This window comes from Mesoplodon densirostris, chromosome 20 (genome assembly GCF_025265405.1).
Source record: "Mesoplodon densirostris isolate mMesDen1 chromosome 20, mMesDen1 primary haplotype, whole genome shotgun sequence".
NCBI classification, from domain to species: domain Eukaryota; kingdom Metazoa; phylum Chordata; class Mammalia; order Artiodactyla; family Ziphiidae; genus Mesoplodon; species Mesoplodon densirostris.
Genome location: NC_082680.1, coordinates 17159015 through 17282158, shown reverse-complemented (window position 1 = coordinate 17282158; position 123144 = coordinate 17159015). Strand labels below are relative to the sequence as shown.

General features: G+C 40.4%; 1 protein-coding gene across 3 annotated transcripts; it reads left to right on the top strand.

Moving 5' to 3' along the window:
* Positions 1-45007: 45007 nt before the first annotated feature.
* Positions 45008-116500, top strand: SLC7A2 (solute carrier family 7 member 2). 3 transcript variants are annotated; one of them, XM_060085874.1, is made up of 12 exons: positions 45008-45224; positions 88719-89109; positions 89585-89740; positions 93468-93633; positions 94786-94919; positions 95947-96169; positions 98010-98149; positions 106880-106982; positions 108785-108990; positions 110256-110422; positions 111156-111264; positions 113403-116500. In XM_060085874.1, the coding sequence occupies exons 2-12, from the start codon at positions 88734-88736 to the stop codon at positions 113597-113599; spliced, it is 1977 nt and encodes a 658-aa protein (XP_059941857.1). In that variant the 5' UTR covers positions 45008-45224; positions 88719-88733; the 3' UTR covers positions 113600-116500. The 3 variants fall into 3 exon arrangements, with proteins under 3 accessions (XP_059941857.1, XP_059941858.1, XP_059941856.1); XM_060085875.1 differs by having other exon boundaries at positions 45008-45702; XM_060085873.1 differs by lacking the exon at positions 45008-45224 and adding an exon at positions 46355-46376.
* Positions 116501-123144: the final 6644 nt, after the last annotated feature.

The window sequence follows — 123144 nt, the reverse complement described above, 5'->3', positions numbered from 1 at the left end:
TTAAGTCATGTAGGTTATTTGTAAGTCAAGGTATTCTCTTTATTCCTTCACCTCATCCTTTAAGTAACAAAGTATAATTCTATTTTCTGAAAAAAAATTAATATCAAACTTTTCATTCGAATACTATGGAGAGTGAATAATACCTCAATATAAATTTATCTCTATAAATAGAAGATAGAAAAATATACGTACACACACACACACACACATGCACACACGTGTTATCTGCACCAAGAGGGCTCACTTCCAATTGTAGAGAAGTGCATTTGGTGCCACTGAGATTATTAATACTTTCCTCAAATTGTTTCTCCCACAACATAATGGGAGGCACTACCCAAGAAAATCACTTCATTTTAATCTTTTTGAGCTTAAAATAGAACGAATTTTCAGTTAGCCTAGGAAACTCTAAAACCAATTATACGCACCGCTAGTGTTTTGTATTGTTTAATTAGTTTTGCTTAATTTGGTTTTGCTTTCTTTTACCTTATCGAGAGGCATGATAATGGGGTGCTTAAGAGCATGGGCCTCTAGGGTCAGCCCGCCTGGGCTTGAATTCAGGCTCTCCACTTACCAGGGGAATAAGCACTTCCTAGGCTTAATCTCTCTGTGCCTCATCTCTCTGTGCCTCAGTTTCCTCACCTGTAAAATGGGAATTAATGACTGGGTTGTTGTGAGGAATCAGGGAGTGGCGAATTCAAAGCAATTGGAACAGCGCCTCTCACCTTATGCCCTCGAAAACCCCTCTTCTTGGGCCCAGCTCCTCCTCCACTTCATTTCTCTTTTTTAACTCAAAATAGGCAGAAAGGAAAACACAGCATTTCTCACTAATGGGCACTATAGGGGTATCTGGAGTGGGAACATTAATTCCTGATGCAAGACCGACCCACAGAGCATTTGTTGTCCTTGATCTCTGGGCACCAAATGCCCGCGGAACACCCAGTCATTGTGACATCCAAACACAGTGCCCCTCCCCAGCAATATTCACAAATGCCCTTTCATTTCCAAATGTCCACCTGGGTTAAGAACCCCAGTAGATACTTACCACTTACTTTCACAGATGTCAGCTGAAGTTTAAGGGGAAAATACGGAAAGGATGGCAGATGAAACTGACAACAGTAACATTAACAACTACAATTTGTTGAGTCCTTACTATGTGCTAAAGCTTATAAGAGATCCATAAGGAGAGGAAGGAATGAAGACTTAAATAACTAATCTAGGTCACAGACGTGTCAAGGTGATATCAGATTTTTTTTTTTTTTTTTTTTTTGCGGTACGCGGGCCTCTAGCTGTGGTGGCCTCTCCCGTTGCGGAGCACAGGTTCCGGACGCGCAGGCTCAGCGGCCATGGCTCACGGGCCCAGCCGCTCCGCGGCATGTGGGATCCTCCTGGACCGGGGCACGAACCCGTGTCCCCTGCATTGGCAGGCGGACTCCCAACCACTGAGCCACCAGGGGAGCCCGATATCAGAATTTGAATTCATGGTTCTCTTACCCCATACCTTGTGCTCTTGTTCAACAGCTAGATAGCTTACTGCTTTAAGTCAACTAAGTCAGCTGACCCTCAGCGCCGTAAGCTTGACCAAAGACCAGATTTTATGCAACGTTAACACACTCATCTTTATGTCTATACGGTAGACCTTGAACAGAGATGGTTTTGCTCATCTTGAGCCTGGACTCTAGACTTTAATGATCAGGTAGAGTTCAAACAGTTTGTAGATAGATATAGATAACAATACCTGTAAGAATTCCTATGAAATCCACAAAAAGTGTATCAAGACTAATTGAATTCTCAGTCTGTAAAGTAAAAAGAATATAAGCCAGAAGTCTCTGGGTCTTTCTAGCCTGTGGATGTGACTTCCATGGGCTCACTGTCTCCATTGGCCCAGACAGAAATTCCTGTCTCCAGAAATGTTACCCCCAGGCATGTCCAGACATTCCTAGAGGCTTACTGGATACACCCAGGAACACCTGTTCTCCTCAAGCTCCACTCCGGCTTCTGTCTTATGAGAACCCCACCTGGGGGACACCTCCTCATCACCACTGCTACCATCAATGAGAAGGTTAACATCATGCCAAGGAGTTGTTTCCTGGCACCTCCAGGCTGACCGTTTAGAAGGGCAGGAACCATGCTGGGTTTCTCACAGACATGGGCAGGATGCCTCTCTCCCCAGCTCTGAGTCACATTCTTCTGAATTGCAAAGCAGCTCTGTTTGAGTCCAGAGTCCACAGAATTTCCCATGAACTCCTTTAGTTAGTGGCTCACCCATCTTTCCACCGGTGCTCAAACCTGTCTGATGAAACAATGTGTCCGTCACGATTTCCACTGTCCTTGCCTCTAAAGAAAACAAAAGCAAACCCCCTTATTTTGGTGGTTAACTTTATGTGTCAGCTTGACCAGGCTAAGTTGCCCAGTTGTGAGGTCAAACACCAGCCTACTTATTGCTGTGAAGGCAATTTTTTTTTAGCTGTGGTTAACAGTAGACTTTGAGTAAAGCAGATTACTCTCCGTAATGTGGGTGGGTCCATGCAATTAATTGAAAGCCTTCAGAGGAAAGACTGAGGTCCCTAAAGAGGAAGGAATTCTGCCTCCAGGCTGTCTTTGAACTCAAGACTGCAACGACTCCTGCTGGAATTTACAGCCTGCTGGCCTGCCCTGCAGATTTTGGACTTCTAGCCCCCATGATCACATGAGCCAATTCCTCAAAATAAATCAATCCATATCTAGATTTAAAAATAGAGAGAAGATAGATATAGATATGAAAGATACATAGAATACATATAGGATAATAGAATGTCCTAACAGGATAATAGGATAGAGAATAATAGAATATATATATATAGGATATTAGGATGATAAAATAAATATATAATGATAGATATATATAGCCTATGATGTCTTCTATATATTTTCTGTATATATCTCCTATTGATTCTGTTTCTCTGAAGAACCATGACTAATACACTTAGCAGCTTACAGACAACCCAAAAGTACTTGATCATAGCAACTTAAACAGATGCTCAGATGACCTGCTTGCAAGGTCAGCAAACCAGCATTGATCGAAGACCATGCTAAGGTCCTCTGGAGCACTATTTTATGTGGTAGGTAATGATTTGTAGGAGATACAAGGTGGGTTAGGGTATCAGTCTCGGTTTCTCTCACCTAGGACCCTAAACGAGCTAAGGGGATACCCACTGCTCTACCTTGCACCGTGTTGTTCTTTCCCCACCCAAGTGGCACAGGGGTATCTGCTTCTTCAAGAACAGTCCTACCACCACGATTTCTAATTCCACCACAACTGTAATTAGCTAACCTTTCCTGACTGTTTCCTCTTTCACCCAGACGTCAGCTGGGATATACTCACTCTCTGAGATGAAATTAGCTTAAACCCACAGTCCAGGCCCCATGAAAGTCCACATTTCTGCAGAGTTTTACATGAGGAGGAAAGTCAACACAGGTTCTAGGGTCCTGTTGCCTCTCTTCCATGGTTTGTCATCTTAGACTTACAACTCAGTTTTTCCTGTATTTCTACATAAAACAACTCAAACCGAATATTTGAGAATATGTAGATAATACTGAGGATATATTTTTTTAATTTTTAGGATTGCTTATGTCACATCACCCAGCACAGTACTACCAATTTGAAAACACCTATTAGTGTAGTGAATATTACTTGAAATATGAATTGACGTTCCCTTTCCTTCCATTTCCTTTGACCATTATCTTTCTTCCGACTACTCAGGCAGCTATAATATCTTTCATGTGCTCTTAAGAGGAGGTCGGATAAAAGCTAGACCCCAAAAGCCCTTGAGTAGCAGAGAGTTGAGCTGAAAGCCACAATACCTGGAAAAAAAATGTTTTCTCAATTCCAAAAACTTAGCTTTAATTGTTAAGATCCAAAGCCTGAGGGAGGAAGACATAAAGTTTTCCCTCAAACAATATGTGGGGAGGAGAAAGATGAAGAGTCCATATTCAGCCACACAAGAAGAGGATGAAAGACTTTTCTTGTCGAGGGAAAGAACTTCAAAGGGGAGAGAAGAGCAGGAGTGTGAGTCTGTGAGTATTTGGTGCTCCTGGACCCTGGCCTCACTCCCTGCCTAGGCTGAGTCCAGGTGGAGAAGACAGCTGGAAATCCAAGATGGGTTTAGAGAACCCAAGGCAGGAAAGGACTAGATCTTCCCTCTCAAAGCATAATATGGGAAGTCTGAGAGTCTCTTAGAGAAACTGGCACCAGCAAGATCTGAAAAATGCCCAGACAGTTGGCCCAAGGGCAGCCTCAGGGGCTGCCATGGTGATATGGGGACAGCAACACAAATTTACTGTGGCCCCTGAAAGGGGGGTGGGAGTGACACTCAGGCCAGGGGACATGAAGGAATCTGGGATCTATGCCCCAGTGAGCAGGACCCAGAGTGGCCTGCACTCAACAGATCATCAGGAGGGTTATTGGGAGGACAGTGGTCACTTCAGCACAAGCAGCAGGACGTGCATCCAGAGGCTGGTGGGAGAAGGTGCAGCTCAGAGGCTGCCAGAGATGGATACGGGATGATTGAGGACCAGACATCCTCTTCCCCTGACCTGGATGATTGTTAAAGTCACTTCATTCTGGAACTTAGGTCACCTCCTGGGCAGAAAGGAGGGAAGAGTTGAGGAAGAATAGGAAATGATTGAAGTGATAGCCATAATCTGTGGAGTTTCAACCCTAAGTATCTGAGCTAACACTGAATCAGAAGATTACTTTGTCACTACCCATTAAAAAGGGGACTCAGAATTTAGTTCAATTATAGAGAAATGAAGAAAGTTCCAATTTTGCATACCTGTGCCATATATGAGGAAGGTGTATACAATTTTTGCTGAAAACATCAGGCATTCCTGCTGTTGAAGCGCCATGGCATTCACTCTGGGGTTTCTCACTGGCCCTTCACCCAGCCTTTCTTCTTCCTTCTGGATTTCTCTACTCACATTCACTTCTCTGTTCCTTTCCACCCAGTTTGCCTTGGGAACTCTAAGTCCTGCTTCCGCAATGTGCAGAGCAAGTCAACACCAGCTCCTAATCTCATCACACACAAGCCAGGTAAGTCTCAGGTAACATGAAGCATCTTTCCATGGAGCAAAATCCATCCCTAGAAGTCACTTAGGTTATGAAAGGCATCTTTCTCCTTTTACAGCTACGTACCAGTAACGAGCTAGTTGCCTTATGTATGTCACCTAACGATAACGCAAGAAAACGGAAGGAGGCTCAGAAAGAAACTAGAAGGAAACATAGGCCAGAAATTGCACGGGAAATGTTTGCACCCTGCTCCCCTGTTCTGAAATCCTGCCACTGTATTGCCAATATTCCTAGTCTTTGCTTAAGAAGTTGCTTAGGGCTTCCCTGGTGGCGCAGTGGTTGCGAGTCCGCCTGCCGATGCAGGCGACGTGGGTTCGTGCCCCGTCCGGGAAGATCCCACATGCCGCGGAGCGGCTGGGCCCGTGAGCCATGGCTGCTGAGCCTGCGCGTCCGGAGCCTGTGCTCCGCAACGGGAGAGGCCACAACAGTGAGAGGCCCACGTACCGCAAAGAAAAAAAAAAAAAAAAAAGAAGTTGTTTAACTTCCTCGAGGATGAGGTCTTGATCACGCCATTTCTTCCAAAGGCTTGGATTCCTTCCAGCCTGCTCCACCTGATTTACTGGTTAATGAAACGGCAGACGGGCTCTGTGTCTGCAGCCAGAGAGCTCATTATCTGCCTTCTCACTTTGGCAACTTGCTCAGGGGTACAATCAACCAGTGTGCCTTTGAGGCCTGAGGGAATCTTTCCCCTCTAATGGGAACAGTCATTTCCTGCTCTGAGTTTCAACTGAAATTTGATCAGGAACATTTCCTGTGCATCTCTCTGGGAGCAGTAGCTGATGGGTGGTATTATTGTTTAATTCCTTCACGTCCCCCCTCTGTGGACTACCAGGGTCACCCGGAGCGGTGTTCCTGCAACCTCCTCTGACGAAAATGACTCCAAAAGGGAGTTGATTTATGATAGTTCCCAACCAATGTTCTCACAAAATAAAGAGGGGGAAAGAGCGTTGTGTAAATGCATGGAACCACACAAAACACTTCACCCTACACTGAAAAATAATGTGTTTGGAAATGCCTAACAGCTCATGAAAAGTAGACACTTCAAATATTTTCTCATTTCTAAAAAGACTAAAGAATAGAACACATTGCATTTATCCAATTATCATTACAACTGGTAATCCAATTATCATTACAAATTTTATCTATTTCAAGATCGTTTCACTCTGAAAATTAACAATTTTTGAGAGCTTTTGAAAACAATCATAGTTAGAAAAATAATCTTTCATAAGTTAATAAACTGTGCTATGATAACTAGACAGTCAAGTAGATTAAACTCAAATCCAACTTGATTTCTCTGTTTTAGAAACCCTATTTATCGACTATACTCGAATAGAAAATAAAAATTAAATTAAAAATAAATAAAAAAAATAAAAACCCTATTTTCCCCAGGTAGGCAAGTTTTTTTAACAATCAAAAATCAATGTAATTTACCGTATTATTAGAAAAAAACTCATATAGTCATCTCAATAGATACAGAAAAATCATTTGACAGAAGCCAACATCCATTCCTGATTTAAAAACAACAAAACTCTCAGCAAGCTGGAAATGGAAGGGAACTTCCTCCATTTGACAAAGGGCATCTACAAAAAACTACAGCTAATGTCATACTTGATAATGAAAGACTGAAAGCTTTCTCCCTAAGATCAGAAGCAAGTCAAGGATGTACACTCTCACCACTGTTGTTCATCATTGTATTAGAGATTCTAACCAGTGCAATAAGGCAAGAAGAATTCAAAGATGCCCAGATTGAAAAGGAAGAAGTTAACTTCTTTATTTGTAACCAACATGATTTTATACACAGAAAATCCTATGGAACCTACAAAAAAATATAAGAACTAACAAGTAAGCTTAGCAATGATGCTAAGGGTACTTAGTACAAGTATCCTTAGCAAGGATAGAAGATCAATACAAAAATCAATTGTATTTCTACATGCTAGCAACCAATAATTGGAAATTAAAAATAATACCATTTACAATACATTTAAAATGTTAAATAGGGATAAATCTAACCAAAAAAAAATGTGCAACCCCTGTACACTGTGAACTATAAACATTGCCGAAGGAAATTAAAGACCTAGATAAATGGAGGGTTATACTGTCTTCATGGATTGGAGGACTTGATATTATTATAATGTTTCTCCCCAAATGTATTTATAGATTCAGAGCAATCCCAGTCAAAATTCTAGCAGGTTGTTTTTGTCTAATTCACAAACTGCTTTTACAATTCACATGGAAATGCAAAGGACCTAGAGCAGCCAAAACAATTTAAAAAAATAAGAACCAGTTTGGAGGATTTATAGTATTTAACTTCAAAAGTGTAAAACTATAAGTAATCAAGACAATGTAGTATCAGTTTAAGAACAGACAAATAGAGTAAACAAAATCCAGGGTCCAGAAATAGACCCACACATATATAGTCAGTTGATTTTCAACAAAAGAACAAAAGCAATTCAGTGGCGAAAGGATAATCTTCAACAAACGGTGCTAGAAAAATTGGATATCCACATGCAAAAATAAACTGTGATTCATATTTCACATCATTCACCTCAAAATGGATCATAGGGCCTCCCTGGTGGCGCAAGTGGTTGAGAGTCCGCCTGCCGATGCAGGGGATGCGGGTTCGTGCCCTGGTCTGGGAGGATCCCATATGCCGCGGAGCGGCTGGGCCCGTGAGCCATGGCCGCTGGGCCTGCGCGTCCGGAGCCTGTGCTCCGCAGCGGGGGAGGCCACAACAGTGAGAGGCCCGCATACCGCAAAAAAAAAAAAAAAATTGGATCATAGATTTAAATGTAAAACATAAAACTATAAAACTTCTAGTAGAAAACATAGGAGAAAATCTTTGTGACCTCAGGCTGAGCAAAAGTTTTCTTACAGATAACACCAAAAGCACAACAATTCATTAAAAAAAAAGACATAAATTGGGCTTTATCAAAAATCAAGAAACTTCTGCTCATTGAAAGACATCTCAAGAGGGTGAAAAGACAAGCCACTGACTGGAAGAAAATATTTACAAATCACATATCTGATAAAGGATTTGTATCTAGGACTTCTATATAAGACACTCTCAAAACTCAGTATTATGAGAACAAACCAAGTAATTTTTTAAAATGGGCAAACAAGACATGGAAACAACCTAAATGTCCATTCATAAGTGAATAGGTAAAGAAAATGTGGTACATAGACACAGTAGAATATTACTCATCCATAATAAAGAAGGAAATCCTGCCATTTGAGACAACATAGATGGACCTTGAGGGCATTAGAGTAAGTGAAATAAGTCAGACAGAAAAAGACAAACACTGTATGATCTCACTTCTTTGTGAAATCAAAAACATCAAACTCATAGAAACACAGAGTAGTTGCCAGGAGCTGAAGGGTGGAGAAGTGGGGAGATGTTAGTCAAACGGCACATACTTCTGGTTATAAGATGAGCAAGTTCTGTGTGTCTAAGTTACAGCTTGGGAGCTATAGCTAACAGCACTGTATTGTATACTTGAAAGTTGCTGTGAGAGGAGAGCTTTAATATTCTCACCGTGACAACAAGATGGTAATTATGTGAGGTAAAGAATATGTTAACTATCCTTATAATGGTAAGTATTTCACAATATAGGCATGGAGCGAATCATCACATTGAACACCTTAAACTTACACAATGTTACATGTCAATTATATTTCAATAAAACTGGAAAAAAATTTAACTTAAAAATGGGCAAAACATTTGAACAGGCACTTCACCAAAGGAGATACATGAATGGCAAATAAGCACATAAAAATATGCTCAACATGATTCGTCAATAGAGAAATGCAAATTAAGCTATAATGAGATATCACCTCACACCTATAAAAATGGCTAAAATTAAAAGACTAACCATACTGTATGTCGGCAAAGATGTCGAGCAGCTGGAATTCTTATAAACTGCAGATGGAGATATAAAATGGAGCAAACACTCTGAAAAACTGGCGATTTCTTAAATGTTTAAAGGTATTTCTTCCATTTGACTCAGCCTTTCTGCTCCCAGGTATTCATCCAAAAGGAACAAAAGCATATGTCTATACAAAGATTTGTACATGAATGCTCATAGCACACTTATTTATGAGACAAAAACTGTAAACAATCCAAACAACCCAAATGTTCATTGCCAGGTGAATGGATATACAAATTGTGGTATAACCATACAACTGAATACTACTCACCAATAAAAAAAAAATGAGCTATTAATTCATGCAACATGCATGAATGTCAGAATACTTATGCTGAATGAAAGAAGCCAGACTCTCCCCCGGCAACACACACACACACACACACACACACACACACACACAAAGAGTAGACACTGTATAATTCTATTTATATAAAATTCTAGAAAATACAAACTAATTTATACTGACAGAAAGCAGATCACTGGTTGCCTGGGGATTGGGAGGGGGTTAGTTGGAGGGGGTGGAGAGGAAAAGAGTAAGGGATTGCAAAGCGCACAAGGAAACTTTTGGTGGTGATTCATTATCTTGATTGTGGTGAAGTTTTCATGTATGTCAAAACCTATCAAATTGTATACTTGAAACATGACAGTAGGACATGTCTATTACAGCTCGGTAAAGCTGTCACACAAAACCCTTATAAATGATTTTAATTTATTCAATTAAAGAAAATCTGACTTTTTTCTATATCCTATATTTTAAAATTTAAAAAGTTAAGTTAGGGCTTCCCTGGTGGTGCAGTGGTTGAGAATCTGCCTGCTAATGCAGGGGACATGGGTTCGAGCCCTGGTCTGGGAGGATCCCACATGCCGCGGAGCAACTAGGCCCGTGAGCCACAACTACTGAGCCTGCGTGTCTGGAGCCTGTGCTCCGCAACAAGAGAGGCCGCGATAGTGAGGCCCGCGTACCGCGATGAAGAGTGGCCCCCGCTTGCCACAACTAGAGAAAGCCCTCGCACAGAAACGAAGACCCAACACAGCAAAAATAAATTAAAAAAAAAAAAGTTAAGTTACTTTTGGAAATGTTTCAAGCAATCACTTTATAAGAACATTTACACATTTGAATGGTATGACTGAAAATGTAAAACTGCACAGTGAGACCTCTCAAAGGCAAATTTGTGTGAGCAAATGATCCCAAGTGGTTCAGTGTCACCAGGTGCCATATAGAGTGCTATAGGCGAAGTGTTCAAAGACTTTGTCTTTAGGGACTCAGGAGATTTGCCTGTCCCAGAAATGCTGGACTCCTAAGGAAAAGCTGACCTAGGAGAACACAGAACTGATAGCTTGGACTCTTGGGATGGGGAAAGTATAGGCACCAGGCTGACCACAGAAATGTGATCCAAGCCTTTCTGGGGTTGACTGCACTCCTTGGCCAGCCCTCACCTACCCGGGCAAACAACAAGGGACGCTCTCTGACAAAGTGTGTGCTCACTTGGTTCTTCTTTCTCACTTGTGGGAAGGCAACCACAAAATCCTGCTCTGGGGCATGAAAAGCCATACAGAGATCCCTGGTGTTCCTCATCCCCTGAAAAGCCCAGAAGCACCAAGGGGACCAAAGTGATCCAAGGGTATGCTCTGGGCCTGATTTTTCTGTTTCTGCCAATTTCAAAAAAGATTCAAAGTGTTATCGTCAACAACACTGTATTATAAACTTCAAATTTGCTAAGAGACTAGATCTTAATTGTCTTCACCAGAAAAAAACTGATAATTATTTCACATGATAGAGGTGAGTGCTAAAGCTGGTGGTCATCATATTGCAATATAGAAATGTATCAAATCAGCTCTTTGTACACCTTAAACTTACACAATGTTGTATGTAAATTATATCTCAATAAAAAAGAAAAAGATTCAATGGGAAGGTTGTGCTGACCATGGGGGCAGTGGGAAGGAGGAAACTGCTTTGGTTCCAGCCAGACATGTGCAAGAGGGCGGCTGCAGCCAGCAGATGAGTAACTGCGATGAGGCTGAGGGCATGTTCTATTCCAGTGGGAGACGGAGCTGACTGAATACTGACTGCTCACTGGAGACTCCAGGGTCTAGCCACGAAGGACTCAACTGTCGCACTGGGATGGGACAGTTAACAATAGCCACCAAAGGGCATCCAGCCAAACTCATAAAACTGGGAGTCATCTAGACATTAAGGACAGAAAGGTGAAAAGCATGAGGCGTTCTTTGTAACCCCCTCAGAATTTGCTTTTACCTGTCTAATTAAGTTGTCCTACATGAGATGGTTTCAAAAATCTGATCTGTGATAAAATTCTGGAAATAAATATCATAGTTTAAATCATTGCTGCACATAGAATGTCCTGCCACCGTGGAAACAGTCTTCATCTGCACTGTCCACACATGACCACTGAACACCTGCACTGTGACAAATGTGAATGTTATTGAATTTTTAACTGTACTTAATTTTAATTTGAATAGTAACATGTGGCTAATGGCTATGGTATCAAAACTTTTTTTTTAACCTATCCTGAAACAATCTGCATCTCCATTGGTGGTAGTGTTGCCCTGAGTGGAGTTTAAGAAACAAATTAAATTGCTACAAAAAGAAGCACCAATATATTTGTATTCTGCATTTGAGAGCATCTCAAAACTGGCACATTGGGCCTCCCTGGTGGCGCAAGTGGTTGAGAGTCCGCCTGCCGATGCAGGGGATACGGGTTCGTGCCCCGGTCTGGGAGGATCCCATATGCCGCGGAGCGGCTGGGCCCGTGAGCCATGGCCGCTGAGCCTGCGCGTCCGGAGCCTGCGCGTCCGGAGCCTGTGCTCCGCAACGGGGGAGGCCACAACAGTGAGAGGCCCGCATACCGCAAAAAAAAAAAAAAAAAAAAAAAAAAAAAAAAAAACTGGCACATTTTGTTTTATTCCTGTTGTGGGATTTTTTGGTGAGGACTAAGACAAAATTTAGAAAAGAAAATTCTTTTTTAAAGGAAATCAATTAATTTCATTACATTAGAGATTCGTTTCTATCAAGTTTTATATAGTGAGCAAGAAAGTTACAGCCGATATATGTTCTTTTGTTACTCAGCATTCACTTACATTTGTCCTGGTAACAGAACAATGGTTTGTTTTTCTGTCAACACCACCCTAACCCATCCACTTTCAACTTGTCCCATCACTCATACATGGGGCCGGAGGTTGGGCGGGGGAGTAGAAACTTTCTCATCATCCAATCAGAACCAACCAAGTGAAATGAGATTTTTTTTGTAGGGACTGTAGAGAAAAGACTGCTAATGTCAGCAGGACTGCTGGGAAATTAGAATAATGTGAACCTGGAGGGTCCATGTGAGGCCCAAGGGAGTCACCAACGAAAAAGAAGTCTGGACCCTGACTTAATAACTTATAGAAATTAGCGACTCATCTAAAGATGGGCTAAAGATTTTTACATTTTATTGACTCTAGATTTACGGTTAGCCTTCGTGACACGGGGTCTATGTTAGTTCATTTCACATGGTGGTTGCCTCGTAAATGTTTGTTGAATTAACCAATGACACAAATCACCAAATATTTACTGAACTCAACTCTGTAAAGACGCCAAGAAGAAAAGGTCTCTGTCTTCAAGGAGCAATGATCTTGCTGAGGAGGTTAGGCAGAAACACCTGCTCGTACTGGGAGTCAACAATACAAGATTCAGGATAATAATAAGAGCTAGCATGGGATTAATTGCCAGTTAAGTGATGGGTAATAGGTTGTGAAGAGTTTCTGAGCAGAAAGCAACTATTCAAGCAGAGATGATCAAATGGACATTTTACAGGGGAGATGGTTTGAATTTGATCTTAAAAGTGGCTAAGCTTTGGATGGATGAAGATGTGAAGGAAGGCTACTCTGAAAGGCATGAGAACAGGGAAAGGCAAAGGTTTCCTGTCTGAGAGTACAAGGGTATTGGGGCCAAGCTACTTATGTCAGAGCAATCAGTAGTCTTTAATTACCAATCTCAAAGTAGCAAAACAGCTCAAGTACTCTTTAGGACTTTGGATATTAAAATAAACGAAATTAGCTAAAATTCAAGCTTTAAAAAATCAGAAATTTTTTTTCTGATTTCCTTTACTTGTTAAAACTACACTCTCAGAGAGTATCATTTGGAAAAGTAATTATCCTTTCCTAGTGTTTAAATTTAAACTAAGTCTCTGTGTTTTTGAGTTCAATTTCAGTTATTTACCTAAACAACAGATTCATTTCTTTCCCCATGAATATAAATGCTCATGGTAATTTTCAATAGAATGTGTGAGAAAAATCCCATGTCTTTGTCTTTTATAAGCCACCTTATTTTTTCAACTTCTATGTTTTTAATTAGGATTATGTACCACATGGGAAATAGTTTTCTGTTTGTCTTTCATTTGTCAACAGCCTATCAGGTTTACAGGTTGTTTCTCTCATCCCAGTAACTTGAGGTTTAGTTTTGGTGTCTGAAGTCTGCAAAGAACACTGTTACAGGGCAGCTCTGCCAGGAACTTAGACCCTGGTTCCCTGCACATGTGCCTATCTGAAAATGACAGCAAACTGGTTCTTAGACGTAGATTGCCTAGTTTTAAAATACATGCTTTTCTGTCTAAGGACAAGACCAGGACAAAAACTTTCCATTTGCGGAGGGAGTCTAATAAAAGAAAATGAAAAAAGAAGTATTTGTTATTGGGAAGAAAAATTGTCATCTTCTTTCCAAATAGTGCTAGAGGCACATGTCAAAATGTACTAAGAATAGAAAAAAAAAGTCTTTTTTTTTCTTTTTCTTTTTTCTCTTTACTCAGTGTAACTTGCATGAAGCAGCTGCAAATCTTCACTTTCATAGAAACAATCCCACACCCTCGTTCACCCCCAAGCTCTTTTTTCCAACTCAGATCAGATTTTTTTCCCTTTCATAGGATCATAAAATTTTGAACCTTAAGGATCATTCAGTCTTATTTTATAAAGTGAATGAACAGGAAAAGATGATACAGGAAAACCATGGGAGAATTTACCCATGTATGCTATACCCTGCCCTTGTACTCATGTACAAGCTCAAAACACTCTAGTAACATTCAGCTTTCTCAAAAGCTCTGCTAAATTTCGGATTCCGCATCTTGGTACAGGCAGTTCCCTTGCCTGAAATGACCAGCTCCTCCCACATCAGAAACACACCTGCTCATCCTCCAAGATCCAACTCAGAGGTCACCTCATCCTTGAAGCCTTTCCCAGTTCTCTGAGGCAATCACTGTCATATGACCCCCATGTTTTCTTAGAGTGCCCAGCCCTTAGAGTGACATGGCCCTTGTCATGGTATATTACAATAATCTATTACATGTTCAGATACTCACTGGACCATGAATGACCAGTTTTGATTCTTCATGTCTATATATCCATTGCCTAGCATGGTACTTGCCATAGAAATAGATAACTAATAGCTGATGATCGAATGGTTGGCCGGAACTTCTGTGCAGCTCCCTTCACCTCTAGTAGATGGGTTACATATTCTCAGATCTGATTCTTAGCTAAATTGAAAGCGTTACTAGAATACTGAACCCCACACTTTTTGGATAATAAACTAAATTAGCATGGTGGCTTGTTTTCAAACTTCTTTGATATGTTTGTTGAATACATTATTAACCACAACATACTATTCATTGAATTCAAGAAGTAAAGGGTCTTTTAGACTTCTCCCTAGAAAAATTGAATCACTGGACTCAGCAAATTTAAAATAAAATAAGAGCTTGATTATTTTTGCCTTTTCGTAAGAAATTTCTTTGCTCTCCATTAACTAGATATGGTTAGGCTTCATAATCGAGTTTTTATAATCTCTTATCCTCATGCTTGGCCCTGGAGAGTTTTCTTTTACTCATAAGATCTCCCCCTACCCCAAGTATTTTAGGGACTAGGAAGAATAGAGTTTAATATATATGTATTTCTAAGATATTACCAAATAAAAGATGTCAGAAATTTTAAACTTAATTTTTTTTAAAAGACAGCTCTATCCTTATCTTCTAGTCCAGTGGTAAAATGGAAATTATTTACCCTGGGAACTCTGACTGCCTTACTGATGAATCATTCCTGCTGTGACATGAGGTCCCAGCACTGGGTTCCTGTGTATTCTCTCCATTACCATCATTGGTTTTATATGTTTATTTAAAATGAGCCAAATTGGTGCAAACATTTCAGCCCCTATAGAAAGGCCACTAACCTGTCTGAAAAGGAAGCTCATTAGGGGTGTTGAACAAATCTTTTGGATAAAAATCAAAGGCTACATAAAACTTGGTATAAGCAAACTCTGTAAGCACACATGGAGCCAAAAATAAATGTTGTATATTGGCAAAGGCTCAGCACTCAGAAGTTGGGCTTTGAAATGTCTAGTGTAAGTCTCGAACTTTCCCTGTAAACTGCAAATATTAGTATTCGCAATTTTCTATAGTCATAAGCATTTGCTCCCTACTACAGAAAAATACAGAAATTTAAAATGTTATTTTTATCTACTTTTTCCTCTATTAAGCCAGTTGATATATTTGGGTTTTGGGTACAGAGGAAAAATAGTCTTTAAAATTTGCCTTATAATTTCCTATAGAGAGTTTTACTGAAGATAAAATCATATTTCCTCATAATTGTGCTACCACATTTTTATCCTGAAACACAAAAAAGGATTGTAGCACTTGTGTATCTATATCTCTGAACACCAGAACGTCACGTCTTGCTCTCTTATTTTTCATAAACAAACAAGTAAATATGTGTGTGTTTGTGTGTAGTATATGTATATATGCGTGTTTATATATGTATATATATTTTTTGTGTAAATACACACATACATATATATGTACAAATATAGACATAAATAGCGAGATTAAAATTACATTTTAAACAAATTATCAGATAGATCTTATTGACTACTAAAGACCTATGATAGAAGCTATGGAAACAATCCTCCATTAATAAAAGATGTGAAGTATGTTTTCTCATTTTGCATTCTGATCACATCTACACATCCCATTTCATCTGGAAACAAAAATGGAGACGTACTGGGAAAAGATATTTATACACGTACGTCCTGATTAGAGCAGGAAGTAACTCTGAAAAATCTCGTGAGAGCCTTTCTTGCGAGCAAGCCAGGCCAGTTTGGGAGATTCCAGATGTTTATGAACTTACCATAAACTTTGAAATATTATCTGAACCCTGACACTAAGCATGGACTCACCGTTATTTCATGCCTCCCCACCCCCACCCACTAAGATTTGAGATGATGTGTCTTCATACCTTGAACTTAAAAAAGCGCGGGGGGGCTTCCCTGGTGGCGCGCAGTGGTTGGGGGTCTGCCTGCCGATGCAAGGGACGCGGGTGCGTGCCCCGGTCCGGGAAGATCCCACACGCCACGGAGCGGCTGGGCCCGTGAGCCATGGCCGCTGAGCCTGCGCGTCGGGAGCCTGTGCTCCGCAACGGGAGAGGCCACAATAGTGAGAGGCCCAAGTACCGTAAAAAAAAAAACTGCGGGGGAGGGGGTCGGGGGCCTGTTACCGCAGCACAACCCTTAACCAACACCTTCCCGTCAATCTCCTCACCTTCTCTCTAAACCACCAAAGAAAGGCACCAGATCACTTTCTAAAGCTTTCAGAATGTAAACCCTCGTTTTCCAATATTATGTCGTTATGAATTCAGCTCTTTGGGGAATTGCTTTTATTATTAGAGCACTGATTTACTTTCTCTCCAGGACAGAACACTAGGGCTGAGGGACAACACCCGGAACCAGGCTCTATATTATCTACGTCAGATCCCTAGCCTTCTGCGGCTCTAGCTCCCTTAACCCAGGCTACCACAGTGGGCAATAGCAATTAAATATTTTCCAAATTATCTGAGTAAGAGAAGCAGATACAGATATAGATTTGGTTTTGCAAGTAAAAGAGAAATTCTTTTTCAACCGGAAGTGTTCTTTGGGTAACTTTAAATACAAGGAGGCAGGTAGACAGGAAAATAGTGCCGGGAGATAAAACACCATCTGGCAATTGGCATAAGTCTGTCCCCTTCCTTTGAGGACAAAGACACACCTTGTCTGGACATAGCCTAAGCTTCCTCTCCCTCTGTGAAGTCACCACCTAGCAGGTGTGTCATTCTCGTCACGTGAGTCAGTTACTTTACCATGTGTGGAACGTTGCCTACCATCAGATGGCTTTGTTTCAAGAGGAGATTTCACATTATTGATTTCCATGCCCAAGGCCACTGAAAGTGCATCATTAGCAAACCTTTCTAGGATATTTGTATCACAAGATGTTTGACATCGTTAAGTAGAGTTTGCAACGATGATTCAAGCCCAGTCAGGTCACATGGAAAATCAGCATCCATGCATCCATAACCCAGTTTTCTGGGGGCAAATTCTTGGGGGAAATGAATTGCTTTATAAGACTAAAACTTCACTTTGTATTATTAAATAAAATGGTGTGCTTCATTAATAACATTTCATAAATAAAATGAGTATCCTTTCACTTTCAGAACTGGTCATTTTTTAATGATCATAGACTAACAACAAGTCATAGATGGATCTAATCCTTGTGGCACGATATTCGCTTTTAGGAAAAATTGGTTGCAGTTGTGTTTTTTGCCTCCCAATCAACGATTTCCCCCAAATCAAGGTTCTTTTACCCCTTGGGAAGCTATTTTTTAAAGCTTAAAAAATGGTGATTTTTGATCTGCTACAATGTTATTTATGACTCTTGTTATGTGAAGTCAAGCGAAACCACATTAAATACCATCCCCCTTAGTAAGTGAAGGTTCTTCCTTCCGGGACTCATCTGAATGAGTCATCTGAATCATCTGAACTCTGGAGTGGGAGGAGCCTGGTTACCATGGCAGCAGCAGTACCCAATAATACAGAGAAGGAATCTGAGACTAGGAAAGTCACCCCTCACTGTGTCTTAAAGTGGGTAGACTTACTAGCACTTATAGGCATTCACTGCTTTAGAAGGCAGGGATCAAGAAAAAATATTCGGATACAGATTTTTTTTTTCCCAAAGAGCAGGGACTCGCATTTATTTATTTATTTATTTATTTATTATTTCTTTCTTTATATCCTTGGCTGTGTTGTGTCTCCTCCGTTGCTGCACGCGGGCCCTCCCCAGCCGTGGTGAGCCGTGGCCTCTCCCGCTGCGGAGCACGGGCTCCAGGCGCGCGGGCTTCAGCAGCTGTGGCGCACGGGCCCAGCCGCCCCGCGGCATGCGGGATCCCCCGGACCGGGGATCAAACCCGCGTCCCCTGCACTGGCAGGCGGATCCCCACTGAGCCACCAGGGAAGCCCCTCGGATACAGATTTTTAAAAATTCTAACATTAGAAAATATTCTAAGAAAGCGGGAAGCAGAATTTAAATCACTATGTAAGGTTTACCGGCAAATATGAAGTTGCTTAAGTTTTTTCAGATTTATTGAGATATGATTGACATATGACAGTGTATAAATTTAAGGTGTACAGCATGAAGATTTGACTTACATAGTCTATGAAATGATCACCACAATAGTTTTCATTAACATACATTACCTCATATTGTTACCAAAAAAAAAAGGTTTTTTTCCTTGTCCTGAGAACTTTTAAGGTCTACTCTCTTAACAACTTTCAAATATGCCATATAGCAGGGTTAACTATAGATGAACTTTGGGGGCATTATGCTTAGCGAAATAAGTCAGACAGAGAAAGACAAATACTGTATGATCTCACTTACATATGGACTCTTAAATAAAACAAAACAGAACCGGTTTGCAGGGCAGAAATAGAGACACGGATGTAGAGAACAAACGTATGGACACCAAGGGGGGGAAAGCGGTGAGGGAGGGGTGGTGGTGGGATGAATTGGGAGATTGGGATTGACATGTAGACACTGATGTGTATAAAATGGATAACCTGCTGTATAAAAAAATTAAATTTAATTAAATTTAAAAATTCAAAAAAATTAAAAATAAAAAAATAGATACCACCTGTGATGGTCAGTAAATAAATAACTAAAATTGGGGAAACAAAACAAAACAAAGCAAAAAACAAAACTCAGAAAAAGAGACCAGATTTGTGGTTACCTGAGGTACAGGGTGGGGGAATTTGATGAAGGTGGCCAAATGTACAAACTTCTAGTTATAAGATAAATAAGGACTGGGGAAGTTGATTAAGTTTTGTGGTGGTTTTCATTTTGTCCTTTCTCCCGTGTCTCATTTCACTAAGCTTTAAATCAGAGACTATCTTGTGAAATGCAGTGGACTAAAATTAGTGCAACAGCAGCCAAATCACAGGACTAACTAAAAAAGTAAATAAAAACCAATTCAATAACATCTGTTCCCAGACACCCAAACCTGAGTAGCTCCTACCAGCTTGATCGATTGTAGGTATCCAAAGAAACTGTTTGGTTCATCCCACAGGAAGGAAACCAGCACATCCAGGGGGAACTTCTCTGGTGCTGAGTTTACGTGAGGCTGAGCACTGTGGGTGGATAACAGCCAATCAGGTGGTGAGAAGGAAAAGCTGCAGAGAATCAAGGAGTGGAAAGCAACACGGCAGGAACCAGATGAAATATCAGAGGAGACTGGGTTCAGGGACCTTGCAAACTTTATAGAGAATAGAGACAAATTTTCAAATGAGTTGCAGTACAACTGAAACATGAAGGATAGAGTCCAATAAAGCGTGGAAACTAAGAAGAAAATGAGGGTGACACAGGTGTTGGGTTAACACAGCCATGCAGGTCAGGGTAGCAGTGGTTGAGCTCCAGTGATGGAAATCATAATTTGGTTGTGCAGTGTTTATTATAAGTTGGCTCCGGTTTCAAAGGTATTAGGAGTTGGTAGAGAGCCTTTGGGCTGAGGAGCTGAGGTCCTCAAAGATTAGAGATTAAAGAATACAGAGCCACATCTATCAAAGAGATTGCTATTTGAGTTTGGGTCTAAGCTGTTGGTGGTTCTCCAACTTTTATACGTACTAGAGTCAAAGTGGTGGGAAGTGGGGGAGCTTGTTTAAAATACAACCCAATCCAGAGATCCTTTTTCAATAGATATTAGGTAAGAATCCAGGAATCTGTATATATAACCAGCATTCTCGGCCATTCTGATGAGAGTCAGCTGCGAGCACAGGTGCAATGTGGTGCCAATTAGAAAAAAGCGCCTCCTCTGGGTGGACAAATTTAACAAGCTCTCCTTTCCCAGCTCCCACACACTCCTGCCAGAGAGCGCCTCCTAGCCAGCAGGGCTGGTGGAGAACAAATTGCACAGCCTCCTTCAGTGGCCCTGATTCTTTAAAGGGGGTTCTTGAAATGCAATGTGCAAAAAAACCTACTTTAGGGGCTTCCCTGGTGGTGCAGTGGTTGAGAGTCCGCCTGCCGATGCAGGGGACACGGGTTCGTGCCCCAGTCCGGGAAGGTCCCACATGCCGCGGAGCGGCTGGGCCCGTGAGCCATGGCCGCTGAGCCTGCGCGTCCGGAGCCTGTGCTCCGCAACTGGAGAGGCCACGGCAGTGAGAGGCCTGCGTACCGCAAAAAGAGAAAAAAAAACCAACCCTACTTTAATTCAACATTTCCTAAACTGCCCTGATAGTAACAGCATCCTGGGAACTTATTAAAATGAGAGCTCCCTGGGTCCCACCCTAAGCCTACTGAATTAGACTCTTCAAAGGCAAAGGTTGAGAATTAGGTTTTTTTTTTTTTTTTTTTTGCGGTACGCGGGGCTTTTCAGTGTTGTGGCCTCTCCCGTTGCGGAGCACAGGCCCCGGACGCGCAGGCCCAGCGGCCATGGCTCACGGGCCCAGCCGCTCCACAGCACGTGGGATCTTCCCGGACCGGGGCACGAACCCGCGTCCCCTGCATCGGCAGGTGGAATCTCAACCACTGCGCCACCAGGGAAGCCCGAGAATTAGTATTTTTAGTGCCTTGGTCATTGTCATCCTCATAGACGTTGGGAAACACTGATTTAGGGGAAAATAAAACACCAGAACAACCTTTGTCATTGGCGTGTTCTCTCACCTGGGGAAATCAGAGGCATCTTTCCACTCCACATCTTATTGCTTCTCAGAATGAAATAGAAAGGCATCACAATATGGACAGAAGGGCAGACTTGAAAAAGGCTCGGGAAGTTCACAATGAAGGATGATAACAAGCTACGCGTTTTCATGGAAGAAGAAATTGGGACCATTTCCTTGCAGTTTGGGGCTTAAGCAGCTGTAATCATGGGGTCTGCACCCACAATGTCTCTTTCCAGGTGTCATATTCTGCAAAATGACGTGAATGGGATGTTATCATGTGATCACTCCTACATATTTTTAATACTTTAAGTTGTTGTAAGCTTATTTGATAAAATTTATTCATAAAATTAGATGACATATGTCTCACTGTTTTCACTTTCATTTTATAAAACAATACCAAAATACAGGCAGGCGTACCTCAGAGATATTGTGGGTTCATTCAGTTCCAGACCACCGCAATAAAGCGAGTCACATGACTTTTTGGTTTCCCAGTTCATATAAAAGTTATGTTTACACTATACGGTAGTCTATTAAGTGTGCAAAAGCATTGTCTAAAAAAACAATGTGCATTCTTTAATTTAAAAAACACTTTATTGCTAAAAAATGCTATCATCTGAGCCTTCAGTGAGTCATAATCTTTTTGCAATAGTAACATCAAAGATCACTGATCACAGATCATTACAAAAATATAATAACAATGAAAAAGTTTGAAATAGTGCAAGAATTACCAAAATGTGACACAGAGACATGAAGTGAGCAAAGACTATTGAAAAGATGGCACTGATAGACTTGCTTGACTCAGGGTTGCCACAAGACTTCAATTTCTAAAAAAAAGAAAAGAAAAAAAAAGCAATATCTGTGAAATACAGTAAAGCAAAGTACAATAAAATGAGGTATGCCTATAATCCGTCTGTCCAGAAAAGAACAAAAGATTGTCTAAATAAAAATGTGAGAAGTGAATCTCTGATTTAAGTATTCTTATTTCTTAAATATCTTAAATACTACAGCAGAAATGTAAATAAAATACGTGCTTTAAGAGACCGGTAATTTTCTTATGGGGACCAAATCCCTATAATGTGAAACTTTATAGGATAAAAATCCTACAATGTGTGTAGTCTGGAGTTATAGGATTCATCAGTGTCTTACTCTTCTGAAACTGAAAAAATAAATCTCCATTATGGTGACCTAGAAAGTTAGAGTCTGTTCTTAAAGATATTCTGGCCAAGAACTGGATTAGTAATGGGTAGATGGTTGTAATATGAGTCAGGATAACTTTGGGATGTTTCTGGCTTGTATTTGTGATCATCTAGGGTCCCTGATTATTTGATGGTCTAATGACCACTCCTAACCAGGCCTGGGGATTTGGTTAACATCCTCAGGTCTTGTGTCCTTCCAGCAGACTTAACAAATTGATTCCTCATGCATGTAGATGTTCAGATCTGTTTTTGAGGGGGGTACCCATGCTGTGACTATTTGCTAAAAAGTGATAAACATGAAAATCCAACATGAAAAGACCATCCTACGTCAACAGATGTGCTTTTCAAAAAGACAGAATTCTTTGTGAGCAGCCAATAGCAACCTTGCCAACTATATGATTAAAAAGCCACAGGTTTGAGTGACTACACTCTGTTTATAGAATACGGGTGCCATAGAGACAGGAGACATTGGAAAAGTCTCAGTCATGGTTCCTAGGGCGTGGTGCTAAGAAACTTGTCCACGATCTCTGACACTGCTGGAAGGAGGAAACAGAACAGGGACTTGCTTCTCCCCATACGCAGCAGCAGTTTCCTTAACATTTAGATCAGTTTCTCTGAGAAATAATTTTAAACGTTTTTTCTTTTTGTTCATAATCAATATTCTCAAATTGAAAATAAAGAGCATTTACGCTAGAGTTGGTTTTTAAGGCATGTATTTGTTTCAAAGGCATTTGGGGGCACTCTACATTAACTCATTGTGTCACAGGTGCTTGGGTGTTCTGTCACTGCCTCGTGTCTGTATATGACTCAGTTTACATGTGCCTTGGAGTGTGTACTGCCACAAAACCAGTAGTGGGCCTGAATCAGCACATATTATACTTGTAAAAATGGATACGGACTTCTGAACTACGCATAGAGACTAATAGCTTCTGCCACACTTACCCGCTCTAAACAAGTTGCATGTGCTGTTAAAACAATAAATCAAAGCTGGATCCTTCAGAAAGTCTGGGAGCTTGGGAGCTCTATTAGTGAGAAAAGTAACAAGTAGTATCTGTTAGGGAGTATTTAGCTTTGGGCTGACTTTTAGGTGTAGTTTGCCTTACATTGTGGTAACACTGTCTTTACCCAAATACTTTCCCCTTCCCCTTTTTATGCACTCCACAAACTACCAAAACTCACGCAAGATGAAACAGGTAACCTGAATAATGCTGTAAGTATTCAAGAAATTGAATTTGTAATCTTAATCCTCCTGACAAAGAACTATCCAGACCCAGATATTTTCACTGTAAAATTTTACCAAACATTCAAATAATGAACACTGACTTTATACAATCTCTTTCAGAAAGAGGAGGGAATACTTCCTAATTCCTTTCACGAGGCCATTATTACTCTCATACTCAAACCGGATAAAGACAACACACACACAACTGCAGACAAATAGTTCTTATGCAGTTAGATGCAAAAATCCTCAACATAATTTTAGCAATTCAACAAGGTATAAAAAGACTAACACAACAAGACTAAGTAGAATTAATTCCAGGAACATAAAGCTGGTTCAATACTTGAAAATCAATCAATGTAATCTACCGTATCAATAAGCTAAAGAAGAAAAATCATATGGTCATATCAATTGATGCAAAAAAAATCATTTGAGAAAATTCAACGTTGACTCATGGTAAAAACTCTCATTACAATGAGAATAGAGGGAAATGTCCTCAACCTCATAAGGAGCCTCTGCAAGAAATCTACAGCTAACATTATATTTTATGATGAAAGACCGATTGCTTTCCCTATAAGATCAAGAACAAGACAAGGATGCACACTCTCACCATTGTTACTCCACATTGTACTGGAAGTTCTAGCTATGATAATAATACAAGTAAGAGGAATAAAAAACAAATAGATTAGAAGCGAAGAAATGAAACTATCTCTATTTGTAGACAACAGAATTGTCTACATAGAAAATGCCAAGGAATCTACAAAAAAACTCCTAGAACTTAAAAGTGAGTTAAGTAGAGTCACATGATACAAATCAACATACAGAAATTGTTTCTATACACTAACAACAAACAAGTGAAAACTAAACTAAAAAATGCAATACCATTTATAATTGCACCCCCCAAAATGAAATACTTAGGTATAGGTCTAAGAAAACATGTATTAGATCTAGATAATGAAAATTACAAAATGCTGAATAAAGAAATCAAAGGAGACTTCAGTACTTGGAGAGACATACATGTTCAAAGATTGGAAGACTCAAAGTAATAAAGATGTCAATTCTTACAAATTGACCTATAGTTTCAACACAACTCCTATCAAAATCTCAGCAAGGTTTCTTATAGACATAGAGAAGCTTATTCTAAAATTTACATGGAAAGGGAAAAAGCCCTAGAATGGCCAAAACAATTTTGAGAAAGAACATATTGGGAGGAATAACTTCCCAAGATTAAGGCTTAGTACATAGCTACAGTAACCAAGGCTGTGGTACTGGCAGATACAAAGACACATATAAATCAGTGGAACAGAATAGAGACCCAGAAATAGATCTACACAAATATGGATTCAATTTATTTTTGACAAAGGGGCAAGAACAATTCAATGGAGGAGATATAGCCTTTTCAATAAATGGTACTGGAGCAGTTGGACACCCATAGGCAAAAAAACAAAACAAATTAAAAAACCTATATCTCACACCTCACACCTTATACAGAATTTGACTCAATATGTATCCTGGAGTTAAATGTAAAAATATAACACTTCCAAGGGGGAGAAAAGGCAAACTTTGGGAATGAGGACTAGATGAAGAGTTCTAGACTAAACAATAAATGCATAATTCATAAAAGGAAAATTACTAAGTTGGACCTCATCAAAATTAAAATTTTTTCTTGTATGACAGATTCTGTTAAAAAGATGAGAAATAAAAGTTATCAACTGGAGAAACTATTTCTAATCACACATCCAACAAAGGACTTGCATCTAGAATAAATAACTCTCAAAACTGAACATTAAAAATATCCAATTAGAAAATGGGCAAAAGAAATAACTAGATATTTCACCAAAGAGGATCTACAGATGGCAAATAAGCACATGAAAAGATGTTCAATATTATTACTCATTAGAAAAATGCAAAGTAAAACCATAATGAGATATCACTTATCAGAAAGGCTAAAATTTTTCAATGGTGATAACACAAAATTCTGGAGAGGACGCAGAAACACTGTATCACTCGTGCATTGCTGATGGAAAAGTTAAATGCCACAGCCACTCTGGAAAACAGTTTGTCAGTGTTTTATAAAACTAATCATGCAGATACCCTGCAGGCCAGCAATTATTCTCAAGAACAGAAACTTATTTTCACGAAGAACTTCAAACATGTTTACAGCAGTTTTATTCATAGTAGTCAAAAGCTGGAAATTAACCAAATGTCCTTCACTGACTGAATGGGTAAACAAACTGGTACATGCATGCCATGAAATAAAAGTTATAAACTATTGATACATGAAGTAAGTTGGATGAACTTCAAAGAAGTTTTGCACAGTGGAAAAAAGTCTCAAAAGGATACATATTGTAAGATACTGTTTATGTAACATTGGGGAAATAATATAACTGTAGAGATGGAGAACAAATTTGGAGTCACCAGGGATTACAGATGGGGGAGGAAAGATAGGTGTGGCCATGAAGGGGTAATGTAAGGGAGCCTTGTGGTGATAGTAAAGTATCTTCTTCCCCTCCCCTCCCCCTCCCCTCCCCCCTCCCCTCCCCTCCCCTCCCCTCCCCCTCCCCCCTCCCCCCTCCTCCCCTCCCCCTCCTCCTCCCCTCCCCTCCCCCTCCCCCTCCTCCTCCTCCTCCTTCTTCCTCTTTTTTTTTTTTTTTTTTTGCGGCAGGAAAGGGGCTTCCCAGGTGGCACAGTGGTTGAGAGTCCGCCTGCCGATGCAGGGGACGTGGGTTCATGCCCCGGTCTGGGAAGATCCCACATGCCGCAGAGCGGCTGGGCCCGTGAGCCATGGCCGCTGAGCCTGTGCGTCCGGAGCCTGTGCTCCACAACGGGAGAGGCCACGACAGTGAGAGGCCCGCGTACCGCAAAAAAAAAAAAAAAAAAAAAAGATGAATAAATTCTGGAGGTCTGCTGTACAACCTAGTGCCTATGCTTAACATATGGTGCTGTGCACTTAAAAACTTATTAAGAAGGCAGATCTCTTACTAAGTGTTCTTACTACCATGAAACAAAACAAAATGAAACAAACAAAAAACAAGCAAGGGCACACAAGAAATCTTTTGGAGGTGATGGCTATGTTTATTATCTTGGTTGTAGTGATGGTATCACAAATGTATGCATATGTCCAAACTCATCAAAATGTATACATTAAATATGTGCAATTTTTAATATGTAAAGTAACCTCAAGAAATGAAAAAAAAAAGAGAATAGAGCGCTCCCTTTCCTGGGCAATAACACATGATGGCTACTTTCTGTTCTATGTTGGCAGTAAGTATCTTGCCTATAGGATATCCCTAGTGTAAGCAGATGTGTCGTACAGACTTCTGGATGCAAATCTACTGATGATTTATAATAAATAAACATTAATGATAATGTTAGCCTCTCTTTATATTAATGCTTTAACATGAATCCCACACGCTGTTTTATGTGTTTTTATATGTCTGATAAACACAAGTATTGATCCCTCCCAAGGCTATAAAAATCAAATACAATTGGAAAGCATCACGTGTGACTGCAGCTACAACCATGAAAATTCACGGGGTGTTATAAATCTCGGTATTTTCCTGGAAACAAGTCGGTTGACTAGGAATGGGTGCCTGGCAGCCTCAGTGCCTACAGTACTCTACTTTTGCTTCACAGAATGTTGCAATTTGTAAATACATCTTCATTTGTGTAATTGTTGAATGTCTCCCTCCCACTCAGTTTGAAACCCCAAGAGGACATGGTCACATCCCTTTCCTTCACGCCAATGGCCAAGTTACTTCACAGACTGCCTAGCTCATGGTACCTGATGAATATGAGCTGAAGTAATAAATGTGAGCGTACAAGTAGGTATGATATTCTTCAGGCTATCAGAGTAGAGAGGAAAAATCGAATATTTATAAGAACCAGTTATGTGCTAGGCACTGCGTATAATTCTTATTACAATCCTCAAGCTAGTTATTATAATTGCTTTTGAAATAACCAAACTGAAGTTCAGAGAGGTTGAACCACTTACCCAGGGTTACACAGTTTAAGGGTTGTTGACCTTAAATACTTTTTTTTTCTATATCTCACTGCCTTCTTAAGCCCTGCTGAGAGGAGAGGATGTAATGACAAAATCCCCTTTAGAAGGGACTGGAAAATAATTGCAGGGTCATCTGTGGAATAAGCTTAGTGGAGAAAAGAGACCAACCTAGTAAATATATATTTTACGAAGTCCTTGCCTACAAGGTCCACGTATCAGGGGACCAATTGCTGTGTTGAGGCTGGACTCCAACCCCACCAGGTAGGTGAAGAAGTGACAGAGAAACCCATAGCCCTAGAAGCACTGTCTTTGGAGAAGACCTTCTCTCATGGGGTAACACGGAATGTTACTGACCCCACAGTAAAGCTGTCCACTGGATTTTTTGTTTGGCGACTCTCCTGAATCCCATTTTGGTTATAACATAGCAGCTCTAAAGGCTGCCTGAAGAATTCTTGATGATCTGAGCAGCTAAAATGTTTCAAATCTTCTGCAAAACCCAATATCAGATTTACTGTTACATCTCTATATTATCCCCAAGCACATCTATTTAAAATAAATTGATTGTAGTGTCACTTATACTCTATTAAGGAACAAGGAGCAAAGGACCAGTCACCTCGACAAGACCAGCAATGATCATTCCTTCAACCAAGTCTTCCGTGCCAGGTGTTGTGCCAGATGTGGGAACGCAAAGGCTAAAGAACACAGTCACTGTCTTTGTGGAGCTAACACTTCAAGTCGTTATAAACAATAATCAAACTCTGATCAAAATTCCCTGGATAAAAGTCCAACCAAGAGGGCTCCCCCAGTGGCACAGTGGTTAAGAATCCGCCTGCCAATGCAGGGGACTCGGGTTCGAGCCCTGGTCCAGGAAGATCCCACATGCCACGGAGCCACTAACTGAGTGCACTACAACTACTGACCCTGTGCTCCAGAGCCTGCGAGCCACAACTATTGAGCCCAAAGTGCTGCAACTTCTGAAGCCTCCCACCTAGAGCCCGTGCTCTGCAACAAAAGAAGCCACCGCAATGAGAAGCCTGAGCACCACAATGAAGAGTAGCCCCCGCTCGCCACAACTAGAGAAAGCCCGCACGCAGCAACGAAGACCCAGTGCAGCCAAAAATAAATAAATAAATAAATATTAAAAAAAAATAGTCCAACCAAGAACTAAGAATGAGAATTACTTAACTCCATAGTTGACAATTTTTTTTTTTTTTTGGCTGTGCTGTGTTTTCGTTGCAGTGAGAATGCTCTTGGTTGCAGTGCGTGGGTTTCTCTAACTGTGGCTTAGTTGCCCCTTAGCATGTGGGATCTGAGTACCCCGACCAGGGGTCGAACCCTTATGCCCTGCATTGGAAGGCGGATTCTTAACCACTGGACCACCATGGAAGTCCTTTTTCTTTTTCTTTCTTTTTCATTATTGTTTACATGAAGAATTAGAGAGAAAATTAATAGAATATATTATGTTCCTCGAGGAATGAACAGATTTCTCTTGGCAGGCTAAATTCCTTCTGTTTCCCTTGAAAACCAATGGAAGCAAAAAGGCAATGGGAAGAAGGGATAATAAGGATTTATTTGGCTAAACATCCTGTACTGCTTGTTCATTTCCAAGAGATAGCACAATATGTATTAAGCCACATGGGTTGAACGAAATTCCTCAGATAGTTTTTAGATAATTATATGTTGAATGCAAACCAATTCTGTCTTTGAGTTCTATTTCATAAGGGCAAAGTATGGTTTATAAGCTGCTCAGACATCAAGAAGCTCCTACAACTACATTTTGATGAGTTGAGTGTAAGTGAATCAGAAACATATGGATTTCATTTGCTTTGTAATGCATATGAGCTCAAAAACCAAGTGCAACCGTGGTTGTCAAAACATGTTCTGGGAAGAACTTGGTACAGTGTTTCTCTCAACCAAACCCGGTGAAATTCTTTTCATTTGTATTCTTAATGAATTCTACTAAAAACGTGGCACAGCACTGAATTTTACTTTTCCCCTTTTTAAAGTTTTTTTTTTAAAGGAATTTTGCCTTTTTTTTCTTTTAATTTTATTTATTTATTTATGGCTGTGTTGGCTCTTCGTTTCTGTGCAAGGGCTTTCTCTAGTTGCGGCAAGTGGGGGCCACTCCTCATCACGGTGCACGGGCCTCTCGTTGCGGAGCATAGGCTCCAGACGCGCAGGCTCAGTAATTGTGGCTCACGGGGCTAGTTGCTCCGCGGCATGTAGGATCCTCCCAGACCAGGACTCGAACCCGTGTGCCCCGCATTGGCAGGCAGACTCTCAACCACTGCGCCACCAGGGAAGCCCCTCCCCTTTTTAATGTCTCATTTGAGGATATCCCTTATTTTAAGCTTTGGGCTTTATGGATGACTATTATATTGCTTATGATTTTCTACTGAATACATGAAACTAAAAAAAAGATTCTGTGTTCAGATTTGCTAATTTATGTGGAAGTGAAGTTGACTATATTTCATTTAGGGGTTAATGGGTGGGTGGGAAAATAAAATTTTATTTATATAAAATCAACTATTGTGTTGAAAAAAGGAGGTTCAATAATGCAGACTTTGCTATATTATCCCTAAGTCTGCTGTACACTTACATATCTGAATTTTTCCTACATATTGATTTAATTGACTATTCTTTCCAACTGAAAGCTCTTGGAAAGCAGACTGTGTACATTTTATCGGCTTATATGGTGTTTAAAAAGCTCCATATTTCTCTATGAACTGGATGATGACCAATGTAATTGTATTAAGAGAATTTTCAAAGCATTATAAGGCTTACTGAAGGAAAAGAAAACCCCTCAAAGCTCAAATAATTATTCATTTATTACAAAGTTTGTTTAATTAAGTGCCAAATATATGTCAGCTGTGCTTCAAAATTGCATAGCATTACTCCTTTTTATTAACTAAAAGGAAAAAATTTGCCTGTGTGTGTATCCTTTATTATTTTTAGAAAGGTCAACTTTTTTCCCAGAGAAGTGTAAAAACACAATGTTCTTTTTTTTTCAGTTTTATTGAGATATAATTGACATTCAGTGCTATATAAATTTAAGGTGTACAGCATAATGATCTGATTTACATACATCATAAAGTGGTTATCACAATAAATCTAGTGAATATCCATCATCTCATATAGGTTCTAATTAAAGAAATAGAATTTTTTTTTCTGTGATGAGAACTCAGGATTTACTAGTCTCTTAACTTCCATATGTAACATACAGCTGTGTTAATTATATTTGTCATGTTGTACATTACATCACAACACAATGTCCTTGAAATGATTTTTATAGCTAAATCTATGGTAACAGCAGATTAAACATAATTTTTATATTCAAACCCATGTAGAGGTGTCATAGCATTCCCTTTTGCACTCACAAAATCAAGTTACCACTATTAAGATTTAATTTAAGCAAAGTGATTTAGCCCCTTATATATTTCCCTAGAAACATTATTTAATGTTAGCCTAACATTTATTTTCAGGATCTCATTAAACTAGAGCTAACGGTGTAAAGGAGAGAATTTGTCATCAGTGGGTCTCTGAATAAGAAAGCATGTATCACCCTGCACCACCACATCGTGACCATCTGCTGGGATGAAGTGTATACTGTACATGGAGCAAAACCAGATTAGCCTCTGGGCATTCCAGCTAGCGGATATTTATAGTCTGTTTTTCACTTAGGTGTTTGCCTAAGAGCAGAAGCTTGAACTAAGTTATCACAAGAATTGCCCAACATATCAAGCATGTCAACCAGTTTTTGACACCTACGTCAACACCAGAGAGAAAGCAATGATTGCAGCTCTCCAGCTACACCCCTCCACACACCCCCTCCACACACCCCCTGATACCACTAATCACAGGGCTGCCAGATGGGAAAGATGAGCCAACGATTCAGCCTTGCTTTATTTTCACCTGAGTTTTATTAAAAGCTTTGCCTTTTGTATAGTATTCTCTATTAAACTCACCTAACCTTAGAGACATAACCTAACCTCTCCCAACCATTGAGAAGACATCGTTTTAATCCCTTAGAGAAAAATTAAGCAGTACATTGGAGATGGATAAAGCAATGTTCAAAAATTTGTCTTTTCTAATAACGTACCCCATGTACTTTATCTTTTGTATTTGTACAGGTTTTTGATACATTTCATTTAGTTGACAGATGGTTTTAGCAAATGCCTAGTCATTGTCTTGCTGTCTCTCTACCTACACTTCCACTCACATCTCTGTTTGAAATCACAAGGTTACAGGACAAGTTGTCCTAAGTATTGAAATCCTGTATTTGTCTAGTGGTGAAGCGTGTTTGAGGCAAGTACTACTCTCCTGCCAACTGTTTCAGCCTTGACCCACAGGACACCTGCCCCCTTTATTACGAGAGCAGTGATGCATTAGTGGTGGACCTCTCCTGACATTTGCATTCTTCCCTGAGTCAAGACGTCCAGCTGACTGGGGAAATTCCAGAGAATTTTCCTACATTACATATAGGCACAGTCATGGGATTTGTTTTGAGAAGAAAAATGATAGCGAAAAAATTATAACATTCACTTTGGGTATCTCCCCACCACCAGCTCTACCACTAACTAGGGCTACGACTTTAGGAAAAGACATTTAAATTACCTAGGTCCCCACTTTTGTGAAGAATGGAATAGCTGTGCTGGGTCATGCCAGAAACCCACTTCAACTCTAGCTTTCAATGGTTCTATGACAACAGTATAATTTACCAATGGACAGAAAGAACATTGAACGGCAAAAACATAAATCCCAGGTTCTCCACTGTCCTATAATACATTTGGTTGCATTTGTTTTCTTTTCCTGGAGGTAATAGTAGAACCATAGCATAAAAATAATCTTAAGATGTTATCTAACTCATGCTTGGGAATATCCACTCACCTTCTCACATACTTGTAAGCACACTGAAAATGCTGCAGATTTCATTTGTTTTATCACCAGTGAAGTTCTATGGGAGAGTATGGGTCAGATAAAAATGTGCATATAGGTTTTTCTTCTTTGATGTTTTATTTCTTCTTACAGTCAATCCTAAAAATTGATTGACTGCCCAAGAATGATTTATTTAAAAATAAAATAAGCAAAACATCTAATTGCAAGCCATAAGTGTAGAAAGGGAACACAACACACTAACATGAATATAGAATATCAACCAGTATGTGTTGGGACAAATGAATCTGAAAGGTGATTTTGTATAAGCAGCTACAGAAGAGAAGGAAATAAGAAGGACACTGAAGAATATCTGAAAATGCTTTTATTAGACCAGCAATCCCATCACCACTAGTGCCCAGGAAACTGTCTATCATAAAACATTGCCAAAGAGTAAAAGAAAGCCATGGAAGCTCTCATACTGTTAAAAATTTTTAAAAAAGAGAAAGTGCAATAACACTGCTGGTGAACCTATTTCCAGAACAAGCACAAAATAATACCTACTAGTATAAAGTTGATTCGTTTTATTGCTAAAGACAGAGAAGAGAACAAAATAAAAGATATTAAAAGTTGTACTTCTTAGAGAGAAAAAAATTGGCAAGCCTCAGAGATATGTCAACAAGCTTAGCAAACCAGCTACAAAATTGAAGGTAAATATTACACTCAAAGAGAAAACAGAATTAGCTCCTCCCCAAATCTCTTTACTAAATGACACCAGTGAAGGGCAAATATTACAAAGGCACTGTATCTTATTCAGGGGTTAGGTTAAATAGGGTAGCATGAAGGCAAAGGAAAAGCATGACCCTTGGAAATCTCTTAGGATGGTGATGGATGCCAAGAGTCACCTCACAGGAGACAAACTATCTCTTACTTATTTCACGATTGGTTTTCCTCCAGCACTGGAACAGATCGCTCCTTTGCTTGGCATTGGAGGAGTTACGGATTGCATTTAGAGACCATGTCGTACAAAGTATATGTACCTTCAAATCACAGAGTCGTAACTGGTGCAGTGGAACGACAGATAACGTGGGATCTGAAAGCAGCTAAGGAGTGACAAACAGACTCACAGCCCCTGTCTCATGCTTAATTGGAGGCATAAACACACTGAATGGAAGAATAGATGGATCTGTGCTGTGTACTCCTATATTTGCTCAGCAGAATTAAGTTCCAGTTGTGAGATGCAGGATACTCATCCTGGTGGATGTAAGTCAGCATGGTGGCCCCTTTTTAGAGTCGGGGCTACTCAGAGGCTAGAGAATAAATGGAGTCTGGAGTCCTGGCCCAAGTTCATCTGACAGGAGATCCAGTGCATCTATGGACACCCAAGTAGAAATGTCTGTGTTGCCCAAGGGCATAATCAAAATGACTATGCTTAGAGCTGGCAAAACCTCACTCCACACAGGTTCCTTGACCTGCAGAGGAAATCATCTGTTAAGAAAGGCCAGATGGAAGTCTCCTGAAAATGCCTCTACTGGCCATGGTAAGAAATCAAGAACCATGTCATATCTTTTTTTTTTTTTTGCGGTACGCGGGCCTCTCACCGTTGTGGCTTCTCCCGTTGCAGAGCACAGGCTCCAGACGCGCAGGCTCAGCGGCCATGGCTCACGGGCCCAGCCGCTCCACGGCACGTGGCGTCCTGCAGGACCAGGGCACGAACCCGTGTCCCCTGCATCGGCAGGCAGACTCTCAACCACTGCGCCACCAGGGAAGCCCCCCAATGTCATATCTTGAACAGAATTGTAGGTTGCAGGGGCTGTGAGCCCTGATATACCCTAATTTAATTTAACAAGTTAGCCTGGGGCCTCCCTGGTGGCGCAAGTGGTTGAGAGTCCGCCTGCCGATGCAGGGGATGCGGGTTCGTGCCCCGGTCTGGGGGGATCCCATATGCCGCGGAGCGGCTGGGCCCGTGAGCCATGGCCGCTGAGCCTGCGCGTCCGGAGCCTGCGCGTCCGGAGCCTGTGCTCCGCAACGGGGGAGGCCACAACAGTGAGAGGCCCGCATACCGCAAAAAAAAAAAAAAAAAAAAAAAAAAAACAAGTTAGCCTGCAACAGGGTTCGTGTTTAAAGTACACGGGTCAGGGGGTGACTTGGAAATGTGTGCTTCCCATTCCCACCACTTTGCCTGTGCTGGGTCCTGGTTCCTGGGAGGGAGAGGGATCCTTCTATAAGCGGACAGAGCAAGTTTCCACTGAACCTTAAGTTACATCTTCTCCCTTGGCATTTCAGCTTCTTACTCCAGGTGACCAATAAGCAAAGAAAGAAGTCCTGATTAATGTGAGGATCCAGGGCTGCTGTGACATAACGAGGACGGCGATGACAAGGTCCTTCGTGTGCCTTTGTAGGGCTTTCTCTGGCCATTTCAGCCTGTTTGTCCATGTTCGAGGAGAGTTAATAGTCCCCAGGAGAAGCCCTGCATCAAAGGGGATGGAATTGATGTGTACGTGTCCCATTTCCCTCTCCCTCAATGAGAATTCTGAGACACATCATCCACACTGTCTCCCAAAGGGTTAAGCGCCACTTGTCAACATGATGCTTCTGACAACACCCTTTATTAGTTTCCTTCCCTCCCCCATCTTAATTCTCTATTTCCTTATTCCTCCCATGTTAATTTCTTGCAGTCAAATCCTTGTCTCATTTTGGTTTCTGGGGAAATCCAAGCTAAGATAGAGTCCTTGAATATTGTCTTTTCTTTGAAGACATATTCATAACATTTAAAAAATACCATGCACACTTCAATAACCACGGGGGTAACACACATTACAAACAGTGTTCTCATTATTTGCACCCTCATAATCATGACCCAAAGGTACAAGAAAATTTCATCTGCATCATCTCTTTAAGGATCCAGGAAATTGTACACTGATTTAAAAAAAACATTTAAAGTGCTTATTTACAATTATGTACATACACACAGATGTTTTTTGTTTGTTTGTTTGTTTTGCGGTACATGGGCCTCTCACTGTTGTGGCCTCTCCCGTTGTGGAGCACAGGCTCCGGACGCGCAGGCTCAGTGGCCATGGCTCACGGGCCCAGCCTCTCCGCGGCATGTGGCATCTTCCCGGACAGAGGCACAAACCCGCGTCCCCTGCATCGGCAGGTGGACTCTCAACTACTGTGCCACCAGGGAAGCCCCACACAGGTGTTTTAAATTTGGGTACTTAAGTGGACAAAGTTCTGCTCTTTGAGAAACATGCCTATGCAGAACAACTTGTTTACCCCTTGAATCTTCAGTGAGGTTGCTTTAAGGCTGTGTACATTGTACTTTGCCTGAATCCCAGGGATGCTTTTCACATTGTTGTCCATGAGAATGGCACCTGCTTAGGGCACAACCGGCTGGAACTTAAGGGTGTAAAACATATAGTTGTAAAATGAATGTTTACCCCCTTGGATATTACTGTCAAACTTTCATAAAAATAAAATGATGTGAAACAGCCTATCAAATTGAACCCCTCCCCCCAAAAAGGAAACGTTACACTGTGGATGTTGAAGTTACTTTTATTCAATGCAGTGTTCATTGTCCTGAGTTGCTTTATCTAATGCTGGAATGTACTCATTGCACCATATTTTAAAGCAGTATCCTCTATGATTCTATATGCACCCCATAGTCTAATCACATTGGAACTAGATAAAGGGGCACTGTCAAATTCAATTTAGCCAAGACTGCCTCCTCAACAACTCTTCAAAGATTTTATTCACATAATTCATACAGGAGGATTAGAATATGCACTCAGTTCAAAAAGATTACTTTGCTATTCTGATGACCATGCACAATTTATTGCTAATAAACTCCTTTGTATAGTTTCCCACACGAACAAGTGGAGTTTCTCATGGGAAATATGCTTATGTAACTTTTTGAAAGAAATTTACACTAAACTTTGTATTTCCTTTAAAAAAATGTGAAACTGTACCTTAAAGGGAATAACGTACTAGAATAGTACAGACAATTAAATATCCACTATGCCTATAGTGAATGTAGTTTAAAAAATAATTTTAATAAATCATTTCAGTTGACTGCATGGTTATATGAGTAACCTTTAGAACAGATGTGGAAAATTGGCAGCCCTGCCTGGGGACTAATTCAGCCTGTATTTGTGTGTTGCCTATCTGGCTCAGTGTTTAAAGTTTTGTATTTGAATGTTTTCTCAGTTCTATAGCCTCCTTCCCCGCACCCCACTATCGTCTGATGCCCAGCTAGCCTCAAAGTTTGATGTTACCTGCCTGGCCTTGCTGGGAGGCTGAGATTGCAGCGTTAGACGTGGGGCCCCAGTAGATTTTCCTAAGACTCATCCTTAGATGCATTTAATAATAAACGGGAATGTATTTTTGTATACTTTTAATAATTATCACTTACCTACATAGGCTGTGAAATGACTGAGAATTTAAAATTAAAATGTTGTAATTTCAAGATTTTTTTCTTCTCTCCTATTTTTCTTCTGCTAGTTATTTTTTGCTCTAAGTTTCCCTGAATTGTAAGAAGGCTAGAAAGAAGGTCAACACAGGGGCCAACAGAAGGGAAAGCAGTATGATCATCAGGCTGAGGTCCTTTCAGCCAGTTAACAGGTCATGGGTCACACTCTGGCGATGACTGCTGCTGACACAGGGAAGATGACCCCAAAGATAGAACTATTGTTGGAAGATTGCTTGAACACATCAACCTGGCTTAAAAGTATCAGTTATTTAAAACTTTATTTTATTCGTTTCAATGTAACGTTAAAGATAATGCTACATTACGTGGTTTACATGCATAGCCTGAGAAATGAGTTGGATTTTTAACTTTAAATTGTATTTGGAACTGAATTTTAGACTGATGGGGTATGAACCATGCCAAACCTTAATGAGTGACTTAACTTGTTCACAGTGTTTTTGCTTACCTGTGTAACACCCTCACAATCTTTTGGAGAAGTTAAAGGAAGTATTATTATCCCCACTTCACAGGAAAAAGAAAGTGAAAAAACTGCAGTTGAGAACTTTTTGCTCAAAATCATACATTTAGCTAACTTAGCAACCAGTAGGATTAGTTTGTGTTTTTTACTGCACATCTGTATGTAATTATATCTTTTTAGTTCATGATTTCTTCCCCAGAATTAAATTTTGGGAAAGATGAAAATGAAAACCCAGGCAGAACTGAAGTGCCTTCCAAATGAGACCAGGATCCTCCTCAGGTTTAGCCTGGCTGTACAAGCTCTCTATCCAGATCCAAAAGCACAAAAGGGCAATTTCCCCTAAAGCTTCTGGAGAAAATGCACACAGTTTCTTATGCGGTCAGATTTGACGGTAGAGACTAGGGAACAAGCCACGTGAGAGCCAGCACTCTGAACTCTTCTATGTAACCGAGGAAGAACTCAGGTGTTCTCCCTGGGACAGAGTAAACCAACATTGACTTGTATGAAGAAACTCGGCGTACCAGATTGCTCGTCATTAAAACAGACTGCCTCTCTGTCTAGGATACAAAAGGCACAAAAGACTGCTTAATTTGCTGAGAGGCATCAATTCGTGCCAATCCAAATATAAAAGTAAAAGAGGTGGGAGCTTTAAAAGTATACTCTCTGGGGCTTCCCTGGTGGCGCCGTGGTTGAGAGTCCGCCTGCCGATGCAGGGGACACGGGTTCGTGCCCCGGTCCGGGAAGATCCCACATGCCGCGGAGCGGCTGGGCCCGTGACCCATGGCTGCTGAGCCTGCGCGTCCGGAGCCTGTGCTCCGCAACGGGAGAGGCCACAACAGTGAGAGGCCCGCGTACCGCAAAAAAAAAAAAAAAGTATACTCTCTGAAGCTCTCATCCCCTGAGGTCTTTAAGAACAGGTGACCAACTCATAGAGCTTTTTAAGGGATGGATCTTTTAAGGGATGGAGCCCAAGCCAGACAGTAAAACATCAAAGTCATGCTAAGCAAGGAACCAACAGTCCCTCTCCCTTACCCCCCACCACCAGAGGTTAATTTGCTTTTCATTGTTTGACCTCCAAGTATTTAATTTTTTGATGAGGCTACACAGAAGCCCTGGAAGGTGGTAGATACTAATATTTTCCACATGAGTATTTTGAGACCCAAGTTTTGCAACTTGGAATTCACAGCACCGTGCAAGAGGTAGTTGCTAAGTGGAAATTGGAATTTGGATATTTTTTCAGACTTGTGCAAGAACTTTTGGGTAAGTGATTCTACTGCAGCTAAGCTTTATGAATATATGGTGTAGATGGTATGATCTGAAAGGTTTCAGGTCAGTATCTTATCTTCAGGTCAGTACCTTATCTTCAGACCTTATCTTCAGGTCAGTATCACCTACCCATTCACCATTGTTGCTTCATTCCTTTGGGACAGGAGACTTCTTAAATCAGGTAACCCTTTTCCTGCCGGAACTTGGAATTGCATCTGCTTCTCGAATTTCTCACCTAGGTGTTTTCTCTTCGTATGGATGACGTCCTTTAGCTATCAGGCCTTGAGAACAAGAATGGGACTTACAAGAGGAGCATGACTTCCCAGGGCCCAGAAGGAGGCTCAGGAGGAAGTAACAGGGAACTGACTGGGATGATTAGGCTCCAATGAAGAGGTAAGGTTACTTGCAGGTAGGACTCTGTCTACTCCCACTTTTTGGAACTAAAGTATCCCCCTTCTATTTGACTGGGTGTATCCAGTGACACATTTTTAAAAGGGAAGTTGAATGAATTTAACATGAAGAATTGTGACCCCCCCAGGACATCACAAAACCAAGGCTGAGAAAAAATGCTGTCAAGTCAGCACTGCTGTGACCAGAGAAAGCAACCACACTCCTTTTCAACCCAGTTGTACTATCTGTCATTTTGTCTCAGAAATCACAGTAGTGACTAAAAAGGAAAAACAAAGTCAGAACCTGGAACATGGCAGAGGAAGTAAAAGGAACCAACCATCCCAGTTTCCCTGGGACTGAAGTGTTTCCTGGGACCTGGGACTTTTAGTGCTGAAACTAGAACACTCCTGGGCAAATCAGAATGGTTGGCCAACGTAGATAGGTGGCAATTTAAATGAACACTGAGTTCTGTTCTTTACTTGGGTCGGACCCTCCATTCAAAGGTTTCCCCAGTGCGGGAGAACATTTCCTCAGCGAAAATACCATGCGGGGCTTCCCTGGTGGCCCAGTGGTTGAGAGTCCACCTGCCGATGCAGGGGACACGGGTTCGTGCCCCGGTCCGAGAAGATCCCACATGCCGCGGAGTGGCTGGGCCCGTGAGCCATGGCCGCTGAGCCTGCGCGTCTGGAGCCTGTGCTCCGCAACGGGAGAGGCCACAACAGCAAGAGGCCCGCCTACCGCAAAAAAACAAAACAAAAAACAAACAAAAAAAACACACCATGCGGTGCCACTGTCTGGGAGCCTACACTGGAGCACGCTTTCTGGAAACTTCGTCAGAAGCAAGGTAAAGATCTGGCTGGCAACGTGCATGTACCTTTTATCCTAGCTTCAGGTCCTGAGTATGGTAAAGCCTGGAAGGAAGCAACGGGACAGAGAATGGTGAAAAGCAGGCAAGAAGTCATCCTAGAGGTGACTGAGCACATAGAGACACACAGAGACCCGAGTCCCTTCCAGGGCATGGCACTCACCCCAGCCAATGGTCTACGCATTTACCCCAAGCCTCCTCAGTGCTTTCCCACCTCCTCTGTCCCAGAATGGCTTTATCTTTCTTCCACAGCTGCAGAAAAGCAATCGATCTGTCCTTCAAGGATCTTTTGAAATTCCACTTCTTCAGAAAAGGCTTCCTGACCACTTCTCTCCTTTAAGCTTCCACAGGGCTAATTTTCTTCTTCAGTCATTTGGCATTTTCCTACCGGTTGTGTCAATAATTGATTTTCAGTGTCTTATCCCCCAGCTGGGTTGTGAAGGGGTGGATTATTCGTGCTTTTTAAAAAACTTGTTGCATCTTGCTGAGCCCAGAACAGGCTTGTTGATTGTCTAAAGCAGCGCTGTCCAGTAAAATACAAGGTGAGCCACGTTTGTAACTTAACATTTTCTAGCAGTCGCATAGAAAAATAAGTCAAAAGAAACAGGTGAAAATAATTCCAATAATTCCAATTACTTCAATGTGTAATCCATGTGAAAGAATTATTAGTGAGCCATTTTTACATGACTTTGATCGTATGGTCTTTGACATTCAGGGTAGATTTTACTCTTCGGCACATCTCAGTTCAGGTTAGTCATGAATCAAGCACTCAAGAGGTGCACGTGGCAAGTGGCTACCATCTTGGACACATGATTAAGTCAAGAAGATATACTGATGGGGTCTGTACAAGATAGGAGTTTAGTTTGATTCTATAATCGATGAGAAGACACCATGAATTGTTGAGAAGACTGAAGTAACTTGTCTTAACATGATAAGGATAATATGGAATCTAAAAAAAAAGAAAAAGGTTTTGAAGAACCTCGGGGCAGGACGGGAGTAAAGACACAGACGTAGAGAAAGGACTTGAGGACACGGGGAGGGGGAAGGGGAAGCGGGGACAAAGTGAGAAAGTGGAATGGACTTATATACACTAACAAATGTAAAATAGATAGCTAGTGGGAAGGAGCCACATAGCACAGGGAGATCAGCTCGGTGCTTTGTGACCACCTAGAGGGGTGGGATAGGGAGGGTGGGAGGGAGGGAGACGCAAGAGGGAAGAGATATGGGAACATATGTATATGTATAACTGATTCACTTTGTTATAAAGCAGAAACTAACACACCATTGTAAAGCAATTATACTCCAATAAAGATGTTAAAAGAAAGTCATAAGGGTAGAGATTAGGGAGACGGAGATTAGGAATCAAGAGAAAGAATTGTTTCTGTAATACAGAATCAATGGAGGAAGAGTAGCAGCACTGCGTGACTGATGGAACATAAAACAAAAGTAAAGGAGAGAGCCGTAAATAACAATTTAAGGTTATTACCAGGAGAATGTATAACTTAAAGAGTACCAGAAAAATAGTAAGAAGAAAGCTGGAGAGAGATACCAGTCTAAGGAAGAGATGGATTTTTCTTCAATCATATAATTTCAAGTACTTGCGAGTTTATCTCCCCAGAGACACAGTTGGGAGCAAAGACAAGATCTCACAAAGTAGCTTTTGGGAGAGATGCCATCAAGTTGGCTGAGCCTTAGGAATGGATAACAACTAAGATTGTGAAGGTGGATGAAGATAAAATGATTCAAGAATTTACTCTTAGGAGTTCCATAGTTAGCAAGGAGGACACAAGTTGTAAGGATGGTAGGAAGAAAATGAAGAGATCACGAAAGCCAAGGGGGAAAATGATGTCAAGACAAAAGGATAGAAAGCCGGAGAGAATCTGAGGCAGTTGAAAACTGAGAAAATCCACTGGACATGGTTAGGAAGCCATCGCCAGAGCAGTGAGAACCTTTGACAAGGTGGAGGGACAGAGAAGGATTTACATCAGCTGAGCTCTCTCCTGACCCCCTCCCTGGTTTTCAATCCTTAGAGCAACAGGCTGACTGGAGATGTTTGGATCGAGAAGGCTGGCTTTTTTCAGCAGATACAGTCCCAGCAGGAATCCTGGCCGAAGGAAACAGAGACCAGCACGGAACGGGTGGAGCTCTGGGCGATTCTTGATTAATGGCCAATGTAAAGAAAACCCAGAAACAAGCTGAGTGGCAGGATGTAGGGAAATTCATAGGGAGAGCGGTGCAGAACTGAAAACCGTTGCGAAACCATTATTTGGTCTTTGTGAAAAGACAAGTAGAAAAATACAAATTTAAAAGATAATTTGTCTTAGAAGGGCTTATTGTATTTTTTCAATATTTTATTGTGTATCTTAAGAGATGGGTAACTATGGAATGTGTGGAAAATCACCTTTAATTTTTGACATGTTTTTGAAAGGGAAATGGAGAACAACAGTGGCCTGAAAGCACTTGAAAATCTAGTGGTCTGAACTCTGATCCAAGACTTTTTTCTCCTTCAAGCCTATTTATTCAACTATAAAACAAGCTTCAATACCTAGTATCCAACCATTTTTTAAAAACTGGTGGATTTTAGCTTTGCCTTTACTGAAATAGCTTGGGGATAATGGAGTCAAAATTAGAACTAATAAGAATCAACTCATTCAGCCTTGATAGTTAAAGTAAATCCCTTATTCGTGGATGTGAGACTTACTCTGGGTTGTGTTTGGCAAGTGTAGGAGTACAGGGTGTGGAATTTATTGAGCTACAAAAGTCCCTTGAATTTTCCTGTAATTTCATAAAACCTTAGGAGTTCAGACATGCACAAATGTTTCTGAAATCTTTGGAAGACAACAACCTAGATTACTCCTTCTGCTGAAAATGACTAACTTGGATTTTCTGTTTCATTTCTAAGCAGGAAGTTTGACAGATGAAAATGAAAAGTGATTACTGTACAGTACTCCACACAGGTGAGGCAGAGGTGGATGAAACGATTAATCAAATAGGGAGAAGACAATAATTCTGTTTCTATAGCAGGAATAGAGTAGTGCTAAAAGAAATGCAAATGAAGATGTCAAAATAGCTTAGTCCATGTCAAACATTTTACTTCTAAATGTTCGATTCTAATATCCTTTGTCTCTCAGAGTCAGTCTTCAAGACTCATACTAGATCTGTGGATCTTCTATTGTTTCTACATGTAAATACATTTTAACATTTGAGAAATAACCAAAGATGAGCTACGGGGTTCACAGTTAACAAATAATTGTAAATAGGAAAAGGAATATATAAATCAAAACGTTTAGTGTGGGACTTTCTTGGTGGCACGGTTGTTAAGAATCCGCCTGCCAATGCCGGGGACATTGGTTCGATCCCTGGTCCAGGAAGATCCCACATGCCATGGAGCAACTAAGCACGTGCACCACAACTACTGAGCCTGTGCTCTAGAGCCCGCGAGCCACAACTACTTAGCCCACGCACCTAGAGCCTGTGCTCCACAACAAGAGAAGCCACGGCAGTGAGAAGCCCGTGCACCAAAATGAAGAATAGCCCCTGCTCGCTGCAACTAGAGAAAGCCCGTGCGCAGCAGCGAAGACCCAATGCAGACAAAAATAAAATAAATTAACTAAAAAAAAACTTCTACTGTGTCAAGATATTCATCAAACATTGTGCTTGTTAGAAAGGACTTGTTCATTTTTGCTTAGAGATGAAATAGCTTTTATTATTCACACACATGGACACATGCATTGTTTCAGGAAGTACCAAAATCAGAGGGGCAGATTACTAGATAAACTCAAAGATTGGTATTTTGACTAAATTGGCAGTTTCTAAATGTCAAATAGATTAGTTTATCCCCAATCATTGTTCTGCAACCTAATTACAGACTGTCCCTTCGCGATGTTTAAATAAAAATATGCAGGGAAATAATCTCATAAATTAAAAAATAGCAATCTCTATTAAAGAAAAAAAAAGGTAAAAAAATTTAGATTGTGTTCTTAACCTTTAGAAATTAGACAAATACTCTTGGGTCTTGAGTCTTCACCCCCCTGTACAATGCCTCTTAGCCTTTGTGGGACTGAATGAATTTGGTGTCAGAGTCTATACGTATCATTTTCCTCAATGTCATTAATAATTATTTGCATAAGGAATAAAAGTAAGTTTATATTAACGGTGTCTCTATTACTTAGGACATTTACTAGAACAGATAATACTCGTAGCCATGTTGCTATTTAGATTTCCAGTTCTTTAATGGGGTTCTTAATGGCTTCATGAGGTACATGCGCTTCTGAAATAGTCATTGAGATTTTGTACATGGACCGGTTTCTGGAGTGAAGCCATAAATCTTTAATCAGATTCTCTTGGGAACACATGTCTCAGAGAAGTTAAGAATGATTTAGAACATCACATGAAAAATGTACATATAATTCTTCAATATGAATTTGGCACTTTGCCAAAGTGAAGAGCATTACTGGTAGATGAATAGAGATGTTTACCACACTACGAAAAAAATAAGGTAGGTCTTTCTATCAAACAGAAACAATAGTATACACTCACTGTTCAATTCAGTGCCAGTGTTGGCCTCCTTTTGGATTAAAATGAACAGTTTCATATTGTGTCTTTAATCTTATCGGAGACCCCTAAAGTAAACAACAGCACAGCATAAGAAACCTTGGTCCTGTAACTCTTACTACTCTATCAAAAACAGCAAATGTCACTTTCTTATAAGCCCACCCCTAAATCATCAGGACTACCTATTCACATTACCGGGATTTTCAAACTAGCAACTAAACACTGTAATAAACGGTTTACGGTTTTTACTGGTGAAGTAGTACTATTTGACAAAGCACGCCCATCTGGGTTCTATTTATTACGGTTCTTGACATATTTTATTATCATTACTTTCTTACTTGCAAATTCTTCTCAGAATAAAAAATAAATCGGGGACAAAAATCCCACTTAGAGGAACTCTACTTAGAAGCAGCCTCGGAGATGCCCCTGAGGCTGGGACCTCCAGGGAAAGCAAGAATTCGCCGCCCGGCAGAGCTCGGCCTCCCCCGCCCGCCGGCGCCCACGGGCCTAGCCCCGGCCGAGCGCACGGCCAAGTGCACCGGGCCGTAGACAGACTGCTGGGCGCTGCAGCCCGACCCTCCTACCCCGAGGGCTGGCTGCGTGGCCTGGACTGTCGGGGCGGGAGGCGGGGGCGGGAGGCGGGCTCGGGTTGGGGGTCGGCGAGCGCGGGGGCTGGAGGGGGAGGCGGTGCCCCCCGGCCAGGCCCCGCCCCCGGCGCGGCTACACAAGCTGCGCCCACCTGCCCAGCCCGCCTTCTGCAGCGCGGCTGCCCCGGCACTCGTTTCGGCGCGGACCAGTGAGGCGGCGGCCGCTCCAGCAGCCTCCCCGAGCCGCGGCCCCCGACACTCTCCAGCCGCTCGCCCATCCCCGGCCCCTCGTCGCGGCCCTCGCGCTGCCCCAGTAAGTTGCCGAGGGTCGGGTGGCGCGGAGGGGCCGCAGGCGAGGGGCGGCCTGGGCGCCGAGCCTGAGGGGAAGGGCTGGGGCGGAGGTGCCCGGGGCCGCGTCCAGCTGCGCGCAGCTGCCCGGAGGCCACGCTCCGGCCCCTCGGAGACGGAGAGTCCCGGGGCCGCGCTCCGGGCTTCGCCTCGCCCCGTGCGGCCCCCAGGGCGTCGGGATCCGCGGCCGCCGTGCGGGTCGCGGGGGCCGGTAGGCGGTCTGGCACGGCGACGCCGCGGTTCTCTTTGGCCGCCCTGGTCCCGAGGGGCCCTGGGCACCCTCGTGCGGGAGGACCGGCCGGGCCTCCCCCCACCGCCCTGCGCACTGGCGGGTCCCCGAAGTCGCCTGCCGCTCGCTTGAGGCTCTTGGGTTACGTATAGGACACCGCTCGGAGCTCTGGAAGTCTTTTCACACCCTGACCTGCCCGGGACTGGTAGGACAGGTAAAATGGCCCGTCGTGCTGTCTGTTTGGGGTATTTTTTAAGTAATGGGGTGCAGTTTTAAACCCTTTTGAGATGGGCTATACTCTTTTAAGCCTATTTCATGCCCCCTTCAACCTTGAACTCCAAATACCATTCTTGACGTTTAGGAACTCTGCCGGTCAACCCCAGAGTACCCGTTCCTCCGGAGAGCTTTGCAAGTTCTGGGTATGCGCAGATCCAATCCAAGGACTAACGTTTTCAGAGATTGTATCTTAAAGATATTGAAAAGAAATCCGCTCACAGAGTTATATCAGTCTTTTGAAGTGCAAACAGTACCCAGATTTCAGGAGTAAAAATGTTCAAATATTCAAACTCTCAAATATTTATGCAGAACTGCCTTAAAAAAGCGTTTACAACTGGGGATAAGATTTATCTAGTGGTTTCTCCACAAACACTCATCCTTTTAACTAGGGGATATCGTCAGATTTTATTCAAGTAGAGCTATCTGAATCCCGGCGGGGACTTGAGATACGAAGTCAGTGTGTCTGTGGCCTCTGACTTGATGCTTTTTTATTCTTGCCCTAGGCAGTCTTTAGAACTTCTGTCACTGCTCTTCCGCCTCAGCATTAATAATAATTATTTCCCTAGGAAATTGCAAACATTTGTGCTTGTGATCTTCTAGAAGATGTACAGGGTAAGAATATGCTAATTATATGATTATGGTTGCTTTTTCCTTTTAGTAATATTAAATCCTTTTTTTCTTTTAATCTCACTAAAGCTGGACATGGAATGATTTCTCAGTGAAATAGAACATATGCATTTTTATTTCTCCCTGAAAAGTTGCTAGTTAGCTACTCTGGATGACTCTGGAAGCCACATTATTTATTAGGAGTTTTCAAGTTTCCTCCCTTGCCCCTCATTTGGTTTCTGCACTGTGCCTTGACTAGGGGAATGTCATTTACCTTAGTCTTTTTGGGTGTGCCGTGGCCTTGGAAACCAGAGTAAAACTCTGCATGGTATCTGCAAGGATTCAATTTGCAGAATCCTTGGCCTCGTTTAGCTTAACCTGTTACTAAAGCCCTTTAGATTCCAAAGTCTCTAATCATTATCCCTGGATTTAGAGGCTGGAAGGGAAGACATGGTACCTGTTGGAGTTTTAAAAGTCTGAAAATACTCTGGAGTTTTTCGTCTTGTACGCTCATACGTTTTTGTCATTGGGACATATGTGTCTGAAGGATTTTAAAGTTCATATTTCTTGCTTTCTACTGCAAACCTGCTCACCTTCTCAGAGTGGAGGTGCCTAGTCTCCTTTCTAGGTGGCCTACCTTGTTCTCTTCTCAGGCTGCCTTGCATAATTTGTCATTGGTTCTCCTGGCTCTTCTGGCCAGACCTGGGGCCCTTGTCTGTGGCCATTTCTTCTCTTTTTTGGCCCTACTTTTTCAAGTGGACTCTCCCTCATAGTTTTCCTTTGTGACTTCTCTATTTAGCTTAGTTTCTGTCTTCCCTTCTGTTTTGTTATATTTGCTTGCTGCTCCATATATCCATATCTGTATCTCTATACATGTATGTATTTTTCAAGTGTTCAGAGCCATCTGCTGGTTTTATTCTGATGCCCTTAAGTGACCAACTTTCAAAACAGAACCTTGAAGATACCGGTAGGTTGCTATTTGTTTTATTATTTCCCCAAACAGGATATGAACACATTGATTTCATAGACTGGCTTCTTGTAGACTACTTACTGCATGTCAGACATTTAGAACAAAAGCAACATTTTCAGTTGAGTATATTTCTGAATATTCGCATACTTAGTAACATGTACCCATTTGGATGTTTTGTCACCCAACTGAATACTGAAAAGCTCAGTTAACCAAGATTTCAGTTACATGATACCTCTTGTCTAAATGATTTTGAGGACTTAAGTGGTTAACTTATTCCTACACCTTTCTCTGAATATTCAAAATCATGTAAATATAGCCTGGATAAGAAAAAAAATAATGATATTGTTCTTTTCATTGTTTTCTGCTTTTTTTTTTTTTTTTTTTTTCGGTACGCGGGCCTCTCACTGCTGTGGCCTCTCCCATTGCGGAGCACAGGCTCCGGACGCGCAGGCTCAGCGGCCATGGCTCACGGGCCCAGCCGCTCCGCAGCATGTGGGATCTTCCCGGACCGGGGCACGAACCCGTGTGCCCTGCATTGGCAGGCGGACTCTCAACCACTGCGCCACCAGGGAAGCCCGTGTTTTCTGTTTTAATAGCTTTTCATTCTACAGCCTAACTCAATGTCTGGCACATAACATGTGCTCCTTATTGTTGAGTGAAGGCCACTGATTTTAATACTTTAAAAAAGGGTGGGGGCTTCCCTGGTGGTGCAGTGGTTGAGAGTCCGCCTGCTGATGCAGGGGACACGGGTTCATGGCCTGGTCCGGAAAGATCCCACATGCCACGGAGCGGCTGGGTCCGTGAGCCATGGCCGCTGAGCCTGCGCGTCCGGAGCCTGTGCTCCGCAACGGGGGAAGCCACAACAGTGAGAGGCCCGCGTACCGCAAAAAAAAAAAAAAAAGGGTGTTATGTCTGTCTTCAAAGGTATATTCCTTCACTGGAAAGTACTGAGTCCCTACTCTGTACTCAGCATTAGACATCGAAAAGTAGTATGCAGCTCCAATTTTGGAGAGATTCTACAATTATTTTTATATTCCGGAAACCCTCCATTGATGGATTTTAAGAGTAGTTATTTATTTTGTTGTAATTTTATGTAAAGTAACAACACCTATAAACAGATGACTTCAGTATTCTCTACACCAGGAAGCAAACAAGGAACACATTCTCTGAAATATGAAGATGATGTTACTTTCCGTTCCATCATCAAAAGCACATGTGCTTTGGCATTTCTGTTTTACTGGTAGTAACAAATTTGTCCTGACTCTTATATTTCCCTTTCGTTGCATTTCTGGCTATTTTCTAAGAACCCCCAACAACTGGGGGTTCATTTCCACCAGACTCTAACTAGTTGATCAGGCTCTAACTAGCTGAGTTAAGATAATCAGAGCATGATTTACCTACTAATTTTTTTTGTCCAATTTAGTAAAAATAACTTATATATTAATCTGTGGAAACAAGCAGTATGCTATTATTTTTCAAGTGCTTGTGGACTCTTTTAAACCTTAAATGTTTCTGAGAATGGCCTCTGCCGCCATTGTTAACCTTCTCATTGGTAAGTACAATTAGTGTTGACTTAAGATTTGAGTTAATGTGGTTTTTGTTTAAAAATCTGGATTTGAATATGTGGGTCACATCTCTTCTCTTCATACTTAGACTTTTACTTACAATATCTTTCCTCCGAAAAGTCTGTGGTTCTCGGTTTTTCTGGGTGTGTACGAACATGAATAGTTTGTTGAAAATCTTGAAGTTTCTTACATCCAAGATTGAAACATCAGCTGCGTGTCCTATGTGATGACTTAGTACTGCACATGTCATGTATTTAATTTTATGCCTTCTCCTTATCCCACTACAAAAATAAAATAAATATACAAAAATAAAACCCATACGTTCACACCTATTCTAGTGCTGCATACTAACTAGCGCCTCTGTTCAGAACTTGTATCATCTGGGATTCGGCAGTGAGGTGGATAAGATAAGAACATTTCATAACTTTTCTTCTAGGAGTTTAAAAAAATGCTGACTATGTTATATTCATTTTTGGAATATTTTATGAACAATACACAACAAAGAATTTTTATGTTCCTTGTTGATTCTTGCTAGTTTTTCCCACAGTTGTGGGGAAAATTCTTTTCTTCCCTTCGCCCACTCTGGTTTCATCAAAGGCTTTTAAGTCTTCACACAGTCATACCTAATACAATGCTGTTTATGCCATCAAAGCCCACTGCCTTCCAGTGGAGACCTAGTGATCACCGTGGATAGAGCTTGATGTCACCAGGGATGCTGAACAATACTGTAATTAGGATGCTCTCATTTTATACTTCTACTGTTGCCCATCTTTTTTTTGATTTTAATGGATCTTTCCATTTAAAAACAGATGCTTGTCTTTTCAAAAAGTCAAGTTTAACATAAACCTTCAAGCTCACTTTTTATTCATTCTACTCCTTTGTGGGCAGAAAGATGTTATCTGAGTTGGTAACTTATCATAATTAGAAGATAAAAGTTGACGGGTTAGGGTCTTTTCTTCACTTGGCTCTGGATATCCAGCTGTCATCTGGTAAATGATGATAATGATGATAGTCACTAGTGGAATTAACAGTTATTATATATTGAACTGTAAGGAAAAAATTGGTTCTCTTTGCACGTTCAGCCTTATTTGTTTACTTCCTCAATGTGAACTCGGGGAAGATTTTTCAGAATTCAATTCAATTTCTACTTTAAAAAAATCACAGTAAAATCTCTAGAATTTGAAATATATTTGAGTGGTGGGGTGGGAAGTAATCTCTGTAACACATGCAAATTGTATTTTTCCAAAGTGTATGTATCCTTTGGTTTTTCTCCCTCACCAGCCCCCATTCATCCTGCTGGTTTCTTAAAAAAAAAAAAAATGCATCCATTTGGTGGAAACAGCTGGATTTGATTTTTGTGAAAGTAGCATGCGAAATCATAGTTTTTAGCAATTGTATGTACAAACAAATTACTGAATACTGTTTTGATACATTGGGATTCCCTTGGAATAGGAAAGACTTTGATTCTAAGAATATCCTAGGAGATGATCCATTTGGAGTCTTCCATGATCGGAGGTTAGCTAATCCATTTTCGATGAATATGTGTTATAAATATATACAGCCCAGATCGAGAGTCTGTAGAGAAGCGAAGAATAAATCAATGACTTTGTCTCTGTGGGCTTTGACCACCAGTGAAGGAGTTAACGAGTACACACACAGCAGGAAGGGAATGATAAAGCTGCCATTTGATTGAGCCATACACAAAGCTGAAGGTATCAGAAGGACAGGTAACAGTCTGTTCTAAACGTCTCTTTTTTTTTTTTTTGCGGTACACGGGCCTCTCACTGTTGTGGCCTCTCCCGTTGCAGAGCACAGGCTCCGGATGCGCAGGCTCAGCGGCCATGGCTCACAGGCCCAGCCGCTCCGTGGCATGTGGGATCTTCCCGGACCGGGGCACGAACCTGTGTCCCCTGCAGCGGCAGGTGGACTCCCAACCACTGCGCCACCAGGGAAGCCCTAAACTTCTCTTCTTTATAATGTGTGTTGTGTTCCTGACATAGACTAAATGCTCCATCAATTTAAGGTACTATTGTCATCACCATTACAGTTACTATTATTGCTGTTAAAACCACTATCACTCTTCCTCCTCCAGTTGCTCTTTGGTGAAACTTGGATCACTTAGACTTGAGTTCTGGCTGAGCATTTATTCACAAAAATTTGCGTTTGGGAGGGGGCAATAATACTTATTAATCATTTGGAAGAACTGTCTGTCATTTATTACCCTGACACTCAAGAAAATTATGATGTTTAACTGAGAATTCAAACTATTCCGAAAGGTCTTAGAGGAAAGTTAAAACACATTAGGAGATTATATTTTAGGTGGAAAATTTGAAGAATAAAGTCATTCCAAAAGTGCAGTCAAATTAAGAACATGAGATTATCTTAACTTCTCACTCTGACAGTTGAGTGTTACATTGGTTAAGTTTAGTGCGTTTATACAAACTTAGTGAGTTTAAAACCCATAAGGGGCCTTGTCAGGAATATAAAAATCGTAAGAGGTCTTCAGCCATCCCTCCCACTTTTGCTTCTCCTGCAGGAGTCCCTCTGAAATCCAGGAAAGCAGTCCCCAGCCACAGTTTAGTGTTGGTTCCAGTCTTGGCTTTCAGTTTAGAATGGACAAAGGACCGATAAAAAAATGCTGGTTGCTGAAGAGATACTTTTCTGTTACTTGTTAGAGAGGGGAAAGTTCTTTTGTTAGAAGGAAACACATTTGGTTCAGTTCCTACCATTGACCTAGAAGAAGAAAAAAATGTTCTAAAAGAAATTATATAACCCAAAATATATTTACTGTCATATTCAACATAGCTCTTCTATTGTACAAGGAGGGTTTTTAATGAAGGCATGGAACTGGGTACCACTGCTTCACCTTCCAGATTTCAGGCTCTTGTGAATGTACCTTTTTTAAAAAAATCTGATAATTGTTCCCAAGAGGTGGTGTGTGTGTGGGGGAACAGGCAATTGACTTACATTCTCAGTGTAATAGGCAAATCTTTATTTAAAGGAATCCTGGGGTGAATCCATTTCTACTAGGTAAAAATCACTTCATAGGGTTTTTGTTTAACGGACCTCAGATGCTCAGAATTCCTTTAATCATAATTCTTTGTTTGCAGTACACTTTGTCATGCCATTATTGGCTCATGTATGGCCAATAAATATTATCCATTTTAGATTCTTGGGTTGGGTGGTGGGTTGATATTCACTGTATTATGATTTTAAAATGATATATATTGGGCTTCCCTGGTGGCGCAGTGGTTGAGAGTCCTCCTGGAGATGCAGGGGACGTGGGTTCGTGCCCGGGTCTGGGAAGATCCCACATGCTGTGGTGCGGCTGGGCCCGTGAGCCATGGCCGCTGAGCCTGCATGTCCGGAGCCTGTGCTCCGCAATGGGAGAGGCCACAACAGTGAGAGGCCCGCGTACCACCAAAAAAAAAAAAAAAAAAAGATATATGAATAAATAAAATTTTAAATTTCCCCTAAATAAATTAGTAAATAAAATTTTCACAAATGTTTCCTTTGTGTTTTTCCTTTAAGTAGAGAACATCTGTACTGAATGAAATTTTCCTTTCGTTCAGAAGGACAGCTTTCTTTAGACAGTGATTTTTTTTTCCTCCTAAAATTCTTTTATATTCACTTCCATAACATTCCTGGTATCTTGAAGCAAAGGATACTTATTATTTTTCAATGGGCTCATAGTCCACAGGATATTTGCAATTTGCTTAGGTGCTTGTCCTGATAAAAATCCAAATGAAAACTTCCTTATAGTTTGTATCAACTTGGACATGAATTCCTCTGGGAAAAGCCTGTGTCCAAAAAAATTCAGGCTACTCTGTATAGATTTTTTATGTGCTTTAATTATCATATTAAACAACACAATTTTATACTTGTATTTCAATCCAACACAAAGATTTAAGTGGTTTATTTAATTCCGTTGTAATCTGAGCAATTGTTTGGGAGATATTTTCATGAGACTTAGAAGGAGGCTGAGCTTTGACACTCCATCCTGAGGGCTTAATAACATTCTGGAGTGTTTGGGCGACATTAGGAATTTACCTTTGTTCCAAGGCAGCTCATTCTAGAAAACGAAGTCAAATTGACTGTGATTAATCAGGCAAAGTGAGATTGCTGTTTCAGCTTTTAGTTTTTGACATTTCGCAGTGATCTGGGCTTTCAGGAAGGAGTTGACAGAGGACTAACAACCTTCATCCAAGTGTAAAACTTACTGAGAGTTCAGTTTTTTCATCCCTTTGAAATTAAAGGGCATTGCTGAGTTTTTAGCGCGTCTCAGCACTTGGAGTAAGTATTGAGCACCAGCTCCGTGCCGTGTGAGCATGTGTCTGAAGAGGTGAATGAGAGAGGCCGGTGGGGCTCCCACTTTAGTCTCTATGGAGCTTCATGGTGTTCAGAGTGAATAGTTTCCTCTCTTTGGCTTTTTAACCTATACTATGAATTTACATAGACACATTTGGAGCAGAAATTCAAGATCATATTCGTTTTCGTAGAATCATATTAATGTTTACAACATGAGGCCCATGCTGTTTAAGCAGTCCCTGAAACGTAACTGTGTACCTCCTAAAAGACTGGACAAGTGCATCAGGTGGGAGAACTAAAGAGATTCAGGTTGAAAAAGAAAAGATTACATTGACATATGTCTTTTCTCATGAAAGGCTTCATGACAAGTTTCATACAGTTTTTTTTTTAAATTATTTATTTATTCATTTATTTATTTTTGGCTGTGCTGGGTCTTCGTTTCTGTGCGAGGGCTTTCTCTAGTTGCGGTGAGCAGGGGCCACTCTTCATCGCGGTGTGCAGGCCTCTCACTGTCGCGGCCTCTCTTATTGTGGAGCACAAGCTCCAGACGCGCAAGCTCAGTAGTTGTGGCACACGGGCCTAGTTGCTCCACGGCATGTGGGATCTTCCCAGACCACGGCTTGAACCCGTGTCCCCTGCATTAGCAGGCAGATTCTCAACCACTGCGCCACCAGGGAAGTCCTCATACAGTTTTGATCAACTGTATTTGAACCAATGGCACTTACAGTTCTTTGGTATAAGTACTGTAGTACTTAGAATTCTTTGATATACAAAGATATCAAAGATGTCAACTTCTTTTGATTCTAATAATGTCTCTACTTCAGTAGAAGAAAGAAGAACCACACATATGCATGTAAAATGCCCCTACCCCATGGGAGTTCAAGAATCCCTGAATTCCAACCAGTGGACACCTAGGGTTTCTGGAACCCAGAATAAGAAAGAACCCTGCAATTCAGAAGCCATTTCAACCCGTGGGAAAACTGTCTTAGGAGAGAACACTTTGGGGCAGGATGGGGCCTTCCCGGTCATACGTCCTTTCCCGTTGTTGATATAACATTGCTTGTGGCCTCCGAGGAGGAGCTGAGAACGGGCTCAGAGGCGGGTGGAGCAGTGCGGTGCTCCGAGTTAAAGAGCTTGGATGATAACGCAGTGATGACCATTCCCCTTGGTGCCATGGTGGAAGCAGTTCCCTGGCCTTGAAGGGATACTTTGGACTTTAATTGTCACCGGCATCAGATTCCTCCAAAATTCTCAGAATTCTTTCCTCCAAATTCTGAGATTCACAGATGTCTATGTCTACCTATGGACCAGGAAATAAATTTGATTCTAAGTTAAGCTGAGGTCATTGAGTATGTATAATATATACACACATGGGAAGAAAAAGAAAGAATGGAAAAGAATAATCAATGCTCTCTTTTCTTATCTAAAATTGGAATACCTTTCGAGTGACATTAGAAATCCCGCCTTATGGCTCAATGTCAGTCTGACATGGATCTTCTTGTAGAAATCTCTGAAATGTGATAAACTTATAGTTTAATAGAACTAAAGAGGTCATAATAAAGACGTAAGCATCACTGCAGAGCCTTGTCCGTTTTCAAAGTATAAAATAACTAACTGAAAGCTTTTCCTTTCACTTGTCATGTTTGTTTAATAACATGCCTAATGAATAATAGCAAAGCAGAGTGAAGAATTTTTAAGTTGGTTTCTCTACTGAAATTCTTATCCGTTGCCAAACTTGCTTTGTAAGTGGTTAAGATCTGTAAGGTTTTGTTGCAAAAAGGCCCTCTTTTACATGCATTACATTTGTGACATGGTGGTTGTGTAGGTGGAATCGGATCTGTGTGCAGTATTCATCAAGAAAATAGCGCAAAGCGCATTTACAGGCCATGGAGAAACAATAGCGGGTGTTGATAAAATTTGTAGTACTAGAGCTTTGAAAACGTGCCTGTTGTAAACTCTCCTGAAACTTAGAATTCCACCTTTAAAACAAAATCATTTTTTCATTAGATGATAGTACATGAATAAGGCACTGCATCCTGGAAATTTGGTTCTACCATTGTAAAGATGGTGACACACTGTTGTGCTGGCAGGTTTTGTATTCCATTCTCTAAACTTAACAATACACCGAAAGCTGTCTTGTGGGCAATTTCTGAGGTTTGGAAGCTTTCACCTCCAGCCCCCGTGGTCATGGACAGTTATTGAGTTCTCGGCTCTAAGTGTACCAAGCACGGTGCTAGGCAGGTTTGGAAGGGAAGTAAGCTCCTGAGAATGACATTTCAGAGCTCTCTTTTAATAGTTAAGAAAGTGAGATCTTAAGAGTTGTAACTCATCTGAGGTCAAGACAGCTAGGAACAGAGTGAAGACTTGATTTCAAGCTTTTTGACTTAGCAAAAGCGCTGATTTATATCAGACCATTCCGTTTTTGTAAAAGCAAATCATAATCACTATAATACACTACTTAGGTGGTAGGAATCTTATAAGTGGGGATCAAAATACAATTTTAACTTGAAAGTTTTTAATTTTAAAATTGCTTGGAAATTAACATATTTGAATAAGACATTTTAGTAATAGCGACAAGCTCGTGATGTGAACAGTTTTTATTAAATAGCATATTTTAGCCCCCAAATGGAAAAATGTAATCTTAACCTAAAAATAAAAAGACTTTACATATGGATTCTAAGCCACCTAAAGTCATTAGGATTTATACCTCGTAAGTGGTGCTTTTAAACAAGTTCTGTTTGGAGTGCTGTTGTGCTATCTTTCAAAAAAAAGCTGTTTGAATTTTTACTTTTTCTGATTATCATAGCTAACAGATGGTTTGCACTTAGTTCAGTGAACCAAACAAAAAAAAGAACAGACTTTGCATAAAATTTCTGTTGATAGTGCATTTTATCTCACTGAAATGGATCATATGAACTTTCTGAATAATGAATAGCATATTTACATTATTCTGATCTTTTTGGCTACAGAGTAAGAAAGAAATGTGAAGGACAAACAGCCTAGTATTATCATTTTAAAAGTTATTCTGGTGAATTAAAGTATTTTTCTATTCTTACTGCATTGCTAATGCAGGGCATGTTCCATGCGCTGCTTGCAAAAAAATTGTTCCAGTGACTTTGAAAGCATAAGGCACTATTTATCTCGTTGAACTACTAGAACTGGTAGTAAATTAATTTTTATAAGGGTTTTAAGCCTTAAAGTTTCAAGAACCCACATCATTTTGCTAATCCCAATTTTGAAAGAATTTAATAGAGTTGTAATCCAATATTTGACTTTCTATTGATTCACCATCACCGGCCTGTTCATAGTTGTTGGTCGATGCTTGTGTGTGGTGAGAAATGTGTACATGATGGTGGCCTAAGGTGGGCAGGGTGATATTACCGAAGTGGAGGTAACTTGACTAGTGAGGCGTGCAGGTAGCAGCTGCAGTAGTTGGTACCAATGGTAATTGAAAGTTCAAGAGTCTTTTGTTTTAGGAATGGGGCTTTACTTCATCACATACAATTTTAATTCATTACATATTAGACCAGAGAAATCAGTAAAGTGGAGCTATACAATTTCACTTCTAATTTTGTATGCATGAATCAGAATTCAGACTGTTTTCAAGAATTGGAAGAAAGGTACTCATTTTATTGAACTAAGTATAATTTCTGTTGAGTGAAATAAAAGGGGAAAAAAGAATGCAAAACTCTTTATTTTTTTGCCCTCCCCAAAATGATGTATGTAGAATAATGTTTTAAGGCAGAGAAAGTAATTTTTCTCTAGTATTCTTGTCAACAGAACTTCTACTGCAATTATTTTCTGAATTGGATTTTCCATGTCTTTAAAGGCATAATATATGCATTGCTAGTTTAATAAAGCATGAGATTCTAGGCTCAGAAGAAGCCTATACATTTCATTTTAAGCAGAACCATGCCTAACCATTCCTCATAGGCATGTGTACTATGTAAGAGTGAGCTGGAGATTGTACATTTGCAGACATAGCTGCAGGAAAGTCAAAATTTTCTAACTAGGGGCTTCCCTGGTGGCGCAGTGGTTGAGAGTCCGCCTACCGATGCAGGGGACACGGGTTCGTGCCCCGGTCCAGGAAGATCCCACATGCCACATAGTGGCTGGGCCCGTGAGCCATGGCCGCTGGGCCTGCGCGTCCGGAGCCTGTGCTCCGCAGCGGGAGAGGCCACAACAGTGAGAGGCCCGCGTACCGCAATAAATAAGTAAATAAATAAATAAATAAAAATAAAAGACACGTAGAAAGAAAGAGGTTGGGAAATATCCATATACTAGCTATTGATGGGAGTTGACTCCCATCAATTTTCAGGTTTTCCAGATTTCCCTATTCTCTTAAAGATACTCTGAGTGGAAACAAAATTCAATCTTGGTAGAATGTCCTTTTCCTGCTTCTTAGAGCTCATATTTGTCTCTTAGGCTAGCTTCATTGTCCTTTCATTCAGCCAAAAATGCTCTCTTGTAAAAATGATCAACTAAAGCCTCATCTCCAAACAGATTCTACTTTTTCACATTATGAATCACAACTTCCTTAAGTCTTGGAAGCACACAGTAGTGAGGATAAAGGCAGTGGAGACTGATAAATTTTGCTGAAATGAGAAAGGTAAAACCTCCTGTTTGTGTATGATCTGAATATTCCCAGCATTTAATATTGTGATTTTCTAGGCTACGTGGGTGAATGATAGAGCTTTTCTTTTCTGGTCTTGTAGAAGATTGTTTTATGTGTGATAGGTAGGTACATTGGTAGAGGTTTTTATTACCCACTACTCAGAGTTAAATATTCCATGCAGGGGTACATGGGGAAGGGGAGAGACAGAGGAATTACAGTTGCGAACACTAAAATAGACTTGTTGCATAAGGTGAATTTTTAAACTTGAGAAAGGTTTACCAAATCAATATTTATTTGATCTGAATAGGGGATATGTAATGGTGTAATACCCCTTGACATTTTTCCAAGTCATCAATATCATGAGGACATATCTTGTGGGTTTTTAAAATTTTCTAGTCACCGTGAACTTACATGATTATCACTTCTGGGAAGATGAGGACGTTGAGTGGGGTGGGAGGTTTTTGGCAATATGGACTTTGGTGTAAACTAACTACCTATTCTCTGACTGTTGGTTTATATCTGCAGAGAATCATGACAAACTTAGTTTATCAGCCACAAAAAAGAAGTTGTATCATTAAATCATAGAATCTGAGCTGGCAGATAATTTAGCTAATACCCGTTTAACTAGACCTGGTTCCTCACATTTCTGAATCATTCTGAATCACCTGTCCTCTCTTTAAAATGACAGAAATCTGACACCTTTCTTGGAAGGCAGCTTCTAATGGACAGGTACACTCTTTATTAGGGTGTGCTGCATTGTGTTGGGTCAGTGTCTTACTCTTTTTTATATTATATCCTTTTTTTTGTAGTTTTATCTTCTAGTATAATATGGAGTCATTGTCTTCTTACACATTGCCATTCACATATTGAAAGAAAGCTATCATCTCTTCTCTAAGGCTTTCCCCCACCCCAAGAGTGAAAAGGAGCAAAATGTAGAAATAGGAGCAACTTATCTTTCTAAAGCTCTTTGCCCAGCACTTTTCTTGTTCACTTAACCCTTATATCACTTCTGTAACATCTCTTTCCAAGATGGGAAGACTGAGAGTCCAGTGACTTGCCCAGACACATGGCCGGTAACTCTCAGAGCTAATTGGCTAGACTCAGAGCTAATTGGCTAGACTCAGAGCAGGGGTCCCTCTCTGGGGCCCAGCTGCATCCCTGCTTCTCGCACCTGAACACCTGCATTGTCTTTAATTGCCTTCAAGTCATGATATGGCTTCCAGACCCCTCACCCTACCCTGGTCACTCTTTACTGGACATACTTGGTCAGCACTTAAGAAAAAGATGGCAGCTACAGCCAAGCATCCATCCATTCAGGAAATATTTGAGTGGCTGCTATGTGCCAGACATTCTCTAGGTTTTGGGATATACCAGTAAACAAAGCAGTCAAACGAAGTTCTTGCCCTCATGAAGCTTACATTCAGAGGGTTTCCAACAGGGCTCAGACCCCTTCCCCACAGCAACACCCAAGAGGAGTTTGAAACAGGGGACTGAAGAATTGGAGTAGCGGGTTCTGTGCTCTTAAGAAGTTAAGATGGGGGACTTCCCTGGTGGCGCAGTGGATAAGACTCTGCGTTCCCAGTGCAGGGGGCCTGGGTTCGATCCCTGGTCAGGGAACTAGATCCCACATGCATGCCACAACTAAGAGTTCCCATGCCACAACTAAGGAGCCTGCCTACCACAACTAAGACCTGGTACAACCAAAGAAAAAAGTTGGGAATTCTATATGAAAACTTAAAATGATGTATTAAAAAATATAATATCTCTGCTCATTTCCCCCTTTTCATCCCTTCAAACAGATTCCTTCTGTGGATTGAGAGAATAATGCTGACTTCTATTGAATTATACCAATTTATTTCCAGGCACAAAATGAGGCCACAGAAAAACTTTTGGTAATAGAAGAGAAAGGTCTCTGATATTATCAGAAGCCATTTGAAATAAAATCTAAGCAAAATGAAAGCATGTAAGATGTGATTTGCTGGGCCCAAGACTTTATTTGTTCTGGGGTATGTTTTGAATTCAGACGTGGGGAGGACGAAGAATACGAGATATTTGAGAACCCAAGAGATGGATAAGGAATGAACTAGATAAATTGTGAAATGAATACAGTGTTTCAGAAAATGGTATATGTTTTTGTAAAAGTAGTAAAAATCTTCAGTTTTTTATTGCAGGAAGCCTTCTTTTATGAAGTTGTTTGAAATTTTTGTAGCTAGAAGAAATGAGTTTTAATATATGTTAGAATTTTTAATACAGACATCAGTTATGATACTTACCTAGTTAATTAATTGGTCCTTAAAAAATTTCCCCGTTGCTTATATTTTAGTAACTATTATACTTTCAATCTTAAGGTAATAGTGGTTCATGAATTTGGAAGGTTAGACTCTATTGGAGATGAGGTTTTAAAATTCCAAAGTCTGCCAAATATATTTTTGGTATCTGGGCGATACCCTTCATCATCAGCTGGGTCTTAGATGGGCTGCCAGGAGGCTGGGAACAGCTAGAATTCTGCATTTCTTTGTGCTGAAATGGTTATGTGGCATAGAGGAAAGGGCATGGACTTTGAAGCTACACAGACCTTGGGTTCAAATCTAGGTCTGTGATTTTGAGCAAGTTCCCTAACATCTCTGAGCCTCAGTTTTGTCAACTGAGGCTTGGACAACATTTCCGCTGAGGTGTGTGAGGATTAAATAATGTGTATCAAGTGCCCAGAACATAATACAAGAGCGATGAATGACCCCAATGATTACTTTTTATTTTCATATCCCGAAGCCTGTGGTAAATGGCCTTGCTTATGAATGGAATCCTTTCAGTTGTTTTTTTCTCCCCAGAGGATAGTCTCAAGTATCTATAACTTTTTTCTTTCTTTCTTTTCCCCCCACCATATCCAAAACTAAAGGAACAGTACCCTGCCGCTCCGTTGAATCTGAGTTTCTCTTCAGCAAGCTATCTTGAGCTACATGATGTAATTGTTAGCTAACATTGGCTTTGAACCAAGCTGTGGCAACAAGTTTCTTTCCTTAAGGCATGCTCTGGATAGTATTTCATCTCAGTTTAGAATCTGTACTTCATAAGTGGACTATTTATTGGCAAAGAACTGCCTGTGCTTCACTTGCAGGACGTGGTGGTGAGTGCTTTGCTCGTCCAAGCTCTGTCTTCTTGGTCCAGGGTTCATCACGGGAACGCTGAACCCTGAAAGACACACTTCATGCTTGTATCTTTAGATGGCACAAACCAGTAAAAACCTTCAGTGACTGTAACAAAATAGAAACATCGTGAGACTTCATTCCATTGCTTCTAAAAGGTCAATGCCATATCGTATCTTACTGTGGCGAGTCCGACTTGATTTTGTGTCCTGACTTTGATACATACTAGCTAATACTTCACCTCTCTAAGCTTTGGTTTTCTCATGTGTAGGCTAGGGATAGGAATAGTACGTACCTAATTGGGTTGTTGGGTAATTTAGTTGGGTTAATGTATGTAATGCACTTAGCCTACCTCCTAAAACCTAGGGTGTTTTCATAAATGTTAGCTCTCAGTAGTAGCAGCAAAAGAAAAAGTCTTAGTGGTGTTAGTTTATTTGTGTATATTTTATGAACATATCTCATTTCAGGAATTCCCAGAACTCTTCTTAAATTTTAAATTGATGGTCGAATTGTCTTTAAGCAATATCTTAAAGAAATATCTTTAAGAAAGTCTCGCTCTTCTTTTTTATTCTTGCTGCGTTTTTCCTTCCCTGGATAATTCCAAGTTGCCTGTCTCTGAATCCTGTTTCCTCCAGCTCTGTGCCCCCAGGCCAGCCTCCATGGAGGATGTGGAGTTATGGGCTCTTCTTTTGCCTCTGGCGCCGCCTTGTATGTAGGTGCTTGTTTCTGATTGCCTTGTGGATTTCTAATCTTTGCTTCATACCCTTCACACTGTTTCTCTTACTTTTCCCTCTGCAGCTCCATCTTGTCCCCTTCATTCATTCAAAGGTCACTTATATAAAGAAGATGTGAGTTTCTCAGGTCTTCTGAATAGGGGTGGCCAGGTTCCTAAAACCAGCGTTCACACTTACTTTGCCAAGCTGACTCTTTCTGATTGCTTAAAATAGTCTCTTCTTCCTCTTCTCTATAAGGCCTTCTAGACTGATCCAGGAAGAGCACGCTGCTTCTTCTATGAACCTTGGTAATGGATCCATCATCATTGTCTACCAGCAGAGCATTTGATAGATTGAAACATCTTATTCTCCAACAGTGAATAGGGGAAAAGAAGAGTTTTCTATAAGAAGAAATTATTAATGATTATTATAGTGAAACACATATATTAAAGCTGTAGTATATTTAGTTTTGAATGCTATTTGGCACTGATTTTAGAATTTGGGACACTCTGAGACTATGATAAATGACAAATATGTTTCAAATGTTACACACATTTTGTGTAAAAAATAGTAAATGTGTTTTAGCAAAGAATCACCAGTAGTAGAAAGTTTCTTCTTGTGGCATACATTCCATCAAAATATATTTCAAAGCCGAGTCATATATCAAGCTTAGGGATTTATGAGAATGTATTTTTGGCTCTAATAGATAATACACACACACACACACACATATCCTTTAGTTCTTTAAGTAAAAAGGCTAGTACTTTTTCTACACAAAAATTACTTTCACCTCAAAAAATTAAACATATTTTAGCGTCTTTTTCAGTTCAAGGGTGTGTGGTTATTTCCAAAGGGGTTATATGATGACACATAGAACAAAGTTTCTGCCTTGCAGGCTTATCAGATAGATATGTATTGGGGACAGGGTAATAAGCCAAATATATGTGATGCTCCAGTCCAGGGCATAGGTGATGAATGCCATCCAGAGATGTGGGCTCTGTTTGAGGGATCATGTGGAAGTTTCATGGAGAAGGTAGGATTTGAAAAGGATCTTGAAAAAGGAGTAAAGAGGTATCTACAAGTAGCGACTGGGGTTTAAAAGACATTCTTGATGGAGAAACAGTGTGAGCAAAGGACCCTGAAAAGTATGAGACCTGTTGGCAAAAGAGCACATGCTTCTCTTTGACCCAAGTAAGGTGGAATGTAAGGGAATTGGAGGGAGGGGAAGGGAAGGGGAAGAGAAGAGGAATAATAGTAATAGCTAATGTTTATGGAGTACCTACTATGTGCCAGGCATTGTTTTGAGCACTTTACTTGCATTGACTGATTTAATCCTAAGGAAGAGAAGGCCGGAGGCACAGATCGGCTCATAGTTCAGACTTTGGATGATGAGGTAATAAGTGTGTCATTCGGTTGGCAGTGAGGAGTGTGAATTGCCACAAGGAATAACTGAGCTCCTGTGAAGGGAGGACCATGGATGAACTGAGGTTACAGCAATACGAAGGGTGTTCACAGGAAGTTTTAACCGGGGTAACTGGGCATATTAGAAGTTCCCCTGCCCCCGCACACACACACACACAAACAGTGAAGTCCCCATGGGCAGCAGTGTTAGTGTTTTCATATTTGTATATACCAAGTCTTCAGAAAAAGAGAATATAGGGCTTCCCTGGTGGCACAGTGGTTGAGAGTCCGCCTGCCGATGCAGGGGACACGGGTTCATGCCCCGGTCCGGGAAGATCCCACATGCTGCGGAGCCTGCGCGTCCGGAGCCTGTGCTCCACAACGGGAGAGGCCACAATAGTGACAGGCCTGCGTACCGCAAAAAAAAAAAAAAAAAGAATATATTTTTTAGTAGAGTAGGATGTTAGTTTATTTTATACTCCATTATTGATTTGTGACCACAGAACTGCTATTTGTATCTTAAAAGCAAATCAATTCTGTTACCTGCCTTAAGGTTACTTAAATTTTTAACCTTGAGCCAAAATGCATGTTACTGAAATGATCTTCTGTAAACCTATTTCAGGCTTGGCGTTTTTCAGATACAGTTTGATTTTGAAAGAAAACACATAGTACCATAATGATATTTACTCTCGCTGGTTTGTTGACATTATTGATTAGGCTAATATATGCCAGGTAACTACCTTTTTCCCCCATTCATCTTTTTTGTACTCCTTGAGCTTTTACAGTACTTGCCTTCTAGGAAAAATATATTCCAAAGATGAAATTGTATATTTTGATGGAAGGAGGTCAAAGATATGTTTACACTTCAGAAAAAGTGCAGAGAAATCCCCTTAGAATTTAGGCAACATTTGGCATGCTTTGTGTTTTTCCCACACACAAATGAGCTTGTAAATGGCTTGTGTTTGTTCTTTGTGATTGATGGGAAAGGGATAGTGTAGGACTGGAATAATTTATATCAGATTAATTTGGCAGGATGCCGATAGTTTCTTGATGTTTAATTCTAGGCACATTGTTTCCATCCTGTTAGTTTGGGTAACCTTCTTGGTTAAGGACTTACACCGAGGGAATTCTGCTGTCTGACCCACACGGAATTGCCATCCATCCAGTGCTGCTGGAATCCTGGGTCAGACCTCGCTCGCTGTGAAGACAGCCACGGTAGTGCCAGTAGGAAGAAGTGGCCTCTTTTTGGCTTTCTGGCAGCATGTCTCTCATTAGCATAGGGTGCTAAGGAGGAAAACTTGAGGAGAAACCTTGAAGAAAGCCTAGCTTTTTACTCGTGTCCCTGCCCAGAACGATGCACTGCTAGCATGTAGCCAGTTATAAAAGGAAGAAATCAAACCCGAACGTGAGGGCAAGTTTCCTAATGCTTTCATTTCCCACTTTAAAATTTTCTGTCAGGCAACTTCTTTAGGGAGATATGACCCAGTGGTCATGCTTAGGAAATTGTATTTGGAATTTCTTTTAACTGAAGCCTCAGAATATCATTGAGACTGTGCCCTAAAGACTGTCGTGGCTGCAGCAACACAACCTCTTAGGCAAGGGGAGGAAAATGATCCAGGATACACTTGGGGCCTAAGAGACTAAAAACCTTACTGGCCACAGAGAAGCAGGGCTGAGCACATGGCCTGGGACCCAAGTGCACTGTGCACTCATTTGACCACCCTGGTAGCTGGCCGAGAGGAGGACTGGGCAGGATTCTTGCTATATCTTATCACATTTTCTCAGATGTTTGTCCTCAGCATCTACTTCCCGTACATGGACCCATACATGAACACCTGAAATAAAGACTATGTCCTCAGCTTCTCTTGAAGGATTCTGTGGCGTTGGACTAATTCTAGCTAATATCAAGTAAGGAAAAGTGACCTCTGTGACTTCTAGGAAGTATCCTTTAAAAAAGGGTTCTCTCTTCACCCCTTCTGCTATGGACAGAATGTTTGTGCCCCCCACCAAAATTAATATGTTGAGAACCTAACCCCCAAGGTGATGGTATTAGGAAGTGGGCCTTTGGAAGGTGATGAGGTCATGAAGGTGGAACCTTTATGAATGGGATTAATGTCCTTATACAAGAGTCTCCAGAGAGCTCCCTTGTCCCTTCTGCCATGTGAGGGCACAGCAAGAAGAGGGCCATGGATGAACCAGAAGGCTGGAATCCCTCACCAGACACCGAATCTGCAGGCACCTTGATCTTAGACCTCCCAGCCTCCAGACTATGAGAAAGAAATGTTTGTTGTGTAAGCCATCCAGTCTATGGTATTTTTGGTATGCAGCCCAAGCTGACTGGGACACTTCCCACTTCCTACTTCTCACTGACTAGAAGGCAGACGTGGCGGCTGGAGTTTGATGATCGCCTTTAGACCATGAGGTGAATGCTATTTAGCAAGGATGCCAGGGGAACAAGCTAGAAGCAGCTTGTGCCCTTGATCCAGTGGGGCCCAGGCAGTCAGCCTGTAGACCTACTATACACAACAGTGAAATGAGCTTCCGGTCCAAACCATTGTTATCTGGGGTTTTCTGTCACTGCCAGCTGAACCTAAATCATAATGAATACCGGGACTTTGTGGTAGTAGAAGTAGAAATGAAGACAGGCAAAAGAGATTTAAACTTTCAACATAGGATAGTTTTTCTTTTTTTTTTTTAATGGTGAAGAGTGTTATAAAAACAGAATAAAACCTAGAAGGAACTGATAAGTACTGGGATGAAGATATTTTAAAATTTCAGTTCAATTATACTAGAGTAGCTTATATGTAGTTCTTTTGCATAGAAGTGGGACATTTGATAGTTGGAAGATTTTTCTAAACCTGTAGTTCTATGAAAGCTATGAAGTTTTATTCTAAATTTCTTCAGTAGACTGTTAAATTTCATAAGTTTTGGTTTTGAAATGGCTTTGTGATTGATTTAACTGACCAATCTGCATTGTGGTCAGACTTGTATGATTTGGTTTCCTTTGAAATTTGTTGAGATTTACTTTAGGGTCTAAGTTATATCCGTTTTTTTCTTTTTTTTTTGCGGTATGCGGGCCTCTCACTCTTGTGGCCTCTCCCGTTGCGGAGCACAGGCTCCGGACGCGCAGGCTCAGCGGCCATGGCTCACAGGCCCAGCCGCTCCGCGGCATGTGGGATCCTCCCGGACCGGGGCACGAACCCGCGTCCCCTGCATCGACAGGTGGACTCTCAACCACTGCGCCACCAGGGAAGCCCTATATCAGTTTTTATATATGTTTCTTATGGACTTGAAAAGAGTGTGGATTCTCTACTTGTTAGATGGAGTGTTCTGTGGGTACGAGTACCCTACATTGCTTTCTGTATTTTTTACTGTTTGTCTCCCCATCTAAGTTGTGCTCTCCATTAGGGTAAGGACTGTATTTTGTTCATGGCTCTTTCTCCGGTGCCTAGAACAGTGGCTGACACTTAGCAGATTCTGATTACAGTTTATATGTTAATTAAGTCAAATTAATTGTGATGTTCAAATCATTTGTAGTAATGATCTTTTTTTTGTATATCTAACATCAATAATTGAGGGAGGTAAGTTGAAATCTCCTACCAAAGGTGCTCATTTTTCAATTTCTCTCTATAGTTCTCTCCCTTTTTGCTTCATGTATTTTGAGTCTATTTTATTAGTGTATACAAATTTAAAATAATTTCTCCCTGGTCAATTGAATCTATTCACATTGTGTAATGGCCCTAATAAGGCTTTTAGTCTTAGTGTTTATTGTATCTTATGTTAATATCACTACGTTGGCTTTCTTTTTTACTAGTATTTATTTGCTTGTTTTTTCTGTCTCTATTTATTATTGGCACTTGCATGGTTGTTCTTTCTCTGTCTACTTTCAACACTTCCAGGTTCTTCTGATTTGATGTATCTCTGTGATAACACATATTACTGGAATTTAAAAAATCCAATCTGATACTCTTTGACTTTTAACTATAAAATTAGTCAATCATATTTACTGTAAATTCTTGATCTTTTAGGCATGTTTCTATCATCTTAATTTATGTTTTATATGTGTTTTATATTTTTTTATTATTTCTTGCATTTGGGGGATTGTTATTCCATTTATTTCCTCTACTTATTTAGATGTTATGCACTCTATTTCTGTTCTTTTAGTGTACAGCATATGAAATCTTACCATGCATACTTATAAAAAGTCTCCCAGATCTCTTCCCTAATAAAACAAAAAACTTAGAATTTATGATCTACAACTTACATGTAATTATTGCCTTGCATTTTAGTTCATGAATTCTCTCTTTTGCTAATTCTTTCTCTCCCTAATGCACTGTTTAACTCATATGCTGAGTTTTTAATTTCTACCATTATATTTTTATTTATGTAAGTTTTATTTAGTTCTTTCAAAAATCTGCCTTTTTATTTTGGTGGTCTCTTGTTTTGATTCATTTTAAAAATTTAATCTTTTAATTTTTTAAACTTTTTCTGCATAGTTATTCCATACGCTTGTCTGGTATTTCTAGTATCTGAAGACTTAGGGGGGTTAAATCTGTTGGTTGTTTTCATTGACTATTAAAAGTAGTGGTTTAAACCTGGGTACTTTGCTCTTGGAATTCTAGTGTCCACAATAGTGAAAAAATAAATTTCTGTTGTTTGAACCGCCACCCCCCCCAAAAAAAAAGTAGTGGTTTATTTTATTGCATGTTTTGGGGAATTTTTGATTGTGAACACATATTATGTTGAATTTAATCTGTGAGAACCCTGAAGACATAAACAGGGTGGGTTTTCCTTTGGAAAACCAGGGTGGGTTTTGCATTTATATATACAAATAAGCTAGGAGACTATTTGATTAGGTGCATAAAACTGCTACTGAGCTGGGCTGCTTTAACTCCCTTTGTCCTACCCAAGAGGTAGGGTGGAATGGGGAGGCCTGAGCCAGTCTCCTTAGCTATCTGTGTGCCCAGAAAAAGTCCTTGCGCCTCAGTTTTCTCCTTTAAATCTAGAGCACTGGACTGGCAATCAGTTTCATTCTAAATCCTAATTTCTATGTACCTACAAATATTTCAAAATAAAAGTAAGTGGCTTTTATAAACAGACTCCTTTTGGTGTTCCAAGACATGAATGTCAAACACATGTCTTTGGGTCCTTCATTTATATTATAATAATAAATTAACAACAGCCTCTGCCATCCACTGAGTGCCTGCTCTGTACTGGGCCCTTCACATGCATTATCTCATTTGATCCTCAAAACCATCTTATGAGAGTATCTTCATTTTACCAGAGAGGAGATGAGGGCTAAGTAGTAAACACTGGTCCACCTGCCTCTAAAACCCCCAGGTCTTCCCTCTGGGTGGTTTTTAGGAGTCTGCTTTTGTCACTTAGCTATAGGATCAAATGAGTGTGGATGGTAATATTATCATTACCCTTGATTCTCATTAGAATTTTTAAAGTGTTTAATTTTACATGAGGGCAAACTAATCTCAGATTTCTATTTGATGCCTGGAAGGGGGGATCCTAGTTGTTGTTTTGTGGTTTTTGCCATTGAAAAGAGGCAAATGAAAAACATTTTGTCTTCCCCTTCTCCCTTCAATCCCTGCTTTAGGAATGAGTACAATAATTGGCTAACGTGTTTATGCATTTATGTACATAGTTGTGACCTTCACATCTAGTCCTGACTTTTTTTTTTTTCTAGTTTGTTTGAAGCAGGGAAAAATGAAGAGCCACAATATGCCACTAGAAACAAGTTCTTAGCACACATGGTTAGTTGCCCTGTGCTTCCTCCGCTGTGCACAGTGATAGCACTTTAACTTTTGCAAGTGGAGAAATTACCAAAAATTATTGATTGGGGCAAGAGTCAAAGATGACTCAGAACTAGACTCTATCCCTGCACCTAGATAAAGTTGTAATCCAGCGTGGAGCCATGTTTCTATGTATTTTCCCCATATTTTTGCTACAGTCGTGTTATTATCCTTTCAGCCCACCAGAGAAGTTTGCCTTGACTTTTCAAGTTGACTAATATCCTTCACTGGGTGTCCTAAATGTGCTGGACCCTTAGTCTGCCTCATTAGAAGTAACATTTTGCTTATAAGTATTTCTCTATTTGAAGAAAAAGGAAGTATTTAGAAGTCTTTTAGAAAACCAAGTAAGTGGGCTTCCCTGGTGGCGCAGTGGTTGAGAGTCCGCCTGCCGATGCAGGGGATGCGGGTTCGTGCCCCGGTCTGGGAGGATCCCACATGCCGCGGAGAGGCTGGGCCCGTGAGCCATGGCCGCTGGGCCTGTGCGTCCAGAGCCTGTGCTCCGCAATGGGGGAGGCCACAACAGTGAGAGGCCCGTGTACAGCAAAAAAAAAAAAAAAGAAAACCAAGTAAGTAAGTTCTGGAATATGAAGCAAGGAAGTGGCCAAAAATCATCGTTGTAATTGTTAGTATTTGTTGCATTTTCTTCTGATTCCTCAATAAATTATCTTTACACTCCCAGAAAGCTGTCCTAGAAACAGGACACTACACAGATGCGGGTTTGCAGAACTGTAGGCGTGTCCTGAGGGAGGCACAAGCGATCATCCAGGAGGGTTTGTTTGCCAGAGTTTTAATTCGACGATGAGCTGCTTACCTTCAGGTGACCACGGTAGAATCCTGCCTTCTACACCTCTTCGTGGCTGGGTGCCTGTGAGCTTGTGCTCAGGGTACATTAAGCAACGGGATGGTGTGAGGGCCGTAGATGATGAAACGTTGTTTTGCTGCTCGCAAACAACGACCTTCCCGCAAGCGGGATTCGTTGAAACCTTCCTGTGAAAGATTCTTAAACAAACTTGGTCTTTGTTGACCAAAGATAAAAGAAATAGGGAGGCCAAGTAGGAGCTTAGGCGGCTCACAGAATTTGCACAAGCTCTACTTTTTGGAGATATTCACAAAATGTTTGTCTCTTGGTGACAAGGAAATTATTTGTTTAAACCTTAGAATGTTCCCTAATGGCCGTCTGGCAGACTCAGTCTACGTACTCTAGATTTTTAAAAGTTAGACTTTTAAATACTCAGAGAAGGGGCTTCCCTGGTGGCGCGGTGGTTGAGAGTCTGCCTGCCGATGCAGGGGACACGGGTTCGTGCCCCGGTCCGGGAATATCCCACATGCCGCGGAGCGGCTGGGCCCGTGAGCCATGGCCGCTGAGCCTGCGCGTCCGGAGCCTGTGCTCCGCAACGGGAGAGGCCACAACAGTGAGGACCGCGTACTGCAAAAAAAAAAAAAAAAAAAAAAAAATACTCAGAGAAAATATGGATATAATTTCATGGACTGTATGTAACCCTAAAAGCTGATAATGTTTGGAAAGAAGAAAAGGCAAATAGAGCTGGCCCTCTGTGTCTGTGGATGCGGAACCCGCAAATAGGGAACCTGTGAATACGTAGGGCTGATTATGGGGCTTGCGCGTCGGTGGATTTGGGTAACCATGGCCGGTCCTGGAACCAATCCCCCGCGGATACCGAGGGACGATTGTATAATCAAAATCCTAATCAGATAGAGAATGCTCAGAGTGAGGAATGAGAAGGGCACACACCAGAAAGGTTCACTGCGGCTGTCACAGGAATTCATTTGAGGGACTCAGACTTCAAAGGTGGAAGAATAAAGTATGAATCTATTAAAAGGAGCAAAGGAATGTTTGAGTTGAATCTTTATGAAATGTTTGATCAGGAAGGAGAAATAAGGGCGACCTTAGAGTGGTAGCAATAGATGACTGAGGGAAGGCAGAGCTGCTCTTGTATTTAGGAGAAGGGTGGCTCTCTGACCCGAAGGATAGAACACATAACCGAAAGGGAAGCTGAGGCCCAAATTGGTGAGAGAGAATGCAGCTGCTTTAACCTATCTCACAATTCCAGGCCTGGATGAATTACATCTCTCAATATGAAAATAATTTGTAGATATGAGTGTAGCGGGACCATCTGTCGTCTTGGAGGTGCCCTGAAGTACAAGAAAGGGAGCAGCAAGAAAGAGACAGTAACCCTTGTCTTCAAAACGGAGGCCAGTGTAGATCCTGGAAACCACAGATCAGGGGGCTGGATACAGTTCACCAGAAAAATCCTAGGTCTGTGTGGTATGGGTTGGAGAAGAAGTGACCAGTCCCCAGAAGGCATCGTGCGTTCATCAGGAACAGTTATGCCTAACAAACTACGTACCCTCTTTGTTACGTGGTTATCAGAATGGTGGAATTCAAAAGTTTAAACATAACAATTAGCATTTCAGCAAAGCATTTAATACCATGTGTTGTGATAATCTTGGGATAAGCAGGAGAGAAATGTGGATCTCTGGTTGTTTGCACGATATACTGAGAGTGTTGATTAATGGATCGATACCAGCTTGGAGGGACATTCTTGGTGGCATGCCATGGTACTCTGTCCTTTGCCCTGTCACGTTTTTATCATTTACTTGGATTAAGGTAGAAGTCATTCTTGTTAAATTTGCAGTGACAGGGTTTCCCTGGTGGCGCAGTGGTTGAGAGTCCACCTGCCAATGCAGGGGACACGGGTTCGTGCCCCGGTCCGGGAAGATCCCACATGCCGCGGAGCGGCTGGGCCCGTGAGCCATGGCCACTGAGCCTGCGTGTCCGGAGCCTGTGCTCCGCAACGGGAGAGGCCAAAACAGTGAGAGGCCCGCGTACCGCAAAAAAAAAAAAGAAAAAATAAAAAAGGAAGCCCCGTGTAGCACAAGGGTATGAGGAAGAGGTAGGAGATGTCCCGAGGAGATAGCGAGGCGCCAGACCCAGAGGAGCTCTGCGCACTGTGTTGCCACGGTTTGAAGTGACTAATAAAAACAAAACAAAAAGAATAATAGAAGTATATAGAATGGAGAAGGTAATAAATTAGACTCTATACTTGCTTGACCACATGTGGAATGCTTTGACTTGTTGGAAGTGTCGTACCTGAAGTTAGTGTTTATCAGTGTTGTACTTTGAATGAATGTATTTATCTGCGTGGAGAGAAATCTTGGGATGATAGCCATTTGGAATTATTTGAATGGCAAGACTTTCTGCCTTTATTCTTAGGGCAGAATTAGGCCAATGAGTAGGAGTTACAGGAGGGCTCTGTAAAAGAAGGGTCTTCTAGCCGTGGGAGCTACACAAGTTGAGAGCAGGAGCCTTGAGAAGTATTTGCCCGTGGAGGATGGCCACCCGTCCGAGATGCAAGGGACACTGCAGTGAACGTGGAGTGAGGGGTGTTTGCCTCTAAGGTCCTCTGTGCAGGAAGCCGGGAGGCGGTGAGAGACCAGGAGCTCTGAAGATATTAAAAGGAGACCCAGTGTAGTATCCACTAGGGGTTCAAATGTGATGTTAAGATTTCTAAAATACATTTCCGTGTACTTTATAATTAAAAAGTAAGAGCATTAAAAGGGCTTTAAAATTAAATATCATTGGGAGATTACTAAGTAGCTGAATTCATTTAAAACATCTTTGTAATACAATGTTATATGTCAGTTATATCTCAAAGAAGACTTTGCAGAATTATTTAGATGCATTTGTCTTTCCTGACCCTCTGCTGTAATTGCAGCAATTATCCTTAACCTCACATCTTTGGTACGACTCTCTCATTCCTTTTCTGACGTTCTCTCAGCTGCCTTGCTTGACTTGTTCTATTAAACTTGTTTCTAGGGATCAGTTGCCAGTCATTTCTGTTAAGCTGAGTAAATCCTATTTAGAAGTGATGGTATGTAAATGTGTACATTTTGTTCGATACCAAACCAGCAATTTTACCTTCTCTGGCGGGGAGAGAGCAGGAGGGCACATAGGAGGGCACATAGGAGGGCACATAGCATAAACCAAGTGTCCATCCTACCCGAGTGCCACGGGAGCCATACTCTTTTGGCGGGGAGGTCGGTCATATTCAAAGAAATGCTGACCAGCTGCCCAAAGTATATTTAAAAGGAATTTCCACGGTCACTTGTATCTCCTGAAGGACATGCAACTCATACTCCATCCCAGCACTTCTCAAAATCCCCCTTTGCTCTCCTCCCCACTTCTCTCTACCAGGTGGATTCTCTCTAGGCTGTGGATTCTTCTCTTACCCCCAGCCCTTTATTATATAAATCAGCTTGCTTCTTGGCTTTATATTTGCTAAGCATAAGGTGGGTTTTTTTCTTCCTTGAGTCAAAGGAAAGCTCAGGAGCTGGCAGACAGGCAAGAAAGAACCTTCCTGCTGTCCCTGCAGTAGCTCAGAAGGCCTGGGAACCGAACCCTCCCTAGAGGACAAGGGGGCAACCAGAATCAGACAGGTCAATAAATCTTGTCACCTGTGTGTGGACGAGAGGGCAGTTATCTAGGGGCAGCTGATGGACAAATTGGGTTACAGTATTCGTGTGGAGGAGAGCAAAGGATAAGGCTAGGGTGGCAGGCTGAAGTCAGATGACAGAGGGGTGGTTTTGAAACCCAGGCTGGATTGTTCGAGTTGGAGAAGTTGGCAGGAGGCCGATTAGATACGATAGATTGGATATGATAGGTTTGAAGCATTAACATTCAGCTCATTCTGCATATTTCATAATTCTCTGTTACTTAGGAACGTGCTGATACTTATAAACCTTTCCAAGCATATTTTAAAATTACGGACACTAAGCCCTGATTGACCAAAATAATTCATCTACAAGTCTCTGCATGGCATGGTTTCATTTAAAGTCAGGGTTGGGAAATAACAGTGCTGGTTTCCTGGACAGAGCAGGAACCAGAGCCCCACAGGAGATATTTCTCTCTCTGCATCTTGGTGCTGACTACTCTGAAGATCAGATGAAACAGCTCTTTGCTTTGCAAAGAAGCAGCAGGAGTGTGCCGCCTTCTTATTTTAATACTTCAGGTACACCATTGCCAGACTGTAGAACAGAGCCATTAGAGAGGTTTCAGAGGTGAGAAGGCCAAGTTACAGTTTTATTTTTGAGTAACAAAAAGATTAAAGATGAATGTTTTAGATGAGTGCTAGGGATGTGATGTACAACATGATTAATATCTGAAAGTTTCTGAGAGTAAATCCTAAGAGTTCGTGTCACAAGGAGAAAATATTTTTTTTCTTTCTCTTTAAAGGAAAAACAAAATTTGAGAAACTTGATGAGTAGTAGTTATATGTGTGTACATATTTTAAATTTCTGCTTAAATAGCAGCAGGTTTTACAATGCTTTATACTTTTTGTTTTTATAAATCCTATTCCTTATAGAACCCATTCTTCACACATTATTTAAATACTTTGTTTGTTTAGAAAACTCTTATTAATCATTGATTACCAAATAGAGTTTTTAGAAGATTATGAAATAACAGGAATATTAAATTATATAGTAATTTAAGGTATTGCTATTCAAAATTAAAAATCAAGACAGATATTTCCAGGAACTTCTGATTAAGAATTTGCAAATTAATATGATTATTTTAAGGATTGGTTGCTATTTATTAGGGAAGTAACTTTAGTTGTTATTAAGTATTTATATAAAATTCAGTATCTTTTTCCAAGGAATTTTTTTTTTGTTTTTAAAATATTTTTATTGAAGTGTAGTTGATGTACAATGTTGTGTTAGTTTCAGGTGTACAGCAAAGTGATTCAGTTATACGTGTATTCGTTTTCAGATTCTTTTCCATTATAGGTTATTATAAGATATTGAATATAGTTCCATGTGCTATATAGTAGGTCCTTGTTTATCTGTTTTATATATAGTAGTGTGTATCTGTTAATCTCAAACTCCTAATTTATCCCTCCCACCCACAAAAGGGTTTTTTCAAATAGAGTAAGAGAAGAAAAATTGAAGTTGTAAATAACTGATTTTAAGAAATGGCTGATTGTATAAATTGTCAATTTCAAAATGAATATTAAAGATTTTGGATACTTCTTTATTAGAAAAATTCAATATTGATTTTCATATTTGTATTCTTTGTTCTAAGGACTCCTTAAGCGGTATTCAGCCTTTTTAAAAAAAAATAAATTCTGGAATGGAAGAATGGATAAGGAATCAGATCAGTCATGGCTTCCCCAGGAAGACTCCCCTGCTGACACCCACCCCAGCCCCCTGAACAGGGCACTCCCTTCTGTGTGTTCTGGTAGTGCCCTGGACTTCCCTTACCCACAAGCGCACTATATGATAATGGTTTGTTGTATTTGTATTTCTCCCTCTGCCTGTATCTCCCCTGCCCCCTGGAATATTATTTAGAAATTGCCTTTAGACCATTTCCCTTTTTTTTTTTTTAATTTCTAAGGCTTGATTTTTTTAGAGAAATTGACAGTCATTAAGCAACTGATCAGTTGAGTTCAGTCTATCAATAATATAAAATTAGAAAAATCTGGTGAAAACTTAAGTTGGAGAAGTTGTTTGTAGTTACTGCATATTAGTAAGCAGAATACAAATGTGACAAGACTATCAGACTTCAGTTTTAAGGACCTTGCCATTTCAAGTTATTTTAATTTTTAAAATTCTTCTTAGTTTGCATATTCTAAACTTGAACTTAGAGGCTCTGAATCATGACGATGAAGAGCTGGCACTGTTTTAATTACTTTCTCTGAGCACATAATAGAAAAGTTTTATTCAGATTTATTGGAAGCCAACATGAATTTCCAAACCTCTCAGCCAATAACAGTGTTTCAACAATCTGCCAAGATGCTAAGGATAAAAATCTCTGGTAATATATTGTTTCTGTATTTTAAGAAGTACCAAATCAGAACATGCTTTTCAAAATTGAAAATATCGTTTCAAAAATGACTATTTTTCAAGAAATGACTTTACAGCAAAACCATAAACCATAAGTATATTCGACATAGTATCCATCTAAATTTCTTGAGCATGAATTAAAAACGAATGTGAATTCTGGTTGAATTCCTTTTCTGCCACAGTTTGATGGAAGGAATTTTGCCTAGCATTGAAACAAAAGTGGCTGCATTCTAACAACTAAATTAGGTAGCCTTTTGAGGAGGGTGTGGGGTAAGTGAATTAAGAGGGATACTTTGGCTCTGGAAAGAGAATGATTAGAAGAAATCAGTGTTCTAAAGGACTTCTCAGTTTTTGCCTTCAGACAAAAAGAGCTTTCTTGTACTTTAACACCCCTCCTAGTCCACGAATGTACTTCTAGAATCTTTAATCTGAAATTCAGCTACTAATGCAGAAATAAGTAAAAATAAACTTCTTGAGCAGTGGCTCTTTGTTGACAGAGCATAGGTTCGTCCAGGTCATCTGGATTTCCTTGGCATCCTTGAGTTGGTTCTAATTTGTGTGGACAGTGGATTAAAATTGGAATTAAGGTAATAGTGAATATTTGTTTGTTTGTTTTTAAAACATTTCTGTCAGTCTTATTAAACAGTTTTTTAAGAAGTAATACGGAGTAATACGGAATGAATCACCTTCCGGTAAAGATGGGCAGCTTGGATGCCTGGTACCGTAGCAGACAGCCACCATCAAATTCAGTAGCATTTAGGAGGATCACTGAATTGTGGCAAGATTTGATCAACAATCTTCAAAGATACACAGATTTAAACGTCAATAATCTAGAGAGCCCATTCATCTAGAATACCTTGTTTCGTGAAAATGTCATGCCAAAAACTCCTGCATTTAGTTTTCTGACAGTTCAAAGAGATAGACATGGAAATTTTAACTATGTTGTAGAAGCATATATTTAAAGTTACTATCTGTTTATTTTTTTGTGTTTAGAATGGGAGTGCAAGTTTTTAAATGGTGAAAACAAAAACAAAACTGTGCTTGTATAAAGTTATACTGAAGTCATTCGGACATTATTTCTTCATCCCTTCTTATTGTTATCTATAAAATACATGCCTTATAAGGTTTGGATTTTTGGAGCTTGCAAATAGAATAAGAGCTCAACAGTCGATCACGTAGCCTACAAACTTGTGTGGCCCGTCCCGCACTGTTCTCCTTCTTGACTCTTAAGGTGGAGATGCCATTTCTCCTTCTACCTAATTTCAGCTCTTCAACCCAGCACTGATCTCAGTCTTACACATCTCAAGAACCTTGCTTTATCCATTCTCCCTCTTGGATTTTCAACCTCTCTTTCTCTCTTGGCACTTTCCCATTGGTATCTAAACAGATTAAGTTTCTTCTGTATAAAACGCTCTTCCTTGATTCCATGGACCCCTCAGGGCATTGGCTTGAAAAAGGCACCTGAATGGATTGCTTTCATTTCCTCACTGCCCATAATTTTGCAGCCCCTGCAACCTGGCTTACACCCCGCCGCCCACAGAAACCTCACCTGTCAAGGTCACCAAAGGCTTCTTGCCACAAAATTCCAAGGTCAAACATTTTCCTCTCATTTCGAGCACCATCTGACACTGATGACCACTCCTTCTTTCTTGAAAGCTCACTCCTTTTTTGGGTCAGAACTTTTCCTGGTTCCTTCTATCACTCCTGCCTCTCCTTTCCAGGCCCTCTGTGGGGGGTGGTAGTGGTTCTTCTCCTTCCCCTTCTCCTCCTTCTCCTTCTTTTTCTCCTTCCCCTTCTCCTTCTTCCTCCTCCTCCCCTTCTTCTTCTTCTTCTTCTTTCTTCTTCTTCTTCTTCCTCCTCCTCCTCCTCCCCTTCTTCTTCTTCCTCCTCCTCCTCCTCCCCTTCTTCTTCTTCCTCCTCCTCCTCCTTTTCTTCTTCTTCTCCTTCTCCTCCTTCTCCTTCTTCCTCTTCCTCTTCCTCTTTCCCTTCTTCTTCCTCCTCCTCCTCCTCCTCCTTCTTCCTCTTCCTCTTTCCCTTCTTCTTCCCCTCCTCCTCCTCCTCCTCCTCCCCTTCTTCCCCTTCTTCTTCTTCTTCTTCTTCTTCTTCTTCTTCTTCCTCCTCCTCCCCTTCTTCTTCTTCTTCTTCCTCCTCCTCCTCCTCTTCTTCTTCTCCTTCTCCTCCTTCTCCTTCTTCCTCTTCCTCTTTCCCTTCTTCTTCCCCTCCTCCTCCTCCTCCTCCTCCCCTTCTTCTCCTTCTTCTTCTTCTTCCTCTTCTTCTTCTTCTTCCTCCTCCTCCTCCTCCTTCTTCCTCTTCCTCTTTCCCTTCTTCTTCCTCTCCTCCTCCTCCTCCTCCCCTTCTTCTCCTTCTTCTTCTTCTTCTTCTTCTTCTTCTTCCTCCTCCTCCTCCTCTTCTTCTTCTCCTCCTCCTCCTCCTCCTTCTTCCTCTTCCTCTTTCCCTTCTTCTTCCCCTCCTCCTCCTCCTCCTCTCCTCCTTCACCTCCTTCCCTCCTTCCCTCTCCTTCCCTCCATCCCCCTCCCCCCTTCCCCCTCCCACTCCTCCTGTACAGTTTCTCCCTGGGTGATACTGTCTATTTAACTATCATCTCTATGCTGATCATTCTCAGATTTCATGTCTTCTGTGCTCTCCTGAGCTTTGCTGAAACCACATGGCAATTCCACACGTTCCTTAAAATCAGAGTGGTCAGAAAGAACCTCCTTCTTGCTAGTCCCTCATATAAGGCACACAAACCATCCAGCAGCTCTGGGTCCCAGATCCACACAGTCACCAACCCCTATATCCTCCACCTCCTAAAGGGCACTGTAGCCCATCCATTTCTCTTCATCCCACTGCCTTTACCCTAGTAAAGGGTACAGGTCACAGTCCCTCATGCCTAGATTATCCCAGTGGCCTGTTTACCCTTCCCCTTAACTCCAGTCTTGATCTTTCTCATCCCTTCCGTATAACACAATCAGAACAATAATTATCAAGTTGTGTATCTGGTTTAAAGTCTGTCAGTGATTCCCCACTGCCCTCACGGTCAAGTCCAAGCTCCCTGCATGGCCTGGGGACCCCTCTGCTTACTTCTACTTCCCTCTAGCTTTTCCCCCAGCCCCTGAGCTCTATATGTATGAAATTACTTTCTGTGCCTCTGCCTTTGCTGTTCCCTCTGCTCAGAGCACTCATCATCCCCACCACTGCCCCCCAGCCTCCTTCCCATTGCACCTTCAGATGGCTAAATCCATCTCATCCTTTCCAAGGCCTCAGATTAGATGTAGCTCTCTCTAGGAAAGTTCCTCTGACCACCTGAACCCCAGTCAGAGTCTGAGTGAGGAGCCCCTCCTGTTGAAACAAGAGGGAAGGGGGCGGAGCACGACATTTAAAAGAAGGACAGCCCTGGGCCTCCCTGGTGGCGCAAGTGGTTGAGAGTCCGCCTGCCGATGCAGGGGATACGGGTTCGTGCCCCGGTCTGGGAGGATCCCATATGCCGCGGAGCGGCTGGGCCCGTGAGCCATGGCCGCTGAGCCTGCGCGTCCGGAGCCTGCGCGTCCGGAGCCTGTGCTCCGCAACGGGGGAGGCCACAACAGTGAGAGGCCCGCATACCGCAAAAAAAAAAAAAAAAAAAAAAGAAGGACAGCCCTTGAGGCTGTGACGTAATGGGTTAGAACCAGCCAGGTCCAAGAGGACAGAAGATTTGACTTCTGGTGGACCTTGAGCATCATTAGATGCTCGTTGCAATACACTAGCCAAATGACACACCCACCGGCGCCGTGACAGCTCCAAGGCCAACCAGAAAAGGGCAAAAAGTGGGCAGTGGCCCAATTCCTGGAAATCTCCTCCCATTCCCCAAAATAGTTGGAATAACCTCCCACTTATTAGCCTATGAAATTACCCAGTCCATAAAAACTAGCCACCCATATTTCATGCCCTTTTGCCTTCTGAGATGAAAATGGCCCACACTCTGTCTGTGGAGTGTGTTTCTCCCAAGGCCGTTCTCACCTTTTGAGATGGACCGCATTCTCTCTATGGAATGTGTATCTCTCTAAATAAATCCACTTCGTATCTATCACTTTGTCTCTCACTGAATTCTTTCTGCGATGAGACATAAAGACCCTGAGCTTCAGTAAGTCCTAAGATGAGATGTGTGATCTCAATTAAAAGACCATGGGTTCAAGTCTCAGTCTGAATTCTAGCTGGGTTCAAGTCCCAATCTGAGTTGTGTGGTTTCACTGTGGGCCCCTCTCGCCTTCCCTTGTGCAGAAGCATTTGCTTCATGATATTGAACTGGCCGCTGTCTGCGCCGCCCACTCCACTGTAAGTGCCGTGAGGGGAGAAATTTTGGCAGCCTGTTCATGGCTGTTTCAGTACCTAGTGGTGTGCACTGAAATATTTGTGGAACTAATAAAAGGGTAGAAAGTGCTTTTAGGAAATCTGTAATTTTTAACAAAAAACAACCCACTAACATTAAGGTCTTAAGGCAGGGGTGTTGAGAAACTTCTCTCCTCTGACTCAGGAAACTCTTAAAAACCCTCTCGAGTATGATAAAAATATTTCCAGGGCTTCCTTTATTCTCCCTCCCTTCATTAGGTGAATAATGGCTCTGCTACTGGTTTACTACTATAATTCATTGGTGAACAAAATGTTTTAAACACCTTTAGTAAGTGCTAGACAGCCCTTGGCTATTTCTGGGACTTTGACAAGGTGGAGGATGTTCCTGGCTCAGTAGTGGGCATTGGAGAAATAGTGGTACCAGGAACCCAGGTTGGATGTATGTCTAAGAACAGATTTTCTCTGCCCTATATGAAATCACCTTTTTCAGGTAGAGGGTATATATGTCTGTGCTTGTGTATAAAGGACAGACCTAATGCATATTAAACTCTATGAGGACCTTATTGGAGAAATATCTAAACAAATTCAAGTTATTCCATCAGGACACCTGCTCTAGGAAAGAAGAGGAATTATCAGGAAACCCACCAGATATGGCAGGAAGTAGCAGAAGATTTGAAGGGTTGAAATCAGGAGTAAGGTTGCTGGAGCCAGCCCTACTGATACCACCTTGACCTTCATCAGTTGCCTCTGGTTTCAGGGAACAGAGATCACTCAAAACAGAGTAAGTGAACAGGAAGTTTCTTGAATGGATACAGAGGGCTCACACACTCAACATCAGGAAGGACAGACAGGAGGGCCTGACCCATTCAATGGTGTCATTCAGATTTTCAAGACTATTGAATGAGTGTACCTGGCCTTTGGATATTTAACCCAGAGTCAGGTGTCTTGGTCCGGTTACCTGTGGCTTGGGGGATGGGAGGAGAGTGCTGTGAGGAGAGCAGATTCTCTTCCAAGGAGGTGTGGGCAGGTGGGCAATGACTAGGCTGTCTGGCGAGATGGCAGCTCAACCTAGTGGCTGTGAATAAAGGATCCAAAGTCATGCCTGCTGGGTTCATCCCTGGCTCCACATCTACCTGTGATATTGGCTGACCTCTGTGTGCCTCAGTTTCCTCATCGATACTATGAGAGTCCTGATCTTATAGGGATATTGTGAAGGTTCATGAAAGCATAAATTAAAGGGGCTTAGCACACAGTAAGTGCTCAACAAACATTAGCCATCTTTATCAGCCTAGCACTTCCTAGATTTGTGACAGGTGTGAAATACCTTTGCAAAGGGTATCTCTTGATGTTTGAAATGGCATGTAAAGGGTGACTGGGCTTAGCCAAGGACACCTCCTTCAGTGGCTGCTTGGAGAATGGGAACAGGTGGTACCCTCTGGCATTTGGAGTGATTTATTAGCCGGGGATTGCTCAGCCTAAATGGGAACGGGCATCTGCCCGGGGCTGAAGCGAGCCACCAAGATCCTTGACTCTGAGTGGGTCGCTGACTGGGCAGATACTCTGATTACCCAGCTGCTGGGGGCTCTGTTTCTTCTTTTCTTTTCTTTTTTTTTTCACTTCCTCTCTTCTCCAACCCTAAAACAAAAGTTGGACACTTAATTTTTTAAATTGCTCTGCATCTATTGGAATGAGACAGCTAGGTATGCCTTATTCCTGTAATTTGGCCTTTAATAAAGCTAAATGGATTGACGTATTTTGAAGCACCAGCTGCCTGTACAAACTAGAATTCTCCATCAGCTGTTTGCTTCGGATGTCCTTAGAAAGATGCTTGTCTGTGTCTGGATTCTGTGTCAGAAATCTTGAAATAGTTTAACTTCCTGGTAGTACCGATTTGATATAAAAGGGGAGAAAACATAAATATTATTGCCACAATGATTGTGACTTTATAGTGGTCTCAGTTGTGTCCTTCACTTTTACTTATTTCTGCAGTTGTGGTCACCTATCTGGGGAAAACTTTGGAGGATGATACTGCTCAGAAATTTTGCTTTGGTGAAAAGATAAGTTTTGGACCAAATATAAGTGAAATGTATATGAAAGGGTATTCTGTTTTCCAGAAAAATAAAGGTTTAAGGTTTGAATGCAAAAGTTTGTTGTTGTTGGTTTTTTTGTTTTTTACCTACCAAGGTGAACAGTTACCATTTCTACTTATCTTTTATCCTGCATTGTACTTCTGGTGTATTTTATGAGAAATGAATCTCTTAAAAGTTTAAGAGGAATGAAAGAAAGATCAATAATTCCATGGTATTATGTCCATATCTTTTTTTCCCCTTTCACTAAATTATTTAGCCTACAGTAAAATTTGAAAATATTTTCTGAACTTTAACGTTATAGAAATGTCATTGCAGCTCTATTTACAATAGCCAGGACATGGAAGCAACCTAAGTGTCCATCGACAGATGAATGGATAAAGAAGATGTGGCACATATATACAATGGAATATTACTCAGCCATAAAAAGAAACAAAATTGAGTTATTTGTAGTGAGGTGGATGGACCTAGAGTCTGTCATACAGAGTGAAGTAAGTCAGAAAGAGAAAAACAAATACCGTATGCTAACACATATATATGGAATCTAAAAAATTGGTTCTGAAGAACCTAGGGGCAGGACAGGAATAAAGATGCAGACGTAGAGAATGGACTTGAGGACACAGGGAGGGGGAAGGGGAAGCTGGGACGAAGTGAGAGAGTGGCATGGACTTATATACACTACCAAATGTAAAATAGATAGCTAGTGGGAAGCAGCTGCATAGCACAGGGAGATCAGTTCGGTGCTTTGTGACCACCTAGAGGGGTGGGATAGGGAGGGTGGGAGGGAGGGAGATGCAAGAGGGAGGAGACATGGGGATATATGTTTATGTATAACTGATTCACTTTGTTATACAGCAGCAACTAACACACCCTTGTAAAGCAAATATACTCCAATACAGATGTTAAAAAAAAAAAGTTATAGAAATGTAATTGATGTTGAGTTTGGAGATTGCAAACCCCAAAGCTCTAGTTCAGAGAAAACACACACACACAATGTGGCAAAGTTCCCAGGCTTACATGGTTTAATTCCTTTTCCCCTATCAGACCCAAAACAGAAAGTGCAAATATCTCACCATGAAACCAGCAATCACGTGAGGAAGGCAAGTTGGTTATAGGGTTCGGAGGAGCGCATCTGGTGAGGATTTGTTGGAATGCCTGCCCCCACAGCTCCTATCTCCCAAAAGATTTGTTGTCAGGGCCTGTGATACTGATACCGAGGATTAAGTTTGAAATTTCAGCCTTTATGTAGGGGAGGAGCTGCATTTCTGTGCAGCTAAATGCTATGTCAAACTTTCGAACCGAAGTGAAAATCCAGGATCAACTTTTGACTGTAATTAGCAGATTTTGCAAGATTTCTGTGGTTAGTGGAAAAGAGGTCTTCTCTCTATATAGTGTTGTTATATCATCAGGCCTAGGGATTTATTTGACCTAAAACTCTACATGGTCAAGTTTACAACCTGGATTGAAGAAGTTTGAGAAGCGGATAATTCCAAGTTGCTGAGGAGGGAATTTAGCTTTCTGGCAAGAATTAATAAGGGCTCCATCGGGGAGTTAGATGTCTTGAAACTGTTATACTTAGGGTTGGGGATGGGGGAAGGGACTCAGGAAGATCTGACTATCACCAGACTCATTAAATCCACTCACAGGCTTTACTGCTGACTGAGCTGTTGCAGATTCTGTTGGCTAATTACATTTTCAGATCTAAGCTAATATGTGCATATTTTACGCCTCAGTAGAGAGGCCACTGTCTTAGCAATTAGTAAAATAACTGTTTATTGAAAAAAGATACGTATCTCTTTCTAGTATCACCAGAATCATTTGTGACCTCATAGGAATGTTGATTTAGAGTTTTATATTTTAAGGTTCAGGTCCTGGGTATGAGTGTTGCGTGGGCCTCTTCCCAAAGTCTAACATCATTGTCCTTTACTTACATTTATGTAGGGTTCATACTGAGTACCAATCCTTGGTCATGGTGGCAACAGCTGACAGTGGGTATGATGGTTTGGATCATTGTCTGCTCTTGGAAAAACAGTCTCTGTCCTCCAGACCAAATAGAATCACCTTCAAAATCCTTGCATATTTTCACTGCGTAGTCGTTTGCTGATGAGACAACACACCAGAGCCCAGGCAGGGGTAGTAAATGCAGACATGTGTCAAAGAATAAGTATGAGTGGATTTTTTTCAGCAATGAAAGAACCTTCTAGAAATGAGAGTAAGGTTGTCATAACCATGTACATAAGGAACATATCTTTTTAAATGCTTTAAAGGAAAAGTTACTAAATTTTAAAAAAGTAAATATCAAATTATATTACATTAGACACAAATATCTTATTTTTTCTCATTCTCCTGTTGCCACTTCCATATATCAGTGTATCTCCACAGAAACATATTTAACAAAAGCACGGGATTCTTTTTTCTTTATTGACTATATGATACACCTGCTAGGATTTAATAAATGTTTATTTAACAACGATTCATTAAATTGACCCAGTATGTTTTTACATTGCTTTTTCCCATCTCGTTATATTTCTGCAAAGTCGGTTTTGTATCATAGCTTTTGCAATCAGTATTTTATCAGTTGTGCGTAGTTAAGACTGTTTGCCAAGGACATTGCCTAACCTGTCAATTCAGAGAAGAGTTTCTGACGTCTGCATTTCTGTTACTCAAAAGCAAATGAATGCTTGACAAGTGGCAGCTTTGTCTTATTTGCTCAGGGCAACGCAGAAAACCTGGACCTGAAATACTTTCTATTTTTAATAGGAAAGAGGCAGTGGCAATCAGATCTCTGATTAAAGCTGTATGTTTCTGTAAACAGTTCTGCTTCCCATGTAATCTGGAGTGAATTAAATTCACTTTTCTATTGACAGGATGAGGGTCACTCATTTATTCATTTTGGGTAACTGTTACTAATAAAACTTTTCACTATTTTTAGCATTTCAAAGAAGGTTGTTTAGGGCTTCCCTGGTGGCGCAGTGGTTGCGAGTCCGCCTGCCGATGCGGGAGACACGGGTTCGTGCCCCGGTCTGGGAAGATCCCACATGCCATGGAGCGGCTGGGCCCGTGAGCCATGGCTGCTGAGCCTGCGCGTCCGGAGCCTGTGCTCCGCAACGGGAGAGGCCACAACAGTGAGAGGCCCGTGTAACGCAAAAAAAAAAAAAAAAAAAAAAGAAGGTTGTTTATCAGTTGGCTTGCTTATTCTTTTTTATTTTTATGCTATGTTGTGTTCGTGGGGGGCGGTTAGAAATTTCGAAAACAACATGGTGACCATATTACCAAAAAAAATGAATAAAAAAATAAATAAAAGCTCACCCACAGTCATATCACTCTCTGTTCTCCTTCGTTTTCCTTGCTTCCTTCCAGATTCCTTTGCAATAGTTGTAGAATTTGTCTTTTATTCATAACATGAGGTCAATCAATCGCTTTATCAAGAGTGTTTTAATTAATGACTAACAGGTGTGCTTCATTCTGTATATCAGTTGTTTCCTAAAGTTGTGTATGACGTGTTCCATTTTCCTGTGATCTTAAATCATTACCAAAATTCAGTGGGTCTTCATTTCTTAGCATTTTTCAGCTGGCAGTTATCCCTAATCCTTGATCTTTGCACACCTCTGTTGTATAAAAATGCTTAAATATTATTGGAGGTCAGCATTTATAAATCCCTTCAGTTGCCATCCTCCCACCTCAGTTGGCCTTTGTACAACTCCAACTTTTCACTTGATTCTTTTTTTTTTTTTTTTTTTTTTTGCGGTATGCGGGCCTCTCACTGTTGTGGCCTCCCCCGTCGCGGAGCACAGGCTCCGGACGCGCAGGCTCCGGACGCGCAGGCTCAGCGGCCATGGCTCACGGGCCCAGCCGCTCCGCGGCATATGGGATCCTCCCAGACCGGGGCACGAACCCGTATCCCCTGCATCGGCGGGCGGACTCTCAACCACTTGCGCCACCAGGGAGGCCCACTTGATTCTTTTTTAAGCAAAACACTTCTCTCCCTTATCTTCTAGACGTGTTATATGAGAAATAGCTATGTAAGGGCTAGATAAGGGTAGAAATTGATACACATTTGATTTATGGAAGTTTGATAGATTTTGACTTTGGAAGCGCAAGTATGGGCAAAATGGGAGATGTCATCTCTTTTTGCAAATTTTTCAACAAGTATTTGTGAAGTGCCATGCTTGGCACTGTGCCAGGTGGTGTGGAAGATAATGATGTGTAAAACTTTATTTTTATTATCAAGGAACTTTTCACTCATTTGCATTTTTCTTTAGGATTTTTCTCTATATTCTTTGAATCAGCTGCTTTCAACATCAAGGACTTGCATTTATATTGATGTCAATAATGTTGAGTGAGTTAGCTTTATATACTAGGGTTAGCATGAAACTGGATTATTCATATCCCAGAAATGTTTTTCTCATATGAGCAATAAGTCATTGAGATTCAGTGTAGAAAATTTATTATACTACTATTTTTAAATAAAATAAGTTGTTTTTTTTTTTTTTTTGCCGTACGCAGGCCTCTCACTGTTGTGGCCTCTCCCGCCGTGGAGCACAGGCTCCAGACGCGCAGGCCCAGCGGCCATGGCTCACGGGCCCAGCCGCTCTGCGGCATGCGGGATCCTCCCGGACCGGGGCACGAAATCGTGTCCCCTGCATCGGCAGGCAGACTCCCAACCACTAAGCCACCAGGGAAGCCCTAAAATAAGTTTTAATAATAGTTTTCTTTTATAGAGATTAAGGTCGAGAAATGTTCAAGGATTTATTTCATAGGATAGAAAGCCCTAAGTTCTTCAGAGAAGATGTCAAGCTGTGATCTCATGAGTTTAAGCTATTGATAATGAGTATAAAAAGATTGAAGGGATAACATTCAGCCTCTGTAGATCATTGTGCAATCAGGGTAAACATGACTCTGAACTTCTAAAAGTTAAATACATTTAACTTTATTGACGGAGAAGCTGCATATACTATTATATTCCCTATTCCTCAGTTATTTCTTTTTTTTTTTTTTTTTTTTTGCGGTATGTGGGCCTCTCACTGTTGTGGCCTCTCCCGTTGCGGAGCACAGGCTCCGGACGCACAGCCTCAGCAGCCATGGCTCACGGGCCCAGCCGCTCTGCGGCATGTGGGATCTTCCCGGACTGGGGCACGAACCCGTTTCCCCTGCATCGGCAGGCGGACTCTCAAGCACTGTGCCACCAGGGAAGCCCTATTCCTCAGTTATTTCTTAGTCTTCTGAGTTATATGTCTCCGTAGACAAGGCCATATAGTGCCTTTTAATTTTTATATTTCTTCTATATATAAGTTGTACATAGTCATTGGAGGTAAATTTAGAAACATATTAGCTATATAATATATATTGTATATTACTAATATTACTGTTAATATTTTGGTATATTTTGCTTCAGACTTTTTACTGTAATATGTGTATTTTTTTCCTTACTAAATCCACATTTTATAACCTGATGAATTTTTTTTTCAGTGTTAGGTTATTTGGGCCTGTAAGGTATGGGGAGTGAGACCTTCTGTCTACCTTATTCATTCCATTTAAAAAAGAATATGTCGGGCTTCCCTGGTGGCGCAGTGGTTGGGATTCCGCCTGCCGACGCAGGGGACACGGGTTCGTGCCCCGGTCCGGGAGGATCCCGCATGCCACAGAGCGGCTGGGCCTGTGAGCCATGGCCGCTGAGCCTGCGTGTCCGGAGCCTGTGCTCCGCAACGGGAGAGGCCAAAACAGTGAGAGGCCCGCGTACCGCAAAAAAAAAAGAATATATCAAACTTGACATGGACTTTGACTTCATTTATTTAGAAATTGCAAGTAAATATGAATAAGCATGTGTGTTTTATTACAAATTCATACTTAAAGCATAAGTGAATAGCAGTTTTATTTAGAAAACTCTAAGCATGTTTTGGGGGGAATTTTTTTAATTCTAAAAGGTTCAAGTGGCTCCACATTAAAATGAAACAATGAAATGAAAGCAGAGCTCACACATATTTGATAAAGCTGTAGACCACATAATGATGGCGTTTTTACCTGCTTTTAGGCAATACCTAGAATGTAAGTCTGGTAAAGCTGGAGGCCATACCAGCGTTCCACACCATACTAGACATAATCTTGGCACAATCCCTGGCATGTAATAAGGCCTAAAAAAATATGAGTTCAAGGAATGATTGAAGCAAAGAGACAGAGAGAGAACCAGAAAGATGAGGTGATTTACCCCTTTGCTTGAAGCAACAACAAATAAGCCATCTCTTGGAATATATTTCTATGGACATATCCTTAAAGATTGTAACAACAAACAAAAATGGCAAATCTTTTTAATCGCCCAAGGCTCCTATTCCTTTGCTCCCCCAGTAAGTCATTTGTGGCAGATCCTTCTAAAAGGCCACGTCAGAGTGAGCTCAGAAAATCACAGCTTTGGCTCCTTCAACCCTCCTTCTGATTGCTCCGGGCCGCACCTCCAGCAAGGAGTAAAAGCAATCAGGTGGCACAGCTGTGCGGAGAAGCTGGGAGGGTAACTGGACGGATGACGGTTCCAGATCAGCTTTTAACCCCCTCCCTTCTCTTCTTCAGGTTGCCATCTTCAGAATGATTCCCTGCAGAGCAGTGCTGTCTTTTGCGCGATGTCTGATCCGGAGAAAAATCGTCACTCTGGACAGTCTAGAAGATACCAAACTGTGCCGTTGCTTATCCACCATGGACCTCATTGCCCTGGGCGTTGGAAGCACTCTGGGTGCCGGGGTTTATGTCCTCGCTGGCGAGGTTGCCAAAGCGGATTCTGGCCCTAGCATCGTGGTCTCCTTCCTCATCGCTGCGCTGGCTTCCGTGATGGCAGGCCTTTGCTATGCTGAATTTGGGGCCCGAGTTCCCAAGACTGGGTCTGCCTATTTGTACACTTACGTTACTGTCGGAGAACTGTGGGCCTTCATCACTGGCTGGAATCTCATTTTATCTTATGTGATAGGTATGTTTCCAAAAAATCAACCTAATTGGGTAAAATGGTAGAAATGGCACTCCTGAGTCAGCGGCCTTAGGGTTCTGTGATAGGTCTGCATTAATTAGCGACTAGGTGATCAGAATGTATCTATTGGTCCCTGCGTGTCTCATTTTTCTCATCTCTAAAGTGTCTCCTTCTAGTTTCAAAATTCGGTGATTCTGCTTCATCTCTGAATATGCCATCTCTTAGTGGGTTTGACAACCTTTCTTAAAAAACGATAGTTCTTTAATGCAAATAAAATTGCCTGATTCCACAGTTATGGACTTGAGCATTTGATTGCTATTGTATAATTATAAAGTTATCAAGATAATTTTATATGTGATTAAAATGTTCACTTCTGTCTGAACTAACCCATGATTATCCTAGAATAGAGTAGCAAAAGATGTTATGTTAATTTTCTCCCACTGACTTTGTATTCTCTGAACGTTCTGTGTTTTGGAAGGAACATCAAGTGTTGCAAGGGCTTGGAGTGGCACCTTTGATGAACTTCTTAGCAAACAGATTGGTCAGTTTTTCAGGACATACTTCAAAATGAATTATACTGGCCTTGCAGAGTATCCTGACTTTTTTGCTGTGTGTCTTATATTACTTCTAGCAGGTAAGAAAACCAATTACACTTCTCCCTAAGATGAGCCGGGCTAGTTGTCCCAGGAAAATAGGTTACCACTGAATTTGGGACCTGAGTTCGAAGGCTAGTAACACATAAGTTACTATTGGACATCTGTGGGCCTTGTGACAAGCTAGAATCACATTTTATCTTCTGTGATAAGTATGTTTCAAAAATAAATCTAAATTACATGGACTGGTAGAAATAGTACTTCTGAGTCAGTGACACCTGGAATGCACTAAATAATCAGATAAGGTACATAAATTTTATAATACTAATTGGAGATTTGCAGGAATGGCAACAAAGCTTCAATAAGGAAGGATATAAAATTTTTGGCCTTATTTCATCTTGTTAGTTACAACTAAGGATATTTGCAAGCATACTGTTTCTAGAAGAAATTCTGTCTTTCTATTTATGCCTATATAATGTCGACATCTGGTTGAAAAGGGAGCATATTCAAACCACTTGTCATTTTTTTTAATGTAGACATTATGGAGACAAACATACTTGATACTAGAATTTTCCTGTTTTCATTAGTTGTGTAGCATAGTCGTTTAGAAAGGCATAGGAATTAGAGTGACCAGGTTTTCAATTCTACTCTGCCACTTCCTATCTTTGGAACACTGAGTGACTTCATCTTTCCATGACTCAGTTTGTTCATCCATAAAATGAGGACGTCAATGTTTATCTTGTGCAGGCTTTTTGCTTGATGCATAGTAAGCACTTAGGTGGCAGGCAGTTTTATTTTGTAGGCATAGCTCATCCCTGCTGTCCCCTGATATTTGTTTTAATTATTTGAGCATTTTCAATTTTGATTGTTACCCTACCTGGCACTCCTGCTTAAATCCATCAAGGATTGCACTGAGAATAAAGTCCATGTTTGTTCCCATTTCCTGCTTGATAGACCCTTGATTTCCTGTCCAACCTTATCACTAGCTACTTTCTCCCTATCTTTCTATAATTTTTCCTTAGAAAATTACATAATTAAAAAAATAACTTTACCCTTTAAAATGTTAGCCATTAATTTAATGTTTTAGGTAGCGATATGGTTAGGGACATGAACAAAAGTTATAGGTCCAAGTTATTTGGCATTTTCCTTCTAATGTCAAGAAAAATTGCATGAATTGTTTTCAACAGGTGATAGGTTTTATTTGTTTTGGTTTCTCAACCGCCTAGCTAACATTAAATTAGTTACATCACATTTTATTTAAGGATGGTTTCAGTTACCTTAAATATTCAGCTTTAATCTCTAAACAATGAGAAGCATGTAGTTATGACACAGTTTCTGTCATTAAATTCCATGGCAAGACTCAGGCCTTGGCCTGCATCTTATGTTCCATGTTCATCAACCATCATGTCTTTTCTTTCAGGACAGGCTAAGATTACATGATAACTTTGTTCTTAGAACCTTCAAAGACCAAAACCTCCTGTTGTAATCTTTATTCATACTGTAATGCCAAATGTCTTGTCAACTGAGGCTGTTGTTTTATTAAAGATACAAGGGAAGTGTATGCAGCATTTAGATGAGAAGGCTAATTTACTGGTGGGAGTTGGGGATCTCAGAATGGAGAGTGCACTTGGGGTACTGGGAAACTTTTATAAAACTTGGCACTGGCTTTGTTATTTTTCCCAAATGTATAGTAGTATAGTGTATATTTCCAAGGTGTAGAGTTGTATAGTGTTTCCTAATCTGACAGATAGTTACAGAGTCAGTAATTGTACTGACAGAGTCAATAATTGTACTGACCATACAGTTTTCCTTTATATTAATATAGTTGTATTCTTGTATAATTCTGGGACTTATACAGGTAGGAGAATGAAATTCAGCTTTTCTCATCTCTACTTGGATAATTTTGCTTATTTGATCATGGGTGGTACAGATACGGGGAAGAAGCAAGTATGTATGTGATATAAGCCTTTCATCACAGTTATTTCCCCAACAGTAAAAAGTAAACTTTCTTTGATCCATAATTCATATCTTATACAAGGTGTATTAAAGATATGGATATGATAGATATAATCATGAAAGTACTGGAAGGAAACAAAGGTGAATGTTTTGGGGTTAATATTAGGGAAAATTGGGCTTCCCTGGTGGCGCAGTGGTTGGGGGTCCGCCTGCCAATGTAGGGGACACGGGTTCGTGTCCCGGTCCCAGTCCGGGAAGATCCCACATGCTGTGGAGTGGCTGGGCCCGTGAGCCATGGCCGACATGCCGCAGAGCGGCTGGGCCCGTGAGCCATGGCCACTGAGCCTATGCGTCCGGAGCCTGTGCTCCGCAACGGGAGAGGCCACAACAGTGAGAGGCCCGCGTACCGCAAAAAAAAAAAAAAAAAAAAAAAGTTATTAAAGATGGTTGTTTAAAAATATATATTAGTGGGCCTCCCTGGTGGCGCAGTGGTTGGGAGTCCGCCTGCCGATGCAGGGGACACGGGTTCGTGCCCCGATCCCGGAGGATCCCACATGCCGCGGAGCGGCTGGGCCCGCGAGCCATGGCCGCGGGGCCTGTGTGTCCGGAGCCTGTGCTCCGCAATGGGAGAGGCCACAGCAGTGAGAGGCCCGCGTACAGCAAAAAAAAAAATAAATAAATAAAAAAAATAAAAATATATATTAGGGAAAATCTTTCTAGAGGTAAACTAAAGAGGAAACATTTATATTCTGAAACTTTCTTACATGTTTAATCAACACTAAGATTAAAAGTACATGATAAATTGGGGATAACATGCTATATACATATACAGTGAGAGAGCTTATAGCATTATTGTATAAACAAGTCTTATAAATCAATATGAATAAGAATAGCCTAATGGCAGAAAATGGACAATTTAAATTGGGCCAAACTTTCTGGAGACTGTTTTGATGGTATGAACCAAAAGTCTTACATAAAGTGTATACTGTTGATATGGTATTACCTTATAGAAAATTATTGTAAAGAAATAATTGAAAGTGTAAAAAGATATTTATGAAAGGATGATTAGGTCAGTACTGTTTATAGTTGTAAGAAACTAACAGTGACCTGATTGTCTGTAAATATAGGAGTAAAATGTAGTGTCTCCATACAGTAGAAGAGTATGTGATTGTTAAAAATGAAGTTATATGTTTGTTGACATGTAAATGTGTGCCTGTGTGTCTTTGTGTGTGTGTGTGCAAAATTCTGGAAAGGAAATTACACTTGATCTTTATTTCCTTTCTTTTTTCTTTTCTGTATCTTCAAGTTACTTGAATAGGAAATTGATTGCATTTACAATCAGAATATAAAAATAAAACTATTAAAATGAATACTGATTTAACAAAATATCTTTGTCGTGACAATTGAATAATTATTTTGTTCAATGTATTCTGTAAATATGAGGCAGACAATATGATTGAGCTTTTACTTTAAAAAATTTTCAGCCATTAACCTTGAAATGGCTTTTTAGAACAGCATTTCATTAAAATTAAGTTAACTTACCTACCCATTGATAATAAAAGCCAGTTACTAAATTTATTCATTTATCGGAGAGTTTGGGATCTCCTGGCTATGAGCACAGTCTGCATTCTGAAATCAAGTTAGTTTTATTCACAGTTAGGTGACTAAGAATTCTCAATAGAAAGGGATAAATGTCAGTTAAATATATGAATGCTGGTGAAATGATATCCTGAAGCTTGTAACTGTCTCAAAATGCTGTTGCCTTTTCCTAAAGGTTAGGTAAACATTAAAATACCTTTTCTTTTTCCATAGGTCTTTTATCTTTTGGAGTCAAAGAGTCTGCTTGGGTGAATAAAGTCTTCACAGCCATTAATATCCTGGTCCTTCTCTTTGTTATGGTCGCTGGGTTTGTGAAAGGAAACGTGGCAAACTGGAAGATCAGTGAAGAGTTTCTCAAAAATATATCTGCAAGTGCCAGGTTAAATATTCGGGGTTTTCCCCTCCTATTTTGAGTTTTTAAAAATATTTGCTTGCTTTTATCTTATGTTACATTTTCCTCTGGAAAAACTGTTCTCAAACTTTTTGCTTCAGAGAACTTTCTGAAGGTCTGTTCTATTTCAAGATTGTTCTTCCTGAATGCATAGGTGTGCTCACTACTGAGCAGCTGTTTAAAGCCATGCAGTTGCTGGTTCTTAATCTCAAGCTTGGCTCCAGTTTTAAGGAAGAGCAAGGAGAGGTCCTAACCATTGGAAGGATGGTTTTTTCCCTCCAAAGATTTGTCACCTCAAAATAACAAAGAGCATTTTTGAGTCATGCATCCTTTAGTTTTTCCTTTGGGGACACTATTTGGTTCCATTGCATTCTTTCAACCCTGTAGTAATTTTCACGCCTGCTGGTTTTTTTGAGAATGTTATTGATTGCATAAGCAGAATTGTCTATGCATTTCACTTTAAACTGATAATCTCAAATATTAAATTAATTATATATGAAAGGTTTCATCCTAAGATTTAAGCATAATATTCCTGTGTGTAAATAAGATTACAAAAATGTCTATTACATGAAGTGATGTACATGTACATGTTTTTCTTTACATATGTTATTTGTAGCCATTCTGATGAGGCAAAAATTTAGTATCCTCTGGTTTTATATAATTTTTAACATGTAATAGAATATTCAACTTCAGTATTATTAATCAAGATTAGAGAATTTTATTTCACCTTGTCAAAAGTCCTCTTAGTAAATTTTTCAGATGTACAGTCTGCCCCACTGTCCACGAGAAGAGAAAGTTTCTTGTCTTTATTTCAGATCATGGCCCATATATGGGGTCTCTGTTCTCAAAATCCTGCCTGGCTATGAGTTCCAGCCAGAGTGGATCTGAGTCCTCTGCTTATGCTAATGATCAGCCTCTAGTTGAGTGCTGGTACCCAGAGAGGGGTGCCATTATTGAGAACACCACCACATCCTCTAGGATAGGGTAAAAAAAATCAGAGTTTACCTTCAGTTTTGTACACATCAGCTTCCAAGGGCTGATGAACACAATAACCTTCCGAGGCTGTAGTTTGAGACAAACTGCTTGAAGAAGCAGTTTTCTAGGAAAATGACTTTCCAATGTGCTTCTTCTCTTCCTTAGGGAGCCACCTTCTGAAAATGGAACAAGTATCTATGGGGCTGGTGGCTTTATGCCTTATGGCTTTGCAGGAACTTTGGCTGGGGCTGCAACCTGCTTTTATGCCTTTGTGGGATTTGACTGCATTGCAACAACTGGTAAGAGCAGACTCTTGGCTCTGTGTCAAAGGAAAAATTGTTCTTTGAACCACATGAGTACCCATAGGTGACAACAGAGGTTCAAGGGAAGAGAGTGGAATTTGGGATAATAAGGGCTGGTTCCAGACCCAGAAGTAACACCTGCTGTATAAAAAGAAACTTAGTGAAACTCTCTGAGCTTTGGTTTCCATATTGGTAAAATCAGGAGAGCAATACCGACCTCTCAGATGTTATGAAGGGTACCTAAGATTATGAAAAATACTTTGCAAGTTGTCAACTACTTTATAAGTGTTGGTCATAATTACTACCCTTAACCTTTGGTCTGAAAGTGCTATCACAGTGAGTAACAACAATGATCGTGCTCTTAAATTGTTTCTTCTTTAACAGGACAAAATATGTTGTGATAATTCTTTCCTCTTTGTCCTGTACAACAAAGTAATCATGCTACAATTAGTTAGCCCTAAATGCTTCCTCTGGGTTCACATTTTTTTGGGGGGGGTTCACATTATTGCATGGCCTTATAATTGACCATATTTGGGGTGTTTCAACTGCCAAATTGTATTAGAAAGATTGAAAAAGTGCTGTTTTTTATTAAAACTAAAATTTAATATAAATCAATGCACTGAGTAGAAGTTTGTCTTCATATATTTGGAAGCCTTCATAATTAAGGGCCTGCAGAATGCCACGATGTGTAATCTCTGTGGAGGAATCATTTTCCAAATGGATTAAGACTTCTGTTCTATCCCTAAACATTTAATAGTGCTGGGATAACATATTTTTTCTTTCCGGAAATGGGAAACTGACTTGCAGGATTTCTCGCTTTCTCTTCTTGCCTCTGGGCTTTGGTCTTTATGTGACAGCATGGGACCCTCAAGAAGAGAAGAAACGTCATGTAGCATAGATGGAGCAAGCTGAGAAAACAGACGGGACAAAGCAGAGTAGAATTACTATGAAGGAGGAGAAGAATTCATGTTTTACCTATTCATGTTTTATTAAATATGCAAATCTTTCATTTATGTTTCCTTAGGTGAGGAAGTCCGGAATCCTCAGAAAGCTATTCCTATTGGAATTGTGACTTCTCTGCTCGTTTGCTTTATGGCCTACTTTGGGGTCTCAGCAGCTTTAACACTGATGATGCCATACTACCTCCTCGATGAGAAAAGCCCCCTTCCTGTAGCGTTTGAGTATGTTGGATGGGGTCCAGCCAAATATGTCGTTGCCGCAGGCTCCCTCTGTGCTTTGTCAACAAGGTACATTGCATTGCCTTTGGGGCAGAGCTGTCTGGGCGACTGCAAAGGTAGTCAGGGCCTAAAGCATTGCTTTTGTATGTTTTAAAAATAATCCTAATACGAGGAACACATTATACAACTGTATTCTCTGAATAGTTCGCCCAAATTGCCATATCAAAATCTTAAGGGATAAAAATGTTTCCCCCGTCAGTTAAAAGTCAGTTTTTCAAGATAATGATGATCCAAGCTTCTGTGGATATATATGGCATTTATACACACTTATATATTTCATACACATTCATATATATATGTACTGTAAAACTTTACAGTGCTTATACTAGTATGTTTCCCTGCTGGCTTTGGTGTTACTTGTAGTGCTACAGACAATTGAGACCTTATGTGCAGACTTGACACTTTCTGCTGTCTTTTAAAATAATATCAAGTCTGTAATGAGTGGAAGCTATATGCTGTGGCATTGTTAAGTATAATGTGCTTTTTATTATGAAGCACTGAGACTTTTTCCTCTCAGCACTGATCAGAGTGAACTTGGTGTAGAAATGGAAATTACTGTTCTCAAGTTAATGGTGGAAATTTGTATAAATCTATGCGAAAAGAATAGTTGAATCTCAACTATTCAGATTTTCAGTAGCTGCTTATTTTAATATTTTATGATTCATTTCTCAAGTTTCCTGAGCTACTCATATTTTAATTTAACATGTGATCATAAGATATTTCATTTGAGTTTTATATCATGCTATACTTAGAGCATTCTTACAAAGAGAAAAATTAATCTCTGCTTGAGTACTAATTTTTTGAAGTGAAAATAATTTTCTAAAAGTCTGAAATTGGAAAAAGAAATTTTTTTGTATAATTCATTAGCCTAGCTTTTTTCCCCTCAAACTCTCTTTTATTTTGTATTCAAGATAATAAATATTAAGCAGCAATTAGAAATTACCCCTGTTGGTTTCTTAGCCATCTGCCAGTGTTGAGGTTTATTTTAAATAGTTTCAAACAGTTTCAAAAATCTGAACTGTGGTGATACCTTGCCACCATGGTCTTAGAAGAGAGATGGACAAAGATTTATTTGTGGCCAAGCTTAACCCAGCTTTATTAAAAGATAAAGAAGACGGATTTAAAAAATATATTTTACTTACTTTCTCTTTCAATGGTTATTTTTTACAACTAATTCACGTACGGAATGATGCAGCCAGTAAACACACAAGTAATTCAAAACATCTAAAGCAAAAAATCATTTTCTTAAACTGCACTGTTACTAACGTTTAATTGCGGCTGTCTTTATGTACTAAATTTACAGTGAGTTGATTTTTTCTTTGTCTTTTTCTGTCTTGATTATCTTATGATGCTAAGAATTATTAATTTGATCAAAGATCACACTATATGAGGAAAATAATGGTAAAATAAATATGAAAAATGTGTAGTTATTGAATAAATGAAGTGACTATACTATAAAATCAAATTACTTAATCTTTTCTGTAATTACATATCAATTTATAAATTTTATTTTCTAGGTTAAAAATGTCTTAATGATATAATTGGGGTTTTTTTTGTCTTAATTCCTTAGTTTTAATTTAGTAGTAATCATGGGCCTGCACAAATTATTTGCAGTATTGTTTTTAGTCTGATAATTGTGCTGGGCAAATATCTGTAAGAGAATAATAAGTAGCACAATGGTTAATTGGTATCTATTTTTAAATGCCCAATCATAACACATTTTAAAAATAACAAGACTTCATAATCACAGCTGTGATGCTGCGTTTTATACGATTACTTAATTTCAGTTCTGGGATGTAATCTTGCATGAATGTGTTTGCCATACTGCATGTGTTTGCTTTTTATTCAGTCTTCTTGGATCCATTTTCCCAATGCCTCGTGTAATCTATGCTATGGCGGAGGATGGGTTGCTTTTCAAATGTCTAGCTCAAATCAATTCCAAAACGAAGACACCAATAATTGCTACTTTATCATCGGGTGCGGTAGCAGGTGAGAGAGTTGACTTTTATTAAGTAAAGGGGGATCTTTTTTCATCGAGGATTCTGGAAAAAAAATGGAAAATTAGGTCTTTTTCTGTTTTGATATATATAAAGATTAATAACTTTTTTGTGAATATTTCCGATTTTGAATTTTTTTTTTGCTATAGGTTCTGTGCTTTAGTGTGTCCAGTCTTTACCAGTATATATTCATCTAGAATAATACTTGTAATAACTCACATGTGGATTATGAATTTTTCTGTTCTAGTCTTCTGGGTTCCATGTTTCCTTTGCCCCGAATTCTGTTTGCCATGGCCCGGGATGGTTTACTGTTTAGATTTCTTGCCAGAGTGAGTAAGAGGCAGTCACCAGTAGCTGCCACATTGACTGCAGGGGTCATCTCTGGTAAGCTCTACAAACATAGGATTCTTCAACATTGGACTTGAGCATTTTATGCGCATGCATGGACTTATAAAGAGGGTCTGCTTGCTGTGCATGTAAGTTAAGAACAAAATCACTGATAAATTAGGGTATAAACATTGGAATCACATCTGCAAATTGTGGTGGCGGTGCTCTACCGAAATTCATAACTGACCCTTTGGGATTTGGTCCTATTTCGTTATCTTAACCTTTGGGGCTTCTAACAAATGCGCAAAGGTTTGTAATGGTTTTTCACTATATATCAGCTATCAAATGCTTTTCAGATCGATGAATGACCACATAAAATTATTTACTGACACACAAAATGTTAATTAAAGAATGATTACTTAATACTTGAATTGTTAATTAAAAATAATGATTCAGTATTTTCTTTTTCATCCAGGATTTAAGTTGAATGTTGCTAAATGACCATAGGATTTTTGAAAAGCTAAAGTTTATCCATTCTTAATTAAATATAAGAAATGTCAAAGATAATTTATACTTGGTCATTGTTATCACTGCCCTCAGTATGGTGGCTAACCCCACTTCCTGGGCCATCATGGTTCTCTAAGAGTTACTAATACCCATACGGTCATAAACCCAATTAGAAATCTATTTTTCCTTTCAACAGTTTTGATACTAAGTCATGTTAAAAAAGCAAAACAAAACACAAACTCCATTTGCCTACCTTTTGGCATGTCATAATATCCACGTAAAATGCTTTTGGACAGATCCTTTTTTTTTCTCACAGTTCTTTTTTAATTTTTTAATACATCTTTATTGGAATATAATTGCTTCACAATGCTGTGTTAGTTTCTGTTGTACAACAGAGTGAATCAGCCATATGCATACATATATCCCCATATCCCCTCCCTCTTGAGCCTCCTTCGCACCCTCCCTATCCCACTCCTCTAGGTGGTCACAAAGCACCGAGCTGATCTCTCTGTGCTGTGCTGCTGCTTCCCACTAGCTCTCTATTTTACACTTGGTAGTGTATATATGTCCATGCTTCTCTCACTTCTCCCCAGTTTCCCCCCCTCCCCGTGTCCTCAAGTCCTTTCTCTACGTCTGTGTCTTTATTCCTGCCCTGCCACTAGGTTCATCAGCACCATTTTTTTTTTAGATTCCATATACGTGCGTTAGCATATGGTATATGTTTTTCTCTTTCTGACTTACTTCACTCTGTGTGACAGACTCTAGATCCATCCACGTCACTACAAATAACACAATTTCATTTCTTTTTATAGCTGAGTAATATTCCATTGTATATATGTGCCCCATCTTCTTTATCCATTCATCTGTTGATGGACATTTAGGTTGCTTCCATGTCCTGGTTATTGTAAATAGAGCTGTGATGAACATTGTGGTACATGACTCTTTTTGAATTATGGTTTTCTCAGGGTATATGCCCAGTAGTGGGATTGCTGGGTCATATGGTAGTTCTATTTTTAGTTTTTTAAGGAACCTCCGTACTGTTCTCCATAGTGATTTTATCAATTTACATTCCCACCAACAGTGCAGGAGGGTTCCCTTTTCACCACATCCTTTCCAGCACTTATTGTTTCTAGATTTTTTGATAATGGCCATTCTACTGGTGTGAGGTGATACCTCATTGTAGTTTTTATTTGCATTTCTCTAATAATTAGTGATGTTGAGCATCTTTTCACATGCCTCTTGGCCATCTGTATGTCTACTTTGATGAAATGTCTATTTAGGTCTTCTGCCCATTTTTTAATTGGGTTCTTTGTTTTTTTGATATTGAACTCCATGAACTGTTTGTATATTTTGGAGATTAATCCTTTGTCCGTTGTTTAATTTGCAAATATTTTCTCCCATTCTGACGGATGTCTTTTTGTCTTGTTTATGGTTTCCTTTGCTGTGCAAAAGCTTTTAAGTTTCATTAGGTCCCATTTGTTTATTTTTGTTTTTATTTCCATTATTCTAGGAGGTGGGTCAATAAAGATCTTGCTGTGGTTTATGTCAAAGAGTGTTTTTCCTATGTTTTCCTCTAAGAGTTTTATAGTGTCTGGTCTTACGTTTAGGTCTTTAGTCCATTTTGAGTTTATTTTTGTGTATGGTGTTAGGGAGCATTCTAATTTCATGCTTTTACATGTGGCTGTCCAGTTTTCCAAGCACCATTTATTGATGAGGCTGCCTTCCCTCCACTGTATGTTCTTGTCTCCTTTGTTGTAAATTAGGTGACCATATTTGCATGGGTTTACCTCTGGGCTTTCTATCCTGATCTATATTTCTGTTTTTGTGCCTATACCGTACTGTCTTGATTACTGTAGCTTTGTAGTATAGTTTTAAGTCAGGGAGCCTGATTCCTCCAGCTCAGTTTTTCTTTCCCAAGATTGCTTTAGCTATTTGGGGTCTTTTGTGTTTCCATACAAATTGTAAAATTTTTTGTTCTAATTCTGCAAAGAATGCCATTGGTAGTTTGATAGGGATTGCATTGAATCTGTAGGTTGCTTTGGGTAGTATAGTCATTTTCACAATATGGATTCTTCCAATCCAAGAACATGGTATATTTCTCCATCTGTTTATGTCATCTTTGTTTCTTTCATCAGTGTTTTATAGTTTTCTGAGTACAAGTCTTTTGCCTCCTTAGGTAGGTTTATTCCTAGGTATTTTATTCTTTTTGTTGTGATGGTAAATGGGATTGTTTCCTTAATTTCTCTTTCTGATTTTTTGTTGTTAGTGTATAGGAATGCCAGAGATTTTTGTGCTTTAATTTTGTATCCTGCAACCTTACCAAATTCATTGATTAGTTCTAGTAGTTTTCTGGTGGCATCTTTAGGATTTTCTATGTACAGTATCATGTCACCTGCAAACAGTGACAGTTTTGCTGCTTCTTTTCCAATTTATATTCCTTTTATTTCTTTTTCTTCTCTGATTGCTGTGGCTAGGACTTCCAAAACTATATGTTGAATAAGAGTGGCAAGAATGGACATCCTTGTCTTGTTCCTGAGCTTAGTGGAAATGTTTTCAGTTTTTCATCATTGAGTGTGATGTTTGCTGTGGGTTTGTCGTATATGGCCTTTATTATGTTGAGGTAGGTTCCCTCTGTGCCCATTTTCTGGAGAGTTTTTATCATAAATGGGTGTTGAATTTTGTCAAAAGCTTTGTCTGCATCTATTGAAATGATCATATGGTTTTTGTTCCTTAATTTGTTAATGTGGTCTATCCCATTGATTGATTTGTATTTATTGAAGAATCTTTGCATTTCTGGGATAAATCCCACTTGATCGTGGTGTATGATCCTTTTAATATGTTGTTGGATTCTGTTTGCTAGTATTTTGTTCCAGATTTTTACATCTATGTTCATCAGTGATATTGCTCTATAATTTTCTTTTTTTGTGATATCTTTTTCTGGTTTTAGTATCAGGGTTAGGTTTTGAGTCATCGTGTTTTTGTTGTCATTTGTTTCTATGTATTTTTTTTACTTCTTTGATTTCTTCAGTGATCTCTTGATTATTTAGTAGTGCACTGTTTAGCCTCCATGTATTTGTGTTTTTTACAGTTTTTTTCCTATAATTGATTTCCAATCTCATAGTATTGTGGTCAGAAAAGATGCTTGATATGATTTCAATTTTCTTAAATTTTCCAAGGCTTGATTTGTGACCCAAGATATGATCTATCCTGGAGAATATTCCATGTACACTTGAGAATAAAATGTATTCTGCCACTTTTGGGTGGAATGTTCTATAAATATCAATTCAATCTATCTGCTCTGTTGTGTCATTTAAAGCTTGTGTTTCCTTAGTTATTTTCTGTTTGGATGATCTGTCCATTGGTGTAAGTGGGAGGTGTTAAAGTCCCTACTACTATTGTGTTACTGTCGATTTCCTCTTTCATGGTTGTTAGCATTTGCCTTATGTATTGAGGTGGTCCTATGTTGGGTGCATAAACATTTATAATTGTTATATCTTCTTCTTGGATTGATCCCTTGATCATTATGCAGTGTCCTTCCTTATCTCTTATAACAGTCTTTATTTTAAAGTCTACTTTATCTGCTATGAGTATTGCTACTCCAGCTTTCGTTTGATTTCCATTTGCATGGAATATCTTTTTCCATCCCTTCACTTTCAGTCTGTGTGTGTCCCTAGGTCTGAAATGGATCTCTTGTAGACAGCATATATATGAGTCTTGTTTTTGTTTCCATTCAGCCAGTCTGTGTCTTTTGGTTGGGGCATTTAATCCATTTACATTCAAGGTTATTATCGATATGTATGTTCCTATTCCCATTTTCTTACTTGTTTTGGGTTTGTTTTTGTGGGTCTTTTTCTTCTCTTGTCTTTCCTGCCTAGAGAAGTTTCTTTAGCATTTGTTGTAAAGCTGGTTTGGTGGTGCTGAATTCTCTTAGCTTTTGCTTGTCTGAAAAGCTTTTGATTTCTCCATTCAATCTGAATGATTGCTGGGTAGAGTAATCTTGGTTGTAGGTTTTTCTGTTTCATTACTTTAAGTATATCCTGCCACTCCCTTCTGGCCTGCAGAGTTTCTGCTGAAAAATCAGCTGATAACCTTATGGGGATTCCTTTGTATGTTATTTTTTGCTTTTCCCTTGCTGCTTTTAATATTTTTTTCTTTGAATTTAATTTTTGTCAGTTTGATTAATATGTGTCTTGGTGTGTTTCTCCTAGGGTTTATCCTGTATGGGACTCTCTGTGCTTCTTGGACTTGGGTGACTATTGCCTTTCTTACGTTAGGGAAGTTCTCCACTATAATCTCTTCAAATACTTTCTCAGACCCTTTCTTTTTCTCTTCTTCTTCTGGGACCCCTATAATTTGAATATTGGTGCATTTAGTGTTGTCCCAGAGGTCTCTGAGATTGTCTTCAATTCTTTTCATTCTTTTTTCTTTATTCTGCTCCTCAGCAGTTATTTCCACCATTCTGTCTTCAAGCTCACTTATTCATTCTTCTGCCTCAGTTATTCTGTTATTGATTCCTTCAGTGTATTTTTCATTTCAGTTATTGTATTGTTCATCGCTGTTTTTTTGTTCTTTAGTTCTTCTAGATCTTTGTTAAACGTTTCTTGTATTTTCTCAATTTGTGCCTCCATTCTATTTCTGAGACTCTGGATCATCTTTACTCTCATTACTCTGAATTCTTTTTCAGGTAGATTGCCTATTTCCTCTTCATTTATTTGGTCCTGTAGGCTTTTACCTTGCTCCTTCATCTGTGACATATTTTTTTGCCGTCTCATTTTTTTTTTTTTTTTTGATGGGTGGGATTGTGTTCCTGTCTTACTGGTTGTTTGGCCTGAGGCTTCCAGCACTGGAGTTTGTAGGCTGTTGGGTAGAGCTGGGTCTTGGCGCTGAGATGAGGACCTCTGGGAGACCTCACTCTGATGAATATTCCCTGGGGTCTGAGGTTCTCTGTTAGTTCAGTGGTTCGGACTTGGAGCTCCCACCACAGGAGCTTCAGCCCAAGCCCCGCTCATGAACCAAGATCCCACAAGCTGCATGGGGTGGCAAAAAAAAAAAAAAAAAAAAAAAAGAACAATAACAAAGAGTAAAAAATAAAATTAGACTAGGAAACTAACAGATATATTAGAAAGAATATAAAAATAAAAATGTGGGTGAAACAACTTTTGGAAGGTAAAACAGAACCACAATAGTAAAAAAGAGGAGAAAAAAAAAGGTGGAAAAGGCCTTGGCTGTGGGGGTGGCACTTAGGCAGGGGTGGGGTTTTGGCAGTGGGCGGGGCCTATGCTTAGGACCCACAGGGCTGGAAAAGGCCCTGAGGTGGGGTGGGGCTTAGGCTCAACAGAAGGGGTCCTGGCTGTGCCTCTGGTCTCAGAGGGTGGGGGACCCGGCCTGAGAGCGCAGCAGGCATCCTGGTCTGAGTGGGAGGGGCAAACACTCTCCGCTCCTCTCCTGCTCCTCCAGTCCTGGAGGGCCCCTCCCGCCTGTCTCCTGTTCTACCCCGGCCTTCCTGCTAGCCCTCAGGAGCGACACGGCCTGGAGGGGCCCTCTGAGGGTGTAGGACCTGCCTGAGAGCCAGGCCAATTGGGCAGGGGAAATGCTCAACACATTCCCCCTTGTTCCGAGGGTCCCTCCAGGCATGGGAACCCCTCCCCCCTTCCAGCCACCCCTCCGGGGCACTGGTCCTGTCTGGCCTCCACTTCTCCTCCCCCCTCATTCCCCCCACGTTCTACTGGTTCACTTGGGGGTTCCTCCCGTCTCCCTGGGCATCAAGGTCTCCCACCAGCATCCAGCAGGCACCCTAGTTGTCCAGATTCTTATTCCATGTGAAAATTTTCAAAGAGATTTTACAGATCAAGAGAATGGCCCTTAAAGCCCCTGTTATATGGAGGAAGAGAAGACTTTAACCAGCTTTATAGATAAAACAATAAACACTCTTGGTAGTAGAAATCCAAACCAAAAAATGATAATTTTGTTGAGACTCTGAATTTGGGGGAAATTAGATTAGAGAATACTAATGCTTAGTTATGTATGAAATGGGATTCTTTCAGAGTCAGAAAGTATTTGCCTAAACAACTGCACTTTATAAATGTTTTGTAATAAATTTGGCACTTTATTAGATGTATGTTGGGAGGTCAAATCACTTATTTTCTCAGTGCTTAGATTTCTGCCCCCATAAAATGAAGCTTGTACTAGATGATTTAAGGCCCACTTTATGATTAAACAGTGCATTATGATATTAAAGATAACTTCATAAATCTTGACAAAGAGCAACATATTTTATTTACTCCATAAAAGCTTTTTATTTCCAGTAAAATCCTGCCCATTAATTCTCTACTAGGTATTCAGAATTTTAAAAAATGTACTCTTCTTCCTTCAGGAAGAATTTAATTTGCCAGCATAATAAGATATTGAAGTTAATAATTAAAAGAAGAGGGCTTCCCTGGTGGCGCAGTGGTTGAGAGTCCGCCTGCCGATGCAGGGGACGCGGGTTCGTGCCCCAGTCCGGGAGGATCCCTCATGCTGCGGAGCGGCTGGGCCCGTGAGCCATGGCCGCTGAGCCTGCGCGTCCGGAGCCTGTGCTCCGCAACGGGAGAGGCCACAGCAGTGAGAGGCCCGCATACAGCAAAAAATAATAATAATAACAATAATTAAAAGAAGATAATTGTAGCATTTTTAATGCTCTAAAATATTATATTTTGTTATTCTGTAGTCCCACATCTTGCTTTGCTTGTTTTTAACTTAAATCAGAGAGCTTGTATGGATAATTAATCATTTTCTTCTGTTTTGGCTACCTTGTTTTGGTTATCTGTGGTTCTTACAAAACATATTAAAATTTTAACCTGATGTATAACTATACTAGCAATGGAGATTTTTCAAAGTAAGGCATGGGGTGTATTTAAAGAAACAATGTGCTATTATAGAAGGGGCACGGGCATGTTGGTTTAGCTGGAACCCCGCTTCTACCTACTAGTTGTAACCTTGTTAAGTTAGCCTGTCTATAAAAAAGAGGATCATAATCCTGTTAAGTTAAACCATGTGAAATTGCTGGGGTTTTGTTTAAAAACAGTCAAATACTGAATCTAAATAATTTCCCCTGTCTCATAGGATTATTGAATTGAAGATAAATGGAGATCATAGAGATAGAAAGCTTGCTGAGGTGTCTGGAACACCCCATGAGTGGAATGTGGTGTTTTCTACTTATTATGATAGGGACAACTATTTGGCAAATTCAAGTTAATATCATCACTATTTTGATGTTTCAACGGAGAAAAAACGTTGCTAAGTGCAAGTTGACTATTCAACTGTATAAATTATACTTTGCCTCTTAACATTATTGGGGCCTGGGGACGGGCCACAGATCGCTCAAATTTAGTCAGATTGTGTGGTTTTAATCAGAGTAGAATTTAGCCTCTATCAGAAACATAACTTAATTGGACATTATTTTATTCTGTAGAAGATACAACTCAGAATGCAGATGGGAATTAAAATGATTATATAACATCTATAATGAAAGCTCTTCTGTTCGAATTCTTTTATGTGTTTTTAAAAAGGAGCCAGCCAATATTTCCTAGCAGTGTTTTTCTTTTGAAACATCAAAGGAGAGTATTCTGTCATATAATATTTTCACTCTTTGTCAGGCCAATATTTTTTAAGTAATCAAAGTAGATGTGTTTTGTTAGACAGACAGCTGAGGGTTTTTGAAGTTTTATTAGCAGTTTGTATGACCTAAAGCACATCTTATTAACTGTGAGAAATACGCTTTCTACACTTTGACTTACCATTGGCACTAAAACAAAAAAGTGCCCATCACTTATCCCTGACTTGAAAGTTACCAACTGTGTGGAATTTTCTCACAGCCTGTTTTCTTCCCTGTTCTTTCTTTTCCCGATAGCTGTGATGGCATTTCTCTTTGACCTGAAGGCCCTCGTGGACATGATGTCCATCGGCACCCTTCTGGCCTACTCTCTGGTCGCAGCCTGTGTTCTCATCCTCAGGTGAGTGGTCCTCATTGCCAGAAGGTTCTGAAGAGTGTGTGTCATGTGGGGCCCGGGAACTAAAGAAAATTAGGGCTCACCGACCTTGCTTTCAAGGAACTAGTTGTCTCACAGAGGTGAGAGGCCATAGACATACAAACATGAGTACAAAGCATAATTAGCATACTTGGTCCTTAAGCAAAGAATCAACTAAAATTGATAATTGCCAAAGGTAGGCCTAATCTGTGTGAACAACAAGTTCTCATAATGTATAAAGACACTTAAGAATACTATATTTGTAATCCCAGTGACCCAGCTGCTAAGCTTTTATGCTAAAGATTTAATCAAAGAGGCACACACAGATATATGCAATAGTGAAAAAATGGAACTAAGCTGAATATCAATAGTAGAATAGTTAATAAAACAGATAATCAACAAGGTCCTACTGTGTAGCACAGGGAACTGTCAATATCCTAAAATAACCATAATGGAAAAGAATATGAAAAAGAATATATATATATATATATATATATATATATATATATACAGACACTTTGCTGTATACCAGAAACTAACACAACATTGTAAATCAACTACACTTCAATAAAAAAAAAATAGAATAGTTAAATAAAGAAGGGTACATTTATTCAGTGGACTCTTCTAACAGCAAATAAAATGATATTTAATTATATGGAGAAATATATCAGTTTCTGGATGCAAAGCTATATGTAGCATCTGAATCTATTTAAATAGTAACATACATTTACACGAAGAAATGATTTTTACATATATATATATATATATATATATATATATATATATATATATATACACACACACACATATTTGCATTTATACCTGGCTGAAATTGTACCAAAATGCTAGCTGTGATTCATACTGAGTAGTGGTGTAATGGGTGGCTTCAGTTTTCTTCTACGTACCCCGATTTTTGTGTATTTTTTTCTCAGTGAGCATATTTCTTCTTTGGATAGGGGACAAATGTTACTTTTAAGTTTAACCAAAGGCTGCTCGGAGGGAAAAGACCACACTGGGGAGACTGGGCAGATACTAGGAATTGAAGCAGGCTGATATCTTGATGCCAGCTGAAGAGGACAAGGATCAGTAATAGAGGAGAATGGGTGGGAGGTGGCTGTATGAGGTGAGGGCGATGAGGCCAGAGAGACAGGTTGCAGTGAGGCCTTCGAAGGCCAAACTGAAGGCTGTATGTTACTCTGTAGCTGATTTTTTTTTTTTTTTTTTTTTGCGATACACGGGCCTCTCACTGTTGTGGCCTCTCCCGTTGCGGAGCACAGGCTCCGGATGCGCAGGCTCAGCGGCCATGGCTCACGGGCCCAGCCGCTCCGCGTCATGTGGGATCTTCCCGGACCAGGGCACGAACCCGTGCCCCCTGCATCAGCAGGCGGACTCTCAACCACTGCGCCACCGGGGAAGCCCCCTGTAGCTGATACTTAACCAGAGTTCTGTGCTGTTTGTGTGAACTGCATCTCCTTTGGACATAGATATTTCCAGAATAATCATCCTGTTGTCACTCTTGCCTCACTTTAAAATGTAACTCTCTTCAGCATCTAATGTCCCTAACTTTCTAATCAAGTGGCTCTCAGAGGACATCCAGAGTTGCTGCAGATATTCTGCTGAGCAGGTGTGTGGCTTGCTTCAGTACATTCTGGGGCTGCAGCCACAAGACGTGTGGCTTTACTGCACCAGCTGTGAATGGAAATGTCTCTCTTAGAGTTTCAGATGCTCGTTTCGTTTGGACGAAGTGTGCGTTGAGAATAAAGACACATGCCTTTATTTGGGACTAGGTACCAGCCTGGCTTGTCTTACGAGCACCCCAAATACTGTCCTGAGAAAGAAGCTCTGGGATCGTGTGCCAACACTGCGTCCAAAAGCGAGTCCCAGGTCACTGTGCTGCCAGGACAGGGCTTCAGCCTGCGACCCCTCTTCAGCCCCTCGCTTCTGCCCACAAAACAGTCGGCTTCTCTCGTGAGCTTTCTGGTAGGATTCCTTGGTAAGTCCCCTTCGACTGTGTACATTATGAAGACCCAGCAGGTATATGTAGGCGGAGCAGGTATGATGTGAAAGAGGATGAAAGAAGATGTTAGCACTACCCTCAGTCCTGAGATTTGAACCTAACTGGTCACTGGTCATTGAGCTCATCTCTATATTAGCAGGATACATTGATTATATCCTGGTAATTGAAGAAGAAAGGAAGAAATTCCCTAAGGTGAGAGGGGCCGAAGTACAAAATTGGTCCATTTTGTCCGCTGTGAGGGTGCTTCCTGTGAGAAGCAAAGTACACCTGGCAATAACTGAACGGAGACCCAAGGAGACTGCGAGGCAATCTAGCAGATCCTGTTTGCTCACCCACAGTTACGTAATCATGCGTATTTTCAGCAACAGTTTTTGAGCATCATCAGTGTGGCAGGAACTCTGCTGGGTCCCTGGGGTATCAAGAGGGATGGTCCTTGCTCTCACTGGGCTTTGCAGAACAGGACTGTTGGTGGCAAGCTAAGAGCAGTACAGGTTTCTCTGAGAGCACATAGGAGGGACCCCTAATGCAGCCTTGATAGTCAGAGAAGGGTGGGTGGGCGGTGGTGTTGCCCTCTGAAACAGGCAGAAAAGGTGCAGATCATATATTATTTGTTTACATAAACAGTCCGTGTTTACAACAGCTGAACACGAGCAGACCTGCTTTTCCCATTTGAAAAAAGGGAAGTAGCCACCCCGAACAACATCCCATCAATCCATGTGATCTCATCTGAGACTGTAGCCCATGCGCCGAAAGGCAAGATGGTAGTGCCCAGAGGGGAGGCTAGCTTCTTTTTTTTTTTTTTTTTTTTTTTTTTTTTTTTTTTTTTTTGCTGTACGCGGGCCTCTCACTGCTGTGGCCTCTCCCGTTGCGGAGCACAGGCTCCGGACACACAGGCTCCGCGGCCATGGCTCGCGGGCCCAGCCGCTCCGCGGCATGTGGGATCTTCCGGGATCGGGGCACGAACCCGTGTCCCCTGCATCGGCAGGCGGACTCTCAACCACTGCGCCACCATGGAAGCCCGAGGCTAGCTTCTAAGGGGAGACAGTCATGAGTAATTTAGCTGTGTTTCTTAAATCAGGGAAATTAGCCATTTCTTCCCAGAATAAAAATGAAGCATCTTAGTATTTGGTAGAGCAGATCTATAAAGAACTTGATGTCTTATCAAAATAGACTCTTTGAACATAGGCGTCTGAATGAAGGACGTGTGCTGATTTTGTTTCCCGAACGTGTCCCCTTTGCAGCATTTCTCATTTTGGGCCTGAGTATTTTGACCACGCACGGAGTGCACACTATTGCCAGGCTGGAAGCGTGGAGCCTCGCTCTTCTCGTGCTGTTGCTTGTTCTCTGCGTTGCCATTGTGCTCGTCATTTGGAGGCAGCCTCAGAATCAGCAAAAAGTAGCCTTTATGGTACGTGTCGTGAGGATCGGAGATCCTAGATATTATGCACATTTTCTCTTGGACATTAGTTTTTGTGAATTGTTTCTTTAAAAAAAAAAAAGCCCTTCTGATGACGTTAACCAATGAACAAGAGTGTCACAATTCTTTGAGTTGCTCCTTTTTGTCTAAAGTATTCTTTTCAAAAACTTGAATGTGCTCCTATCACCTTATTCTATATAATAGTAAACAAATTTCTTGTCCGATATTCTGAAGTATCAGAAGAATAACTAGAATATTTTATTTTAGAAATTCAGTACCCTCCCAGGAAGATTATTTCCACCAAAAGCCCTTCCACTGCAAGTGAAATTATCTTGTCCCATTTGAACTAAGAGCAGGATCCCCCTGAGATACCATGAGTAGTCAGAGCTCTAGAGGCATGCCCTGTTGATATCTGAACTAAACCAGTAAACCCTAAACTAAACTAAACCCTGAAACCAATTGCATCTTGGTGATGATGCAGGTGTTAGCGGGCTGGATAAATTCTCTGTTGCTTTGGGCTGCAGTAAACAATGTGAAATATGGTGCTCCTTTTAGCATTCTCAAGATGAGTGGTTTTTATTCAGGTTGTCCTTTTTGTGAGAATATAAACTTACTGACACAGTGTGAAAGTACGTATGTCAAATTAGCGGCCACCATGTTCAAATAATTTGGGGAATGTGCTTGCAAAATTTGAGTATATTTAAGAAGATATTTCCCCCCTTAGGTTCCATTCTTACCGTTTTTGCCAGCCTTCAGCATCCTGGTGAACATTTACTTGATGGTCCAGTTGAGTGCAGACACCTGGATCAGATTTAGCATTTGGATGGCGCTTGGTAGGTCTTTTAATGTTTTTGCTTTCTGAACGTGGGCTCTCTTTTTCCGATGTCATGCACTGTGATTAGAGAAATGCATCCATTCCCCCTTTCTAGAAATAAAGGCTTTTTTTTTTCAGTTTCTTCCTTTCTCAATTTTTAGAACATCTGAGTGCTTACTTTTCCAGATACTTTTGTAAAATTCAGTTCTCCTAGTAGCCCTGTAAAACTCTATAGGTCCTATTTTTTCTAACTTCTTGAGTGAGAAAAATGAAGCCCCTAAAAGTCAAGGGATCTAATTTGCAAGTGGCAGCCCTAGAGTCTGATTCCAAACCCAGTTCCTTCCAGAGTACCAGTGGATTTCTGGCAACATTTTGAATGTACTTATATCAAGAAATTTCTTTTCTGATATCAGTATGCCTTGGAGTGGAATTTGGCATTACATAACATGAGTGAGCTTATTTATAGCTATTCTGCACTGTTCTTCATCATGACTTCTTCAGTTTCCTATGTGAAAATTGACTTAGAAATGAAGAGTTTAACTTTGTTGTAACTAAAGCACTGAGCACCAACTGTCTTTAAAAATATGACTTGAAGTGGCTGAAAGGTGAAGCAGTGAGAAATGAGAGCTAAGTCTGCATTGGTTTTGGTGGCCTGAGGAGTTTGAGAGTTGATGCTTTTTGACAGTCCTCCCATTGGCTTAATAAGAATGAATCTCTTATTATGAATGAATGAATCTCTTTTGTGGCTGTAAATTAACTTAATTTCAGTCTCAAGCCACCAACCCACTTGAGTTGATAGGAGATTTAACCTAGTCAGTTTTGCCCATCCCCCCCCATACCCACACTAGAGTTTTGCCCATATTTGGGGGATCTGATACTGTGTCAAGGAATTGGGGTGCATCAAAGGTTATCCCTCCATGCAGGTTACTCTAGAGTATTCTCTCTGTCACTGTGGCCACTTCTGATAGGTGGCTCTGTTGCATCAGGGCCAGGATCCTGACGGGAATCACTTGCCAGTTGGCTCTGCCCTCCATAATGTACCACAAAGCCATTCCTTTGTGATCTCGCCACCTCCCCAGGTGCTGCCAGGAAGCTGAGCCCAAACCCCCGGGGAGCAGGACCATAGAACTCTCTCCCCTACTCTGAGCCCAGGAGAATCTCTTTGTAATCTGGTGGAGAGTTTCTCTACCCTTCCTGCCTTGCCAAAAGCCACTGCTTCTTTCCTCAAGTTGTAGCTCACTGAGGTTTAATCATGTACTCGACCTTGGTGAAGAGCATGAACTACAGAGCCAGACTCTGCACGTTTCAAGCCACCCCTGCCACTTATTAGCTGTGTCACCTAGGCCATGCTATACCCCTGCTTCTGTGCCTCAGTTTCTTGTAAAATGGTGATAACAGTACCTTTATTTGAGGACAAGGAGGGTTGGATCTTCAAACCTCTAAGGACATGAGAGGAAATAGAAGGAAATAGAATCATTCCTAATAACTGGACATACCAAAGTACTCATTGGTAGCCTGCTTCCCATGATTTTACATGGGAAAATTATAATGCATTTCACATCAACCCAAAACGCTCAACCAATTTTTAAAAATATAGCTAAAATACAGCAAAATGCCTACATATCTTGCGAGAATACTTAAAACATTTCCCTCTGATCCCCAGTCAGCATGGCTGTTAATAAACAGGTGGCTTAGTACACAGTTTTTCATCCGCTCCTGGTGACAGTGACGTGTGTAAGGCACACCCATGTCCCCTGTTCACACAGGGCCTGCTTTCCAAAATATCTGACTGTGTCTGTTAACCCACCACTTGTCTGGGGGATGTGTATGAGATTTCCCCCCACATATCCTTTTGTTTAAAGCGTAGTGTTGAGTGTTGAGAAAGTAAAAAAAAATTTTTTTCTACATAAACATCTGAAAAATATTTATTGAAAAAAACACACATATAAAGATTGTAGGTTAAACAGGAAGAAGCACATTCTACTGGGAAAATGTTTGTCAGGGACCTTTTATGGGATATCCTGTACTTGCATTCCGTCCTTCTAAAACAGCACAGAAAGAGAAGGCAAAAGGCACTATTAGGTTCTGTATTAAATTTTCCATATACAAACAGCCATTTTCTGACACACCTAAAACACTGATTTTTTTCTCTAAAAGGTTTCCTGATTTACTTCACTTATGGCATTAGACACAGCCTGGAGGGTAATTCAAGGGATGAAGAAGATGATGAAGATATTTATTCAGACAACACGAATGCAGCGACAGAAGAAAAATCTGCCATTCAAGCAAATGACCATCACCAAAGAAACCTGAGTTTACCTTTCATATTCCATGAAAAGACAAGTGAATGCTAGTACCCAGGAACAGAGCTGGTCCACAGTCTTCACGTACATACCCTACATGGAGTGAACCATGACGGATGTCATCGTCATGCTAGGTTGTCATCGGTTTGCTGCAGACCACAGTTCACCCTAATTTATACTTACTCGCCTGGACAGCACCTCCTCAGATGGTGAATTATGCACCCAGGGAAAACACCCTGAGCTCTCTCCTCAGTGCTGACTATCCCCCGAATAGTGGGATTGTGGGAGTGTGTGTGTGTATGTTTGTATATGTTGGGGAATATCTATGTTAAAAGTTGTTGGTGTTTTGCTATTATCGTATTGCATTTTTCCAGTGTTGTCGTTAATCGGTAGCATATACTGCACATACTGAAATGGAGATGATCACGGAATAGAAAAATATTTTGTATGTGCTGGGTGTGGTTGGGGAAATAGCTGTTGCTTTTCCTTATTAGGCTTTATTAATGTCAAGTTAGAACATGCTAAAAATGCATTTACCCATCACAGTGTCTGTCATTGGTCTGGAGTAAGAGGAGGGGATAGGAAATGAGCCTTTTCTACAACTTATAAATGCCAGCAGTGGATTTAGTACAGATTTTTCTTCTGCGAGGTGTGACAGTTTGCTAAAACCTTCACCAATAGGAGTGTTCGTGTCTGCCGTACTGCGCAGGGCAGGAGTGGCCCTCTGTGTCATCAGATGTCAGGCACCCCTTTGAACTGCTGTCTTCTTTGAGAACAGTGGTCCTTAAGTGTGAGGCCTTCACCTTCTGTGAGTGATATATTCCCCCCTGCCCTGTCCCAGTCCAGCCAGAGGCTTGGGAGAGGTAGTGTGATCTACTTGGGGCCCTTTGTGCTAGAGAGTGAGCGTGGTCCCCATGGGCAGGAAGCTCATGTAACTGGCAAAGATGAGGATATGTTTGGAGAACAGAGTAGACATGTGCTTGGACAAGTAGACCCCAAGCACCCCTGTTTTAAAAGTCAGTTAAAATAAGCCAGTGGAATCTCCCAGGTCACACAATTGGTGGAATGATTCATACTTTTTTCCATTATTTAATAAATAATCACAGTTCAACTTTTTTTTTCTAACTCAGTAGCAAATTCTCTTTCTACTATATGCAAAAAAAAGGAAAAAATGAAGGGATACAAGAAAAGAAAATTCCCCTATTCTGATTTTAAAGTGCCTATTCAGTTATTAAAGGGCATTTGACCCAATTTTAGGGGTTCAGATCTAATTTGCCTGTGATGTTTCTTTTAGAAACAGGGGTGTTTTTCTTCCCCCATCCCATAAATTGTTCAGCACTTTTTATTTCATTTATTTTTAAATGACCACACGAAACCTAGTGATACAAGCTCTAGTATTCTACAAAAACCCATCAGTGATTGGGGAATAGAATATTTTGGTAAAATACACAATCGTTTAAAATGTCAAGCTGAAAAATTAACCAAATTGAATTAAAGCCATAGAAACACAATAACCTTTGTATGAGTAAATAATTTGTTTTTAAATGTAAGATTCTCTAATTACTGTATTTTACTTTATAGGGTTCTCTAATAGTGGACTACTTATCTGCAGTGTGTTTGGCTTCTCATGAATTATTTTTCTTACAAATAATTATATGGTTCACTAGATGAGCCTGAGTCTAAACACTTACATATGTATGGGTTATATTTCCAGGAAGAATATTATCAAGCCCAGGTGACCAGCTTACTCCAAAGGCAAGGAAAACATTTATTTTCTGACAGCTTTTCCAAGAGATGTCACTTTATTTTTTTCATTAAAAAGCAAGTTATGATTGTTGAGTTTATTGTGATTAAATATCCAATAAACAGGTAGAAGGCCTGGGTTTCTGGCTGCTAGTGTTGTAGCATCTCTGACATAGAACTCAGTATTAACATTCCACAATTTCCAGGGTGCACACGGTAAAACCTGAAGCCCAGAATTCTTTTAAGCTGCATGTTTTACTGGAGAGGAAGAGTTGGCTACGCAAGGGGTAAAGTATTTCTGTAAGCACTGTGGGCCTACTCATAAGTCCTTGCTGTTATTGCAGTATACTGAGAAGCCCTTTTTTTTCTGAAATCATTCAAAACAGGCCCTTCACACAGGGAACATGAAGAATTTCATATGTGAATATTAAAACTTTTACTGTAACAATATCAAGAAATTTGTTTAGAACATGACAGGCAGCTAAAACTATTATGCCCACTGTGTTCAATTAGGAGCAGAATTTAGTTAAAAATTATTTTTCTACCTTTAAACACTTTACAAATACAAATGTCTATGAAAAGATGCTTTGTCAGTGACTATGCTTTTTTTCTGTGAAAACTCAAATGTATGTTTGTATGTATGTGTGAGTGTGTACATATACCCGTATATATATGTGTGTGTACATTTCAAACGTCAGTGTAGAAGTCAGCTGGGTTTAGGATGGGGTTTGGAAATAATACTGTTGTGTAGATTTTAAAAACCCAACTGATGGAGAAAAAATAATGTTTTATATGCTTATGCAAAATTTTTAGGTTTTAAACTATTTTGAAATATATAGCGATTTTATATGTGTAATATTTTCTATAGATAGATTCTTTAAGAAAGATATATTTATAATGTTTCTAATATGAAATCACTGAAGTCTGGTACCCAGGAGCTTTATAATCTGAAATGGAGTTGGGGCGGGGGCATTAGGGGATTTCTGTTTATTGTTTCTGCTGCACCTTTTCTGACATTTCTGTCTTGGTTTCTGCTTATTAGGAAAAGCCAGTACTACCGGGTCTTTTATCACCTCTCTGTTCCTACATTTGAATTTATAACCTTTTGAACAAAATGTTGTTTTTACTTTCCTAGGATTGCCAAAATGTTCTGTACAGCTTTTACTAGTAATCAGTCACACTTATATAAAGTCCTTTCCAGAAATTAAAAAATACATACACAGGGCCTCCCTGGCGGCGCAGTGGTTGAGAGTCCGCCTGCCGATGCAGGGGATACGGGTTCGTGCCCCGATCTGGGAGGATCCCATATGCCGCGGAGCGGCTGGGCCCGTGAGCCATGGCCGCTGAGCCTGCGCATCCGGAGCCTGTGCTCCGCAGCGGGAGAGGCCACAGCAGTGAGAGGCCCGCATACCGCAAAAAAAGGAAAAAAAAAAAAAATACATACACATTCTCTTAATTGTGACTGAGTAAAAACAGCTTGAATTACCTTTCTTTTTTGCACTAGGAAATATGCTCTCTGAACATTCTCAGTGAGAAACTTTAATAATAGCACCTTTATTTTGTACTCTTAAAAAAGAAAGATGATTTGTGAGTAACATACAAAGGCCGTGCCTACCCTACATTTAACTAGGTAGCTATGCAAATCCAAGTTTAAAAACTATTTATGAGAAAATTTAGAACTTTTGATGTATACTGAAACACAGAGTACTGCTTAATCACATTTTCCCCAGAGATAAATATCAAGAAAAGACCAAAACATCATTTGAGGTATATACATTAATGAAAAACTAATGATGATATCTATAAAACTTTACTGTTATCAACCACACTTGATAGAAAATATGTTTTAGAATTACCTTCCTTTAAAAGACAAGGGCCTGTCTTCTTCAAATTTTTCTGAATAAAAGATTTTTAAACTTCTTTTATTTTAAATATTAGCCAAAATATCTTCTAAGTCCTGGGTATTTACAGGTAGATGTTAAAATCTTTTGAATTAGAATTTGTATTTACCAAACTATTTTCAAAACATATTTGAATGCAGGGAGAATAGGAAAAGTAATCGCCCGCCAATGCTGATAGTGCCAGAGGAAGCAAGTTAGTCTTAGCTTTTTTTCCTCTCAGATCAGCATATTCGGAGATTATAAACCACTTGCTAAAATTGTGCCAAGATTCCAACTCTTACTTACCTGTGATGTTGCTTCTGATGTTCTCTGTCTGGGTTTCTCCTGATGTGCTTCAAGCAACAGTACAATTCAAACTAAAAACACAATGTCCATAGAATTTTAAAGAATTGGATTTAGAGTGTGCATCATGGAATATTAATATTCACATGATTAGTGTGAATTTCTTGGGGGGTTGTGATTAACTGCGTTTTTTTGGTTTGTTTTTGGTTTTTGACTAGTGCCAAAATAGTGCCTTCTCTGTATATTTTCTACCTATGTTTTCTAACTTGTCCTAAAATATCAAGGGAAAAAGTACCAAAGTACATGTAGGAACTAATGCCATCACAGGTCATTTTTCAGACACGTAGATGTGAAAATGAGGTTGCTTGACTTTGTTGTTTAGCTGAGTTTTTTTTTTTTTTAATCTCCTTGTACATCATATTTAAACTTTTTTTTTTTTTTTTTTGCAGTATGCGGGCCTCTCACTGTTGTGGCCTCTCCCGTTGCGGAGCACAGGCTCCCGACGCGCAGGCTCAGTGGCCATGGCTCACGGGCCCAGCCGCTCCGCGGCATGTGGGATCTTCCCGGACCCGTGTCCCCTGCATCGGCAGGCGGACTCTCAACCACTGCGCCACCAGGGAAGCCCATATTTAAACAATTTTTAATGGCTTTCTGGTTTCTGAATTTTGAGAGGCCTGATCTGTTACTTGTGGTTGTTGGTTTAGTGGTTGGTTTTCGTAACATTCATTATTGTTCATATGTACATGGTTTAGTCATGTTCATTTCAAATGCATTTTGTTATGGCTCAACACAACTGGCAACCCTGTTTGCTGGGAGCACTATCTTAGCTTTTATTCATCACGGCTGAAGCCACTGCCATAATCTCTGGCCTTAAACAGCCTTCACTGACCACAGACAGCAGCTCCGTGGGGATCATAACCAGGACCCTGGGTCAGGCAGGCTGCAAAGTATGAGCGTCTATAGCTACCCTGTTGGTGGGGGCTTGTGATGACAGGGTAGGATATGAAGTGAAAGACTTCACATGAAACTAAGGTCATTTGGGGTCCTTAATTTCAGCCCCAAATATCCCATGAGTACAAGGTAAATGATAAGGACCAAGGAACCTCTATGACTCATGGAAAGGATGGCTGCTTCCTGGAACTGGCACCACTGTGGCTTCTGCACCAGCACTAATAGCCTTGGGCAGGAAAGTGCATGGGCCTCGGCTCAGTTGGTAAAGAACCTTGTGTCGCCAACAGGACAGGTTTCTCTGGCCCGTGCCTGGCTAACAGGCTCTTCATCTTTGATGCCCAATTGTTTCATTGCTTTATTTTGTTATCATTGTACTTAATAGAAGCTGTTGATAGGGCCTAAAACCCTGCAGAAATTCTATGTTTGTAAAAACCAACAGATACATTGGTCTTATGGGAGTATAGAGATTTTTTTTGTGTAGTAGGTAATTTTAAATTTAAATGTCTTTAATGATAATCAGTGTTCCTTATTACTTATAAAGTTGGATTATTTTTTAGAATGTGTAATGAATAAAAAACTGCTGCTGCTTTACCACTGTAAAATATGCTTTCTAACATGACCATGTATTTTTAAAATAAATTTTAATACAACTTATAATAGTGTAGTATGCATATGTATCACACCTACCAAAAGCATACATTTCACACTTACCTAATTTAAACTACCTTTTTATTTAGGAAGCTTTACAGCTCAGAAATATATCAATAGTACAATCTAAATGGAAACGAATCTACTGTTGAGGATATTCACCTGGCAGCCTACCGTATGAATACCAAGTCCTGTAAAATAAAAGAGATGTCTTCACGTATACTCAATCCTCATGGCACATTCCAAATAGTATCAGTTGCGCCTGAAGCATGTGCCACCCCGGGACCACACATCTGAGATGCTACCACTTCAACTGCCATTTATTTAACGGACCAATCTCTTCGACGTTGCTTTTGTCTGCAAGAAGCTCCTTGAGGGGCTTCCCTGGTGGCGCAGTGGTTGGGAGTCCGCCTGCCAATGCAGGGGATACGGGTTCGTGCCCCGGTCCGGAAGGATCCCACATGCCGTGGAGCGGCTGGAGCCTGTGCTCTGCAACGGGAGAGGCCACAGCAGTGATGAGGCCCACGTACAGCAAAAAAAAATAAAAAAAAATACAACTTCGGCAGTTTCATTTTTCTAATTTGGAGTCCTCTTGTGATTGTCTCATTCAAGGATAGTAAGCCTTGTGACTATCCTGGAAAGCCCCTATATCTCTTGTAACCCTCGCTCCCATCCTAACAGACTGCATTAGTTCCTAGGGCTGCCATAACGAAGTACCACAGACTGTGCGGCTTAAACAACAGAAATGTATTTACTCACAGTTCTGGAAGCTAGAAGTCAGAGATTAAGACGTCAGCAGGGTTGGCGTCTCCTGAGGCCCAGATCCTTGGCCTGTAGGTGGCTGTCTTCTCCCTGAATCTTCACACGATCTTCCCTCTGTGTGTGTGTGTCTATATCCAAGTTTCCTCTTCTTAAAAAATAAGAATACCAGTGATACTGGTTTAGGGTTCTCCCTAATGACCTCATTTTATTTAATTACCTCTTTAATTACTTTTATTTAATTACCTCTTTAATTTACCACATTCTAAAGTACTAGAGGTTCGGACTTCAACATCGATTTTTTTTTATTGCAGTATATTTGATTTACAATGTTGTGTTAATTTCTGCTGTACAGCAAAGTGATTCAGTTATATATATATGTACATCCTTTTTTATATTCTTTTCTATTATGGTGTATCCCAGGATACTGAACATAGTTCCCTGTGTTATACAGTAGGACCTATTGTTTATCCATCCTATATGTAATAGTTTGCACCTGCTAATCCCAAACTCCCGCTCCATCCCTCTCCCACCCCCCTCCCCCTTGGCAACCACAAGTCTGTTCTCTATGTCCGTGAGGGACTTCAACATTTAAATCTGGGGGGAAGTGGGGGGACACAACTCGGACCATAACACAGACCTAGGATAAGTTTAAACATGTAAATTTAGCTAAAGTATATGTGACAGAAGTTTGGGAAAATACAATTCCAAAATTATTTTCTATATACCAGTTAACCAATTTGACAATGTAATGGGGGAAAATTTCATTCATAATAGCAAAACAAATACATAAGCAAGTAAAAATAAGAACAAAGTTTAACAATTAACAAGTAAAACTTACATGGAAAAAATATATGTGTTTATAACTATATAAGTGCTTAACTATGTAACTACACACACACGTCTATACACATACACACACACACACAAATTTAGCTAAAGTGTATTTGACACAAAATACACTTAAGAATGCAGGCTTGGGATTACAGAATTTCAAAATTGTTGTCCTAATACCAGCATTCACCAATTATAGAATATAATGGGGACATAAAAATAGACTTGAACAAATGGAAATATATATAACTTTATGACACATTCTGGGATAGGAAGACTTAATATTGTAAATATGACCATTCTTCCCCCAAATATAAATTAGATGCAATCATAATCAAAACACAAAGTTTTTATGGAGGTTAACAAAGTGATTTCAGACTTCATCTGGAAGAGAAAATGTACAAGCATAATTAACATAAGATCAATGATGGGGGCACCCCTTGCCCAAACAAATAACAAAACATACTATAAATCGGTATCAGTTAATGCAGTGTGGTGTTTCTATAGGTATAGATAAAAAGATCAATAGAATAAAATAGAACTGAAACAGACCCACGTACATGTGTAATTTAATACACACTAAAAGTCAATTCAGAAAGATGGGAAAAGAACCAATCATTTAACAAATGATAATGTGACACTGATCATCTAATTGGAAACATAAGCATAAAATTAGATTTGTAATTTGTGATACCCAAGCCAAAAAATGATAGATGGATTTAAAGACTAAACAGACCAACAAAACTATAAAAGTTTTAGATGAAAATATAAAACACGTAATTTGCTGATTTGTGGCAGAGAAGGTCCATCTAAGGGGATATAAAACCCAGATGCCATGAAAAAGATTACTGAAAAGTGTAATTGCTAAACATTTGTTGTATTTCTTAAAGAAAGGCACCATTAGCAAAACTAAAACACAAGCAAAGGATTAGAAGAAAATGTCTGCAGTATGTATAACACCCAAGAGCTTATTATCCAGAACATATTAAGATTCTACTATAGTAAGGCAATAAGAAAAATAAGTCAATTTTCAAATACAAATGGCTGATAAAAACATAAGATGCCCAACCTCAACAGTAATAAAAGGAATAGGAATTGAAATAGCATAATGAGATCCCCCCTCCCAGGTTGTAAAAATTGAATAGATTAGTCACATCCAGGACTGGTGGGTGGGAAGAAACGCGTAGGCTCATGGGCTCCCAAAGAAAGTAGAATTGGCTATAAATAGGAACAGCTTTGTTGAATTGGCAGCATTAATCAAAATTGCTAAATATCATGGCCTTTGGCTGAATAATTTCATTTTTATCTATGTATATGTGTTATAGAAATACTCATGGGCATAAAGCTATTTGGATAAGGACAGTTATTGCAGCATTTTTTTGTAAAGGAGTTTTTTAAAACAACCAAAGTATCTATAAACAGGAACATAATTTAAACTATGGTGCATCATTACCATGAAATACTTTATAGCTAGAAGCGTGGGGGACATGAAAGGGTATGTTTATTATTTTTATCATTTCCTGTCCTATATGTTCTGTGGTGGTTTAAACTATTTTTTAATGGATTAATTACTTTTGAAAAAAAAGTTCTTTTTGAAATAAAAGAAAACACAGGTGGAGTGGCTGAGTGCAACCCTCATTAATGTCAACTCTCTTCATATGTGGTGCATTTTGGTCTCTCTCTAGTAAACAACCAGCAGAGGCTTGTGGGAAAGAGCTGCTGAAGGATTCTGGGCTCTCCTTGTGTCCGAGGCTCCCAAGGATTCGAAATGTTCACGCCAGCCTGCATTCAGCTTTTAAGGATTCATTACAATTTTAGCTGTTTTCTTTTCACGGCTACTTCTACGGCAGCTACCTACTCCTCCCGACTCCTTCAAAGGGTAGAACAGACTGTGTGTTCCCCCTCTCCGTGGAATGGGTTGCAATTCCGTCCATCTGGTTGTTTTGCCATCTTAGCTCTCTGTTATCAAGCCTATCAGGTAAGTCACAAAGTACTTGCCTCCAGTCTTGGGAGTTTCTGAGGAGTGACTTTATGGTCAGGAGGGCCCTGTTGGAAAGCTTTCACTTCTAGTGATTTCAACAGCTCATTTTAACCGGTAGAGTGAGGGTTCGACCCAGAGACAGGGGTGTCAGACAAAACCTGGATTAAGACTTCCTACCAGTTTGCCTTTGGGCCGCCTCATCCATAAAATGGGGCCGAAACTACCCACACAGCCTCCCTTGTTGTTGATACAAGGAACAAGAAATGCATGTTGAGGGTTTTATGCTCTGTGTGGAACACGGTAAGTTCCTAATTAATGAGTATTACTTTCCAGAAACTGGTGGTAGAATGCAAAATTTAATAAGACGCATTTTTTGCCCTTGAACTCAGGAGAGGCAGGAGAAAGAAGCACAACCAGATTCACCGCTAAATCCTGCATTTTGTTGCAGCTGCTACTATGAAGTATTTGTACTAGGGAAGCGCTTAGCCCAGCCCGGA

Bases quoted from the DNA above. Each gene is read 5' to 3' on its own strand.
- SLC7A2 (XM_060085873.1), top strand. The intron at 89,741-93,467 runs GTAAGAAAACCA...CTTTTTCCATAG, and splicing joins TCTTATATTACTTCTAGCAG to GTCTTTTATCTTTTGGAGTC. The intron at 111,265-113,402 runs GTAGGTCTTTTA...TTTCTCTAAAAG, and splicing joins TAGCATTTGGATGGCGCTTG to GTTTCCTGATTTACTTCACT.